This window comes from Alligator mississippiensis, chromosome 5 (genome assembly GCF_030867095.1).
Source record: "Alligator mississippiensis isolate rAllMis1 chromosome 5, rAllMis1, whole genome shotgun sequence".
Taxonomy (NCBI): Eukaryota; Metazoa; Chordata; order Crocodylia; family Alligatoridae; genus Alligator; species Alligator mississippiensis.
In genome coordinates this window covers 70,295,391-70,439,569 of record NC_081828.1, presented here as the reverse complement: position 1 = coordinate 70,439,569, position 144,179 = coordinate 70,295,391, and positions in this window count along the sequence as shown.

The window sequence follows — 144,179 nt, the reverse complement described above, 5'->3', positions numbered from 1 at the left end:
ATCTGGGTTTGGTTGATGCAGCCCAGTCCTGCCCCTGGAGCTGTCTGCAGGAAGGGAGGAAGGAGAACTGAGGGGGGGCAAGCTGCAGGCTGGGGTTTTCCCAGTCTGAGTTGGAGGGGAGGGATGGGTGAATTGGAGCCCCCTGCCTCAAGTACCAGGCAAACCTCAGCCTGCAGCTTGTTCCCCTTCTGTTTCCCCCCTCTCTTCCTGCAGACAGCACCAGAGCTGAGACAGAGAGGGCCTGGGCTAAGGGAAAGAGGTTGCAAGCAGGTTCCTCAGTTCCATTAGCTCCAAAGTGGAGCTGAACCTCCCACCTCCCCCCACCTTTGAACCAACAGGTGAACATCTGTTGGGTCAGTGGGGCTGATCTAACTCATGGGACTTCATGTAAAGTTCCATGAGTTGGAGCAGGAGCCCACACATCTGCCAATGCCCTAAGTGTACATCTTTTCACAAAACTAAATCAAGCCTTCTTGAGCATCTTGACAGTGCAGCCAATACTTCACTGAAAGTTATTTCGACATGTAACTTAATGTTCACCTGAGTTAACATTTCTTCACCTGAGTTAATGTTCCTAGCTAGAATTAAAAACAGTCCATTGTGCTAGGATAGGTGGATTAGTGGATCCTTTAAGGAAAAGAAAACCATTAACACCTGTGGAATGAAGAGTTTAGAAGGAATCAGGCAGATTATGATAAGCATTTGCCCCTCACATGTTATTATAACCTGTCCCTCCTTTGTATAGTAATTTCTAAATGTTCACTTGAGACCCTATTTCAGCCTGGAGACACTGCAAACAGCTGCAGTTATGAAGCCACACCTGGAGACCTGTTACACATCTCTGTAAGAGATCATACAATCTGTCACATGTCCCTGGTAGGACTTCTATAGGTAGACATTCACCAGATGTCTGTGTTTAGGCCCCAGTGAAATGGGCCCTTATAGTCATAAAGTATCCATGTTCTGAGCAGGCTGCAGCATTATCTTTTGTAGACATTTTCTGTTAGCCCTACAGCTCAAATAGGCCACACAAAAAAAAAAACCCAGCTGACCACTATCCCCACCCTATCCCAACTCATCAAGTACATCTAGCATTAAAGCTCCACTCCTGTGAACACACTGGGTTTAAATTTTACTGTTCTGGGAACATGTGATAGTTAAAAGAAATAGATTCATCACATTTATATGGGGATTCCAAAAATCATTAGCGCTAAACAAAATAGTAAACGAATAAATTTCCTTGCCTCAGTTTTTGTACCTTTGTTCAGTATTCTTGGGTTAGGTAAGATTCCTCTAAGTCCATGATCTATCCCATTTCCCATGGCTTCCCACCCAATTTATGGGATTTAATATCCATCCCACTTCCTTCCTTCATGGTTTCTTTTGAAGAAAAGAATCCCTTCTTTTTATACCTACCCAAACTTTCTATTTAAAATAGCTAGTGACAGCATCTTCCTTTTATAACTGCCAGACTTTTTTGTGGGGTGACTTCTTTATCAGACTCTATAGGTAGCCCACGTCCATTAACAAGGTGATGTCCTGCTCATGGAATTCAGACTTGACAAACTGGTTTGCCATGAGCAGTAGTCATCACTTTGTTTAAGGGTGAGGCTACATATTACAATTAGAGCATATTAAGGGCACTTAACATGTGAGTGTCCATACATTAAAGCTCCTTAATAAGAGCTAAGTGTCCCTTAGGAATCTTAAAGTTATGCCACTTTGGGACAAAATGATCTCTGAACCCTACTACCTAGCTTACCATCAGGTCACGTTCACCTGCTACCATAATCTACAGTAGACAGTACTACCTGCAACTGTTAATGCCAAGTGCTGGGCACCAGTTAAATAACCTGGCAACCTCTAGGGTGCCAATGTTTTCAGAAGAAGAGCACCTTAGAGTGGGATACTAGTCTTTCCCCTGGTGAAGGAAGTGCCACCTAAAGGTTATAGAACTGAGGTCCACTCCAGGGGTAGACTGGACTCTTTAACCCTTGACAGCAGCCAATCTCAGAGTGGAGCCCCAATAGACAGACAGACAGACAGGTGATCTCCTTTGCTCCAGCAGCTCCTGCAGCCAAGATGGCTCCAAACATACTGGTGTCTGCCTTTTCTTTGGATTAAATCAGCAAGGTCAAGAGGGAGAATCTGGTATGTTGGCAACTCAGTGTCTCCATGTACAATGTGTAGGCTTCTACACCCTGGAGACATCACTCCAGCTTTGCTTTATCTTTCAAGGAAGAATCAACATGGGAGGCAGCAGTTAATAGTTATAAATACAGGTCATTTGGCAAAGAGGGGGACACTACTGGTTGCTTCTGCCAGTAGGAGAGTACAAGCTGCTATAGGAAGATTCTGGGCAGATCACAGCAGGGCACGTTTGGTCAGGCTAGTGGAGCTGGCTATTTTTTATTTTTGCTGCTGGCATTGGCTAAGGACCCACTGTCCAGGACCCTAGCCTCTGCTGTAGCTGAGCTAATAGATAACACCCTGAGGCCACTACGGATAGTCAGAAATGCAAAATGAGCAAAGAAAGTTAAACAAATAAACTAGCATTTAGCTGTCTGCCAATGGATCCTCCCAGGCTTCCACTTCTTGCAACCCGGTATCTTTCAGAGGCTTTGCAGAGCCTGCAGACTTGTGCAAACAGAAAAATAAAAGGAACAAGCAAACAAACAAGGGAACAAGCAGGAGCCCTGCTCTCCAGCCACTTCCAGTAGCATCCTAACCCCTGATCACCCCAGGCTCCAGGCATCCTGCTCCCAGCCAGGTGCAACCCCTTGAGGCTGCTTTCAGCATCTTTTATTCTTCCCCTTGCTGGGCTGACCCACGTGGCTCACTCTTCCTCATTCACCACATCTCTGTCAGCTCTCATTCTGGGAGATTCACTGTGTCCTCAGACCTCGTTCCCCAGCGTTCAGTAAGTAGTTCCAGGTCTGGTGTGGGCATGAGGAGGTGTTTCCAGGGTGTGGGGCTGTTCAGATCCCCCTGCGCCCCTTGTAACAGGGTCATGCCTTGTTACAGAGAAATTCTCTCATTGATCAGCTGTTACCTGTACCCAGTCAGTAAGATCCTGATCTGCCATGTAGTACTTGCTGACTTATGTGTCCTGCATTCAAAGGCTAGGGACAGACATCCACAAAGTCTGAACCTGAATAGATTTGCAGGAGTCTGCCTGCTCCAATGGGTGCTTGGAGTCAAAAGAAAACTCGAAAACAGATTACATCACTGTATCAAACAAAAGAAAAGGAGAAAATCAGCACTCTACATTTCAACATGGAATGTTGGACCATGTGCACTGGCCTGACTGATGATCTTGTGAATATTTCTGATGCTTTTAGGGTAGCCATGATGGATATGGAACAGGCTGAACATTGATGTTGCAGCACTGCAAGAAATATGCCTGGCCTTGGGTGTCTTCTTAAAAGAAAAACATTACATATTCTTATGGCGAAGGAATGTTTCCAAAGATCTATGTAAACATGGCATGGGCTTTGCTGTTACAAACAATATTCTCAAAATAATTGAGAATCCTTCAATGCCAGAGTTGGTGCTGACAGTGAATCCTGGCCAGTTTACCTGGGCTCACATAACACAGGAAATATGAATAACAATGGACAAAGGTGGTTGGAGTTCTGCTCCTTTCATACCGTATGAATCACCAACTCATTCTTTCAAACAAAGTTGTGCCATAAGGTATCATGGAGGTGCCCAAGATCCAACCACTGGCATCAGTTCGACCTCATCACCACTAAACAGTCCAATCTCAGTAATGTCCTCCTTACTTGTAGCTAATCATAGTGCTAATTGTGACATGGATTGTGACACTGCTTGTGGTCACTTAGGTATTCTTTCCCCAGCAACCATGAAGCAAGGAGGTCCTGGCTACAGGGCTCCTGAACAGACCTGGATGTTGCTGGACAACTCTGAAGGCCTGGAAATTGAGACAAGTTCCCTGGGCTGAGAAAGACTGGTTCTACAGGCAAGTGGCCTTTGTTTTAAGTTACCCCCTGGAGTGTTTGAGGTGCCTACCAGAGGGTCCATGTGCCCAGAGAAGGGTGTGTGGGACCAGAGGCCCGGTGACCAAAAAGGACAAGTGAGAGCTAGTACCTCAAAGCCATGTTCAATACATTGGGCCCAGGCTAGAAGGCCTAGATAGATTAAAGGGAGGAGGCAAAAGCCCCAACAAAGGGAACAACATCATAGTAACATCTGCAAGGCTTGAAGCATGGTGTAGGGGAAGAAACAGAACCATGCATTGAGTCCTTTAGGCGGTGGGTGCCTGGGATGAGTGCAGATATGCTTTGTGGCCCTCAAAGCTACACAAGTCGTGCAGGGACAAAGATCACCCAAAGGGGTCCATTAAACTTAAGGGTCAGATCATAGTAGTTGGGATCCAAGAGAGACCCAGTGGTATCACAAGTGGACTAAGGCTCACTCTATTGGTCATGAGCAGCCTCCACTGATACAAAATCTAGTAAGAACAAGGCATGGTGGGTGAGTAAATAAGGGAGGGCCACCAGGGGGCTTCATGACTGTCCCTGGGGCATGACTCTGACACACCATGTGAAGAAATTTAATCTGCATGTGGCACTGGAAACATCAGAGGCCACATGCAAGAAGGCAATCAAGAAGGCAATACGCAACAAGCAAAAGTCAAAAGAACTACAAAGAAGTCAGTTCCATTAAAGACAGCATCGGGACATGTCAGAACAGATTGAAAGCCACAGGTGGAAAGATGGGTAGAACATTATTTTGAACTCTCTTGAAGGAAAAATGGTGTTACTGACATAGCCCTTAATTTCACTGAGGGTGTCTATGCTTGAACAGCTCGATGATACTCCAGCTGTTGAGGACAGACAGTGGCTGTAACAACTATCATGGCATTTTATTACTAAGCATTGTTGGAAAGATAATGGCTTGGGTGGTGTTTAGAAGACTTCAGATCTGACTATGTTCACTTTGAATCACAGTGCAGCTTCAAAGCTAGTAGGTCCACCATAGTTATGATCTTCTCACTTCAACAAATCCAAGAAAAACATAGATAACCAAGGAGGTCTCTGTACATCACCTTCATTGACCTAACCAAGGCCTTCAACCTCATCAGCAGAAATGGCCTCTTCCAATTATTGGAAAAGATTGGTGGTCCACTAAAACTCATTATTATAGCCTGCTTTTTCATGATGGACTGTGGAGACCTGCCAGCTATGATAAATCAATATCTAAGGCTTTTGAGATCTGAAGCAGAGTCAAGGAAGTGTGTATCCTTGCCCTGACCGTTTGGGATTTTCTTTTTCCTTCTCCTGATGTATGGTTTTGGGACTGCCACTGAAGAAATTTATCTACATACATGCTCAAATGGAAAATAATTCAAACTCACATGCTTTAAAGTGAAGATTAAAGCACGGGAAGTTTTGATTTTTGAACTGCTATTTTCTGCTGCTGCTGTACTGAGAGCTTACATAGAGAACAATCTTCAAAGCCTCATCAGTCACTTTGCTCATGACTGCTAAGAATTTGGTCTTAGAATCAGAAGACCAACATTATGGGCCATAACATCGATTCACCACCAGTGATCACAATAGAGGAAAATGTATAGGATACTGTAACTAAATTTACATACCTCGGCTCCATTGTTACCAACAACCTATCACTTGAGGCTGAACTGAATAACCATATTGGCAAAGCATTAGCATGCTGAGCAAAGAAACTGACTGTTAAGACCAAGATGAAAGTATATCATGCTTGAGTCATCAGCACCCTTTTGTATGGAAATGAATCTTGGACCACATACTCTACTCAAGAAAAGTACCTCAACGCCTTACACTTACATGGCTTTCACCACATTCTAGGAATTTCCTGGCAGGACAAATTTGCCAACTCTGAGGTCTTGCCAACATTACAAACATCTATTCTCTTCTTAGTTGGTGTTAACTTCAATGGCTTGGTCATATATGAATGGATAATGGCCTTATATCTAAGGTTCTCACGTATGGAGAACTCTTTACACAAAGAAGACCATGTGGGTGTCTTTATTTCCTGTTCAAAGATGCATGCAAGAGAGCTAAGAAGGCAATGAACATTAAGACAAATGTCTAAGGATCAAAGTGTTGGGAAACAGTCTATTAAGCATGGAATGAAAGCTTTTAAAGAAAGAAGGTCCCAACATGCAGAGGAAAAAAGAAATGCCAAAAAGAACCCTACACCACATTCAGATTTGTTTATATGACCTTCAAAATAAGTGCAGAAGTGACTGTCATTCAAGAATTGAGCTCTATAGCCACACTCACAGGCTGTGTCTACACAAGATGGTACCTCTCAGTAGCAATACCACTGGGGGACATTAGCCATGATGTGATGCTACTGCACAGTAGTAATGAGTTACTTTGCATTAGCTCATTGCTACTGCACAGTAGCATCAGACAAAAATTGTGCGGGGACACTACTAAGCGGTAACGTCAGTTACTGTGCAGTCATTTAGTACTTGATTATGAAAGTACTAAATGGCTGTGCAGTAACAACTGTGCAGTCTGTCACTTATGTAGATGTGACCACAGATGTTCAGTGAACAGAGGCCTCTCAGCACAATTCTATTGTCTTGGGAGACAGATGCCTACTACCTCACTCAGCATAGGTGACGCATAGGGGGAGCACAGAAGGGCACATCCCCCACCCCAAGATTGGCCACTGCCAAAGCTGCCGCCAGCTTCTGCAGGCAGTCACTGCCTCCCCCTCGCCACTGGCCCAGCTGCCAGCAGCTGCAGGTGGTCCCCACTCGCTACCCACCACACACCACCCACCTTGCCTCCAACATTGCCACAGCCACCTGCAGGCAGTCTCCACTTGACCCAGCCTCGCCGCTGATGTCACTGCAGCCATCTGTGGGCAGTCCCCACTCACCACCACCATGCCCCTGCCACCACCACCACCACCTGCAGGTGGTTGCCGTGCCTCCCCCCCCCCCCAGCCTCAGGAGGCACACGTCACTCAGATTACTTTAATTTCTGGCTGCTCCACTGAGATAAAATGGCCAATTTCAGTCCTTCAGCATCCCAGGAGGCACTGCTTCTGGCATTAACTAGCTATCGACCAGAACTTTGCTGCCTTGGATTGTCACTGCCACTGTCAGACTGATTGGGGCAGCAGGGGTAATCCAAGCTGAAGTGGGGAGATTGGGGTAGAAGGAGCAATTGGAGGGTGATCTAAACAGTGGGAGGAGCAATCAGGGCAGCAATTAGGAGGGATGATTCAAGCAGTGAGGGGGGCAATTTGTGAGTGGGGAGGAGGGTGATCCAGGCAGCACAGAGGCAACTGGGGGGGAATCCAAGCGGCACAGGGAGGTGCCAGTGGGGGCCCTCTCCCTTACTCCTTTCCCCTTTTCCTCCTGGCTTATACTGCAGCAGGAGAGCTGGTGAGCTAGGCAGTCATGGAGCAGAGTACGCAGTTTCTAGCCATCCCCCTGCTCACCAGCCCTCAATTGGCAGGTCAGAGCTGTGCACCTTAATGTGCGACTGCTCACAACACATGCTAACTTTAACAATGACTAACAATTTCATAAAGTTATCAAGTACTAATTGTAATGTAACTACACCATAATGTAATTCCCTGGCATAGATGATCTAAGTTGTTCCAATCTGGGGCATGTATGAGACAGGTCCAACAGCACGTAGCTACCTTATACATACTCAGACATTCAGTGATAAAGCAATTTCAAATCTTACCAGTAGCCAAACTGCACATAGAATTCCCCAAAATGTCACATATTTGCATCCCAGAACACTACAATTTATTTTAACATTTTGGAATTTGGCTTTAATACTTTTTTTAACCCTTTGTAATTAGAAAGCTAGGCATTCCATTGTAAACTGGTGCAATGTAATTGAAGGCATTTATACCAGCTGAGGATATAGCACAGAACACTGCTTCTGGTTTATCATTTAATGAATTCTTGTGTATATTAATGATAAAAAAGTTTGCTTATACTGTCATTCTCTGGAAAAGATTTCCTGAGGACTTTTGCACCTTGGTACCAGAACATGGTACCTAAAAGTTCCAGATGGAACCTTTTAAAGAATTAATGGAATGTCGTATGGTATCATAAGAAAATAACCTATCAAATATTTAATATATTTATTTCATATTCTGTCACCTCTGTCTTGGTCTTTTCCAGTCCCATAATCTCATCTCAATCTGTCTGTCTTCTTTCCTATCATTCCAGCACCATTTCCCTACCCTGCTTCTTTTTGCTCACCAGTTGTTCCAAGTTCCCAACACTTTCCTTCATCTTTGATTGAGGCATGCACCTAGAACTCTGCCTAATTGCTGAGCTTGAATGTGGAAAAGAGTAGGCAGTGCTCAACTCTCAGTGGCTGTCTAAGGTTGAGTAGGGATGCAGAATAAACATGGCCTTAGCCCCCTTCCTAAACCCAATACATTGTTCACAAGAAATCTTACCTGAACAGAGAGCCACTAATGCCAGCACCCAACAGCAAAAATGTCTCAAGTTTTTCTAATCCTAATAAAAGCTGAAAGAGCCTGTCTCCTGTGGGTCTGCTTCTTGATATCCCTTTCCAGCTCATCACAGAGGCACTACATTAACATTAACTTGCATGTTTGAAAATCTTAAGGTTCAGAAAGGTTGAACCTACCTGAAGGGCCTAAAAGAATGTGAACATCTCTAATTCCTGGCCCTCATTTTATTATGATTCATTCTGAAGTGCATTTTGACAGGATGCACTACCACTTTCTCCCTCAAGGACATCTTTAGCCCAACGTCTGGAAACAAAATATTCCTTGTTCCATTGCACTCCTATAATTCATAACCCTTTAAATGTCCTATCCTATCCTTTATCCTTTCTCAAACTACTATAAAAAATCCCTGCCTATTTACAATTTACTGTATGTGTCCTATTCAGTTTGAATAATGGCTCCAGGGAGCACATGCTGCAAGGCAACTAATGTGAGTCTGCTGTTTGAGTATCTCAGCCTACACCTCTAAATTTACACTTAGTTTGGTACATGCCAAGTACTCATACTAAAAACTTTACACACCAAAGTAATGCGGCATACAGGCTTACTGCAGACTTGTACCCAAGCACAACTTGACAATGGGATATCTACACATGCATTTACACCAGCTTAAATTTACTGCCCAGTAAGCAGTAATAGGCTAGTGTCTACACATGCAGAAAGTCTGGGACTAAATTTAGTCCCAGGTCAGAGCAGCCTGCCAGATGCCCCTAGTTGAATCCAGAGCTAGCTGCCAGCAGTTGGGACTAACTTTAGTCCCAAATTGAAGCCAAGGGAGGTGGCCAGGAGCCCTGGGGCTGGGCTCAGGCTGATCCCTTAGTGGCTAGGCAGACCCAGCAGGGAGAATCCCTGGGTTACTGCACAGTAACACATCTACATGTGTATTACTGTGCAGTAAGTAATCAGGCACAATGCAGGTATCAAATTTATGCTCAAGTCAGCATAAGTTGCCAAAGTTACTGCACAGTAAGGGCATCCATATTTAGACACAAGCCTGTACTGCGCAGTAATTCCAGTTATTGTGAAGTAAATATGTACATGTAGATGCACTCAGTATTCCTTTATATGAGCATAAAAATGGCTACTGTTTGCTAAACATTTAAGGAAGCCTATTTTAGCTTCTTTTGATTCTGGTTAACTGGAAAATTACATTATTATTTTCCAGATGGGACTTCAAACTCATCCTTAACCTCAGCATCTCATCACACACTTCAGTAACGTGGGTGGATTCCTTTTCAAGCACTTTGATTGATATGGTTACTAGGCTTATGTAACCGTGTAAAGAAAATCATTCCATACTCACAAGAGAGGCAGTTGTTATCAGTAAACCCATATTTCTGGTCATAGATGGATTTCCAGATCAGAAAGGGCATGTTTTCTTTTTACCTTGTGATAGAAAAAAGGACTTTACAGCCTTCCAATTTTCAGAAATTAGTTGAAGGATGTCACTATTTCCAACTATTAGACTTTATTAAACAAATCATGCTACTAAGCTCTTAATTCTCACCCAGGGTGCCCCAGTTCCCTGGAGTACTATGAGATCATTTAATGGTGCCATCCCAGCACTACCACCAGGTGGAACAGCTCTGTAGAGCTTCTGTTTCTCAGAGGCAACTGACAGGTCTGGATGGGGAAGTGGCTGTGGCAAGACAAAGCACCCTGCTGGAGCTCAGTCAGATAGGACAGGCCACTATGGGCATGTCCACACATAAAGGCATGTGCACTTGCAGCAGCTCAAATAGAAACCATGCAAATTTGAGCCAGGGCTTTTTGCCACAGTGCACATGCCTGGACATAGACTTTGGTGTGGGGCAAATTGTGTCACTTGAGGCAAAACAACCCTGCCTGGCTCCTCCCGGATCTCCAGCCAGGGGGATCTAGAGGCTGGAGCCAGCACCTGTACTGGGCCCAGCAGTACAAAAAGCTGCCCTGGCAGGTAGCTTAGGGCTACTCGCTCTCAGGAGCGAGGTACCTGGGGACACTACCCCTTGTGCCAACTGGACTGCTGAAGCAGCCTTGAGAGTTCCCTGCACCCTCTACCCACTGCAGCAGTCGGGCAGTGGGGGCTGCTGCCTGGCTGTGACCTGCTGCCACCTGCGACAGCATGTGGCCCCAGTGCTGAGCACCTGCCAGACCCAGATAGGGACTGCACGGCCATTAGAAGTATCTGCCTCTCTGGACCAGCTGCCAGTGAGCTATGGAGGAGGAGTGCATCACCAATGTATAGGATAGTACTTGTGTTAGGCAGGACAATACTACGGTGGAGTTTACTAGTTTACTCTAGCCTAACAGTACCACTCCTGTAGACAAGTGACATTTTACTGTGAAGCTAATTAGGCAACTGCTGTGTCTCATGTAGATACACCCACTAAGAAGAAAAGCCAGTCATCTGTTAGGCCTTCTACCAACTGGAAGAATAGAAGGGGTGGAAAGACAGATCGAGGTAACCCCTAGCATTATGCTGGATATTTCAAGCATATGGGGAACGAGCTAACACCCAGCATTATTTCCCTTTGGTACAGAAATGAGCAGCAATGTTTATAAGTGAATCAGTTACACTAAGTTTTGAGAGAAATATTGGACAAACTTGTTCAACTAAAACAAGATAAACTTTTCACTGACATTCTCAACATTGCATTATTCTGTTTGTAAAAATAACTGTAGCTGACATTTCCTGCTAAATTAATGAAGAAAAGCTGTCTTCTTCCTTAGGGGCATAGGGGCATTCCAGAATGATCAGTTGAAGACATTCAACTGCCCCAAAATACAGGACAATTCCTTATTTTTTTATGTCAGAATAAGAGTAAACATTTTCTTAAAGCCTACAGTCTTCTAGATAACCATCTTTCAGGAGAGTTTTCCATTTGAAGTCTTATTTAATTAAATTAAAAATATGTTCTTGTAGTATTCCTACCCTGCAAGCATCTGAAATATTTTATGATTTTATATCATCAGATTTCACTATTTAAAAGAAAAATGAAGTTTTCTACTAATGTGGGAAGAAATCTTGCAAACAAAATTATGAACATCTACAAAATGCACAGGAAAAAGTATGCATTTGACCATACCCAAACTGCTGTCAAATGCATGAAATAAAGGAAAAAAGAATGATTTTCACATCCTGCTGTTATAAATAATATTTAAAACAATTGTAACAATAAGACAAGAAGAGAAGAGAGAAAAAAGACTGAGAATATTTTGATTTCAAGGTTCAATACAAAACGATCTCTTATCATTTTTCTCTTCTGTGGTTACATGCACCAATGCACCAATTGTTATTTTTGAGTCATTCCTAAGTAAAGCAATAGGCTTAAATAACAATATGCTTAGTGAACTTTTATTTTATTTTTTTATCTTAGTCCTTATTTATTAAATGTATATGCTACCCTTCTCAAAAACGCTTATAAAACAGGCTAAAATATTAAAAGAAAGAACTTTGCAAGTTGTTCTTCTAAATCGTATGATTAACTCAGATTTATGCATCACTGAAATAATTTGTCAAATCATATGTGTATGTAGTTCATCTGAGAGCCATATGTTTCAGGTATATGACATCTGAAATTTAAATATCATTGGTTGGTTCGGTTTGTTTCTCTTCCCTGACTCAGAGAGGAAAAAATCTTAGATTCAGGTTCAAAAACAAATGTTTGTTTTTTTATTAATTCAAAAATTTACTTTCTGTGGGCATTCTCTGATACTCATTTCCTGTTTCTGCAAAGATTCCTCCCAGTAAGCTCATTCACAAGAACATTTGCAGAAAGCAAACATGAAAGAAGTGTGAATGCAGTTGAAGCAAATGTATTTAAAAAGCTAAATGAATATTCACATTAAAAGTCTAATGAATATTCACAAAATATTCACAGGATTCAACAACCTCCACTAATAAGTTCTGGCCTACTAGTACTAGATTATTTGGCTTGTTTGATTTAAAGAAATGTTTCAAAACATTCAAAGCATTTAAAGAAATGCTATTTATTTTAAGGAATGTATGTGCAGAAGAGGTATAAAGTATTAAAGGGCCTTTGCAAACAGAAAATAAATAAAATTCAGTGAAAAAAAATCAGTGAAAAAAGAATACTTACCATCCTTCACAGCTTCTCTTTAAATATAGGTATAAGTTTCTAGTTTAAAGTGACAAAAATAAGGAAATAAAGATTGATACTCTAATTTTAGCTAGTGGTTTTGCAAGAGACAGATTCAATGAAGAAAGGTAAAATAATTTACTGTAAATATATTGTCTAATTTAAGATATGTAATATCACCCACTAATAATATTTTATAAATATAAGTATAAATAGTTCTCCATTGCTGTATTATTGGAGCTTTTAGGGAAGTGTGAAAACAAAAATAATAATGCTAATTAGAATAACATTTTGAAATAAGCAACTGCTGCTGAATTGGAAACCAAAACAGAAAATATTATGTGCTACTAATAACAAACAAAAAATAAAAAAGTGAAATGATTCACTTTGCACCTAATTTTACCCTCATATGTAAGGGTCTTCATGGGTTTATAATCATTGCAGAATATGAGCCTCATTTCTGTAAATAACATGATTTTGTCTTCTTGAAAAATAGTAGTGTAAGTTGCTTCAGTGCAGATAGATTTTAATAGAAATATTAAGAGCCCTAATTTAACCAGGAAGAGTCAATTTGCAGTAGCTTAAATAGGAAAATAAACCAATCAAACAGCCCAAAAGTACCTGTGACATAAAGAATACCCGAATAACTAAACTAGATAAAAGGACCCTGAGGAATATACATTTGTGCATTTATCCTAGATTTTAAATTTCATATAACAATTAGAATGTTTTTGCAATTGTTATAGGCTAAGAATTATATTGTGTTTACCAAATACAGTCTATGCTGAATTTATAAGGGACTCAGGTGAGTTAAGAAATTTCAATTAAAAGCCAAACATTATCTAATGGAGTTTCAGTTTTGCACAACTGATAAGATTCTTTTTTTTTTCCTTAAGAAAGTTTTAAGAGCTGAGGTTTCTTTATTTTTTTCAGCTTTTCAACAGTGAGTAACTTATATATGAAACCTGAGCCCTGATAAACCAACCATTAACAAATTTAAGATGGAAGTTTGGAGGAGTGAAGCTCTGGAATAGCCTTCTACTAGGAAGGGCAGTGAATAGTAAAACATTCAGTCCCTAATTCAATTCAGTGAAGATTCGGCCTGATTTGGTAGTTGAATCGCCGAATCCGAATCAAATCAGAGAACCTTTTAATCTCTCCAAATCAAATTGGAACCCTCTGAATCGATTTGGAGAGATTCAGAATGATTTGGAGATTTGAACATAGACACAGCTTTAAATGTTTTTTCTACATACCTCTAGGTAGAAGGCGGCTCGTGGCTGCTGCGATGCTGGGGCACATGGAGTGTCCCAAAGAAGCATTGGGGGCTCCCCAATGCACTCAGCAGCAGACCTGGAAGTGGACCAGAAGCACTATTGGTCCACTTCCATGTCTGCCGGCTCAGCAACTGGTGCTTTCTGAGTTTGGGGGGGTGGCATCCAGGGTCCCCTCATGGCCAATTCCCGAGCCAGGGCACATGGGTGGGGAGGGGAGCAGCACACTCCCTGATACACCTGGAAGTGGACTGAAAGTACTTCCAGTCCACTTCCGGGTTCACCACCAAGCACTTGGGGGGCCCCCCATGCTCCTGTGGGACGCTTCATCTGCCCCAGCATCACAGCATTCATGAGCCGTGCTGGTACCTCAAGGTATGTAGAAAAAACATTTAACGTTGTGCCTATCTTCAAATCACTGATTCTCTGAATCAGCATCGAATCTTCAGATTTGGATTCAGCCAAATTGAATCAGGCCAATGATCAGAATCAACTAATCAAATCACTGTCTCCAATTCAGGTCAAATCCAAATCCTAGTTGAATAGGGCCCACATTGCACACCCCTACTGCCTAGCCCCTCTGCAAGGAGGCAAACACTATAATACATACATTATTTTTTTTAATTGGGTGTGACTCAAATCACAAAAGTTATGGAGCAATGCCTCAAATCCAAAAAAGCTGGAGGACCAGTAGTACAGAGGTAGAATTGGGCTTAGGGCATGTTTCATAGTTTCATAGTAGCTAGGGTCAGGAGGGACCTGAACAGATCATCTAGCCTGACCCCCTGCCACAGGCAGGAATGAATGCTGGGTTCACAAGACCCCAGACAGGTGATCATCCAACCTCCTCTTTAATTTGCCCAAGGTAGGGGCAAAAACCACTTCCCTGGGAAGCTGGTTCCAGATTTTGGCCACCCTAACTGTAAAATATTGCCTTCTGATCTCTAACCTAAACCTATTCTCCATCAGCTTATGACCATTGTTCCTTGTCACCCCAGGTGGTGCTGGGGAGAAAAGGGCTGTACTTATTTGCTGTTGATCTCCCCTGATGAGCTTGTAGGCAGCCACCAGGTCCCCCCTCAGCCTGCTCTTGCTGAGGCTGAACAGGTTCAGGTCCTTCAGTCTCTCCTCATAGGGCCTGTTCTGCTGCCCTCTCACCAAGCAGGTGGCCCTCCTCTGAACCCTCTCCAGGCTGCCACATCCCTTTTGAAGTGCGGCTCCCAGTACTGGACGCAGTACTCCAACTGCTGCCTGACCAAAGTTGCATAGAGGGGAAGTATCACTTCTCTGGACCGGCTTGAGATGCACCTTTGGATGCATGACAAGGTATGGCTGGCCTTGCTGGCTGTGGTCTGGCATTGTCGGCTCATGTTCATCTTGGAGTCAATAATGACTCCAAGATCCCTTTCCGCCTCTGTGCTTTCAAGAAGGGAACTCCCCAGCCTGTATGTATGCTGTGGATTCCTTCTCCCAAGGTGCAGCACCCTGCATTTGTCTACATTGAACCCCATCCTATTCTCATCTGTCCACTTTTGTAGTCTGTCTAAATCTAGTTGCAGCCTCTCTCTCCCTTCAAGTGTGTCCACCTCGCCCCACATCTTAGTGTCATCAGCAAACTTGGACAGCGTGCTTTCCACCCCCTCGTCCAAGTCGCTGATGAAGATGTTAAACAGTGCAGGCCCGAGGACTGAGCCCTGGGGTACCCCACTGCTCACATCTCACCAGGTTGAGTACAACCCATCCACCACTACTCTCTGGGTGCGCCCCATCAGCCAATTTTTTACCCATCCAACTGTGCAGGCATCAATGCCGCAGTCACTTAATTTATTGATGAGGATGGGGTGAGAGACAGTGTCAAGGGCCTTCTTAAAGTCTAGAAAGACTACGTCCATGGTGACACCATCATCCAAGGATTTAGTTACTTGGTCATAAAAGGCAATCAGGTTGGTCTGGCAGGACTTGCCTTTGATGAACCCATGCTGATTGCCCCGAGCATGATCTCCCCTGCAGGCCCCCCACAGATGTGCTCCTTGATGATTCTCTCCAAGATCTTTCCGAGCACCGAGGTGAGGCTTATAGGCCTATAATTACTTGGGTCCTCCTTCCTCCCCTTCTTGAAAATAGGGACCACATTAGCCAGTTTCCAGTCTCCCGGCACCTGACCAGATGACCATGAATGCTCATAGAGCCGGGCCAAGGGCTCCGCAACGACCCCTGCCAGCTCCTTCAACACCCTTGGGTGGAGGGCATCTGGACCTGCAGATTTAAAAATGTCTAGCCTTTCCAGAAGATCCCTAACTACATCTGCACTGACTGAAGGCTTGATAGATCTATCCCAAAGATTGTCCCTACCTCTGGTAGATGGGATATCCCGGTCCCTGTTCAGGAAAACAGAGGCAAAAAAACTGTTAAAAATATCAGCTTTCTTGTCTGGCGTGGCCACAAGATTACCGTTTGTGTCTTGCAGGGGCCCTACATTGCCTGGTGTCCTCTTCTTGCTCCCAATGTACTTGAAAAAGGACTTTTTCTTGTCCTTAATCCTGGACGCTAGCCTGAGTTCCATCTCTGCCTTGGCCTTCCTAATAGACCTCCTACACTCCCAGGCCAAGCAGAAGTACTCGTCCTTGGTGATAGCTCCTCCCTTCCCCTGGTTGTACGCCCCCCTTTTAGTCCTCAGGCATTCCTGTATGCCCTTGCTGAGCCAAGGGGGGTTCTGAGCACTCTTAGCCCCCTTGCTTCTCTTAGGGACTGTTATCCTTTGGGTCTGGAGGATCACTCCCTTAAGGTACGACCATCCCTCATGGACTCCCATCTCTTCTACCTTCTGGACCCTTAGTGCCTCCCCCACTAGTCTCCTAAACTCATTGAAGTTGGCCCTTCTGAAGTCAAGGGCTTTAGCCTTGATGTGAGCCCTAGACACCCTATGTTGGATAATGAAATCCAGCAGGTGATGATCGCTATTGCCCAGGTGGTCAAGGACCTGCAGTCCCCTCACCAGGTCATCCCCCGTGGCCAGGACCAGGCAAGGCATTACCCCTAGTGGGGCTGTGCACTTCCTGGATAAGGTGAAGGTCCTGTAATACAGCCAGGAACCTACGTGAGTGGTCAGACCTGGCTGTCTGCTCCTCCCAGCAAATATCTGGGTAGTTTAGGTTGCCCATGACAATAACATCCCTTGACCTAACTGCCTCCATAAGCTGACTGGAGAAGTCCTGGTCTAGCTCTTCCCCCTGGTTGGGTGGTCTGTAGTAGACACCCACTGTAAGGTCCCTTTTGCCATGCCTGCCTTGTAGTTTGCCCCATAGTGTCTCTGCCTGACCCTCCTTTAACCCAAAGCTAATCCTTGATGATGTGAGGTGCTCTTTGACATAGAGCGCAACCCCCCCCCCCACCTTTCCTCTCTGTCCTGTCTCTTCTATATAGGGTGTACCCCTGAATGCCCACTGCCCAGTCATAGGTAGGGTCCCACCAGGTTTCTGTGAGCCCTACTAAGTCTGGGTTCTTACTCGCAACCAGGAAGCACAGTTCTTCCTGCTTACACCACATACAATGAGCATTAGTGTAGAGGCACTACATGTTCATTCCACAAAAATTAGAACAAGTATAAAGAGGACCCATTTATTTAAACTGAGGAAGGGAACTTTCATTGTCCACCAATGCCAGTTGACCTTAAGGGTCTTGGAACATAGCCATATGTTTCTAGGAGGGTTGGCTGGTTGCTTGGTTTTGGTTTTGCTCTGTTTCCAAGGGGTTCTGAAGAGCAGATGAAAAGATAAGAGAATCTTACTTAGCGGGGTTAGAAGTTGGTAAATTTTGGACATCAATTCAATTTGTTTATTAAGTTTTCTTGATGGAGCTTTGGACAGGCACATTTTAATTCAATTTAAAATGTACTAATTGTCTTCAATAGTGCTTCATTGTTTTTCTTATTAACACTATTTTGTCTGCCACATCTTTTTTGCTTTGTGAGCCAGAGCAAGGCTAGGATGCCTCTTGGGGTAACAAGGAACAATGGTCACAAGCTGACAGAGAGCAGATTTAGGCTAAACATCAAGAAAAACTTCATGGTAAGGCTGGCCAAAATTTGTAATGGGCTTCCAAGGGAGGTGGTGCTCTCCCTTACCTTGGTGGTCTTTAAGAGAAGGCTGGATAGGCATCTGGCTGGGGTCATCTGACCCCAGCACTCTTTCCTGCTCAGGCAAGGGGTCGAACTTGATGATCTGTTGAGGTCCCTTCGACCCTAGCATCTATGAATCTATGAATATATAAAAGGTAAAACTCATTGGTAGTATAAATGGATAGGGGTGACTATAAAAATAGCCCTGGGTGCTGCCTCTGGGGGATGAGACACAAAAATAGCTGCTGTCACCCCATGCATCACTGCTACTTAGGGTACAGAGGTGCCTAGTTATGCCTCTGGAACTCACGCTGCCCCTTTCCAAAGGGTAGCAAGAATTGCTTCTCCAGGATGTTCTGCTGAATCAGCCATAATCCCTTTGACTACCTTCAGCCTTTTGCCCCTCATTTAAATTAATCATACCAGTAAATAACATCATGATATATAATAAAGAAAAAAAAATTAAGATTTTCCCAGTGCAATTTCCTAAGTGCTGTGATTATTTCTTTTGTATTTAAATTGGGGTTCTGATGCATTTTCCATCCTGCTTTCTGTAGAACATCAGCAGCAGTTCATTCAGCCCACCAATATAACAGATCTCTTTAAAGGGGTTTCACAGTTTAAGCATACCAGTTAGCTAATGGGGATATCATTCTAGAAGGATGACATGAAAGATGCTGCTACCTACTCATCTGGAAATAATTTGGACAAGCAAAATCTGTCCTACACATGTGCCTCAAAACTCACTAGGCACAGAGATGTGTGTATTAGCTGGGCCAACCTCCAGCACAGATCTCAGAAATCACCAGTCAGGGAATAGGAAGAGGGCCAGATGCATGAAGCAGTTCCCTTTGGCAGTATCCCCAGAAATATTGTACTGATGTTTTATGCACTAAGATTCTGGCAGTTTTACAAATGCAGATACTGGACTTAAGAACACACCATTGTGATACAATGTGACAGCAAAGAGCTGGATTAATAGATCCAATCATCCTCAGACTGCTTTTGCTAGCAAAGTTATCTTCCTCAATCACAAGCTATAAAAATGCCAGTCTCAGCTTTTCAAAAATCTCTGTGACTTATACATTACTTTGAATTAAAAAAAACCCCAACCATACATAGACTTTTCCTTTTACTAATGAATGAAATGAAGCAGCCTTTAACAACGGACGCATTGCTTAGCTTTGGAATTGGGCACCTCTGTTATCCAAGGTATCAGAAATCTTGCTTACATGCGGGAAAACTGTCTCTTATAACATGAGGTTTGAGTGCTACCGAACATTTATATGCCACAAGACACTTGACAGGGAGAGCCGTTCAGTCACAATGAAAATATAAATGTATTAAAGATTAAGCAAAATGGCTGAAAGTTCAGAAACTGCTTCCAAAATGCACCGAACATAGCTACTTTTCAATGTGTCTATTTTGTAGTGGACACTGTAATGTGTAACGTGATAGTTGACATTCTTTTCAAGCAACTTAGGATAAAATGGTGTGTTTTCTTTTTCTTTTGCATTATTGTAATTGCTGTAAACAAGGAATGTTGGGGGAAAATATTAAACTTCACTGATATGTATTAAATGCAGAAGACACAAGTAAGCATAGCATACCTGAGTTCAAGGACCAATGGCTTATGTAAAAAAAACCCAAAAAACAACTCCTTTGTGGAGAAGGATTAGGTGACAGAAGGATCTAGACTGAAAAATGGCTAAAAGAAGGATCCTCTTAATCAGGGAAACTTATTCATATATTATGACTGTCAGCCATAAAAAACATGGACAATCAATGTAAAATCTGTAAGGAGTAAATGAATAAATTCTTAAAACATACAATGAAAAACAAATATTAATATTCTCTGAGTATCATAATGTTAAAGTATCCTATAAAAGATGCAGTCTCAAATGTTTGCTACTCCTCACAAATTTATCTTCCCATCTCAACTGTAACAGATAGCAAAAAAGTACTCTCCCCACCTCCCCACCTTCAAGGCTAAGTCCCACCTTCTGAAAAGGGGATGACAGAAAAACTGACCTTCCAAACTATGAAATATGTAGAACTTGATCACAAGCAAAAACATAATATAATTAAATAACTATGCTATCAATAACATTTTTACAGAATCAATTAAATTTTTCCCAGCACATTTGATTACAGCCACCCTGGTTATGAATTTTTAGGTACATGATGAAAAAAGGATATGGTGTGAAAGCCAGTAGACATGGTCATTAAGATAATGCAAATTATCACATATGAAATCTAAAATTTTATTGAAGTCAATTATATTAATTCTTCTCTCACACCAGTTTTATGCTGGTGCAACTTCACTGATATAAAATTAATTTGCTCCTGATTTACTTCAGTGAATCAGAGAAGAGTACCAAGATACCCACCTCTGTTCCTGATCTAGTCACTAGGAATTTGCCTGAATTTGGCTATACAGAAGCAATATGTATGTGCCCAGAACAAGTGATGACAAGAATTTACATGATAACCTGAAATCAGCCACCAGAAAGGATATATGCCCCTTAAATTGGATGCCATAACACATGGGAATACAATGTATAGGCAAGTGCATAAAATACCCATCTCTTGTGCCACTCAGGAGATAACATCCAACCATGCCATTTGCTCATAGGAGAAGGGTCTGCCAATACAATTGTCTCACTTTTCTGTGCATATTGGCACATCATAGATCAGAACTTAATCCTACATACATATAATACTATTCTCAGCCAAGATACGCATTTTGCTTCAGGAAATAAGCTGTTCTATATTTGAGGCTGTTTTCAATAATCAGAGTGTAAAGTAATACTTGCTATTTCAAATTCTGAGCTTCCAGCAGTCTCTTAAGGAAGTGACTTTAATTGTTTAGAATACCAAGTGGATTAGATTATGCTATTGTTCTATTTCTACAATTATATCTACAAAAGAAATTCACTTTCATTTTTGTGGCTGGCTGGCTGACCCTGATTAAGGCTGAAATATGCCATTTTTTATATCTGTAATGATGAGTAAAGAGGTACACTTAGAGGTTAAATATGGGGTAATCTGGAAAGTATTTTGAAAGAAGAAACTAGAAGCCACAAGTACATGGGACATGTTTAAATACAGCACCTAGTCAAGACAGTGCATTATTGGCAGAAGCCAACCAGGGAATTTATCTATCAGATGATACCTTCCATGAATGTTAATAACTTCTGGTTACTTAGGCTAGAATTAAAATAAGTGTTGCCAAGAATGAATAAAGAAAGCTGAGAGATAAAGTATTGTTTAATCAGGCTTTGCATAGGTAAATGTCTAAGCCCCAGTTGCTAGAAAAGACAAGACGTAGGGATGTGTGTGTAACAGGGAACCCTCACCCTGTTATTGGGAGAAAGGTGTGGAACAGGGCCAGTGAGGGCCGTTTAAGGCTAGAGGCCCTTTAAGGCTCAGAGAGGGGGAACTACAGGCAAAGAATATAGGGAGCCAAGACGGTGCTTCCAAGATCACCAGAGGCCCTACAGCAAGTGTATCAACCCATCAACATAGTAAAATCACCCAGTGAGAAAACCCCGGGTGTGCATGGCATGATAGGTCGAACTGGCCAGAAGGGGAGGAGCTTAGCAATATAAGATGGCTGCCGTCAGGTCAGCAATCAGTCTAACCCTGATTGAGGAAGGGAGAAGACTTCCCAGGCATGTTGCTGTGTAGCCAGGGAGGTGATAACAAGAAGGGCCCTGGTATGCAGGTGGACAAGCATCCATTTCTTTTGCATTGCCTTAAGTTTGCCTGGGGCAGGGATGATTTTGGGTCCCATTTGGTTTTGGTTTTGTGGATACCCAGCAAGTTGCTTTTTTCTTCTTTTTTTTTTTTCTTTCTTTTTTTTTTTCCTGCAGTGGTAGATGTAGTAGCAAGGGCTAACTCCCATCCTGAAGGTTGACGTGAGGCTATCAACAGGAAGTTTTCAGCCATTGTGTGTGTGTGTGTGTGTGTGTGTGTGTGTGTGTGTGTGTGTGTGAATTGTTGCAATAAAGCTCTTTTGAGAGCAAGAAGTCTCCCTGACTCCTCCTGAGTTATATGAGATAGCACATGGTGTCAGGAGTACCTGAATCCCACCACCAACAGGAAGACAAACACCAGCCAGCAACTGGGTGATACCAAGCTCCATCTGAATCCAGCTCAGAGCAGAAGCTGGCTACAGAGACAATGTGGGTAGTCAAACTTACACCACCAGAAGAGTTTGATTTCCAATCTCCTGGAATGTGGCCTAGATGGATCCAACTTTTTAACTGCTTCAGGGATGTGTCAGGTTTGGACAAAAAGTCTGAATCTTACCAAGCAAGTACTCTCATTTACTCAATGGGGGATCAGGCTGATGAAATTGTGATGTCAATGCCTCTTACAAATGCAAAGAAAAAGCGGTAGCCCAATATGGTAGAGGCACTAACTGAACATTTTTGGGGAAAAAGAAATGTGATTTATGAAGGAGCTAGATTCAATCCCAATAAACAGAGGCATTCAGAACCTGTACACAGCTTTATTACATCTTTGTGTACATTGTCTGAATCTTGCCAATATGGGTAGCGCCAGGAAGAACTAATTAGGGAGTGTTTAGTTGTGGGTCTTCATGATGAAGAGCTCTCACAAAGATTACAGTTGGACCTTGATTTAATACTCGAGAAGGCTATCACACAAGCCTGGTAATCAGACTTAGTGAAGCAGAAACAAAGGGAATCAGCAGTGATTCCAAGCTCTATCAAACATCAGCTAATATGGATTTAATGCACATTGTCAAGAAACTACAACCAAAAATAAATAGAATTAACATGGACAATGAACAAAGAGAATGGTCCCACCAGCACCCACAGCAACAACCAATTGGGAAACAGGGCCAATGCTGCAGGTGTGGTAAAATCCCTGGACGTGGCTATGCTAAGTGCTCTGCTTAGGGGGAGATATGTCGACAATGTAAAAACAAAGGTCACTGTGCTTTAGTTTCTCACTCAACTACAGGAGTCCATGAAAGCACAGAACAGGACTCAAAGGATTGCATAGTGTTTAGAAGAACTTAAAAGCTGCATCCAGATGAGTTCAGCTGAACAGTATGTGGTGCCGCAGACACGTCTGCAGTACCACATGCTGCATGTTCACCTATTTTTCGCACTGCAAGGGAGAAGTGCAAGAGATTTTTTGATCCCTGGATATCCAGGGCAAAAAATAACCCCACCAAAAAAAAGCGGAGTGGCACACATGGAGGCAACATGTGCCACTCAAAACCAAAGCCTGCCCAGCCAGAGACACACTGTGGCTGCCAGACAGGCTCTGAGCAGCAGGATTATTGCTGCTGCAGCACCAGGAGGCCACCAGGCCCCCAGGTAGGGAGCCTGGGGCCAGCCCAGGGCTGCCCCAGCCTCCCCTACCCTACCCAGGGTAACCTGCCACACAGCATAGCATACATGGCAAAGACATTCCCCAGGGACAACTAGCAGTGGCACGAGGTGTGCTGCCGCTAGTTGTCCCAGGGGAACCAAACATCCATGCTCATCTGGATGCGGCCAAAGAGTCTTCATCAGATCCAGGAGTCTGGATGACAGAAATAGAGTTCAATGGACAAACAATTCCATTTAAAATTGATATAGGAGTGGCAGTTTCAGCTATACCTGATACTTACTGTAGCCAACCTTCCTCCTTCCTCCTATTAAAAGGTTTCATGGACCAGGTAACATTATCCTCAAAGTACTGGGATCATCCAATGCAAAAATGACACTGAAGCAGAGAGCTATAAACCAGGAAGTCTATGTGATCTGTAATCTTACTGTGTCTTTGTTTGGCTTACTGGCCAAACAGGCACTACAACGTGTCCATCAACTGGATGAAATAATGTACCAGGAAACCTTGAAGCAGTACTACAGAACCAAATACCCATCCATCTTTTCAGGTCTTGGAAAAATGTCAGATATGCCTAAAAGTTGATGAAGTTCCATATGCATTAACTACACCAAGACAAGTACCTTTGCTGCTAATGAACAAAGTAAAAGAAAAACTAGCGTGAATGGGAGTAATCACAAAGACTGAAGAACCTATTTCTTGGTGTTTTAGGGTGGTGGCTTTACCAAAACCCAGTAGTAGGATTAGGATATGTGTTGACCTCACACAGTTGAACAAATACGTATGACAAGAAACACATATTCTTCCTTCAGTGGAACACACATTGGTTCAATTTGCAGGGGCCAAGGTCTTCACAAAATTGGATGATAGGGCAGAATTCTGGCAGATTCCTCAAGCTGTTGAATCATTCAAGCTAAAAACTGTTTTTACTCCATTGGGATGATACTAATTCAAATAGTTATTTTCAGGATCTTATCAAGAAGTGAAAGAACCCAGGATCCTGTCTTAGATTTTGAGAGAGACAATAGAATGCCAGATCCAGCCCAGCAGGAAAACCATGTGGGGCATCATAGAGATATTCATGCTCAAACAATTTCTAGAAGACCTGGACAAAGAGACCCAGAGTTGGGTCAGGCAGCATCAGCCACAAGACGTGGAGCAAGCCTTAAATTGGCCAAGGCTTTCTCAATGGCAGATAAACTTGGAACAAAAGGGAAGAATTCCAAACTGTGAATAATAGTAAAGAAACTGGAGAATGTGATCCAGCCTGGGAAACCACCAACAAAATGGGGAATAATATGCTTCAGGTGTGGTGGATCTGGCCATATCACTTGGCAGTGCCCTAAAAGACTGGGGGATCAAGAGGCCTCAGAAAGAGAATCTGAAATAGAAAAAGGGAAGGGACCAAAAGCAGATCATAAAGAACAGATAGATTGTAGCTTTGGGCAACTTAACAGAACAAGTGGGGTCCCCAAAGCCCATAGTGCAAGTCTGGATTGGTTCTGTGATTATCCCAGCCCTTCTGGATTCAGGTTGTGCACAAACCATGGTCCAAGAACAAATAATTGATCCTCAACAAGACAAGCTAGATACAAACATAAGTATGGTATGCATCCCCGGCAAAGCCTAATAATATCTGTTATGAACAAATCTGAAGAAATGTCAGTAGGGTTTGCTCAGATGCTCCCATGTCTGATGCTATTGGGATGAGATTGGCCATAGTTTTATGAAGTACTAGATCACGCTAGGGGCTGGACAGGGCAAGACAAGACTGGGACGGAGAGAGTAGAGTAGTTAAAAGATGGCTTCCATGGACAAGAGGCTGAGCCTCTGGACCAAGTGAGCAACCATCCTGACATCCACCTAGAGGAGATAATTGGGGAAAACTTCAAGGAAGAACAAGCCACAGAACCCACTTTCCAACAGGTGTATGCAGAGAGCATTGCTAAACAAGATGGAGTAGTGGAGCGGCCAGATCTACTGACAAGTTATCCTCACATCAAGGTAAGAGATCATATTCTCTATCGCATAGATAGAGGGAAGGTAGCCAGGGAGGAAGTGGAGTAGATCTTAGTACCCCATTGATATCAGAGCGATCTGATAAGAATAACTCACACCTTACCCCTAGGTGGACATCTGGGTCAAGATAAAACAATCACGTGGCTCACGCTACAAGCGTACTAGCTGGGCCTACATAAACAAGTGGAACAATTCTGCCAATTCTGTCCAGAATGCCAATGATATTTCAACTGGCTGCCCCCCTATCCCCTGCCAAGTACCTTTGGAGATTGTGACACAGCCGTTTGATAAGATCACCATGGACATTATCAGCCATTCCCCAAAAGCATTGCCAGCTCTCAGTTCATCCTGGCGTTGGTCGATTATGTGACCTGCTCCCCTGACGCAGTGCCCATGAAAGTAGTGATGGCCCCAAAGGTAGCAGAATGGCTGGTAAGGTGAATCATATGGGTGGGTATTTCTCGGGAGATACTATCAGATCAAGGCATGAACTTTATGTCCATCAAAGTCCTGTCAGGCAAGATATAAAGGAGATTACCAGTCCATAGTAAAAGAGAGACTGTGATATTATTTTGCAGATGTGGCTAGTCTCTCACACTGATATTTCATCAGTTAGGGTTCCATGGTTATACATTATAGTTCTGCCAGGGTTGCCTTGTTTGTGGATTTTAGAGAATATGTAAAATGTCCCTGGATTGCGTAGTGGAGGGATCAGGGTCTGAAGTTTTTCTTGTGGTTCAGATGGAAATCATGTGATGGTGGTTTTGAGTTTTGAGGTGAAAAGGGGAATTGGATATTCCTTTAGATTTTATAGTAGGTGGTGTCAGACAGTTGTCTGTTGGCTTCTTTTATGTAGTCTTCATGGATAAGGATAACTATACAAAAGTATATGTCACTGTTGAGGTTAGCTTATTTTTCCTTTGTGTTATGAAGTTTTCATTTCAAATGAAAAAAAATTATATCTTCCATGCTGCAGGGGTGTTGGTTGCAGCCATGTTGGTCTATGGACATAGGCAGCTGAAGTTCTTTGGGTAGATGTGATATCTTTTATTAGACCAACTAAATAGTTGGGGAAAAGTTCTTTGCAAGCTTTTGGGCATCCAAGCCTGTCTCACATATCTACAAGAGCAAGATTACAAGTCAGAGTATAGACCTCAAGATATTACTGAACTTATACACTTCATCCTCACACCCAGCAACTTCAGTTTCAACAATCAATGCTTCCTCCAGACCACGGGCACAGCTATGTACACCAAAATGGCCCCACAATATACCATACCCTCAAAAACTGCACCATCAAACCCATGCAATACCTAAGATATATAGATGACATCTTCAACATTTGGACCAAAAACCTCCAGTCTCTGATTGATTTCCATCACAAATTCAATAACCACCACCCCTCCATCTGACTATCTCTTGAATACTCCAGCACCAACATTTCCTTTTAGACACCATGATCAATATCCAGAATTGTAAAATACAAAACACCGTATATAAGAAACCCACAGACCAACATACATATCTACACAAAACCAGCAATCACCCTAAACACATCAAAAAGGCTGTAATTTACAGCCAAGCTCTTGCATACCACTGAATTTGCACTAAGAAAAATTCCTACAATCATCACCTCACAAATCTCAAAAGGGCTTTCACCCACTCCTTCAGAGAGACAGACTGAACCTTTGAAAGAGCCACCCAGATACTATGAGAAGAATTGCTGCAGTACAAAAAGAAAATCCCCATGAAACATACACCAGGGATGACCAGTTATGACCAGGGATCCAGGTTTTCCATTTCCCACAGAAAAACAGAGCAAAACACAGATTTTCCCTTTTATTGGAGGAAAATGAAGATTTCTCATTTTACCAGAGAAACCCATGGATTTTGCAGTTTTGCAAAGATCTCTTTGCAGCCTGGCAGAGGTCCAGCCTCCAAGAGGCTGGAGGGAGCGAGAGGATGATGGTCAGACAGGGGCGCCATGATCATCTATATGCAAATGGCCACCAGGAAGCCTGGAGAGCTTCCTGGTGGTGGTAAGTGGGAGGGGGGTTGATGCCCCAATAAGGATGGAGGGAGGGAGAGAACTAGGCAGGGTTGGGGCTGCTTCCAAGTCAGGGACTGTGTGGGGCTTGTGATCTGGGACTGCAATGTGTGGCCACAGAGTTCTGGCAAGGAGCGGGATGGGGCCACAGGCACCTCACCTGGTGGGTGGGGAGTGGGGATGGCTCCCCACTGCTGCGCGAACTCCTAGGTGGGCACAGGGGACACGTGCCCCACAGATCTGTGTGTGGGGCAGAGATGGAATGCCTGCTGCAAGCTTGGGCTCCTGCCCTGCTGCCCATCCCAGGGCATCTGCAGTCTGGCAGGTGTGACCCGGCATGGCAGGGCACAGTGGGGCCGTGCAGGAAAGCTGCTTGCCACTTCAAGCTCCATACTTCCCTGGCAACGAGTCCCCTGCCTGTACGGCAGCAGCGAGAAGCACAACCCCATGCCGCCACCTCCACCATTTCTGCATTTGCAGGGAACACATCTCCAGGGCAGTGTGGACAAAGAGATCCCCATGTGGTCCCACTGTTCTCAACTGTGCCGGGTCACACACGCCCGGCTGCAGAGTCCCTGGGGGAGAGCAGGAGGGTGAGAGCCTGGGCCTACAGCAGGTAGCCTGTGCCCACCCCAACCCTGTGCACAGATCTGGGGGCCATGGCTCCCCTCCACCCCCCCACCCCCCCAGGATTGCATGTAGCAGTGGGGAGCTGGCCCCACACCTGCCCAAGCCTGCAGGAGGCAGGCAACAGGGGTGGAAGAGAAGCTGGACTCCGAGCTCTGATCCACTGCAGCAGCTGCCACCTCCTGCTGGGGGCAGGGAGCTGTGGACCAAGGTCCCTGAACTTGTAGCCCTGGCAGCTGGAGGCCCCTTCCAGCAGGGATGGGGGAGGCAGGGGCGGGGAGTGAGGGGCACTAGCAGGGCTGGGGGCTGTGTGGGGGAACAAGGGGCATGAGCAGGGCTAGGGAGATTGGGGTGGGGGGAGTGAGAGGCACCAGCAGGGCTTGGGGGGGGGGGCAGTGGGAGAGATTGAGGGGCACCAGCAGGGCCAGGGTGCAGTTGGGGGCAGTGAGGGACAAAAGTAAGGCCAGGTGTGTGGGGGGCAGGGAGTTAGGCGTACTAGCAGGCCCAGGATTCTGTGGGGGGTAGTGAGGGGCCTTTCATTTTAATGGTGGATTTTGAGTTTTTTTAATAAAAGAATTTGTGATTTTTTATCAGGAAAACCCAGGATCCCTGATTATGACATACCATCCTTCCCTGGAACCTATACAGAAAATCCTCAAACAATTGTAACCCATTCTAGAAGAAGACCCAATTCTTAAAGAGATCTTTCCAGAACTACCCATCCTAGCCTTTAAACAAGCACCTAACTTTGCTAACATCATCACCAAAACCAAACTTCCTCTGGCCCAAACCACACCAAATGGATCCAAGCCATGCTAACACATCTTCACCACTCTGCACAACTTATATTTCAAAGAAGAGAATTCTACAATAATTTTAAATGCTGTATTTTTAGAGTATTAAACATGCTTTTCAGAGAAATCCATTATGGGTCTAGGTACCCCAACATAATTATCTTAGTCTATAAATGAGCAGTTCACTATGCAAAGATAAGAAGCCCTTTTAAAATTTGCCCAGAAAACCTGTTATAAATAAACCCAACACAAAACAAGCAAAATGGTGGTGTAAATTTAGCCTCTAAGCAAATTCTGAGACTTCTCATCACTGATTCAAGCAGAGATTTTTTTTTTAATCTAAGACATGGAACCCTATCTTTTGTCCCATGCTTCACCATCTCTGATAAAGTATTCTCAGATTAATTTAAAAGTGAGCATTCAAATTATTAAAAATATTTTCAGATGATAAAACTTGCAAGAGGAAAACTATTCAATAGACAATCTACCCCTAATTATGTTCAAGTATTCAAAAGGATTTCACTGCAATTTGTTTGACCTGTAGTTGAAATCACCTCCAGTAAATAACTGACTATAACTGGTCCCTTGACTACCCCTAAAAGATCGCAGTAGTATTGTTGTGGCTATGTTCATCCAAGACTTGTTTAGTAATATTTTTTATTGGACCAAATATGTAGTTGGGAAAGATGCTAGAGAAGCTGTAAGGCACAAAATGAACTCAGATAACCTCAAGAAGAGGTGAGTCCAATAAAAGTTATTTTCAAACAAATCCTGCTACTCTTAGATGAGTGAATCAAGAATGTAATTTCAGTGTCTTTTTTTCTTGACAAACTTGTTTTATTGATATTGGTAACAATGGTGGACATAGTGTAGAAACAACAAGTTAAGTCAAGGTTTCAATTGCTATCTACCAGGTATTTATTAGGTATTCAATGGACCAAGCCTATGTCATCTAAAAATTCTGGAAGGATTACATTGGTCATCAGCTCCACTACCGAGGCAGAATGGAAATTTCTGTCATATGGGGGAAACACATATTTGTATAGGAGACAAAGTTTTCATGAAGGCCAATCCAAGAAAAAGTGCTTCTATAGGAACTAAGGATGATCACAAACCACACCACTGTCTGAACAACCAAATATAGGGCACATTTCTTCAGCCTGTCTTCTTGAACAAGCATATGGCAACATTAGTTTTAAAAATAAAATGGAAAGAAAATGAAGAGGAAAAAAAACCCATCACCAAATCCTGAAATAAAACCCCACTAAAACAAAGATCACACAGCCCATGCAAATCTCTCCTTAGGGAAAGGATGACTTAAAAAAAAAATAACAGATGATCCATATTAGCTACATTTTCTAAATGCACTGTTGAAAGCCACTCAGATATTATAATAATGAGCAAAGAATGAGAACTATGTAGGATAAATATTCTAGGTCCAAAGCTTGTCTAACAAAACACCACCTCATGATGTTTTAAAATATCTTCTTTTCTGAATGCAGGATGAGACTTCTAGCTAAATAAAGAAGGGGAGACAGAATATAAGTAAATATAATAAGATTATAACCAAGTGAACTAAATCTTGACCACCAGGGAGTTCAGGAGGAAGCTGAATGGCAACGAATACCAAATTTCCCTATCTTATCCCAATTACAGAGATAAAAATAAACTCTGCCAGTCCAAAAAAACTGCAGGGTGTCCTATGTTATTAGTTTTTATACACAGGTATGACAGTCTGGGGAATATGTCTGTGTCAACTTATGAATTCCATAATTCCATTCTATTTTCAATGTAATCTTTAGTAGGGTTTTGAGCGTTCATTCTGTAGGAGCAACTTGACATTTAGGGCAGGCTATGTGGAAGGCAATGACAGACCAATCAAGGGCCATCAACAGTGAATGGTTTTACTCCTGTGGAAGAATGGGTTTGCGACCAGCAAAGTGACTGACTTTGAATACAGTCTCTTCACAGAAACCTGTCTGCAGAAAAAGAAGCTACATATTACCCTTAGACCGTACTAAATCTGTGGAATGCTAAGTGGTGTTAAAGTTAGAATGTGCTGTGAGCAGATGAGCATTTAGAATGAACACTGTTCCTTGCTTGCACATCTCTGATTTCCTAGCAGAGGACTGGCAAGAAAGGGCATGGCTAGGAGATAGACTACGTGGGCTCTGGCCCTGCTCTGGGGCATGGGTGGCAAACTGGAAGCAGTGGAGGACTGTAAATCGCTCATTTTATCTTTGTGGAGCAGATTGAATCTAGTCTAGCACGAGCTAGGCAGCATGGTCCAGAGTTAATTGTCACTTGAAGTGGCATAACTTTGAGACACTCAGAATGCACTTAACACAAGTTAACAAGCTTTATCATATGAATGCTTGTGTTTGAAGTGCCCTTAGTATGGTCCAAGTGTAATGTGTAACTTCACCCAGAGAGGGGGCTGGAATTTCTAGGCCTAAGCATATAGCTAGGAAAATAACGGTGTTTCTGCTTGACCAGCTGAACCAGAGGTGACAGAGATTGTTGTAAAACCCAACGTAGCCATTTTATTGTTAGAAACAGAAGGCCAAAAAGGAAACACTGATGGCCTCCTGGTTTAGAATCAAATTCTGAACTCACAAAGGAAGCACGGACCAACACTTTCCAATAATTTGTAAGTCTCCTGTGCTTTTTAAGAGTAAAATAAGCATTCCTATGCATGAGAAATTCCCTTTCCAAGCCTGTATTTTCTTGCTTTACTTGATACTTTGTGACTCAATGGTATGACAAAGAAATAAGAGCTCCCACAGTTACAATATAGAAGGCTCAGGAGGATGAAGGGTGGCAGACACATGGAAGGTGAACCAAACTTGTGGAGTGTACCTGGAAACTAAGAGCAAAACATAGCGAGCAGTCACTAACCAGGGAACCATAAGATTCAGCAGCTAGAGTCAGTCACTACAGACTGGGTGTCCTTGTCCAAAGTTTTACAATTATAATAATGACTTGTCTACTTTTTCCCAGAGCAAGTTCACTCTGATATCAGGCTACAGCTAGTATCTTAGTGCATAATTTTGTTGCAAACACATGTGCAAATCAAATGTATTTCAATTAGTAGTTTTTGAGTTACTTGTATTTGATTTTTTGGCTTGTCCAGTTGGACTTGTGTCCTGAACTGTCCTGCTCCTGAACTGTTCTGAAAGTTGGAATTCTGTTCATTACTTCCTTCACCATTTCTTTAAAATGCATTATACTTGTTAAAGATTAAGATCATAATTGTGTAATGCACAAGTGCTAAGAACTAGGGGCACAAATGCAAGGTGAAAAGTAAGCACTGTTACTAATGCAGCAAATTCTGCACTACAGTATGACAGTCCCTGGGCAGACCTACTCAAGATGTTTACAGTTGACTAATTAACTATGCAGTAAATGTCTTGGAATCTACATATGAGCCTCTATTAGGACACGTGGCCACTTGCACACATGACGGGGGTTTAGTTCTCCCTAAATTGAAATGCTGGGTTTTTAATTGGTGGGTTTCTAATTGTATCAATTAAAAACCCACTGTTTCAATTTAGGGACTTAAGTCAATGTGACAGAACAGTGATGGCCCCCCGTCAGCTCACCACCACCCCTCTCCTACCACAGCAAGGAGGCTCCACCAGAAAAAAAAAAAAAAGCAGTGAGGGGCCCAATCCTTTTTTTCAAAGAGCCTTTCTACCTCTCCCGCGGCTTAAGGACAAGCTGCCAGCAGGCCCTGAGCTGTGGGGGGGCCCAGTCCTTCCTTCCATGGCAGCGGCAGCCTGCAGGCAGGACCTGCCAACTAGCACCCCACCTGGGCAGTCCTATGGGGTGCTGCCACCACAGAGGAAAGGACTGGGCCCCCTTGCAGCTCAGGGGCTGTTCAATCTGGCAACAGCTTGCATGGGCAGGCTCCGCTGAGAAAAAAAAAAGAAAAAAGTAGTGAGGGGACCAATCCTTTTTTTTCTCTCTCTCCCAGAGCCTGCCCACCTCTCACACAGCCAGAGGCCAAGCTCTGGTGGGCTGAGCATCCCCTGAGCTGAGGGGGGGCCCCAGACCTTCCATCCATGGTGGCAGCACCCCCTAGGACTACCCAGGTGGCCTGTTACTGGGCAGGTGCTGACCTAGGTCACAGGCAGCACCTGGCCCAATCCAATGGTGCATGGGGCACTGGAAGCCCAGGCCTGTTTGGGGAAGCTTGGGCTTGGTGGCCTTCCAGCACTCTGTGCACCATCCCCATCTCCTTCCTGCTACCTGGGACCACCCAGGAACAGGCTGGCTTGCCCCTGGGGCAGTGCAGGAAGATCGCAGGAGGGCAGGTTGGTATGGTGGTAGTCAGGTGTGCTGGTGGCCAGAGAAGGTGGTGGGGATGGTGCATGGGGTGCTGGAAGCCCGCCAAGCCCAAGCTTTCCTAAGCACACCTGGCCTCCCAGCACCCCATACACCATCCCCACTGTCTTCTCTGGATGAATTGCTGCAATTTGTTATGTAGCAAACTAAAATACATCAGATGTGTTTCACTTTCCTACATATTGAAGTCATTTAAAATGAAATACACCACCGTATGTGTACAGCATGACTAAATTACAATGAAAAGCGCTGCTGCAGGTGTAAACAGTGATGCCATTAAACAGTGCAAAAGGTCAATTAAGCCACTTTAAAGGCCAATTTCATCATGTGTACAAGCACCCCATGAAACTAATGAACTCCTCAGCATGTTATAAGTTCCAAATACAAGCCGTAACCTGTTCTGGAGATTTTTTTATGTATAGTAGTGCACATGTAGATGCTGCCTTGGCTTGCTGGGGCACAGGGTGCTTCAATGCAGGGCTAGCTGGCAGGCAGGCCCTGCACTGAAGCACCCTTTGTCTCTAGTGGGTTATGGAATAGAGAAAATCCCACACAACTTACTGATTCATTTGATGCACTGGCTGGGGGAGTAATTAGTTGATTGCACAATTTCACAATGATTACACACTTAATTTATACAACACAATTTTATTTTAAAATTCTTTGCTACACATATAACACTGCTTAGCTTTAAGAAATACCACAAACATTAAGAACACAATAATTACATAAATCAAACAATGCTCCAAATGTACTTCCTTCCCAAACAATGCTATAAGAATTAATATTACAAAAACAACTACAATTATAACTCAAAGTTAAATTTGAATCAATACTATTATTTTCATAATATACTTACAATCCTAGAATTCCGAGAAGCCAAACATCTAAATATGGTTTCATTCCTCAGTAGTAGAATTTAATGGGTTGGCCTCAGTAGTACGGTTTAATGGGCTCGCCTCAGCAATACGGTTCAATGGGCTGGCCTCAATACTGATAGGACTAAGTCCCCTTCCTTCAGTCCCTTTTGGGTGCTCCGCGGCTTCAGCATGAACTAAGAGATTCGTGTTCACGGAGAGGGTGGTTCAGGTGATCAGTCTGATCCGGCCTACACTCGCGATTCTTCCTTCGTTGTTCTGCAAGTGAGGTTACCTCCAAATTGGGACAGTAGGTTACAGTTTTTATTGAGTGAATTGCCATCTTGGGCCCCTCCTACCCAAACCTGTCACTACTCCCAAATTTGGGCTCAGATCTTACTTAACAGATTCTTTTGCTTGGTAATTAGTTTCTTTGGTTGATCATTTTAATTATTTTGGGGATTTTCCATGTCACTGAATTGACTTTTATTTCCAATCTTTTAAAAGGCTCCTAGTGTTTGATTTCTCGGAATGTGGGATGTTTGCTTAAGGGTCATTTTTAGGTTAACTTTGTTAAAGGCCTCTAAAGATAAAATTCAAGAGTTAAGACTTTGAGCAAAGTCAGGACCTTCCACACGTAGACCAAAACAATGTCCTAGATAAGACGATAAATCTTGTCTTCTTCCTAAACTGGCTAATGGGCAACTATTATAAGCATTCAAATATTACATTCAATATGACACCCTTGTATCCCAGTCAGCTGCTCCACAGTACATGAATGCCTGGTCGGAGCAGCCAATCCAGAGCAACTCCAATGGGCTTCATATGTTGCAGAGGGTTTGGCTGGGGCACGAGGGTGCTTCGTCACAGGGGCTGTCTGCTAGCTAGCCCTGCACTGAAGCACTCTTGTGCCTCAGCTAGCCCCTCTGCAGTACATGGAGCCCTGTCCAAGCAATTATGGGCTCATAGGCTGACCCCCCAGGTCCCCTGCCAGCCCATGTTGCTCCAACCAGGCTCCATGTTCTATGCAAAAACAAGCTCCAGAGCAATAAGCTCCAGAGTTTATTCATGAGCATTAATTGCATGTCCCTTGATTCCTGCAATAGTGCCAAGAATAGGAAGGGGCATTCCTACAGTAACCTTTTGTGCAAAAGGCAAGGACAGCAAGATAGTTGCATCTCCTGGAGGAAAAGGAATAGGATTCGCCTTGTATATAACTGAACTCGTGCTGACAGTGGTGTGCTTCAGGATGCTGCTGACATTCCCCTAAACCAATGTTTTTCAACCCATGGGTTGCGACCCAAAAGTGGGTTGCAAAAAGATTTTAAATGGTAACAGGGAGGTCTGAGGGAAATGCTACAAGGGTGCATGGAGCCAGCACACAGCAGGAGGGCATGGTGAGCATGCAGCAGGGCAGTGTAAAAAAGCAGGAGAGGGAGGGAGGGGGATGGATGCAGCAGCTGGAGAGGAAGAGGGGAAAGAGAAGGAGAGAGAGAGAGACTCTCTGGGTCTGGGACTGGGAAGGTATGATTCACGGCAAGCTGATAATTATGCTAATGAGTCCCAGTGTGAAAAAGGTTGGGAACCACTGCTCTAAATTACCCTTTTAGGGTGTGTGTCCCATTCTAGGTGATCGGAAATTGGTTTAAACCTGGAACAAAACAGATGTTCAGTGCACATAAACCAATTTGAAAATGGATGAAACCAGTTTGAGATAAACCTGGTTGAATGTAGTATCAGACTTAACTGATTTGGGTCAAACTGGGTTATGCAATGTCTGTCCCAGACCCCTCTCTGGTTTAAGTCAGAGTCCCCCAGCATCCCAGCATACTCTCCAGGCTGGGTGGGGCTCTCTGCTCCAGAGATCTGGGCTGGCCCTTCCCCTCTGCTCGCTGGCTGCAGTTCTGGCAGAGACTGCACCTACAGCGGGGTTTGCCTGCCTTCCTCCTCCTCCTCCCAACCCCTCACCACTCAGAGGGGAGGAATTCCTCCCTCCCCTCTGCCTTACATAGACATCTCTCAGCATTAGCTAACATACCACATACTGGCTCTGCTTCTTGCTGTGGGAGACGGAACAAAGCCAGACAGGACTGTGTCAGCTTAGGGCTCTTTGGAGCTAACCCACAGGTAGCTGGCAATATCCCTCCATTCCTTCCTTGGAAACAGTTGTTTAAGAAGAGCTTGAACTAATGAGAGATCCTTTTGTTGTGCTAATGGGGTGATAAATGCTCCCTGTATAACTCCCTGCTGCCTCCCTCTCTGACCAGTGAAGGGGGGAATCCTTCCCTAAACAGAGTATCCTGCCAGGGCCTGGCCATGCCCCCCTTAGCTCAGCAGTTTGGAAGGGGAGGGAGGGCTTTTCTAGCACACCCCAGCTTCTAGCCTGAGCCACTGGAGCCATGTGCAGCCCTAGTGCTTGCATTTCTGGAATGCAAAGGGAATGTCTATCCATCTTCAAATCAGTTCAAGCTTTGCAGGTTAGACTAACTGGCAAAGATTGAATCAATTCAGGCTCAGGCTTTTTGAATGTCTGTCCCTAGCCCCATGCTAGTTACACTTCTAGTGAAAAATATAACATTTCCCTAGCTTAAGATATGTGCCCATTTTCCTAGGAAAAAGTCTAATCAGTTATGATTTCTCTTGGTATGATTAAGTTAATATTTTTCTTCATATGGGGTGATAATTTATTGGTAAGAAGCAGGTATGGCAAGTATGATGGGACAATATTCTTAAGGCAAATGGAAGTCTCTTTTCTCATACCAACACATAAAGGAAGATCCCTTTATAAAACCCAGAAGATGGTGTTCCTTTAAAAGATAGATAGATAGATAGATAGATAGATAGATAGATAGATAGATAGATAGATAGATAGATAGATAGATAGATAGATAGATAGATAGATAGATAGATAGATAGATAGATCCATTCCAGGCTAAGTTGCATTGTCTTCTGCCCCATAAGATCAAGGCTTATCCAGAATGCTGTATCAAAAGAGCTGAGAAAAAGTGTGGATTCAGAGACTTATAATCTTTAAAAAAGATTTAAACTTTGCTAAGCATTGTAAAAGCCACAAAAGACATGATTTAGGATGATCCTTGGAATTCTAGGCTACTTCATAAAGACTGATATCTTCCTGTTTAATGAGGAAACACACCAATTCTGTTATCACCTGTAGCACCGGGCGGGGGTAGGGATGGGGAAAAACCTGTTTGGAAACACAGAAGTCACCATGCAAATGATCCTGAGTCACAGTGCAACTGTGTACATAAAGCATGCCACTTGACTTTCAAATTGCTGCATGCAGAGACTGTCCAGTGATAGAAAGCACTACTAGCTGAGCCTACACTAGAAAAATCTTTGCCCAAGGGTGTGTTTTAAGGATTAGACCTAAAATGCATTCAGCAAACACAAGCTCACTGGAAAGCAACTGTTTGCAGCTCTCTGGTCAGAGAATTCTTCTATTGCTTAGGACTACTGTAAAACATACCGGACAAGTGTGACTCCAAGATTCACAGAATATCCAGGAAAATAACATAATACTGGTCATGTGCCTATCTCTCAATATTGGTGCTATCTTAAATCTTCTAATCCTCTCTCTTTTTTGAGTTACACACAGTTTGCTGACCCAGTATATCCCCTTTACAGAAGCAAATGTAGAGAGTTAAAAGTGTTATCATGTGTTCAATATTTTTTGCCTCTTATTTATGAGGTTTAATTTGTTCAGTCTACCAGTGTTGCCCTGTGGGGTCAGGCCAACTATCAGGATCTCAATATTGCGCTGTTAGACAGGAGGGTGTGGCACAAGTGCACATATACAAACACACAAATCAATTAGGTGCATATACACACACACTACCAGCTCAGGGGCATACACATCCAAACCAACCTAGGCATATGCATACCTATCACCAGTTCAAACACATGCACCCCAAAAGTTAGACACAGATTACTAATTCATATATCATGCACTCAATGACATATATATATATATATATATATATATATATATATATACTCACACACACTCACCAGTTCACACACATACATCCCACCTACACGTACACACAAGTAAGTTCCTAACTTGAATGGTACAGTGTATATGTGTGTGCTTGGGATACGTGGGGGAAGGTTCAGATGAGAGAGAAAAGAGTTAAAGTTGCCAGAACCAGGATTAGAAGCAGTAGACTACAGAAAAGCTGGCTGAGGAACTGTGGCTTGGGTTTACTTAAGGTAGGCTGGGTCTGGAAACTGAGGTGGCAAGGAGGAGACAGTCAGGAAAGAAACTGAGGCAGAAACCTGGTTGCTCAGGGGAAAAGGAAAAGGCAGTGGGGATAAGACAGTGGCAAAGAAACAGGGAGTTTGGAGGCAGAGAGGAGCTCAGGACAGGTGTTGGAGGTGGCAGTGAGCCAGAAGTAGGAGAGGGAGAAATGAGACAGAAGTTAGAGGGGTGAGGAGCAGAGATTGGAGCAGGGCCAAACCATAGTAAAGCAAAACCCAACTTAGGGTCCAAAAAACAGTTTTATTACACAGACAACACACTACACAGCCCCATGAAGTTATTGGTTCACACACACACACAAGCACTCAAATGGCAGCAGGAGAAAGAGACTCAGTGGAAGGGCTGGAGTTCAGGTAGGGAAGAGAAGCAAAGTCCAAGTCCTTGGTTGAAGAGGAGGTGGGGGGTGATAGCTACCTACCCAGGCTGGAAAGTGGTCCTTGTCCAATAGGTGTTGTCCAGAGCGGGGTTGCCAGCAGGGCCTCTGGGTGGATAGGTGGTGTAGCATGGTGCTGGTCCAGATGAAGAGGGCGTCCCACTGGATCTGTCTTCACTGCCACTTTTTGTAGGGGCAGACCTTGTATGACCCTAGTGACAGGAGGCATGCCCAGGCTAGAGTCAGCCCCGGCGTACTGAGCATGTGTGATCCATGCAGGGATGTGCAGTTTTGGGTGACTGTAATGGTGGGGTACAAAGGTAGAGTTGAGGGTTCTGCAGGGTCTTTTATCTTTCAAATGCTGGGTTCTTGTCTCTGTTCCATGGTTCCTGGATGAATCAATGCGAGGTGATGGTCTGGTCATTACAGGCCATTCAGTAGATGCTTGCTACCATTGTATTTCAATCATTTCCAACCACTCTCATTCATCTGGGAACCAATTTACATGGGAGGGGTACATGACTCATACAGTTGCAACACAGGGGATGCCCAGGCAGAGGACACAAGATGGAGACTTGCAATACAAAATGGAAACTTGACATTACTTTGGTTCACGTACAAACACAGGCCTAAACCATACAATATCTATATGAAACAATAAAAATCAATATGAAAATGATAATAATACAATATACAACAGTAAGAATCAATACAAACCTGATAATAATACAATATAAAACAGTGGATATCCAAAACCAAAAACTTGCTATCAAAATAAAAATGTTAAAGCTTATCCTAAGTCAGAGCTTGTTTATTCTTGTCTATATGGAATAGAGAGGGAGAGAAAGAAAAGCCAGAAATAACTGAGGAAGGGAAGAGAATGCATATCTATCGTGTGTGTGTGTGTGTGTGTGTGTGTGTGTGTGTGAGCGCATGCGTGTGTGTGTGTGTGTGTGTATTAAAAAAGAAAAACTGAGGGTTTTGCTATACCAGTATTCGTTTTCTAACTCCAAAGCCTGTAAATTCAATCTAGGATCTGAAAATCATGCTAGGTTCTTTATCACTGATTAAAATTCTATGGGTTAAACTCTGCCATGCAAGAGGCAAAGATTTTTGTGGGAAATATCCTTTATTGGATCAACTGTGTAATTAGGAGAACTATAGACAGGCTTTGGAGTATGAAATACCCTTCCTCCAGTCACTTCCATCTGGAACCTAAGGAAAGGCACTCCCTATCTAGAAACTTATCTATATCTTTCTCAACTGTACAGTTGGTCCAATAAAAAAATACTACCTGCAAAAATCCTTTCCTCTCATATCTTTCGTGAGCCATTAAAGCTACAAGATCAACCCAACACCACCACAACATTAAAAAACTTATAGCTGAAACCAGTAGCAAGTTCTTGTGCATGTAATATGGTTTAACCATATTAGATCTGAGCTAATTTTGACTGTTATCTAACAATTCTGTTATTTCTGCCCAACCAGAATAGCACTCTATTTCTGTTGTGATGGCTTTGCAAGACAGAATTAAACAATTATTAAAACTTATTCTTGCCACTAAAGTCAGCAGCTACAACTGTGTATGCCATGTGTACATAGTCACCTTTTGCAATAGAAATTCACTTTAAAATGCTACTGTGTACCAATGGAGACATTTTAGATACATGACTTCTATCTAGTGTGTCAAAGGGGAAGGAGCAGTGCAAGAACTTCTGTAAGACAACATGGCATTTCCCTTTACTTTTTTCACACTAAGCACTGGATTTTCCCAATGCAACAGGCACACCAAAACTACTAGTGCCAAGAGTTAAAGGTGCAAGATCAAGTAACAGTTTAACTCAAAAGTGTTAAGACATGAAAGTGGAAGAAAGTGTGAACTTCTGCTATGCATTCTGAAATTATATTACTGCAGAGTTTCTGTTTTCCCTTTCACTCTATCTTCTCACTTCCAGTTTTTCACTAGTGGGACTTATAGAAATAAAAACATGAAAAATTTAGCATATGATCACATTAGATTTTTTCTAATCAAAATGCTTGTGTACACCATTTTTGTACATGTTGCCCAATTGTAATGTAAATTTTTGTTAAGGTCTGTGCTTGGTTTACTGAAAACCAAATCTTTCTTTAAAGAATCTAGACAAAAACCTGGATTAAACTCTAGTTGTTTTAAAAAAGGCATTCTATCAGAGAGGAAGTGACTTAGGGGACTAAGAATGGATCCAAAACCAGAAACTCTTGAGGTCTAATTTTAGTTTCTGTCACTGGCTCCCTTGTACAAATCACTCAGAGCCTAAACACAAGTCTCCACATATAGGTTTATTCCAGTTGCAAATGGGAAATAGAAAATCACAATCTCACCTGGGCACAGGCAAAATGTACAGATAAAAAAAAAGATGTAGTACACCAAAGGAAATGATTCAGGGGTGGCATCAGGAATATGTTTTCTGTGTATATTCAGACTTTCACATGAAGCAACATGACCTACCCAGGCACCCTACACAACATGGGGCAATATTTTCTGGGAGACTGCTAACTCCGTTACCTGCTGTGCCTGTTATTTCCATACAACAGGGGAACCTGCCAAACCATATTCTTTATTTGGGAAACTTACTGAAATAAATGTACAACAGCAAGTTTTTTATAGGAGTTCATCATCATACTTAAAACAAAGAAAGTAAAAGGGTATGTACAAACATCACATTTAGATAGGCAACAGACACACCAGGATTAGTTTGATCAAAATGCCCATTGCGGCAGATGTTCGGGGGTGTTTAAACAGGGACAAAAAAATAGTGGGCCCAATCTAAATTAGTTCAGCTGAGGAGGTGAACCAACCTAGATCAAAAATAGTTTAGCCTGATCCAGCAAACACCTGCACAGATTCGGAATGAAGACCTGGGGCTGGGAAAGTCCAATCGCTCAACCCAGCTCTGAAGCTCTTTCTACCCCTTGACTCAGACCAAGTTATTTTTAGCACAGAACAGACAATTCCCCTGTGGACCCACCAACTCCCCCTGGACCTCCAAACCCCACTTCCCTACAGACTCACTACCCCCTCAGCCCCCAGTCCTGCCCATCCCTCCTTTCACCCCAACTTACAGGTTCCCTGTGTGGCTCCCAGCACCTGCACACACCTGTACAGTACACACCACTCCCAGTCTACAATCATGCAGCTTAATGCAGGTCACATGAACATAGACTGGGTGCAGAGAAAATTTGTGCACACACAAAGAAACTAGGAGATCCTTGAAGAGTATACATTTTAGAGTGGCTTTTTGGGGCACAAAAAGGGTGGGGTGGGAAGGGAAGCCATAGCAAAACAGAATTTGGGAGGGAAGGAAATATGTTAAGGAACATCTATCCTGTTTCTTTCAAGTGTATGGATGAGTTCTTAGCAGGTCTGACAACTGTAAATTGGCTTAGCAACAATCCCTAGAGCTGTTCTATACTGTGTTCCAATGTGTCTGCACAGACCAAATTGGCTATATGAATTCAGCAGAATATTCTCCCAAGGCACTGTAAAGACCATGAATCTGAATACTTTATGACCTCTGTTGTTCTAAGACCTCTCTGCTATTTTAAGATAGCTCTTCCACATCTTTAAGAAGTTGATCTCTCCTCTCCACAGGAATTAACTATAGCTGTTGAATAAAAAAGACCATTAGAAATTGTCTTATAGCTGAGTTTTTAGTCTATGAAATTACCGCCAGCTGTGTCAGCCACAGTCCTATTTTGTTTATATATTGCATCTTATTACCCCATGCTTTATTTCTTTGAGATTAGAAACAAGGATTCAATGTTCTACATAGTGTACAGCACTGAGCACATTTTGGGCACTACTGTAACATGAACAACTGGAACTCCAATTATTTAAGAATGTTATATCCAGAAAAAAAAATAGATATTGTATGAAGGCACACCCCTTTGCCAGCCAAGGCCATTTGTCACCCAAACGTTCCAGAGTATTAACATAGGAGTATAATTGCTCTCACCATTCTCTGTTTCTTTTAGTTTACATTCAGGAGGGAAAGTAGTATATAATCCAGTAAATCAATCAATGAATATAACCTTCAAGATCTGTAAAATGGAAGTGTGTTGTATTATATCAGTTCTTGCCATCTCTACAAAACTTCAAGGAAAATTGTTGGAAAATAGCAGCTGAAACTTATGATCAAAATGCACTGCTTTCACAACATTTTCGAAGTTTCAGCATGGAGTTTCCAGTCAGAACCAGAGAGAAAAGAAGGAGAGTACAACTTGTTGAGCTATTAGGATAACAATAGTTCAATGATTATTTATCCAAGATGTTAGAAAAACTCAGTGGCTGGCCCTATGCTTATTTAATTGCTTAACAGAAAGCAGGACAGAAGAGAAAAAGACTGATTCTATAGTTACTCAAGGAGAAGAGAAAATGACAGGTCTGGGACTTGAACCTGGAATGCCAAATACAAAGCAAGTGCCCTGCTTACCAAGATATAGAGTTATTTCCTAGGCCAGCACACACCACATACTTAACAACAGCATAATTTATTTTTATACTAATATAAACAAAGATTGGATAGACAACATACAAGGCAACTTTAGCGAATGTAGATGTATACCAGGGCATTTTCAACCACTGCAGCCTAGAAGTACCTTTACAAACAAGAGTCAAGGATAAAACAACACCAGTATAAGGGTCTGCTTACAAGATGTGAACTATAAGGAATGTTAGGTCACTGTTAAAATTAGCACATGCTGCAAGCAGTTGAACATCCAGGGTTAAAACTCTCTGTAATGTGCAGTGCTCTGACCTGCTGCTAGAGGGCTGGCAAGACGGGGCATGGGTAGGAGTGGACAAGTCTGCTCAGTGCCTGTCCTGCTCACCTAGCTCTATAAAACACACCATCTCCCAGCCCCAGAACACACATGAACACATAGCCTCCCAGCCCCAGTGCACATATACACAAACACAGTCCCCCAGCCCCAGCATACACATGCATACACACAGCCCTCCCAGTCCCAGAGCACACATGTATGTACATATGTGCACGTGCATGTACGTGTGCATGCACTGGGTGCCTGTGTTTGCAAGGGTGTGCATGTGTGTGTATGTGTGTGTACGCATGTGCTTGGGGCATGTGTGTGTGTGTGTGTCGTGGGTGTGCATACGTGCATGCATGCGAGCACACATGATGTGTATGTACGTGTTCTGTGGTTGCATGTGTATGTGAATGTGTATTTGCAGCTCCTCTTCCCCATTGCCCCACTTTCCCCCTTTTGTCACTCACCAGCTGCTGCTCTACTGGCTGTTCTGTCCTGTATCTCAGTGGAACATTTAGAAGTTAAGCTAAATCAAGCTGCCTAGCACAGCTCAAAGATAACCCTTGCCTTAAGTGGCATAACTTTAAGATACCAAGAGGGCAAGTAAAACTAATTAATGAGGTTGAAGTGCAATCATTCAAGTTTTAAGTGCTCTTAACACGAGACAATTGTAATATGTAATCTCACCCTAAGATTAAAGAGGGTGCTCCCTTACCACCAAGCAGTAAGGCACAGCAACATCAGCGTATAGTCTGCCATGCTTGGATAAACTGCTCATCTCTGCACTTTGGATCCTTCAGTAATTTGAATCAGTGTACAAAATCATTGTAAATTATACTGGTGTAAATGCGTTGTGTGGCTCAGCCCTTTCTTTCTCTGACCCAATGAAAGATGAGAGAAAACAACCCCACAGTGGCCAAAATGGTGGGGTTTAGAACACTTTTCTGGCCTGTGAAAAACTGTGTTTCAAGTGTCAACTAGTATCAATACCAGAGAACTTTACCCATACCCCAGGCAAGTACCCTAATAAAGAATAAACCTAGAATAGAAATAGGTATTCTGGGGGTCCTCCCTGTCCTTCTATGGCATTTCACAAATAAGCTCTGAGACGTCTCAGTTTTGCCTCAGTGCAAAATAGGAAAGTTTATGTAATTTTAACAATTTTGGGAGGGGACAAGAAAAGTGTTTTCCATGTTACTAATTAATGCTAATTCATTGTGACTTGTTTGGAGGATCCCCCAATATTAGAAACTGTACCGGGTCCACCAATTTACTTCATGCAAGCCATGTAACTAGAACATGATGTTGTTTTAATTTTCTGTCTGCATTTCTTTTCCTCTTGATTGGTTAAAACAAGATATATAACCTTGTTTGAGACATTTCCTTTGATAATGTAGAAGGACCCTTTAAGCTGTTCTGTTATCAAATGAACTGAAAGATCCCCCCCAATCCTCCCTTGGCCATTCTAAGTCATGTTCTCAACTCTTCTGGGCTTCTCTGATATTTTCCTTCTTGGAAAAGGGATCTAAAAGGGTCATTGTTTTCAGGTGGTTGCAATGTAAAAATAACAAGATATAGTCTGTTAATAATCTTGGCTGCTCAGCTCCTAGCAACCTCTTCTGTCTCCCCTCACTCTCTGTCTTCCTGCCCATGAGATCAAGTGAGTCACTGCCCAAAAATACACACTTACTATAACACAAACTACTCTTGAAATCACCAAGAATCTGCAAATTGAAAATAATGCAATCCATATTCCGTAAAATGTAAGAGTTCTTCCAGGGGGGACGCGTACAGGGTTCATGCAGGTGCATGTGCACCCCATGCGTGTGGCAGTGCATCACCCTGGTCTCACCCCACTGGCTATTTTTCAGCTATGAATAGCACCTCTTTCCATTTGGGCCTTTTTTTTTTCAAAATTTCAAAACATAATTAAACTTCTCAACTAACTTCAAGCAAAATGTAATGCCTTTAAATAAACAATTAGGTTTTACTGTGTAGTGGGGAAAACACATTGGTGTCCATTAAATGCATACACTTTCCTGCCAGTGCATAGTTTAAAAAATGTAAGTGATAGTCTTAATGCTTTGGTAGAAATAATTGCCTCTTCACTGACAACTTGTCAAGTTTCAGCATGATGCAGTTTGAAAAAGCTGAGATATAACCCTCCCAGATTTCTAATAGAAATACTTAATGCCTCTTAACCTGAGCAGTGTTACTGGGTATCACTGCGATATATATTGACAGTATGAAGTAATCTCTTTTTTTTCAAAAGATAACAATTATTTTGGTAAGTAATTTTAAAAACCAATCACCTAAAGAAGAAATATTAGTCATATATTGCAACAGGAATTCTCATTGGTCTTTTAAGAATTTGTTGTTTATTTTCATTTCTTCTTTCCAATTATTTACCATAGGTTCTGTGCTAGTCCATTTATACACATTGTATTTAAAAGTTAAATACCAAAGGTTGCTATGACCTAGAGATGTTTTAAGAAAAGGTAAATCTAACACTTGGCATTCCCTAAGGTATATTGCCAGTTTTATATGTGTGGGGAAAATCCATCAAGTTGTGGAAACTCTTAAATGGGCACTGGGAAAAAAATATTAGACTGAAGGCAGACAAAGTGAAGCTGAAGAAAACTGAGGACTCCCACAACAGACGTCTGTTGATCTCTGATAGCTTCTGGTCAAATCTCCAGAACCACTGAGGAAATGCCCACGCTGAAAGTTGTGAAGGAAGTCCAACAATTCATAGGGATGACCAGATATTGTGTGCATGTATTAAAAGCATCTAAACCTCCAAGACAGTTCAGTTTGTATACTGATGCTGCCTGGAAATGGCCAGAGACCCAAGAACAGGTATTTGAATGACTAAAGAAAAAGAAAATGGTGAGGTACCAGTCCTGAAGGACTGCAGTCCTGCAAAATAGTTAGCTCTACACTGTCTTTCCACAAAAGGAAACTCCCAAGAAGCACTGGCACAAAACCACCAGCCTACAGCATTTGCTAATACAGCTCTGAGACAGGCAGGGATCAACTTGGTTAGGAAAGGAGCTACTGCTGTGCTCTTTGAAATGGAATGACTCCATCAGTTCACCCTGGGCACAAAGTGCCCATACAATCTGACCCACAAGTCATTAGAAATTGTCTTGACTAAACTACTGCTGAGCTCACACACAGGCAACAACCAAAGCTGTGCCACTCATGCTTGAGGATAAGGTACTGCCCAGGAAAGCCAATCCTAGTATCAGATATACTAAGCACAGCATACCTTCCAGATTTACTAATATATACTAAGCACAGCATACTTTACAGATTATATCACAGATGGTTCTGTAAAACAAGAGAGTCTATAAAAATTCTACAATACTGTCAATGTTCTGAAGGGAGGCTCCAGGCAGTGCAACAAAACATCAGACAGGAAGGGGTGTTCTAAGCAGCAAGTTTCATAATGCAAGACGGATTGTCAGGGCTCCTGGTTTTCTCTAATCAAAAAAATCCCCAGTTTTTGGATTTAAAAAAGTAACCTAAAATCCACATTTTTCCATGATTAAAATGAAACACCACTAATATATAGATATTTCATTTTAATCATAGAAAAATATGGATTTCATATGACTGACCTTTTTTAATCTGAAAATTGGGGACTTTTTGATCCCTGCTGAACATATCAGAAGGAATGGGTACTACAGAAACTAACCCCTACTACCAAATGATAGTTACACTGTATATTCCACAGAGGATTTTGTTTAATGGATTGGCCCAACAGAGGTAAGAGCCAACATCAAGAAACCGATACATATTTCACAAATGAAGATATGCCTGAGACAGTCCCAGGCATGAATGCCTAGCTGAAATTGTTTATGGTCTCTTGTTAGGTGTGTAAAATGTATAACGACTGGCAATGTGGGAAGATGCTACAGTCTCATCAGATCACACCTATCCTGGTTGAAACAGACCTGTTTACTAATGACAGGAACTGTTTATTACTACTTCACTTGATGAGAGGTGGACTATGTGGAGGATCAGGAAACAGAAGGAATATTTTGCCTGATCTGATACAATGCTCAATGAGCCATAGAACACTTTAGCAGAATGCAAGTTATGCAGTAATAAGTGGGAATTTAAACATAAGATATCTTCCCCTACTTACCCACAAAGTAATGCAAAGGCAGAATTAGCATTAGTTAGGAATTTTTTACTAAACTGTAGATGCTTACACAAGTGACATTTTTCATGCAATCAGGCCCCTTGCAGGCACTCTATAACCATGATGTAACACATGTGCATGGCTACAAAGCACTTTTAAAAAGGCCAGTCATATGAAAAACTAACTCTCATCAAATCAGCTACTATACTAGTGGTCACCAACCAGTCTGGTAGGTCTCAGAGCCTCTTGTGGTAAATCTTGGAGCTTCTTGGTGTCAGTCTGAGGCAGGGGTGGAGGGCTGAGTACCCACATGCATGCATGCACACGCCCCAGCCCAGTGGGCCAGTCCACGGGGAAGGGAAGGGGCAGGGCCTAGAACAAGGCCCCCACAGTGAGAGACAATGCCACAGAGGCAGGAGTAGGGGTAAGTTGAGTGGGGCCCTGATGGGGAGGAGCACCCACAAATAATTTTTTCTCCCTCTGCCTCAATCTTCCCCCTCTCCCTTCCCTTCCCACATACTTACTTGTTGGGGTGGGGGGGCTGGCAGCAGCGCACAGTAGATCTTGGGTTGCTTTTAAATGCCAAAGGTGATCTACTTAAAAAAGTTGGAGACTTCTCTACTATACTGAAGCAGAGCACCTTAGGGAACCTGTCTTCTCTAGAGCAGTGGTTCCCAAACTCTGACAGAGCGCGCATCACCAATTTAAAACAATACAACCTTAAGTACCACCACCAAATTTTTGTCATATCAAGTAATTATAACAAATCTGCTAATGCATACCACTGACAGGTTGTCTGCCTTCCACTGGTGCTACACATACCACAGATTGGGAACTACTGCTCTAGAGGGTTCATTTTTCAAGAGGGTGGGGTTGTGCTGATCTGTACCTACTCAACCCTGCCCTGCCCCCAGGGCTGTCACTAGGGGAGAGGGAGAGAAGAGAGCATCACTCAGCAGACAGCTGTTTTTCCTGGCCTGAACTGGAGAGGAGGGAAATGGAACAGAGCCCCCTTGCCTCATGCCTCCCCCCCTCCCCAGCAACCCCTGCTGCGGTCTTGGGGGAAGCCAAGCCACACTTGTGAGGCAAGGGGGGTCCATTCCACCCCTGCCCCCCCAGCTTATGTTGGGGCTCTTGAAAGCAGCAGCAGCACAGAGCTGGCATCTGTTTTGCCCAGCCTAAACTGGAGGCGGGGGGGTGGTGCTGTACTGTAGCCCCATCACCTTGGAGAGCTGGCCCAGCTCCCCCTAGTATCCCAGCCAGGATAGTCTTGGGGGCCCATGAGGTGAGGGGGAAAGTTCAGAGCTCCAGAATGGAAATGCATACACATGCACACTGAGCTGGGACCTTCAAAATATAACAAACAACATAAGTCAAGCACAGATGTCTGAACTCCCACTTTTTTCAGGCTTAGGTACCTGAAGCGTGGTTGCAGAGAGATAACTTTATCCACATGGGATACAGAGACCAGAATTCTCTTCTGAGGACAGGTGTCCACATTCATTCTTTTCTATTAAAACAGGACTCTGGAGAAGAGCTGCTAGTGGCAATCACTTTATTATATACTAGCCTAGTTATTACAGCACTTATGCAGGATGTATCAATGTCTGTTTATGATACAACTCATGATAGGTGGATTAAGCCAGTGGGGCCTGGGCCCAGGGGCCCCCGGATGCCAAAGTCACCTGGCCCAAGGTGAAGGAGGAGCAGTGGCTGGGCAGGGACAGTGCAAAGCTGCCATATATCCACCTACCCCAGCCTCCCACTGCACCAGTGGCTCATGGGCCTGACTGAGTTGCCACCAGGCCCTGGGCCCCAGCCATCATGGGAGAAGCTAGGCCATGAGTAGAGGACCAGTGCTCCTGAGCCACCTCCAAGGCAAGCTGCAAGGCAAGGCTGGCCCTGGCCCTAGCCCTGGCCCGGGCCCTGGCCCCAGCCCCAGCCCCAGCCCCAGCCCCTGAACCTCAGCACTGAGAGTACGATGTGGTCCCGCATGCTGCCACTACCTGAGGAGCCGCTCAAACTGTGGTGCCACTCCTGTCTCTCCCCAGGGCCATGCTCTGCTCTGCTCACTGCCCCCACCCCTGCCCCTGCCCGTGCTGCTTCCCTGAGGTGTCTACACACATGTCATGGCCTGGCCAGTCACTGAGGCCATGGCACAGGGTCATAGGCTAGCTTTTGCATTGGGAGCTGGGGTCTCAGTCTCAGCACCAGCAATGAAGCCCTATGATGGGTAGCTGCAGGCACTGGATCTGGGGCCACAGTTGCAGGAAGTGCAAGGGCATGAGGCTGTGCTGGGCAAGGGCAGGTTTCTGGGTTTGCTGAAACAACAGTTGGACCCCAGTGGGGACAGAGCTGTGCTGGTCCAGTTCTGGATTTGGGAGCAGGTTGCCTGTGGCAGAGACCTGGTTGGGTCTTCCAAGAGCTTCCAGGGTCTTCCAAGAGCTTGGGTCTTCCAAGAACCAGCTCCCTGCAGGTAAATCTAATGGGGGGAAGGGGCATGGGGGAGGGAAGGGGTGTGAGGGAGTGAGTGAGGCAGGGGCAGAGGCTGGGGCTGAGGCCACTGCCCAGCCAGGGCAGTGCAGGGGTCCTGGGGCTGGGGCGGGGAGTGGGACAGAGCTACAGGTGGCTTATCCAGGGGGCGTGGTGGGCAGGGAGAGCCCCGAGCCCACAGCAGGTAGCCTGCATCTGCCCTCACCCCACTGGGCTCCACTCTTGCTGTGGCAGGGGGAGAGGAGCAAGGAACAGGGAAGAGAGGTGTGCCACCCCACACCCAGCCCAGCAGGGTCCACCCAGCCACCCCCACCCCCACTCTTGGCAGTGGCAGCACCAGGAGGGGAAGGGGCCCCTCCCCCCACTGAAATCCAGTTCCTGCAATGTGGGGGGGGCTCCAGTTTTGTTTGCCCAGGGCCCCAGTAAATCTTAATCTGCCTCTGCAGTTGATACCTATACTTCTCACCTCTTAGGATACTGCTTTGGCTGATTTTATAGTGTAATGCCTATCATAAAGACAGCTAGGCAGAGAATCAACTTCCAAACCAAACTTTTACTGAAGACCTAGCCAAATAGCCAAGCAAATGAGTTCTCCACAATTAGGAAACAGTTACCCCAGGTGAGGATTTTCTACTGAATCACAAAAATAAAAAGAAAGACTTTTTGACACTGACCTACAATGTTTTATAAGAAGTTATCATTTCTTGATTCTTTACAAGCATTTTATAAATGTACCTTAACATAAAGTGAGACCCAGCAACCCTGAGCTGGAGGAACTGGGAATCATTTTACTTCCACTGGTTCTCCTTACCTTTCTCCAGTAAATTTCTTCTTCTGCCTGAAAACTTTGGGCACATCTGCATAAGCATGCACATGCGGCTTGCAGCACCACAACCTGCGAGCAGTGCTACAAACTTCAGACAACACACATGCATACACTCACCACACTGCTAGTTAGCAGTGCAACAGGGTTTTTTTGACACTAGGATCTCCCAGTGGAAAAAAAAGCACCATTAAAAAGTGAAGCGACACACACGGCAGCAGCATGTGCCACCTGAAACCATAGCTTGGCCAACCAGAGCCACACTCCAGTTGCCAGCCAGACTCTGTGCACCCAGATCACTGCCACTGCAGCCCCAGAAAGTCACCAAGGCCCCAGATAAGGCTGTTGGGGCCAGTCCAGTGCTGGCCCCAGCCTCCACTATCCCACCTGGGGCAACTTGCCACATGCCAAAATATGCATGCAGGGGCATTCCCCATGAACAAGTAGCAGTCACAGAAATATGTGCCACTGCTATTTGTCCACAGGGAAACACACGTTTCCACTCATGGGAATATGCCCTTTGCAGCATAGATTTAGCACCTAGATCTAAACCTAGCAGCATAGATCTATTTGCCCTTGCAAATAGATTTAGCACCTGAGAACGACCTAGTGATCGATGGGAAGCTGGGTGACAGCGACCACGAGCTGATCACCTTCACCATCCGCCGAAAAGCTGGCAAGTCAGTCAGCAACACGCAAGTCCTTGACTTCAGGAAAGCCGACTTTGACAAGCTCAGGAGGCTTGTCAGTGAGGCCCTAAGGGACTGTGACTGCAGGGAGAGGGGAGTTCAAGAAGAGTGGTTGCTCCTCAAGGGAGCGATCCTCAATGCACAAACTAAGTCTATTCCATCTTGGAGGAAAGGCAGCAAGAGGGGACAGCAGCCCCCCTGGCTCTCCAGGGACCTAGCAGACCTCCTGAGGCTAAAAAGAAAGGCCTACAAAGGATGGAGGATGGGAGTCACCTCCAAGGAGGATTATTCTGCACTGGTCCGGTCCTGTAGGGAGCAGACCAGGAAAGCCAAGGCTGCAACTGAACTCCAGCTAGCTTTGAGCATCAAGGACAATAAAAAGTCCTTTTTCAGATATGTGGGGAGCCGGAGGAAAAGCAGGGGCAACGTTGGACCCCTGCTGAACCAGATGGGGCAACTGACAACTGACGCCCAGGAAAAAGCCAACCTATTAAATAGGTACTTTGCGTCGGTCTTTCATCAGCCCCATGGGACGCCCGTGCCTGCTACAGGGCCGGAAAGTCCGGGTGAGGGTGATCCCCTGCCCTCCATTAATGCTGACTTTGTGAAGGAACATCTTGAGAAGCTGGATACCTTCAAGTCAGCCGGCCCTGACAATCTTCACCCCAGGGTACTCAAGGAGCTGGCGAGCATCATAGCCCAGCCTCTAGCGCGGATCTTTGAAAACTCTTGGCGCTCTGGTGTAGTGCCCGAAGACTGGAAGAAGGCCAACGTGGTGCCTATCTTCAAGAAAGGGAGGAAAGTGGATCCGGCTAACTATAGGCCCATCAGCCTGACTTCTATCCCGGGGAAGATCTTAGAAAAGTTTATTAAGGAGGCCATCCTTAATGGACTGGCCGACGCCAACATCTTAAGGGATAGCCAGCACGGGTTTGTTGCGGGTAGGTCTTGCTTGACCAATCTCATTTCCTTCTACGACCAGGTGACCTATCACCTGGACAAGGGAGATGAGATTGATGTCATATATCTTGACTTCAAAAAAGCCTTCGATCTGGTGTCCCATGATCGTCTCTTGGAGAAACTGGCCAATTGTCACCTTGGGTCCCCCACGATCCACTGGCTGGAAAATTGGCTCCGGGGTCGGACCCAGAGGGTAGTAATTGATGGAAGTCACTCATCATGGTGTCCTGTGACCAGTGGGGTCCCCCAGGGCTCTGTCCTTGGACCCATACTGTTCAACATCTTCATTAATGATGTGGACACTGGAGTCAGAAGCGGACTGGCCAAGTTCGCCGATGACACCAAACTTTGGGGCAAAGCATCCACACCAGAAGACAGGCGGATGATCCAGGCTGACCTGGACAGGCTCAGCAAGTGGGCGGATGAGAATCTGATGGTGTTCAACACCGATAAATGCAAGGTTCTCCACCTTGGGAAAAAAAACCCGCAGCATCCTTATAGGCTCGGCAGTGCTATGTTGGTTAGCACTATGGAAGAAAGAGACCTGGGGGTCATCATTGACCACAAGATGAACATGAGCCTGCAATGCGATGCTGCGGCTAGTAAAGCGACCAAAACGCTGGCTTGCATCCATAGATGCTTCTCAAGCAAATCCCGGGACGTCATTCTCCCCCTGTACTCAGCCTTAGTGAGGCTGCAGCTGGAGTACTGCGTCCAGTTTTGGGCTCCACAACTCAAAAAGGATGTGGAGAAGCTTGAGAGAGTCCAGAGAAGAGCCACGCGCATGATCAGAGGTCAGGGAAGCAGACCCTACGATGACAGGCTGAGAGCCCTGGGGCTCTTTAGCCTGGAAAAGCGCAGGCTCAGGGGTGATCTGATGGCCACCTACAAGTTTATCAGGGGTGACCACCAGTATCTAGGGGAACGTTTGTTCACCAGAGCGCCCCAAGGGATGACGAGGACGAATGGTCACAAACTACTACAAGATCGTTTCAGGCTGGACATAAGGAAGAATTTCTTTACTGTCCGAGCCCCCAAGGTCTGGAACAGCCTGCCACCGGAGGTTGTTCAAGCGCCTTCATTGAACACCTTCAAGATGAAACTGGATGCTTATCTTGCTGGGATCCTATGACCCCAGCTGACGTCCTGCCCTTTGGGCGGGGGGCTGGACTCGATGATCTTCCGAGGTCCCTTCCAGCCCTAATGTCTATGAAATCTATGAAATCTATGAACAGAGCCATGTAATGAGTAGCGCTAGGATGAATTCAAAGGATACTTCCTCAGAAGTACATTGTCATATACTTAGCTTCCAGGGTGCAGGTGTGTGTGCTTGCAGCAGCAAAAATAGTAGTAGCACAAATTTGTGCAGCTACTTTTTGCCTCAGCACATGCCCCTGCTTGTGCACTTCAGTGTGGAAAAAATTGTTCTGGTTCAGGCAAACTGGTGCTGCCCAGCTCCCCCCTGCTCCCAGTGTGCTGGAGAAGCTGGGGCACAATGTCAGGGGTGGAGATGCTCTATCTGTCAGCCGGAGCATCTCCCTGGAAGACTGAGCCTCCATGTTCTGACGCATGCTCCTGCCATGTGCACCACTTTTTTTCCCAGTGCTTTTTTTTTGCTACCAGGATTTTCCAGTAGGAAATTTTGGCCTCATACTGCAAATCTGTAGCACGGGGCATGTTTTAGCATTCCCTATGTGTGGTTTCTAGTGCTGCAAAGATTTTGTAGATTTAGTATATTTTCAGGACTTGAACAGGTTAAAATAAAATCACATTTAGATGTCTGTTAGGATGTGTGGAATAGAATCTGGCCTATGCCTTTTAGGTTTAAAAATCTTAGTGCAAAACTTATAAAATTTCTTCAAGTTCACCACATTCAATGCTTTTGGTCTCTCAAGTTTTGTACATTTATTAAACTTACAAGAGGAGAGGTATAAAGATTTACTTCACTGCAGTAGGAGAGAGATACCCATCTGCAACTGATATCCAAGTTAATGGATGTTGGTGCTTAACTTTGAAAAATATCCTTTACTGAAGTTAAGCTTATTCAAATTCTAGTCATTTGCTTCAACATTATTTTCTTCAAGGTTACCTTAAATAAAATGGTATCATTCTTGGAATTCCAGTTCTAAAACAGTTTTTTTGTAAAAGAAACTTAAAATATTTTATTCCAATTAAAATGTGCATTAGGTTTCACAAGTAGACATATGGATAAGACATTAATTTTTTAGGTTTATAAAATAAGTATAATTATTAATGCTTACCACATACAAAAATTATTTTTCCCCTAAACAGGAAAAAATCCAAATGTTTCAGTAACAATTATCTTAGTTATATGGAAACTTTCTGATCTGCCAGCTCTATCTGATTCAATAGTTAAACTTTATGGTTAATATCCTAGCAAGTCTACCTGGGGCTTTTATAATGCATCAATATAAAACAGTATGTTGGAAATCACACAATATTTGTTTGTTCTGTGTGGGGTGTGGTCACAATTCTTAGTATTAATAAACTAAAATATTTATTATAAATTTGTTCCAAAGGGACCACGGGCCTTTACTATGGAGCCACACAGTCTGAATAAATGCAAAAGGAAAGAACATAGTATTATCCCTGGATTCTTAGATGGCTAAAAATCCAGTCAATTTTTCTTCAGCATCACAGCTCTTAACATCTGTAACATGTTCCTCACAGCACTGAAACTAAAGACATATATTGGAAAATTCAACTACAGATCAATTCAAGTTACTGTATACCTTTATCAGCCATATTACAAAATGAAACTAGTATCTATATAAAGACAATTTAGATAAGTCACTATGCATTTTCTTTGGAATCAAACCTAATTATTTATTAGATTTAAGTGGGGAAAAATCTATTATTTTTGTTAATAGGAAACTTCTCAGTTTAGAATAAATCTAATAGAAAATTATTAGCATTCATTTTTTCATGTTGAAACTATCACTAACAGTATAAGACTTGCTGCATAAAAATAAATGTATGTTCAGTTTAGTTTGGTGTCTGGTTGCCAACACTGTCTAATATTACTAGATTATAGGAGGGTCCAGAACCCCTGCATTTTTTAAATTTTATTTACCATGGAAAGGAGTTGTTTCTTGACTGTAGCTAGTAATAAGATTGTGTCCTGAAGTCCGAATAATACCGTACACAAATAGAACCCTAATTCTACTCTTTATTCAGTTTATAAATCCATGGCTGAAGGGAAACCATGTGGTGTGTTAACTACACCAGATTTAAAGAACCATATTTTCTAACTTTGTCTTGATTGGAAAAAGAAAGAAAATTACTATAAACACTGTATTCTGGGGAAAGTAATGTATGCCTTACAAGGGAGGGGTTGCACTTTTGTAAATGTAACAGAAACCCTTGCCCTGTTAATGTGGGAGGGCTACAGGGCCAGCAGGACTATTGAGGCCTCTTTAAGAGAAGGGTCTTTGTAGCCCAGGGAAAAGGCAGCTGCAACAGCCAGTAGCCCTGCCCTGGAGAGTGGCTGCATGCCATGGGCAACTGGTGCCGCCTTAGTCAGCAGGGGCACATGCCCCGACTGCAACCAGTCCTGCTGACTGGGGGGAGGGGTGGTCCCCCCATGGCCGATCTTGCTAGTGGCTGAGGCTGCTTCCAGGAGTGGCTGCAGCCACTTCGGGAGTGCAGCGGTGCTCCACTCCCTGGCTGGTACTTGCAGGTGGTGCACCGGCACTCCCATCTGCACCCCCTGCCCATTGTCTGAGCAGACAGCACAGCCAGTCAGGGGGTGCACGGGCACTCTCAGGGGGTGCATGTGCACCCCATGCATCCCCTATGCATCACCACTGCTGCATGCTGTAGGATAGCAGACAAAGGACAGGCAGCTGGCAGGGATGAGACAGATGAGTGACCCCTGTGCTTGGGCCAGTAGCCAGTCAATAGGCCAGGCTGACCAGAAGGGGAGGAGCCAAGAGGGATTTTGAGTTTGGAGTGGTGGCATTTTGAGTTTGGAGTGGTGGCTTATGTTTTTTGTTTCTGTTTTACCAGAGGACCAGGAGTGATTGTGAGGGGGACACAGGATATCACATTGTAGGCAAACTAAAATGCCCTGCAAGATTAACCCCTTGGTGGTGAAGGGGTCATATGCAGAGATCAAGAAAGAGATGGGGGGGCAGAATTTAGCCCCCTTAAGGGTGGGGGATGAAGAGGGCCCCAAACCTAACTGTGGGGTCTACTTCCTATCTCAGCTAATGCTACCAAGGCATAAGGGTTGGACCAAGTGGGCCTAGACTAGAGCTAGGTAGCAGCTAAAGCAAGTAAAACTGGACCAAGAGGATCAGGGCCTGGACAAGTGTAAAGGAGTGGAACCAAGTGGCCCAAAAGAAACCCTGCTCTGAGGTTCAGGATGCCTCCCACATAACTGTGTCCATCAAGGGTGGCAGGTGAGATACGGGGTGGCAGTTTGAAGGGGCCAGAGAGTGGAGAGGTAGCCTAGGTAGACACTGGGAGTGTTTATAGATGTGCTCCAGGAGGTGGGGCGCAGGGGTGCTTTAATTAGCACAGCTCTGAGAACCACACTAATTAAAAGCACCTAGAGCGTCACATGTATCAGTGTCCCCACAATGAAAATTAGCAGTGGAGCACTTTGAACTAAAGCTCATCAAACAAGCTTTAATTTAAAGCACCCCACCACCATTTTTCAGTGGAGGGATGCTGATACACATGATGCTGAAGTCTGTAGGAGTATGGTAATTTCTATGCTCCAGAAGATGCAGTTAATCAAGACTGCTGCAACATGCTGTAATTACAGCACAATTGGAGCAGCCTACCTACACATGTATAGGAACCCTGGGTGTTATAACTTCCACCCATGCTAGTCTTGTCACAGTGAGTAGTTTTAATATACCTTGTATTCAAACTCACTTGCACACAATTCTTGAATGTATTCATCCAAAAATTTCACCCTTAAAAATAATATTTTTTCAAATATTTCTAGTCTTTAACATTGCCAACAGAACAGTACTGTGCTTTCATTCCTTAAACTGCACCTACCTTCTACACCTCCTTTACCTTCTGCTGCTTTGGATATATGCATCAATCCAGATTTTTATCACTTAAACTAGCTAATTTAACACTGGTATGATCCTTATAGTAATAATTTAAACAATGTAAATACTAAGGGAAAATTGAGTTAATATTTTCTGTTTTAAATGTGTTTGCTATGGCTCTGTACATAATTATGGGTTCATAGTCTAGAAAACATTCATATGATGACATTTTACTGTTAACAAATACTTTAAAACAACCAAATACTTTCAAAAAATGCCTAGAAACCAAATTTTAAATTCATCTGAGTAAACAATTGTGGCACAAATTCTTGCGCTTATCCAGTCACAAAACAGAAATAACATATGGCTTCCCTAACCAATCAAACTGGTCAATACTGTTCAAATAATAATCACTGTATGTCTCTGATGGAACAAACTGCAGACTTGTAGTACGCATTTTCAAAATTACCTAGATGACTTAAGCAAGTTAAGCAATTCACTCAACATTCACCAGCAAAAATAAATAATAGTTCAAAATGATGAGAGAAATTCACAGAAATTATAATCTGCTTTCTGGTATCCTGCAGGTAGAAAACATTTTGGAAGATAAAATATTCCTGATGAAGTGTTTAATTATCTCTAGTAATCATAGTAGAAATAAAAAACAATGAATGCGATAAAAAGTTTATTTTATAGTATTTAAAGTTAACACTATGACATTATTATTATTTAGGCTTAGAGTAGGGAGTATTAATACCCCGAAACACATGGACTCCTATTGTAATCAATAGATATCAGATCGCTTAGCACACATGTATTTAAAAACATTTTTTAAAGTATTTAAGACACAACTTGGTATTCTTACTCAAATAAGTGTAACCCAGGTGTACCTGCGTGTGTCCTCCTTTCTCCAATTGAAGAGAAATGTTAACAGGGCAGGTGTACTGCGAGGGAAAATTGCTGGCTGTACACAGCTTCCCTTCTTCCCCTGTAAAAAACTAAGCCAGGACACTTCATAACTTAACTATATACATGTTTATTAATATATACAAGATGTAAAGAAATTGATATTGATAAACATATATACACAAATATACAATTGTCTCATAACACTATATCCTACTAATAGAGGTTAAAAGATTACATCAACTTAAATGACATTAAATAATACACAGATAAATAATTTGATCTAAAACAGATAAACAACAGGTAAGTACTGACAAACACAGGTAAATGGCAGGAAAGGGCCCCAACAGAGCCCTTACAAGGATTATATGCTCAAAACTCTATTACACTACAAATTTACACATATAAAGGTACCCTATACACACACACACACACATATATCATAGAATCATAGAAGTAGGGTCAGAAGGGACCTTGTAGATCTTTAAGTCCGACCCCCTGCCTGGGCAGGAGGGAAACTGGGCTCAAGTGACCTCAGCCAGGTAGGCATTGAGCTGCTTCTTAAAGACCCCCAGGGTGGGAGCCAGCACCACTTCCCTTGGAAGTTGATTCCAGATCCTACCCACCCTAACGGTGAAGTAGTTCTTACGGATGTTTAATCTAAACCTACTCTCCAACAACTTGTGGCCTTTATTCCTTGTTATCCCGGGGGGCGCTAGGGGAAACAAGGTCTCCCCCAAACCCTTCTGGTCCCCCCTAGTGAGTTTATAGATGGTCACAAGGTATATATACATAAACACACACACACACACACACGTAATAACATAAACTATGGGTTATATCTATCCAATTTTACACCGCCCTTCAAGGTTCAATCCCAACCTGGCTTTCAAGAGATATTACACAACCTTAACTTTATTAAGATCCAAATTTACTTAAACATCAAATACAAATATATACACTCCAACAAATACCTAGCCCAGCAGAATCAGATTAAAGCTTTCAATATATTTCAAACAATCTTAAGCCTTATCAACTTTTAAACATAAGATATAAATATACAAAATATAAGGCACAAACTCTTAAAATATAACTTAACTCTTCAAAGAACCCCAAGGCCCAGGCTCTCCCAAGCCTTGGCCACCTCCTGTGGCCATGAGGGGAGGAAGAAGCTTCCCTGATGCCCTTTCGGCTTTCCCCCAGCCCAGCCAAAATGCATTCCCCAAAGCAAAACCTCCACACTCGGGGATCCCTGTTCCTTTGGGTTTCCCCTCCAATGGTCTGACTCACTGACCTGGGTGAATTCTCCCTCCCCTGTAGGAGACCTTTTCCCTGGTAATTTATGACTCCAGGGCCTTGCTGGAGGGTTGTCTCCTCTGGTGAGTTGCTGCCTCTTTTGCTGAGGCTCCAGCTGTCTCTGCCTCCCTCTGGACCTGCCAGCCCTGGTGGCCCTGCACACCATGAGGTGTGCACCCAAGGGCTGTACTTCTTTTCCCAGGGTTCAGGCCCTGAGCCACCTTGCAGGGTTCTGGGGTTTCATTTCCAACCAGGGACCCCTGTGCAAGGCTTCCTCTTTAAATGCCTGGCCTCGTGCCAGGGGAGCTGTAGACCTGAGCTGCCCCATGTGGCTCCCAAGGCCTCGGTAAGCTCCTGGCCTCGGTAAGCTCCTGGACTGCTCCGTGCAGCACTACATGCACCACACCTCCCTGGCCTCATGCCAGGGCTGGTGACCTGAGCCCCCTCATAAGCCTTCAGGGTCTTGGCTCATGCACAGCCCATGCACTGACTGGCTTGGACCCAAGATGCCCCATGGAGCTCCCAGGATCCTGGTCCTGCTTGGCCCCCCGTGCAGCACCACCTGCACCAACTCCCCTGGCCTTGTGCCAGGGGTTGCAGACCCAAGATGCCTCATATGGCTCCCAGGGTCCCACCCTGTGCACCGGGTTGTGCCCCGCTCCTCACTCCTCAGTGGTGGCACTGGGACGTGGCACACTCACCACTCCCCATCCGGTGATGGGAAGGAGTCTTCAGGCTCTTCTGGGGCCACTGCATTCACCCCACTGGGCAGCTCTCCCCAGCTCTTCTTTAGCCCATCTTCCCTCTTCTCTGTCCCTCACAGCTGTGCGTCCGCGTACCCAGCATACTGTTCTTTTATAGCCACCAGAGGCAGAGCCTCCGGATTACAAATGGGCCAATCAAAGTGAGGAAGAATATCGTCCTCACCCAGGTTCAGGCTCCTCACCTTGTCCTGGGCAGGGGCAGGGCAGCCTCTCCCTAAGTAGTGGAAATGCTCCACCAATGGCTCAAAGCCTTTTTGAGCCAGCAAGCTGGGCTGCTACACGCATGCCCGCCACATAAGTGTTGCTGTTAAAGAGGTGTAGGCTATAGCTGTGATGCTCTAAGGTCATAGCCATCTGCCTGACATCTGACTCCCCAGGTACCTCTCCACTATTTAACTGCCACATTCATCCACCTTTTCTCTTCCTCCCCCGCCCCTCCCCCCAGCCTGGCTCTCATGCACTGACTCCTCAATTTACATCTTCACTGACTGCCTGTCTTGCATGTATACCAGCCCAGCCTCTGGCTTCTTTACTATTTCTTCCATCCAGGAAGAATGCACACCAACTGCTGGTGCTTCCTCAGCCTGACAAAGGATGTTTAAACCCAAAAGCTCACTAAAAAAATTTTTCTAACTATTTAAGTTGGTCTAATAAAAGATATCAGATTCACCTGAAGAACCTTGTCTTGCTGTTAAAGAAGCTGGTATTGGCTTCCTGTTAACATATTTGAAATTCACATCTGAAATTCAAGATAGGGACTATACTCAACTATAAGAGCATTAGCAATAATAAAAAACATAGCATAAATACAAAAATGTATTATTTGAAAGGTATTTTAAAAGTATTGTACAGGTACTATGTGTTATATGACTCTGGTATAGAAGCTACTATTATTTATCCCTTCTTTACAGATAGACTGATGAAGCACTGAAGCCCTAGTTATAAAGTGTTGTCAATGCACAGGTATGGGAAAACTCAGCAGAGTAACAGAAAGAGCAGAAATTCACAAGCTTCTAGCACCTGTGAATAAAGTTAGCCAGTAGAAAGACACTAAGGATTGGGTGAGGTTTAAATCTCACCCCGCCAGTCACTTTCCCTGGGGCTGCAGTTCAAAGGAAGAGAAAGCACCTCTCCTTTTTACATAAAAGGTTAGAAAATTGTCCATGAATTGAGACACCTGGATTCAAGGAGTCCTTTTACTCTTTGAGAAGATTCAGGTCCAAGGTGCCCCTGCACCAGGAAAAAACTATAATCACCAAACTGTGGATTATTTGAGTATTGGGAAAGCACACTCTACTGCTCCAATTCAAGCTGTGTCACTGCAGTGAAGAATAAAATATTTATTGGACCAGAGTACACAAAGGGAAACAAAACTCTTTAGACTTATGAGGGATGTGAAAGTCTTGTGTTCAGAGCTCTGCTCCCAGGTTTGCTTATGCATTTGGCATCAAACAGACACTGGACAAAATACAGAAGCAGCCCTGGGAGCTGGGAATGAAATGGATGCCCCCAGCTAATTGACCTAGCAAGTAGGGTACAGAGTCATCCTCTCTCTTGTCCTCTCTGTTCTCCAAGTGGGCCTTAAATTCTTTGCTGCACATTGAGCCTTCAACAGGAAGGATGGAGAGAATTCCCTCCACATACATGCACAACCAGAATGATGTTTAGTCCGGTGATTAGAGTACTTTCCCCCAGGAAATATAGGCTTAAATTCATTCAGACAGTACTGGTCTCCCATTTCATGGGCAAGTGCTCCAACCACAAAGCTATTATATAAAATGAAGGTTTATGCTCCAGTCATGTTTTAAAAATTAAGTAGTGGCACCCAAATCCTGCTGTGATCTAGCCCTAAAAGTCAGACTCTGTCAGTCTTACTCACCTTGAGTAAATCCTTACTCTGTGGGGAGTCCATTATATTCAGACTACTCACAGAGTAAGGCTCTATCCAAGATGACTAATGGTAGAAGAATCTATCCCTACAAAAAATTGAATCACAGAGCCTATGCTAAACTAAAAACAAGCATTTTTCAGGGTCAGAAAATTCTGGAGTCTTTCAAATAAACTCATAATTCAGAAACATTTGAAAGACACTACAACAGCAGTGCATCAATAATAGATTTTTATTATGTATGTGTAGGTTATATCCTTGAAAAAAGGTAGACAGTATAGTGGGCAAAATAAAGTTGTTGGTGGCCTAATATGTTGCAAGTGGTTTGTCACCTACAGCACAGCATTCTTTAAAGATGTCTAACTCAAAAAAATCTCTCAAGTGAATTTATTGACTAAAACCAGTTCCACAGAACCAATTAGTATCTTACACAGGCTGCCCTGCAAGGCTTATGAGGCCATCCATCACCTGTCCATTTAACTATTTAGCATTTGTTCCAGCAATTTGTCACACTGTCAGAATGGTAGCATTTCAGAATAGGAGTTTTTGGTTGGAAGAAATCTAACTCAGATACTGCAGATATTTTTTCTTTAATAAGACTTACACAAGATTTATGTTTCTATTATATTTAACCTTAAGCATCTTGTCTGGGGGTGAGGTTAATTCTTTGTACTTCAAAGGTTTCAAGTTTAAATCAATTGTTTTATATGAGAATTTAAAAATAACATGCAAAATGGAATTATTTCAAACTTCATCAACAATTCAGTCTTCTGACATCATAAAGCACCTTATCTTACTGCTGCAGTGATTACATTTTTATCACTTTTCCCATCTAGTCATTTGCTTTTTACATTCATTTCTGTAACTTTCTTAATTTCACAGCACCAAATGAAAAAAAATTGCTTTTCCATTGAATAAAAGGCAGTGTCTCTACATAATATTATCATGAGATGTTTTAGATTTTGAAGGCTCAAGACATCTAAATGAAAGGATTATTGTAGAGCTTCAATTAATCACCTACAGATATTTATAAATACAAATTAATATGAGTTTAGGAAAAAATAAGTCACAAAAAATTATTTCAAACTGCTGTTTTTTGTAGAACATTCCATATCTATAATGCATGTGCTGGGAACCGTGTCAAGAAGAGAGTGTTCAGTTTATAAAAATATCAGGACATCTTGATTGAATAATATGTAGGAATTAAACTCACACACTTGCAACATTAAAATGAAAACAGCCACATTAAGTATGTTAGGCAACCTGTTAACATACTAGCATAAAAAATGTTGCTGCCCTAATGCACACAGTTGTATCTATATGCCTCCTGTTTAACTACGTTATACATTTCATTGAAATTCATGAAAAATTATTCAAGCTTTTATCCTTTAGATGTGTTTATTGTTTCAAAACTAGGATTCTGTTTTAATGGTTAAAGCATGCAAATCAGAGGTCTCTTTTCTGATATCCTGTAGGTTTTCCCGATTTAGATTTCTTATAAAGCGGATGCAGCAGAGATGCCTGGGAATCAAATGCCATCTCTGCATCTGAATGCTGTTAAGCAGCTCCCATGGCATTTCTCTCAGACTTTCAATGTGTGTCTGTCACTAAGCTCACTCCCAGAGATAAAACAGAAAATGTGAACTCCTGCGGGAAAGAGTGTTGAGTAAAAACCTTTCTTGAAGCCCTCAGAATGTTACAGCTCAGTCAATCATCAGGCCTTCAATCAGTAGGCTCATCTCACCTTGTATACAGAAGGTTTTGCAATGTATGGGTATTAGGAAGGGATAACCAAAAGCTTAATATATACAGGGCAAAGTGTAAAGTGAATATCCATGTTTTAGAAGCTTTGCAAATTTCAGTAGATAATACAGAGATTCCCTGTTAGTGCTTGAAGAGAAAGAAAGCTTTGCTGAGTAACTTTTAAGTGTTAAAACCCTGTTAGTAAATTATTGTTGTAGTTAGGAAAAGTAAAGTTTACCGTCTATAAATTAAAAATGAGCAGTCAATTGTATTATTTGGTTAGCATCATTGCTATGGTAGTCTTTCTCATAGAGGAGACATACATGCACACCCCCCATACTTCTCAAGCGCCCTGTGTCTTCATTCATAGGTACAATTTCTAGTTGTAATGAATGATTAGTACAACAGGAAGCAAAGACCAAAGAAGCAACAGGTACATGGGCAAGATAAAGAACCTGAGGATGGATCATACATTGACAAAGGCAGTCCTGACCTGCACTGCAACTCAAAATGCCCAGAAGAAGCCTACAATAGTAGAACTTAAAGGACAAGAACATAGATGCAAAGGCAACAACAATAACAAAAAGCCTTTACCTATTGTATCATATTTTGGGGCAGAGAGGATGAGAACTTGAATTCTGTTTGTTTTCTTTCAGTGCTATATCGGTGGGTAGTAACATAAGAAGGCATAAGTAAATATATGAAATGATCCCAGTTAACAGACATTTAAGAGTGTGTATGGTTAGAAGCAAGAAGGCACACATGATTAAAAAAAAGAATCATCCTATAACCAACCATCCAGTGTATTGTCCAACTGCCTATACACCTACTTAAAGAGAATGTACAATACAAACTTGAAGCATTGCAAGTGATACCTAATTGGAAAAAAAAGGTTGCATGATACCAAAAACTTCCCTTAATTGTATATCATTAAAATTTTACACATAAGGTAAGTCCACACAAACAAAAGTTTTTTGGTTTTATTTCTACTGTATGTTATAAATTAAGCTTCAGTTCAATTTACAAAAGATATAATATTATGCAGGCAAGCACTTAAAATTTCATTGTCTAGTGTTAAATGGTATTTATTTGATTGATGTGATAAAGGAGGCAAATCAGAATGAGTTTAGCTTGTTAGGTAAGGTTGAAATTCATACTTAAATGATAGAGTTGGTGCTACTGAAATAATTAAAAAACAGATTATAGCATCACAACCTTGTCCAATGTATAACAGGTGACTGGAGAAAGAGTTCTGAACAGAAAGTTTCAAGATGAAAAAGAAGAGAAAAATAGGAAATAAGATTAATTACAAAAGACCAAATTCTATTTTTTCATTGGAAATGCAAGGCTGCTATCAAAGGCAAGAGAACTGAGTTTTTAGTATCACTTGTTTGTCAATTGGTATTCTTGGAAATCCAGTCTATAGCTGATTGAAATCACATAATCAGGTCAAAGAGGTTTCACAATGGCCCTAAATAGAATAGATATCAGATGGGAGGTTCGGAGGTATAACATTTCCTAAATCATGATTAATTTCTAAGTGATGTTCAGGAATATGTTCATACCTTCAGCAAGGAAGTAAAAAAAAATAAGTTGGGCCCAAGGCACAGTTTCTTGGCACATTGCTAGGTTCCTAGTAGAAAAGAGTTCACTGAAGCTGTTTACATTGTCACATATCTCCCTTTCGTAGCTGAAAAATGTTCAAAATGGCTAATATCCTAAAAAATACACATATTACAAAAACGGAGCTGAACGATGTATCTATTTATATTTTATCCCACTTGATGACTGGATAATAACTCCTGATATGCATCGATAAAGACACTGTTGAAAGGAAAGATGTTTTGTCCAAATAAATACCAGACATTGTGCAGGGGAAAATACTGAACATATTTTACAACAACCTTTGCAGTAGGATCTCTGGAAATACGCAACTGAAAAGTTCTAGTCCCTTACCATCTAAAACAGGGGTGAGCAAAATACAGCCTGCAGGACAGATGCAGCCCACCAACTCATTTCATCCAGCCTGCAGGTGGCTGGCCACCAACTCATAGGATCCAGCCTGTGGCTGGCAGCTCCATCTCTGGCCGCCACATGGTGCTGGGTGGGCAGGCAAGACAGCTTCTGGTGCACAGGACAGGTGGGAGGTATTGCTTCTGTCCCATCAGCTGTGGACCTAGGCAGTTGCCCCAGTCCCCACCCAGAACCTACAGGGCACATCCACAGCCGACGCTGGTGTGCACCCAGGGCTGCTTCTACCACATCCAGCTTGTGGTAGCATAAACTGCAGATGAGGCTGGCAGGTTCCAATTGGGGATTAGAATTGAGGTGTACTATAGCTCTGGGCAAGGGTAGAAAGAGAGAGAGAAAGAGAGGATCTGGGCATGCTACCTTCAGGGAGGGGGAGAGAGAGAGGATTGAGGCATGCTACAACTCCAGGGAGGGAGGGAGGGAGTGGGAGAAGAAAAAGGGGTAGGGGAGATGGAGATTAGGGCATGTTTCACCTCTAGGGAGAGAGGGAGAAGGAGCAGGGGAAAGAGAGAAAAAAAAATCTGGGCATGCTACAGCTCCAGGGAAGGAGGGGGAGAGAAAGAGGTGTGGCTCTTGAGAGGACAGCAAAACTGACTAAGTGGCCCTCCAGCCAAAATAATTGCCCACCCTGATCTAAAACAAAGGCTAAGTACCCCACTAACTCACCAAGGCCCTTATATGTTTAGGCATTAAGCGAAACACTTGATACAAGTTTCTCCAATTTGCAAGTGATTAACTTACTACAAGCTTTACATTGTTTTTTCTAGGTAGCATATGTAATACTTCTGACCTAATTCTCCCACTTTTGTTTTCAGACTATAACTGCTCTTTATGGATTCACAGTTTTTGCATGGGAGTATTTTGCTTTGCAAGTAAACATGTTAGTTTCACATTAATTCCAGATTTATTTTTGTTTTTTTAAGTAATTATCCAAGATTTTCAAGTGCAAGTACCAGGAGCATCTAGGCAGCAAGCTATAGTCATAAAGGTTAGAATACCGTTTAACTCCTCAGGCACATCCACACATGCAAGCACGTGCACTTGCAGCACCTCAAATAGAAGCGGTGAAAATTTGAGCCAGGGGTTTTTGCCTCAGCATGCGTGCTTGGACGTGCACTTTGTTGAGGAGCAAATTGTGCCACTTGGGGCAAAATAACCTTGCCTGGCCCCTTCCAGATCTGCAGCCAGGGGGAGCTGGAGCCCAAGGCCAGCACCTGTGCTGTTCCCAGTAGTATAAAAAGATGCCTTGTCCTGGCCCCAGCAGTACAAAAAGCTGCCCTGGCAAGTAGCTCAGGGATACTCACTCTCAGGAGCTTCTGGGGCCCAGTCAATTGATACCTGGGGACACTACCCCTCGTGCCAGCTGGACTGCTGAAGCAGCCCTGGGAGTTCTCTGCACCCTTTACCCACTGCAGCAGTCTGGCAGTGGGGGCTGCTGCCTAGCTGTGACCTGCTGCACACCTGCCAGACCTGGATGGGGACTGCACGGCCAGTAGAGGCATCTGCCCCTCTGGGCCAGCTGCCAGTGGGCTGTGGCTGCCGAGTTGGCCTCTGTGCAGCATTATTGCCACATGTGCCCCCTGTCCAGCCATCTGGGCAGCTATCAACCAGAAGATGGTCCAGGTGTGATGGCCTGCTTTAAACTGTCAAAGCATGTCCTCCTGGCCCCACTTGTCCAGGAGGTCAGCCACAGCCAGCTGGGTCCAAGGTGCCAGCTTCAAGCAGGCAGGGTCCTGTCACTGGCTTCCCTAGCAGGAATTCTGGTGTTCCCTATTGGAAAACTGATAAGTCCCTGAAAAAAAAAAATCCTGTAGTCACTCTGTAAAATACCCCAAAATTCATGTTCCTCCACAAGTAAAACAAAAGGAGGGCAGTCCTGTGTGGGCAGGGCCCCAGTGATAGAAATGGAAGCTGAACTGCTGGTAAGTGCAGGTGGGGCTAGCAGGGGTTCCCCCCATAGTCCCCTCCCTCCTCCTCCAGCTCCCTTGACTCCTTACTTATGACACTGGAGCCCTGGTGCTGCACTGCCTGGCAGGCCATGTGTTCAGCACCAGGGTGAGAGGCCAACCATAGACATGCTCTGGCAGCCAGAGCATCTCTGTGGAGGATCCAGCCTCCAGTTGCCTCAGGGCATGGTCCGGGACCATCCCCTGCCCTGCTTTTTTAAGCTTCAGCTTTTTTAGACCCCTGGATATCCAGGGGTTTAATTTTCTCCCCACACTGCAAGTTTGCAGCGTGGGGAACATTTTTTCCTTCACCATGTGGTGCCTCTTGCCCCTTCTTAAAGGGGTTTGAGATGGCAAGAGGCGCGTACGTGCTCTTCTGGATGCACCCTTGAAGTTCAAAGGAACAGTAGGGCATCTATGTACATCTAGAAAATGTGTGCTCAAATATCCTGGAAAATGGGAACTCTTTCCAATAAGTGAGAGATTTCAGAAACCTTAAAGAGAGATACTAAATTTCATGAGCACAAGATTTTTTCCCATATACTTGCTATCATAAATGCACAGAAGCTTCCTCAGCATGTAATCACTAGGGAACACTCAGCCTACTTGTGATTTTACACCTCTTTCACTTAACTGAGGGAGATAGACTATATGTAAAATCTACCACAAGCTGTTGATTTAGAAGTCTCTGATTCCACAAAACAATGTATGAACCACACTTGCCCATATCTGCAAGTTATTTATTGTTCACTTCACAAGTCAGTCAAGTAGAATACAGAATTTCTAGTTCCTTGCAAAAAGCCCTTGGAAATGTGCGGTTAATATTTCTAATATTAAGCACTTTCACGCTTTTTCTTATCTTGTTCCTTTCACTCCACATAAGCATCAGCAAAACTACCTGACTGTCATCTTCCTCCTGTCCCTCTTTTGAACTCTCCTATGTGATGAAGCTCCAAAATTTTTGACAATGCCTAGAGCTGTTTTGTGGAGACCTCTTTCAATCATGCCCATTAATATTGTCTCATAAGCACGTATTGAAACTCAGGACTCCCCTATCTCAGTTAAGTGTTTCTTCTACTAAACTAAAGAATGATGCTGCCTATCTAAGATGTGGGTTCAAATCTGGCCTCACATAGAAGGGCATCAAACACATATTGACTATCATGTATTAATGCTTTAACTGCTGGGCTATTGCATACAAAAGTAATAGTAGAACATCTCTCTATTCTAGCAGCAATGTTTTAAATTGAAAAAGTGTACCCTTCTCTTTTGTTTTCTTTTTTCTTGTTCCTTATTTTAAAGAAAGACCATTAATTCATAGATTCATAGATTGTTAGGAGCTGGAAGGGACCTCGCAGATCATCGGGTCCAGCCCCCGATCTAGGCAGGAAGACAACTGGGGTCAAGTGGCCCCAGCGAGGTGACTATCCAATATCTAACTTCAGGAGAAGGTTGTGGACTTCATTTGAGCTTTAGATAAAGCACTCCTGCCACCATTTTGAAGTGTGGGGATGCTGATACATGAGACACTCTGGGCACTTTAATTAGAGTGGCTCTGAGAGCCGCTCTAATTAAAGTGCCCCTACCCCACCCCCAAAGCATGTATATAGATGCCATGGGTCCAAGCCTCCAGGTCAGGTAAGCACATGCAAACTTTTGTCAACTGCATGCTATTAAAATTTGACTTTTTTAGAGGGAAAGCAGAAAAGTAAAAACAGCATCAGCCACAGGTCACCCACCATCTGGGATCCCCAAAGCATGAGTGCAAGCACCCCCCCCCCCACACACACACACACTTCAAAGCACACTGGGCAGCATGCTCACTCCCACCCCTAGGAGTGAGCACTTCACACAGTTGTGAACCAGTTTCCAATCAGTGACATTTGGGACTGATTCAATGATTATATGTTTCTGCACCCTAACTTTCCTCAGGCATTATATATATGGAGCCTAGGTGCCTGAATTAGAGCTATGAATTCTACTGTGGGGCCAAAAAACTAAAAATTAAGGTCCTTTGTGGATGCAGGGTCTCTGTCAATTAATATTTCCTACTTATGAGCGTTTTCATGTCTGTATAGGAATAGAAGAAAATCAGGCAGGCAAACTGAAACACCAATGATGGGACCAGGCAAATAAAAGCAGGCAAAAAAAAACAAACCCTTTCTTTGAAGCTTCTCCTAGAGTCCAGGATCCGTGGAATGCCTGAAAGGGACTAATGTCTGAAAGCAATGTTGTTTGATTCATGTCTCAAGGACAAAATTGATATTATTCTGCCATCCCATGCAGACATGGATGGATGCTCTCAGAAACAGAATGCTAGAGGCCATGTCACTGTTCTTTTGCTTTCTTCCAAAATTCTTTCCCAGTCTCTCTCTCTCTCTGACTCCAAACCAGGCATATCTCAATGACTTCTTGGACAATGTAGAAGGCAAAAAAATTAGCAAAATATTAATAGTAATAGACCATAAATAGGAAAATAAATTCAATGCAGGACATACTATATCTAAGGTCTTGGCTACACACAAAAGTAGCACTGATTTAATTATGCCAGTATAGTTACAGCATTATAACCCCATCTAGTGTGGATGCAGTTGAAGGGTATGAAGATGATTTATACTAGTGTTGTTCTTTTCCATTCCTATATGGATGTTTATAATGATAAAGATATTCCCAGAGGGGAAAGGAAATTAACTGTACTGGTACAAGGTATTTTTATACTCAACACCAGGGGTTGTGCTACTATAACTGCTCATTTACAGCAGTGTAAAAATTATATATAAATTAGAACTTCATTCCATTCTCTTTGGAATCAGTCAAGACTGCATGTATTCAGACTCTTTCTACCTCCTTATTGGTGGAAACTTTGTTCTGTATAGCATAGTCCCTGGATATTAGGGAAGATCTGGCAGCTATGAAGTCAAATGTTGTCATATTTCTTAAAAATGCATTTCTATGTTTACAGTGCTTCTCATGATATTGTTACCAGCAAATGGGTATTGTTGACTTAAGCTATCATTGAACTTTTTATATTTTAATGTTTACATTTATGGGGGTTTTGTTCTCAAATACAATAAAACACAAATATTCTAGTAGAATTGGAATGCTATTTTACATATCAAGTTATCACTTAATGGTGATAACTTTGACTTATATGTTCTCTACTTAATGGTAAAGAACATATAAATCAAAAGAAGACATACATGTATATGAACTAGTAATTTCAGATGTTGATCTCAGGTATACCAACATAATCCCACTGAAATGTTATTCTGGAATTGTACCAGTTTATCTAGTATGCAGATGGTTCCTTTGTGGGATGGTAATTTCACTTAGGCTAAGTACAGACAATCAAAAAGCCTGAGGCTGAATTGATTTAGTCTTTGCAGGTTAATCTAAGCTGCAAAGGTTGAATTAATAAACAAATGAACAGACGTTCACTTGTGATTCAGAAAAATGCAGCCACATGCCTGCAGTGGCTCAAGCCAAAAGCCAGGGGGCACTAGAGCACAGCTCTCTAGCAAGTAGCCAGCATGGGCTGTGTGTTTGCTTCCTCTTCCTGCTGCCCCTGAGGTCTCTGGGATTTGCAGTCCAGACAAACAGAAGCAGGACTCTGCAGGGTTGCTCATCACTTCCTCTTTCTGCTTTGTAGTCCACAGTCGCAGCCAGCAATAAGTTTCGCAGGGCAGAGCAGCTCCATACTCAGGGGAAGGGAAGTTTAACCCCATCCATGGCCCCAAACCCCAGCAGGGGTTGCCAGGGCGGGGGGGGGGGGGGGTGGGAGTGAGCCAGCCAGTGAGCCAGCCCTCCCTGCTCTAGCTAGGGAGCAGGGTGGTGCAGCCAGCCTTGCTTTCTGGAGCAGACAGCATGGGGCTGCAAAATACTGGAATGCTGGTGTACTGATTTAACTTGAACCAGGAAGGGGTCTGGGACAGAAGTTTCATGGACTGGTTTGACCTAAATCAGTTAATTCTGATACTACATTCAACCAGGTTTATCTTAAACCAATTTCTGCCATTTTGAAACTGGTTTATGTGCACTGAATTTCTATTGTTTTACAGGTTTAAACCAATTTCTGATCACTTATTTATGTGTAACTTCTGGCCCCAGCCTTAAAGTCTAGTATTCCTTTCCCAGAAGCATTAGCTTAAAATAAGTTTTTTAATATCTTTCAAAATTATTGCTGATGCTGAGAGTGAGACTGTCTACTAGACAGTAGGGTTGCAATCTACTTTTATATTAGAAATTATGTTCCTCTCTGGTTTTCCTTGAACAATCTAGGGAAGTTGCAGGATGACAATATCCAAGATAAGAAAGAAGTGACAGCTGATTAACCCAATTTTTATTTAGATTCTTCAAACACTTGGAATTTTATTTGTGTTGACAACTACTTAACTCAAACAGCACCCAGATAGTTGCATGAAAGATACTTTTGTTAAATTTCAGCTTCCTTGGCTCTTCATTTAATGTCTGACAGGAAATCCAATCTTATCTCTGGAATGTAAGACCTCTAGTAAAACAGGGGAAACAGAACTTCAAATTTCTGAGAGATTGCAAGTTAAGTGATCAAAAAAAACCCAACTAGTAATACAAAGTTCTCATATTCATAGACAATTTACCTGTTGATCTGTTGTTTTTTTACGTACACATAATGTCACATGCTGGTTGTCCTATTTAAGGCTGCTTTGAAAAGGGAATAAAGAAATCCATCTAGCAAATCTATTTTCTGAATTAGTAGAAATGTTTTCTCACTCTCCAATATATTACTTTTACTATATAATTAAAGCCAGTTTTAAATTGAACTCAAAGTTTGTGAGCCTAGTAAACCTGCTTCTCAGGGTGGCATGCCAAAGCTTTTAACAGCTCTTATTCCAGGGGTTTGATTTAATAATTTTCCTTTAACAGCCTCTGTAGCTAGAAGCATTTTCGCCAAAATGACTGATTTAGTACTAGCTTCAGAATATTTCCCTGCAAGCTTCACTCAAAGCTCATGATTAGTTGATGCTAGTATCAGACATAAATGCTCCCAATGGACTGTGGAAATAAAACATTTTACAACTTTTATATAAGGAGGTTTTCCATTTTATTGGTAACCAGTCCCTGTTCTTAGGTTGAATGTATAAATTTAAAAGGGGGCTTGCCTTATTAAGGACTGCAGGATTTGGCCCCCAAAATATAAGAGTCAGAGGTAAAGAACACTATGAATTTGAGACTGGCAAATTTCTCACGGCAAAGGTTATCTGACAGCTTTCATTCCTTTTTTCTGGTTTTGAAAAGACATTTCCTTTTAGGAATGTGCTTGATCTTTAGAAATCTTTGATGAATGCCTTCAACAAAACAGATTGCTTGAGCTGTGCATATTTTGAGTATTAGTTTATTTCTTAGCATAGGCATAAGACCAACCAGCTTGAATTATAAGCATTTAAATGCAGGGATTGTCATATTATTCTGAGATGCTACAGCTCCTAATGCAATGGAGCCCTGATTCATGACTCAATTAAGTAAGATAATACAATTTAGTAACATGTTAAAGTTTCTGTTCTTTGGATGAAAAATTGGATTAAAGAGGGAAAAGACAGAAGTCTCTCAAGACCTTAGAGCACTCAGTAAAATAAAGGGGATTTAGAGCATGGGGAATAATAAATTAAAACTTATTTTCCCTTTGTGGTACCATTTGAATGAGGTGTTGCCTGAGACCTCACCAGGCTATGAAATGTTATTGGCAAGGCTCCTAGTTTAAATTCAATTTTCTCTCATCAAATTCACATAAAGTAATTGTGTGTGGCATGTGCATGTGCAGTCCCAACTGCAAAGAATATAACCAGATCCTTGTCTGGTATATCAAACTGCCTCTGGAGCAAGGCTCTAGACAAAAGTTTTGCTGAGTCCTGGCTAGGAGGATGCAATAATCGGATGCCATTATCATATTAGACTCTGTTAGTTCAAGGGTTTGTGGAAACAACCCCTTTAATATTTCATTAAGTACTATAATTCCATGTTCTATGTTCATCTGTTGATTTATTTGTCTATATAGATTGCTTTACCCCACTGTTACTGTCACAAATTAGTAATTGCTATATGCATGTACAAGTGTCACTAACTGGAAAGGGTCTACACAATAGCTTTCAAGTCAACACAGTCATCAATTGTCTTACATTTCCACAAGTCTTTAGGTTTAATAAAACAAAATAACTAGCAGTACTAACTAGCAATTGCAATAATTAGGAGGTAACAGTGATGACATGCTATACAAAGACCCCAGAAACATTTATTACCACAGAAACAAGCTTCACAGAGGCACCACTAGCATAATTCATCATCACAGCCTAACGCTTCTGCTCCTAGCAGTTCACTATGGGCATTTATACACATGCTTTGGGAAGGTGGGGGTGAGTGCTTTAATTAGAGCTGCTCTGAGAGCCATTCTATTTAAACGACCTGGAGCATCACGTTTATCAGCATCCCTGCACTGAAAAATGGCAGTGGGGCGCTTGAACCAAGGCTCGTTCAATGAGCTTTAGTTAAAGCACCCCCACTGCCATTTTTCAGCAGAGGGATGCTGATACACATGACGCTGGAATCTGTTGGAGCATAGTAACTACCATGCTCCAGCAGACCCAATTAATAAAGTCTTCTCTGATGCGCCATAATTACAGCATGTCAAAGCAGCCGCACTGCAGATAGATAGGCACCATATGATGTTCTGTGCCAGGGTCTGTACACTGTGTGAGCCTTGAGACAACCCCAAATTCCCTCCCTATGGCCCCTAGGAGCTCTGGCAGGGAATAGCCACACACCTTGGCCTTCCCAAGCTTGGACAGCTGCAGTGGTCTGCAGGCTGTAAGTTCACTACTTGTGGGCAGCATGTATAGACCACATGTTGGCTTTTTGCAGGCTGCACGCAGATAATAGGCTGCTGGTTAGATAGCCGTGTGCTATGTTACGTTATTAACCTACTTGCATACTGGCACTGAGAAGAAGAAGCTAACAAAGACTGGGTGTCCATAATGCTGCTGGTAGGATATATGTACACACTGTGAGGAAGAGGGAAAAGACATTCTGCTTCCATCTGTGCTGTCAAAAAGTCATACAGTGCACATGCAAAGGTTTGTTCATGATGTCACATGAAGCTGACATAGCTTGTGTGCAAAGCACAGTTGTTAATCAATTGGACTTTTCCCTGGTATGGAGTATGTGTGCATGTAGTAGGAAAGACTCCAATGGAGGAACTGCCCTCTAACTTCATGGTACATAAAGAAGAGGATCTGAGGAATCAGTATTTCACTCCATTCATCTGCCTAGAACCTTCACTTTACAGATTCCTAAAGCAGTGGGTTTCAAACTGTGTTCCATGGATGATATTAGGTCATCAGGGATTCTGCAAAGAGACTGGGGTTCATAGCAGAGCAAGCTGGAAGGTGATGCATGACTATTGCCAGGCTAGGTGTCTTGGTTGCACATCAACTCATATGGCCCATGGAGTCAGGGGTAGGGGACCCAGGACAGAAGAAGTGATATGAAAGAGTTCTGTGGCTTTAGGAAGTTTCAATGCCACTGCCCTAAACAACAGAATACAGAGTCTGTCTACACATTAGCTGAAAGACCATAACAAAAAATCAAACATTCAGATATCTTTATCTTTTTAAGCAGTGTATAATTGGAGTCTCCCACATTTTAAGAAAAAAACTTCAAGCATTACAAACATCAAATGTAGCAAAACACAATGCTTATGCTTTCTCTGATCCTTAGAATCTGAATATCTACATTAAAAAAAATTCCACATTTTAAAAGCATTTTGGGCTCTCAAGTACTTTGAAATAATTTTAGCAAATATTAAACAACTTCAACTAGAAACACTAAATTGCAACTCTAGCTAATTTATTTCAATGTCCTTTGGCTGGGTATATGTATATACAATATACATACATGTATATATTCCTGTACATCACTTGATCTAAAAATAGTGAAAATAGAACCATAAGGGACACAAAACTCACACAAGACACATGCTTCTGACTCTGACAAGGAATAACTGGAGGAGGGGAAGGGCCACAGGCAGGAGATCAGCTGGAGAAGGTAAAATAAGAATTAGTTGGGAAGGGGTCCCTGGGAATGGGGCTCTGATAGGTATTAGAGGGCAGGAAGTTTATCAAAGTTGGAGAAGAAATTCTGGAAAAGGACCATCAAGTAAAAATTAAAAGATGTTTTCTTCTCACAAAACTTTCCACCTTCTCCAAAGATTCTGTCCTCTTCTTTTCTAAGATGAGTTCTTTACCTCTTCCCTTAGTATATTCATTGAAAAGCTTTCAGAGAAGTCTGCCAGGAAGGTGAGCAACAGACACTCCCAGAAGGAAAGCAATATTAATCTACAGATCCCTCCCAGCAATTTTTCTCCTGCCACTGATACTGCTGAGATAACTAATGACAATTAACAAGTAGGAAGTATGTCTCTATTGACAAGAAATATGTTTCTTCCTCCCCAGGGCTTCCCACATAGGTCTGTCACACTGTCATGAACCTTCACATAGTGCTAAGGTGTTCAACCTGCCCACAATACAGTTATGTCTTGCTACTGTAGTGATTTACAAAATAGAAATGGTTATAAACAGTTAAGAGATAAGGTGTTACTTGACAGAACACAAGAATATGCAGTATTGCTTCTCATTTTCCAAGGACCAGTAAAACGTCTTGCCAAGCAATGAAAAAAGTTACTCTTTGCATTTTCTTATAAGCAGCTCCTACCAGGTTCACTTGACTTCCATAGAAATTGGAGGTCTGTATACCCTATATCAAGCTGCCCACAAAAAATGAGTCTCTCCCTTACTTCTCTTCTCTTCCTTATACTCCAGGTAGCTAAGTCCTTCTTCTACTGTCTTTCTTCCTTTTTGCCCTCCAGTCTCTCTCTGAACTCTCAGCACTCTTTCAGTCAATTTCACACGTGAAATTCTAAGGTACAAGGTAACAGCTATGTTTGAAACTTTAGCGAGTTTTGACTATGAGCAAGATATTTTATTTCTGTTAATGTTCATCTGAGTAAAACTGTGTTCTTGCATACATGCATGTAAAAAAGTAAATAGAGGACATTCAAAATGCAATTTCTAATTTACCAAACTGTTCTTTGCTTTCCTCTAGCATGGCTGCATTTCACAAGCTAAAGAAAAACCTGAATAAAATATATTAGATCATGAAAGATATTAAAAGACCATCAGGAATTCAAGCAGAGCTCTGGCAAGAAAAATGTAATCATACTCTATATTATGAAACACAATACGATTTATGAAAAATGTACATTTCATATTTACCTATGGAAAGTGAAAATCTCTCATGCATATTTTTAAATTGAAGAACAACTATGTAAACTTTACAGTAAGTACTATAGAGGTGAAATCAGAAATCAGGTGAATCAAAATGAAACCATAACTGTCTCACTGAATGCAACGACTTAAACTGATTAATGCTGTAATTCCATTTTCCTTGGTGACATGGTATGAGATCAGAATCAGGGCACAAAAGGGCTGAGAGAAGTAACAAGGGAATCTAAACTATGATTCTGAAGCTGCAAATGCCTAAAGATATGGTGGTATGGTTAGGGTAGGGGCAGGCAAAACATGGCCTGTGTGCCAGATCTAGCCCACAAGGCAATTTCATCCAGCCCATGGGCAGGCGCCCACCAATGAATTGAATCCCACCCAGCCCACAGATGTCCCAACTGCACTCACATGAGGCCCAAGCCCACCCACTCCCACCAGGACAATGCACTGTGCTTCTACCCTCAAGCAGAGGAGAGCCCTGGCCCTGGCCCTGGCCCCGGCCCCAGCACTGGCCCCGACTCCAGCCAGCACCCAGCTTCTGAGCGGGGCCGCTGCCGGGGGAACTGGTCTGCTCCCCCAGATCCTTCTTGTGTCCCTGCTGCTGTGCTCCAGGGAGCAGTTAGGGAAGTGCCAGGTGGCCAGGAGAAGCTGCAGCTATCTGGGAGCACAGAGCCTGGGGCCTGCACCCAGTGAGGTGGTGGAAACAAGGAGCCCAGTTTGGTCTATTTCCATCACAGAGAGCTCCCTGCAGTTCATGTGCAGCTCCCAGGACTTGTATGCCACCGGGGGGGGGGGGGGGAAATCCCTGTGTGATGGAGCTGGTGCCCTTTGGCACTCCCTGGCACCACATACAGCTCCCAGGACTCTGTTGGAAGTGACCAAGAGCCCTGGTGATGGAGACAGGCCAGATCAGCCCTGCTTCCTGCTTCCTAGCAGAGTCCTGGGAGCTGCACGTGGCAGCAGGGAGTGAGGCCAGGCCACTGGGTCCATTGCGCAGGACTCCCCCCTCACAGCGCATGGCTCTGGCCAGGTTCCAGGAGTTGCCTGTGAGGTGCAGAGGGCCTGACGTGATGGAGGCAGGGTGGTCTGGCCCTGCTCCTTGCCACCACATGCAGCTCCTGGAAGTAGCCAGAGCCATACACCACCTGGGGGATCCAACTGCACAGGTCATGAGTACCTCAAGGGCCTGCTGCTTACTGCTACTGCTGCCACCAACAGCAGCTATGCACCATGGGGGGCATGTGGGAGGAGGGAACAACCCCCCAAGTACCCACAACCACACCACCTCCCACACCCTGCGTACACACCCGTCACACCCTCTCCCATATTCCCATCCCTCACACACACACCCTGCTGCACACTCTCCCCTCACACACACCCAAACTCCTCTACACCCTCCCCCACACACATGGCCAGCCTCCCCCACAACCCCCATAAACCCCATACCCCAACACACACACACACACACACACACACACCACACCTCTGTGCGGGCCGGGTCAGACCCTGGGCCCTTTCGTCGCTCTGCATGGGGGCTGTGGCTGGCAGCCCGGGCAGGCCGGGTCGGAGAGGGCGGGTGCCAAGCTAGAATTAGGCACAGACACTTAACGGTTGATTTTAAGATTGTTTACTTACACCGAGATGGTCGCGGTGCAGGCTGGAGACTTGCTTGAGTTGCAGTTACAAACAGAAAACACGAACAATCACGTGGAGTTTGCTAGGCTCCACGCAGACAGAACTCCGGATGTCCAGGACAAGTGCGCATAAAACTCGTCGATACGTCTTATAGAAGGTTCCGTTCGAAGACGGAAAGAGGTGGGCAGTGGATCAGGCCGCCAAACTCCTCTGAGCAACACACAGGATTTCTGTTACCCTGCTGCGCTCACCCAGAGTCCCCACGAGATGGATGCGGAGTCCTCTTCGGCTTGGGCAGAAACTGCTCAAGCCTCTCATATGGCTAGTAGGCCAATCGCTAGCCACCACGTGGGAATAATTTAGCACTAGCCAATAGCGGGGAACAAATTTGCATGCGAAGAGCGGGAACTCCTTTGCACCGTGCATTTCTGTGTTGCAAAGGGAAATGCACCCTGCAAAGACAACTGCAAAGTGACAGGAACTCTCTCCTTTGCACGTGGGTTCTCTGTGCAGCAGAACTCCACCGTGCAATGAAGCTGTAAACCCACGGGGATAATTCTTAGTGCCGAAGCACACACAAAAAATCAGACCTTTGGGTCATGACATCCCCCCTTGCTGAAGGCACAATAGAATTATACTTCAAACCTATCATCCGGGTTATTAATAGCTCTGTCAATGGTTCGCGAAACTAAACGAACATAAACAAAATCAGTCAACAATAAAAGTTCGTCCTCAAGGGATCGAATCAAATAATAGCCGGCACACACACATATACATAAAATCACATTCATAACAAAAAACTGGACGATCATGATTTCAGTGGGCGTCATGGTGGAATCGCGCGTCAGGCCTTCGTTCCTTTCGGTGATGTTATCCCTCTCGGGGCCTCTCTCCACCACGCACTCCAAATTCCTGATCTGTAAAAGAACTCTCTTAAAATGGTTATTCACTACTATTTACAAAATCACACAGGACCACATGATAATGCAGTCGATTAAACTTATTATCACTATTAAATACAAATATGTAAACACAATTTTATACTGGACAGCTCTTTCTCTTCACACTCAGCAACTTGACGAAATCGTCGAGGAGTCGTCGTCGCCTTCTTCTAGATAATGAAAACCTAACTCGTAGGCTAGCTGCAATTGTCCCGCATCTCCCAAAATCCAAAGCTGTTGCTTATTAAGTCCAGAACGCTGCAGGAGGAATCCAAACATGTATCGCTCCTCTTGCGTTCTCTGGCGTAATACTGGACGTTCGGATTCGTGGCGTCTTGTGTTCTGAACCTCAATCGGGCGTTGACATTCCCGATCACTGGACAGTCTTGGCTCCATTAGGACGCGCAGTCTTGGCAACTGATGAAGGAGACTACTCACAGGATGATCGACCATTGGGTTAAGCACAATTTGCAAAACCACGATGTTTCTTTGCCCGTAGACTTTAAGACAACTATCTATGCTGTCGAGAGTCAACGGAACGGTTCCAGGGTCTCGCAGTTGATGATGAGGTCACGGTCGCATTCGTTGGAGTGGTGTTAGTCCCAACGTGCATTCTCTTGGGTTCCAGGCGCAATACGAAACTCCGATAATAGCCAGTACAAGCTGTTCTGCACTGGTGTGCTCTGGTCGTCCATCATGCCATTCGTGGGCCTTTTGTTCAATCACTCCTGCCACAAGTGCTGGAATTGGAATAGGCCAGTGGACGCTAAATGCCACCATGTCGATGTCGGTGACATGTCCCCTACTCCATGAAGCTTGTCTCACCAAGAAGCTTGCTTCTTCCTGGTCCAGGAGGTCGGACCCTAGCTCCATGACCAGACGTCCCAACCACACAGCCAGAGTTTCTTCCGGTCGGATCCTGGATTCCCTACACAAATTCTGCAGTTCGGCTCTGGAACGAGCATAATAGGTGGTAGCATGAACTGCACTCTGCGGACCGATGACTGGGCTGCTTGATGCTGCAGGCTGATCAATTTCTTCGTGAGTTGTCGTTGCTGTTGCTGTTGCTGTTTCTGTTGGAGCTGTAGTCATTGTTACAGTGGGGGTTGTTGTTGTTTCAGGAGGGAGGGGCGGATGCACTCCTCTGCTTGACTCCCCCTCCCTTCGGCAGAGGGGCGTGGTCGGCAGAATTGACTCTGCGTCGCTGGGCGGAGTTACCAGCCGAACCCTCGCGGGCTTTTCCGAAGCTCCGTCCCTCTCTTCCAGCTTCTCCACGCAGTCTTCCCTCTGCTCGGTGCCATCTTGTTGGGGCAGTTTAAGATCCCCTTTCTCAGCCGCTTCTCCGACCGCCCGAACGGCCATATGCAGCTGGGTTTTCAAGCTTAAAGTTTTATTCATCAGATCTGTCATAGTCTGAAAAGTTGCATTTATTTCTCCCCCTTGTCGCACCGTAGGACCACTCTCTCATCTACGGCGCGGTCCTCCGTCTCCAGGTTTTCGCGGAGCTCGGACGGACGATCGCGACCCCTCAGTCTGGGTATTACCATGCAAGGAGAAAGCCAGCCGATCGGCATCGGCTCTCCCATCTCCCGGGCACACCGCGAGCAACAGACACACTCCCGGGTGGGGGTCGGGCTTACTGCGCTCGCCGGGTCGACTTCGGCAAGGGTTACAGCATCAAGGGGCCTATATAGGACCCCCTCATCACCCATGATACACCCGAACGCCATGGGGTGAAGATATACTTCTTTCCCTTCTAGGGCTCCGACTTCTGGAGCTCCTTCTCCCTTTAGCGAAAGGTGTCCACGGACACATCTCCTGCCCATTCCGCCCGCCTGGTGGTACGCGATGTGCGCCTCCAGTTCTGCGACGCTTGCTACGCTGCGTCTCCCACTTCTCCAAGGGCAGTTCTCAACTAATTCTAACTCTAGTGAGCCCTCTCCTGATCCCAACCTTGTCGCCACGTGCGGGCTGAGTCAGACCCCAGGCCCTTTCATCGCTCTGCATGCGGGCTGTGGCCAGCAGCCCGGGCAGGCCGGGTCGGAGAGGGCGGGTGCCGAGCTAGAATTAGGCATAGACACTTAACGGTTGATTTTAAGATTGTTTACTTACACCGAGATGGTCGCGGTGCAGGCTGGAGACTTGCTTGAGTTGCGGTTACACACAGAAAACACGAACAATCACGTGGAGTTTGCTAGGCTCCACACAGACAGAACTCCGGATGTCCAGGACAAGCGCGCATAAAACTCGTTGATACGTCTTATAGAAGGTTCCGTTCGAAGATGGGAAGAGGTGGGCGGTGGATCAGGCCGCCAAACTCCTCTGAGCAACACACAGGATTTCTCTTACCCTGCCGCGCACACCCAGAGTCCCCACGAGATGGATGCGGAGTCCTCTTCGGCTTGGGCAGAAACTGCTCAAGCCTCTTATACGGCTAGTAGGCCAATCGCTAGCTGCCACGTGGGAATAATTTAGCACTAGCCAATAGCGGGGAACAAATTTGCATGTGAAGAGCAGGAACTCCTTTGCACCGTGCATTTCTGTGTTGCAAGGGGAAATGCACCCTGCAAAGACAACTGCAAAGTGGCGGGAACTCTCTCCTTTGCACGTGGGTTCTCTGTGCAGCAGAACTCCACCGTGCAATGAAGCTGTAAACCCACGGGGATAATTCTTAGTGCAGAAGCACACACAAAAAATCAGACCTTTGGGTCATGACAACCTCTATATACAATAGACAAACATGTAAATCATGACAAAAATATTTTTTGAAATAATATTACAGCATGTTATTGTAGATATTTCAGTTTTAGCGTATGATTTTTTTGTAGTTCCAAGATGGTAACCCACCCCTTCCCTAAAAGAGTACTTCTGGGGCAAATATCAGTAATTAGGGGTGGGACTTCCAATACCAAGATGGTGACCAGGGGACAGGGCACCTGTCAAGGGCTGGAGCTACCCTTGTGGCCCTCAACAGCTCATCAAAACTCATTAAACGGCCCTCCAACTGAAATAATTGCCCACCCTGGGTGAGGGTGATTTAGTAGCTGTAATGGTCTGAGAAGAATGAGAGAGAAAAAAATCTTGCCTAAAGATTTGGGTTATTAGTTATTAGTTCCATCAAAGTCAAAGGGATCTCAAAAGGTAAAATTATGCAGATACATAACTATCTGCATGATTGGAGCCCCAAAATATTTACTGACTGATTTGACTTTTCAGCATACTGTTTTTGCATCTTTTAAAATATCCTGCAGACAGACAGTTAGAAATTGTATATTATCCTCTCATCCCTCCCCACACAATCTGGCAGGATACCAATGATTTACAGAATTCTGGGTTTTTGTTTGTTTTCCTTTTTTCCAAAGATCTTGTTTCAGACAGGATATATATCTTTCTTCTGATATAAGCGAAACGCCATTCTCAGAGGGATAAAAGGAGACTTTCCTCTTATAGAGAATGTTCCCCTCATTCACCTCTGGCTGTGTAAAGTATGCTATCCATCTTTGTCCACCAAATCTATAAAAGCAAATATGTTTTGATACGTAGCCCAAGAATTTAGCAACAAGTTAGGTGATATAATGTGTATGGTTGGCTGCCAGCTTCTTTAACACGATTCCAAAAATCTAAGTGTATTTGTCATAAACATGATTTTCCAGGATTTCCTTCTTCTGTTTATATATTATACACTTCTTAATCAAATAAAGCTTTTTAAAAACCCTGCTTATCCCTTATATGTTCTCAAAAGATTTTAGCTACAACCATCTAATCCACAATTCCTTAAAGGTACCCCTTCCCTACTATTCATTTTTACTGGCATGGTGTCAAGATTATTTACAATAAAGAGTCAAGTTTCATGCAGCCAGTTCACTCTCGTTTTCAGGTTTTCCACTGATTCCTGGCTGGGATGCAATCTCCAGAAATCAATACACACAAGACACTTTTCCAAGGAAATACACGAATGTGCATTCTTAGTGAAAAAAACTACAGGTAATTTTATCAAATTTTAAAATCTTCTCTTATTTAGCACAGTATGTTAATACCACCCATTTGAATATGCAAATGTAGCGCTATATAAAAATCTGTCATGGCTTTTTTCAGACAAGCTATATGGATGTATGCAGTGGAAATCATGGCAAGGATGCAGGAATCTAAACAAGGCAGGAACTGGCAAATTAAAAAATGCCCTTTTGAGGGTTGGAAGACACAAAAGATTTGAGTACCCTGCTTATTATTTATTACTTCTAAAAAGTAGGGAGGAGGGGTCTGAGGAAATAACCTATCTAAAAAAATAAAAGTCCGGCTATTTGCTGAACACTAGTTTCAATATGATTTTCTTGCTCTTTAGTTTTAATGGAATGTTAAAGGCACTTGGTATACAGCTTAGTGGGGAATAAAAATTCTGTTTTCCAAAAACCCAGTTCTTTTTTGAAGGGTGACCTTATTGTGTTATTTCTTCAAATGGCCTCAGTTCAAAAATATGATCCTATGAATACCACCTCCCTCCCTAAATATTGGGAAAATGTTTGGAGCTGGTTGGGAATTGATTGGCCTTGTGAAATTTCCAACAAAATATTAAGCAAAGTTCCATTAAAGACTTTCTTGGCTTTGTGCCAGCTTCCCTAGTAGGATGAATCTATGATTCTGGAGCAGCACTAACATGCCACCCACTGTCCTCCCACTGCCCACTGTCCAAGACCCTAGTACTTTTGTGGTCTGCAGCTCTAGGGTAGGCTTATCATGAAGCCTGACCTAGGACTGGGGATGTGAGGGCTCATCAGGCTGTTCATAGATTCATAGATTCATAGATGTTAGGGTCGGAAGGGACCTCAATACATCATCGAGTCCGACCCCCTGCATAAGCAGGAAAGAGTGCTGGGTCCAGATGATCCCAGCTAGATACTCATCCACCCTCCTCTTGAAGACCCCCAGGGTAGGGGAGAGCACCACCTCCCTTGGGAGCCCGTTCCAGACCTTGGCCACTCGAACTGTGAAGAAGTTCTTCCTAATGTCCAATCTAAATCTGCTCTCTGCTAGCTTGTGGCCATTGTTTCTTGTAACCCCCGGGGGCGCCTTGGTGAATAAATACTCACCAATTCCCTTCTGTGCCCCCGTGATGAACTTATAGGCAGCCACAAGGTTGCCTCTCAACCTTCTCTTGCGGAGGCTGAAAAGGTCCAGTTTCTCTAGTCTCTCCTCATAGGGCTTGGTCTGCAGGCCCTTGACCATACGAGTGGCCCTTCTCTGGACCCTCTCCAGGTTATCCGCATCCTTCTTGAAGTGTGGCGCCCAGAATTGCACGCAGTACTCCAACTGCGGTCTGACCAGCGCCCTATAGAGGGGAAGTATCACCTCCCTGGACCTATTCGTCATGCATCTGCTGATGCACGATAAAGTGCCATTGGCTTTTCTGATGGCTTCGTCACACTGCCGGCTCATGTTCATCTTGGAGTCCACTAGGACTCCAAGATCCCTTTCCACCTCTGTGCCACCCAGCAGGTCATTCCCTAGGCTGTAGGTGTGCTGGACATTTTTCCTCCCTAGGTGCAGCACTTTGCATTTCTCCTTGTTGAACTGCATCCTGTTGTTTTCTGCCCACTTGTCCAACCTATCCAGGTCTGCCTGCAGCTGTTCCCTGCCCTCCAGCGTGTCCACTTCTCCCCATAGCTTTGTGTCATCTGCAAACTTGGACAGAGTACATTTCACTCCCTCGTCCAAGTCGCTGATGAAGACATTAAAGAGTATCGGTCCAAGGACCGAGCCCTGCAGGACCCCACTGCCCACACCCTTCCAGATCGAGACCGACCCATCTACCACGACTCTTTGGGTGCGACCCTCTAGCCAATTCGCCACCCACCGGACTGTGTAGTCATCCACATCACAGCCTCTTAACTTGTTCACCAGTATGGGGTGGGATACCGTATCGAAGGCCTTCCTGAAGTCTAAGTATACGACATCCACCCCTCCACCCCTCCTGTTATTAGGGTGTCAACATTTTTTAAGTCTGGAAGCCTCAGATCTACCCTGCTGTGGACTTGGAATTCATGGAAACACTGGTTCTCATTGGAACTTGGCTTCAGGCTTTATGGCAAGGACTTGGGTGGCTTGTAGACTCCCACCTAAAGAGCTGAAGCCCTGGTTCCCAAATTTTAAGGCTCTCATTAGTCATGTGTACCAGGAAAACTAGACCCTTGATATCCCATCATTCCACAAAGGCTAAGCTGTGAGCTTTGTAACATGGGTATCCTAAATTCAGTTTGTTTTGAAAATTTATAAATCAAACATTTAAACTTTTTCAACCCCCCTTTTTATTTTATTTTTTTTAGATTGGTGGGGCAGGCCAGGGAGAGGGATCTTTGTATTTGAGTGATGAAGTTCTGCAATTCTACTTTCTATTCCAAAATAGAACAACCCTCCAGTATGTTGCCATTGCCACTTGGATGCCATTAACAACATAATCTTGACAGTACAGGAACCATAGCAGGCTAGCCATTTGTGTATATAAAGAAGTTCCTGGTTGAATTTTGCAGTTTGTGCTGAATACCATGCTGCTGCATCAGTACTGGTATGGTTACACAAGCAAGTAAGTTGAAAAGCTAGTTGAGATTTGTCTACTTGTGTTATAGTCAAGCCTTGACTGCAGTGAAGACACACACTATCATGCAAATATTTATAATGTACACATCCTTTTGAGAGACTACGCTCTCTCACCTGCCAAAGGATTCCATTTGATGTTGCAAATTCACCAGCATTCCCTGGTCACTGCAATATGTTACTTTCAGTCAGGAGCAGAAATAAAAGTAAGATATTTCTCTTCTGAAATGCTTAATCCCTGCCTTGCAAATTAGTGGTGAATTCTTTGCAAGGATGTCTATTACCAGCTCTGGCTTGATCAAAAGTAACAACAGATTATTCTCTCCAACTGCTCTTCATGTGTGTGTTGAGACATCATCACCTTTTCCAGAAAAAAAGCATCTCTCTGTTAATATACAGCTCACACCTGTTCAGCATCTCCATCCAGTTGATTGCATCCCACTGTGGATATATATGAAGTACATGATGCATGCCTGGCAGAGTGGGTGGCAATACATTGCTTAAGAGAAAACTTATTGCACCATTAAAATAATTTCCACCATCTCATTGCCCTCCCTTTATATCCTCTGCCAGTGTTCATGTTGTTTTCCTCCTTCCTCCAATGGCAGTGATGTTGAATGCTGATGAGGCATCACTACTGTAAGTCCAGCTCCAGCCTGTCATGTTCATTTAAATGATGTGGGCTCCAACTTCCGAACACCTGGCTCAAAAATTTTAGAAGTAATTGGCAGATTATGTAACCCACCGACCGTCAGGTAATATTTTGGTAACTATGTGCAGCTGTGGGGATTTCAATGCCAGCCATGCACAGAAATAAACATGATGAAGATGGGAATAGAAAATTTTTTTTTAAAAAGAAAATAGATGTTTGAAAAAAAAATGTAAAATCCAAAGCAAAGTGCACTCACAGTGCTATGAGGAACCAGAGGATATAAAAATTCCTTCTATGTTTGAAATTAATATTATAAAAGTTTATTGCAAGTAATTTACAGGTATCCCCTGACAACATTATTTTTCTATATAATCCAAATGACATTTGTTTTTTGATTATGCAGGAGAGTAGCAACACAGCCTATAGGGAAAATATTTTGTAGAAATAATATTTTGCCTCACTGTGCTCAATAATACAACCTAAAAAATGCAATGGACATTCAAGTTTACCTTCATCATATGTGGAAGTGAATCTGTTTCAAAATCTTTGAAACAGGAAGGCTTTGTTGCTAGTACTTTTCAACTTTACTTGCTGTAATATGGAGAGTTACAACAACATTTAAAAAATCCTACACCTATCCAAAAATAATAAAATATTCCTGTAATTAAGACCATTTAAAAACTTTACTTTTTGGCACTAATTCTGTAAAACAATATTGCCTTCTAAAGGAGTTTGCATCCCCTCTATCCCTTATAATAAAAGAACAATAGCCACTAGAGGATCGTGCTATATAGATTGAGTTAAGCATTGAGTTGGCACTATCGTCTCCTTGGGTCATCACCTTTCTTATAGTGATTGGCATATCTGATCTGACATTGTTCAGCTTGTCTCTTGATTGGCTAGTTCCCTACTTGAGACCTCCCAAAGGCAAACCCTTGGACTCTGTGCTTTGTCCAACAGTTGTGCTTCTCAGGAGCAGCTAAGCATTTTCATGAGGAGAGGACAGAGAGGTGAGAGAAAATGTCAATCATCACTAGCAGTATTGCAGTCCCTGCTGCACTGTCAATGAAGAAAGAATACCATTTGTGTGACTTCTGCATAAATGTTTATATTTTCATCTGTCACTTTTTAAAGGGAATAAAGGGAGTGCAGAGGGAGGCTGGATGTCTAACACCATAGCAATCCTGAATTTATTTCTTGTACTAGTGACCCAATTTTCAGGCATTTAAAAGATCTGTTTCTCAGCTTATGTATATTTGATACAAATATTATTTTCAAGTTACTTAAAAATAAGCTTGCTTTATGAACAAAGCCATGTGAAGTTCAGTACAATCCTCCAACTTAGCATGAAATCTTTACTGAACCACAGAAATCAAACCCTTTTCTTTGGGTACAATCCTGCTCTTTGAGGCCAGAGTGAAGAGCCCCACCAGATGGTGAGGAACACTGGAAAAAAAAAGAAATCTCACCACTATTTTATGGTGCAGTAGCAGAGCCATGCAGAGGACACTACATCAGTTTAACAGGGTTGAGAAGAAATACAGAGAAAGAGAGAGGCTATCTACTGTAGTGGTAGAACCTCTTCCCCTTTCTTGTCCTTCATGTGTGCCTCCATGCAGGGAGTTCCCAGACACCTGGGTTTTACAACCCATTGTAAATCCCTCTTTTCCAAGCCAGGAGATGCAACTCTTTGTCCCAGGAAGTCTCTATGAAGCTGCTGTAGAAGGAAGGGAGTGAACCACTTAACTCCAGTTAGGCTATTCAAATGTTAATGTTACAGTTCAGTAAAAAAGAAAAACATCTCTCTGCACTTACCAGGCAATGTAATTCTTTCCTAGTAGGGCAATGATCTCTATGAACTCCAAACTGTGAGGACAAGGACATTTGTTCTTCCAAATGATTTTACAGTCATTTTCTATTGGCAGCTTGTTGTTTTATGGGTTGGTCTGAAGCCATAGCGTAATTCTAACCATCATGTTTATACTAAAAGGCACAAAATGTTTTAACGATGTTTCTAAAATTAGAAAATGCCAATCCAACATGACACATAAAGATATAACCAGTTTTATCATTATACTTACAAGTTATTGGTATTATATTGTTTTAGCTTGTGATTTATGGATATTATTCTGAGCACTTTCTATATCAAGCACTTCTGCTACCTACATCAAAAGAACAGGGAAAATGACCAGCTGATATGAAGAGTCAGATGTTAAATTACCTCATAGCTGTGGAAAGGATAAAGTCATTTCTCTGCCATGATTTTCCATAGGAGAAAACCCTGTGATTTTAAATATTACATCTTATTATTTTTATACTTCAATATTTCAAAATAAAAAGACAGGTTAAGGAAAGGACAGTGTTTAAAAATAACCCTATATGTTGTTGTGGCTTTTTCTTTGTTTGTTTGATTTGATTTCACTTGGTTTGGCTTTGTTTAAAGAGGAATACAATATTGAAGGGGAAAATCTGCTTGCTCCCAGTTAGGTTTACTAAATCCATCATGAAGGCAGCTGATCTAAAATGCATCAGCTGTCACCTGTTCAGTCCCAGTTTGACAGTTCAATACCTCCTCATCTTCTGAGAATGGCAGTGCTGAGCCCTGAGTAAACTGCGTCTGTATGCAAACTGTCAAAGAGTGCTTGGCATATCATTAGGCCTGACCTCCATGCCTGCAGTGACAACAGGGAACATTGCAGCCAATTGTCATCAGAGTTAAAATTAATCTACAGATCTCCAAATTCAGCAGTATGTGAACCAAGCCCCACAAATAGTGGCCACTTGATGAACTACATAATTTACTGAGATAATCTTAACCCTTTGGAGGGTGCAGACATATACTGCATGTTCAACATATGCCTCTGTATAGTTATATTCCTTCAGAAATATTCATTTGACAGGAATATGGCATATGATTGACAGTACATACTAAGGGATTAGTACTAGGTCAAAAGGCCAGAAAAGCATTTGGGGGCAAGCAGGACAGAGAAGGGGTGGAGGGAGATAAAAGATTGAGAAAAAAAGCAGGAGAGAAAGAACAAAGCCCTGTACAGGATCAACTCACTTACCAGTAGCCCTTTTTACACACCTAAAATGTAGATGATATGTCTGCTGTGATATGTACCAGACTGTCTGGAAGAGATCTTAGTTATAATATTACCTACATACATTTTTCTGCAATACTGCATGCTGCTGAACTTGCTGTAACCCTACCTGCCTCTAACTACAGGTTCAGGTAACTCAGAGAGCTGTGAAATGTGCTTTCTATGCATAGGTGCAACTAGATCCTTGAATGTCCTGAGTGGCAGCCACACATGGGGCAGCATGAGTGGTTTCACTGCTCAACAGGTAAACTGACAGGTATTCTGGATGCACAGCTTCTGCTACTTTTGTGTCCCTCCCAGGGTCAGCACCCAAGACTGATACCCCAAGTCAACTCCTCCCTTCATTACACTACTGTTTCTGTGCAAGGAGACTTCAGAGGAGTGGTTGAAAGCCTCTTACTCTTATGCCCCCATTCAAGTCAGTCAAAATTTGTTTCATTAGATTTCTTTGACTTTTATCTCCTTTTAATTTTACTCAAAAGACTGATTCTGTTTTGTTAGTTATCTAGCAGCTCCTGATGGCTAAAATATTATATGTAGAGGTTTGTTTTTAGGAAATGGCTTGTAGGTAAAGTAGCTATGTATTAGAACAATGGCCCGGGGGGACAGCAAGTGTTAATTGGTTTCTAAAACCCTGTTTGTGCCTTCAAGGCAGCTACTGTGTCTGAGGCCAATGGACAAGTGGGCATAATCAGGATAGGAAATTGAAGACATGTACTGCACTGTTCCATAACATGAGATATGTTTGCCACATTGGAGCCAGGTCACAGTGACCAGCTGCAGAGTCCTTGGAATTTCCAGTTTTGGTGGACAGACCAAATTAGGAGGCTGGGGCATGCCCAAATTTTAGACACCAGTAAATGACCAAATGAAGATGTGTGCATGTGATGGGTTAGTTGGAACAAAAAAAATATGCTGATGAAACAGAACGTGGACAGCCCCAAAGGGAAGCAAATCAACAGTACGCAGAGATGAAGAATCATCAGAGAAGGGAAAGGATACAAAAGGAGGGATTTCAAAGCAGCAAAGGGTCCCCTAGGGGGTAATCCTGAGGCCATCATGGACAGAGGGAACACCACCAGCCCATCTCACCCATCCTACTGGGATTGGGGGTAGGCTTCGACCTCCAGGCTGCAGACATCTGACATTCAAGAAAGAATGACAGAGTGAAGCTCACCTACTGACCAGATGTACATTCCCTCTGTGACAGCCTTGTGACTTATAGATATAGAATCAGAATGTTAAAACATACTGAAAATCCTGGTAGCAAATAAAATAAAAGAGCTCAAGGGAAAAAAGTGGAACAGTGCACACATCGATGACATGCCCCAAAACACATTGAGGACTGCCTGTCCAGAGCAATGCTCTGGCTGCCAACCAGAATCTGTTCTCCTGGATCTTCAGAGTCCTGTGAGTCTATGTTTTCATTCAAAGTATAACCTCATATGCTTTAATTATCCTAGTCTGAGAACAAAGATGCTGATTCTCCACTGGTTATATAAGTGCACTTAATTTTTCATTAACTTCATGGGTCTCCAGGGGTCAAAAAAAACCCTCCACTGCAAGGTAGCAGCATGGGAAACACCTGAATGTGCAGTGTGTGGTGCCACAGACAGGTCTGCAGTGCGCATACTGCACAGCCATGCTCATCTGGACATGGCCAATGTATCTGTTTTATAGGAACTTTAGCTGAAGCTGACTACATAATTAAAACCTACTAGCCAAATACTGAAATGTGGGAGCCTAAAGCTAGTTGTTCTACCCTCCTTCGCCCCCCCACCCCCATCATAGATCTCCATTGCTCTCTACTCTTAAACTCTAGATTTTTGAACTGCTGAAAATACATACAGGATCATATACTGCATTCCCCCTACCATCCCTGCCATCTGAAATATTCAGCCCTAAGATGGAGGTTATATGGAGTTACCCAGTCTCCATCACTTTTTCTTTCTACTTGTCTGTAGAACAACTACTGCCTGGTTTTGAGACTTTTTTTGATCCCTTAGCTTAAAAAAAATCTTTGCAAGTGATTGTATGACATTCTCCCCTGAGGCTTACATGAAAGGGATATTCATCTCATGAAGACATCCTTGTGAGGAAAACAATTTCAAATAAAACAAATAATACTTCATATTTTGACAGTGAAATTCAAGGGGATTTCATTCTCTTTATCATGATGGGAAATTCTATTTAAAGTGAAGTTTCCTTTTTCTGTAGGGGCATGCTACTCTACAATGCCTCACTGGATACCTGTTAGGCAGAAAAAGTGTTGCAGTGGAGGGTTATAGTTCCTTTTCTACTGTGCTTCGGGTGAAAGAAGTCAGGCCACAGTCCATCAAAAGCTGTCAAGACAAGAGGAGACCTGTCTTTCTCCATATTTTTCCCCTTCACCAAGGAAATCTCCACTAGCAAGTTACAGCTCAAATAAGCCCCTCTATCTTTGGTTTTGAGGTATTCTTATGACTAAAAGAAAAATCTTGAACATTGTTCAATTTGAATAAATCTGTTTATAAAAGTGTTGATAAAATAGTGGGGAATAAATTTTTTCTTACATCATCAATGAGGGAAAAAAGGGTTATAAAGAAACTAATTGACCTAGTTTAGGAAGGCACTTACCATACAGTTCAATTTAAGAACAAGGTTGCAGTAAGCAGTGTGACATACTACTCAATGGTGTTATGCATTCTTCTATACCACGCAGCCCTGAGGAGAGAAAAATATAACACCAACAGATAAGCAAAAATAATTAAAGTTTATCTTACTATTATAATATCAACAAGAAATCAAGTCACATTACTCATATGTAAGCAAAGGAGTTAATGTATGGTCGTATTTAAGAAACTATGTTCTAGCCAAGCAAATTTTTAGATAAGATGTTCTAGTCCTCCTTACAAGACTCCCACTGATTTCAATAGGCATATGTAAATGCAATTCAAAAAATTAAGTAGAGCATCAACATGAACTATGGATGTAAACTGAGCCAAATACAGAGCTCAGGTTCACATATGTTTTACAGTAGGATTTAACTATACTTATATAACAATCGCGCATGTGTAAGTTAACAGCAAGAATTAAGTGTAATTACAAATGCAGAGCCATGTCTTACCACTTTTTACAACATAAATAATAGCTTACCCTGAGAAAGTTTCTCTTACAACACTAGTGTTACTTTGATGCATGTCCCATTGTGCTCAGCATTACTACAATTTACACATCTCATGCTATTGATTTTTAAACTCCACATACAAATGATTTCTGGATTTCTAAACTATAAAATCAGCCAAAAATATTTTAAACCTAGAAATTCTCAAGTGGATAGAAATAAAACTTCCCTACTTGCTAGGATGTCCTTACATAACTCATTCATGGCTCCACTTCACACTGCCACACCTGAGTTATGAGGTCATCCCTAACTGAAACAATATTTCATGTCACACTACCCACTGACATATTTTTGCTAGATTAAACTTTAACATTGATAGATCAATAGTAAAAGCAGACATGAGGCCAGAAATTTAGGAGTTATCTGAGCATCTCTGAGCCTGGTTCTCTGATGAGGATGATCGGTCTTTGACTTGAAAATCAGAAGTATGGTATTGAGTACTGGGCTCACTGTGTGGTTTGCAAAACGTAAAATAAAGACTTTACAATAAAATGAATTTATATAAGTTGTTTTGTCCTTCACCACTACTTTCCAAAAGCTACATTTGTTTTTCATTTTACAGTGAAACTCATAACACTGTCTAGCATGCTTTATATTGAATTTTCACATTCAGAAAACATCAGATAATCTTTCAGAACACTATCACCTTCTAGGAGGAATGGAAAAAGGAGAGTGGGTTAACAAAAGTAATTCAGCACATCAATAAATACACTTTTTTAAACGGTACTGAATTATTTAGTTATTTTTCTCATGGCAGACTTAGGTTTAGGGTTCTACAAGTTATGGACAAATATTTTTTGGCCAATTTACATCTGTAGCTATTTATATCTGCAGTGGAGCACGCTGTGGAAATTAAATTGAGCATTACTGAGACATAATTGTTGTTAAACCAGGTGAGTTCCTACTCCATCCGCCCACTCCCAGAATGGACTGACAGGGGGGAGAACTGTGGAGTTCTACTCTTCAATTGAATTTCAGTCCTCCAGAAGTGAGCTACTACTAAATGTGACTGTACAAGGGCCATTCAGAAAGTAATCCAGCCTATTTTTTATCTCCTAAATAAGGATAAGATATGCATATGGAGAATGTTTTTCTTCTTGATTTTTTCCCTTAGGAAGCCACAGTAAACTCCAAGGTCTATGTCACGGCCCTGAAGGTACTGAAACTTTGCATGCAAAGAACCCAGCAGAGACATATCTCAGGTGCTAATTCTGAGCCACAAGTTGCCCACAAACCAGCTTGCACAGCACAGAGGCAATCCCAGGCTAAGTAGAGACAGTAAAAAAAAAACCCAAGGCTAAACTGATTCAATCTTCACAAGTTAGCAGCCACATGCTTGCAGAGATCCAAGCCAGAAGCTGGGGGGGCACTAGAACATGCTTCCCTGCTCAGCTGGAGCAGACAGCTTCAGGAAAAGCTAGCTGGTCTGCCCTGTGAGGCAGGGCTTGCAGGGGAGGTGCAAAGCATCCTGAGATGCTGGGGGACTGTAACTTAACTTGAATCTGGAGGGGATCTGGGATAGAAGTTCAATAAACCAATGCAACCTAAGACAGTTAAGTCTTATACTACATCCATCCAGGTTTATCTTAAACTGGGTTTGGCCATTTTGAAAGTAGTTTATGTGCACTAAATTTTTGCTGTGTTACAGATTTAAACTGGTTTCTGATCACTTATACTGGTTTTTGTGTAATTTCTGTCCCCAGCCCCATTGTTTGGGTAGACTGTGCTGTCTCATCCTCTGTACATCCTGAAGGAGGAAGGATGGACTGCTTGGGAGGACATTTTCATGATGACAGTGAAATGATTGATCGAGGCTGTGCAAGAGAGCCTGTGCAACAAAGATTTTACAATATCATGACACATGCCTTTGTTTACCAGTGGAAAAAGGCTATTGATGGAAGAGACTACATGGAAAAATAATTGTGTGTTTGCTGATAATGTACAAATTTGTCATACAAGTTTAATATTTTTCAATAATATTTGGGTAAGAAAAATTAGGAGGCATTGTTTTCTGACTGACCCTTGTAAACTGGCATATTCTTTCCCTTCCTTTTTACTGATCCCCAAATAAATCCTAAACCTTACATTTTGGAAAAGTAGCAATAGGAACATTCACATCTTCAATAAGTTTTTTTTTTAAACACATTTATTATGTTTCTTCCTTTGTACCTCCTGAGTCTTTCAACCTGAGTCATTTCAATCTCTTTTCATGGTTTCTCATACCTTTAATCATTTTAGTAGCCTATTTCTGGACACTTTCTATGTTTCAGTTTTCCATCTTTAGAGACAGAGTGACCAGGACTGAACAAAGGTTTTCAGGTAACACTTTATTAATTTATATAATAAAATATTTCAGTATTATTTTCTCCAGACTTTTTGCCTCCTCTTCTGACCAGTGTTGTGCATGGATCAGAGGTGTCCCCATGACTCCAGAAATTTTACTCAAATGCTTATACTTTATTTAGAATCCATTAAGGTGTATGACTATTTTTTTTCCTTCCAAAGTGCATTACCCTGTGGCTGCCACCGTTCTTTCCATTCATGTTACTTTATTAGGTGTCTACAATTCCTCACAGTCTCCTCTATTTTCAACTGGTCAAATAATTTTGTGACATCTGGCAAGATGACAAACTCACTGGTGAACCCCCCCCCCCTTTTTTTTTTTTTTTTTTTTTTTTTTTTTACATATAATTAATTAAAAAACAATGGTCTTAGAATACAATTTTGCAGTTTCCCAAGAGTAACCTGGTGTAATCAGTGCAACATTCATAAACTCTGTTGACCAAATTCAATCACTGGGCAGATAAGGAGGCATTCCTCTAATAGCTATTGTAACACGGGCAGTACTCCAAAAGGTACCCCCTCTCCATTTGGAGGGATCAAAGCAGGTGCACAAGCACTGTGGGAGGTGTAGGGACTCTCCTCCCCCTATAGAGCAGAGCCAGACCACCACTGGGGACTTAACCATATACCTTTTAATGATGGAACAATACTGGGAACATAACAGGCATAATCAGGGGGTATAGTGGACACTACAATGCCCCAAGGGGCAGGATTCAACAAAGGTTAGACACTTACAATCATTGACAAAAGACAGGGTTAACAAAATATAAAATGCAAACAGCAGAGCAAACAATACTGGCTGGGGAAATATAAAAAGGCACAAAATACAGAATGTCAAAGGAAAAGGAAATATAGGGCCTAGGTACCTGGAAAGGGAGAAAGGGGGGAAAACACAATGGCCCCTTTCCTTTCCCCTTGTTAGCTCATTCACCCCAAGTCACCAAAGCCAGGACTTGAATTTGGATCTCCCATGTGGTAGGCAGGAACACTGCCACACAGCCACCAGTGCTGGTACTACTTCAAACTGCTAGGGGTCTTGACCTTCCTGGAGCCCTGGCCTCATGTCGAGCTGCCTGGTCTCTGATTGGAGGAGCTGGAAGCCAAGCTGGGAACCCCTCAGGTCACTGCTCAGATCCTTACTGAAGCGGGAAGCCTCTCCTGCTGGCCACAGCCTCTCATAGGGGATCCTGGAGCCCAACAGGAAGCCTCTCCTGCTGGCCACATACCGTGTTGCTGAGGGTCCAACTGCTGCCTGCAGGTCCTGCTCCTTCAGGCTGTTCTGGGGCAACTCCTTCTGCCCCACTGGCTCAGCTCTTGCCAGCTCTTTGAAGCTCCTTCCTCGTGGTCCCTCTCTGGTCTCTCCCTGAGTCAGCCGTGCTGCCCCTTTTATCCCCCTCCAGGTGACCCAAGGGGCCAATCAGGGGACATGAGGGGCAAGTCTCTGGGGCCTGATTGGTGAGGAAAGGGAATCCCAAGTCCTCCAATCATCTTTTGCCCTTTCAAAACCCCTGGGCTAGGTCACTGCCAGCTAGCCCATCACACTATTATTAAAACAGAATGAGAAGTCAAAGTCTGTGACATCAACTAATAAAAACCCTGATTCCCACAAGCCTCAATAGGCTTGGGTCAATCCCAAAGCCCATGTCATTCTCTTCTCCATATTTATATGACATATCAGGATACTTCTTATACCAACTATATAAAGTTTTTAGTGGAATAAAAATTTACCAATCTTAAACTTTTTCAGAACATTATATGGATCTGATTTTAAGTGTGTCACAATTTCACATAATTTTTAGACAAGAACAACTTTGGAAAATATCACATGTGCTACTGAATGAAAAGATAATTATGGGGTAGTTAAATGTGAAGTTAAATGCAGTAACTTAAGTGTACGTAATGAAAGACTATTATTGTTTTTATGCTTCATCTAGTTACAAAATTATCACTCAAGACAGGTGTACAAATGTGATAGTTATATCACCCCCACTGATGCTTGGGTTTACAGCAGTCCAAACAGAATCAAACTGAGCTACAGCCTGACATCAGTATATACCATGAAACCTAGGTAATATTTTTAATATAATAAGAGTTTATAAACCTCCATATGTTTAAGCCTCTGTATATGTCTTTCATGTCTAGAAATCTTCTGAAGACACAATGGCAGATCTTCCAGTGGGGTAAATTAGCTGAGTTAATGGAACTATGTAGAGCACCACCTCTGCACTAGACCAGTGGCTTAGTAGATTTATGGGATTAGTAAATTTAGTAGGCTTATGGGTTGGATGATGTACTAGATGAAGTTATCCCATAAGAAAAACATGGGCTCAGAAGCAGCCTCAAGTCTCATAAACTTGAAAAAAAATGAACTTCAAGCATATCAGGAAGGGCTAACATTTCTTGCTTTAGGTAATACTATTAAGCCACAAGTGAGGTTTCTTATTTCCCCTTTGAAAGATTGCATAAGTGTGTACTGAAGAGTTCAGTAAAAAGCAAAAGGGAAGCAATTTATCATTTTAATGCACTTTCATTTATTTTTCCACTCTACAACTTTGAAGCCTTCTCCAACTTTAGAAAGGTTACACAATGATACAAGAACAAAATGAATCATAAACTGCTATTGTGTATCTTTTCAAAATGTTTTCAGTTTTGGAAAAAGTTAAAACATAGTAAGGCTACTATGTTTCCTTTATCACTTTTGCTCTTTTTAGTTGTTTTTAATTTAGCATTCAAAAAATAAAAAGTTTATCATGAGAATAAGAGTTGGCTGTGCCTTCTGCCAGCTCATTTGGTGTGAGTCACAGCCATACCTCTTTCAGGGCTCAGACAAATAGGTCCTTTATTTGGGATTTTCTTTTAACATGCAGAGTTCAGCTGCAGGGGATTTCACTCAGTGGTTCTACAGGCCATCATGGACCACCACAGCACATTCACCCATGTGAGCGCCATCTAGGTGGGCAGCATGCATGACACCTGAGCGTTTTTCAACTCCAGCCTGGTATGACTGGTAGAGAGCGGACACTTTGTGCCAGGGGGGCCAGACCTGCAGCTGAGCACTGATACCCCCACTCCCTGACAAGTCCCCAGGAAAACCATGCACCCATCAGTGGGGGCCAGGGCACTGGGTGCAGGAGGCTCTAGCTGATCACCTCCTCCTGCACTCCCCACTATAGCCTGCCTGTCCCACTGTCCATGGAGCCCCCACCTCTCCTGCCCACCCCATGCTCACAGTATACACGTCAGAAGAACGAGTCTTTATTCCCTTCATATTACACAGACCCCCCTCTCCCTCCCTCCACAACACACAGAGCACCCCTTTCTCCCCAGCAAGCACAGCCCCCCTCTCTCCTCCCTCCCCAACAAACAGAGCCTCTCCACTACCCACCCCACCCACCAACAATTAAAAAACCCTCTTCTCTATCCAAACTATTTACAAAGCATTGTTTGAGTGTCCCAGGGTGGGGGGCCATGGGGTGGGGGCACCTAGGGGGCAAATCCAGGGGGTAGGCAGCAAGCACCCTGGTCTCTGGCCATCTCCCCATGGGTCCAGACACCACAGAGAGTGTGGTAGATGGTGGACTTGCCCGGGGGTGATGGTGGCCGGTATTCCTCTGATGAGGATGGCTACCCCTTTTGCTGGCATCATCCAGGCCCAGCAGGGCTGGTGTGTGGTCCTGGTGCCACTCCAGGCAGCTTTGGCTCCATGCATGGATATGGGGTGAGTGGCAAGGCTGGGCCCCAGTGGGATGGCTGGGTGGCAGGGCACCTGGGGCAGAGGCCAGGCCAGGAGCTTCTGGCAGCTGAAGGTGGGGGCCTGCTGTGGGGTGGTGGGAAGCTGCCAAGAGGCCTGCAGGGCTAACGACTGGTGCCAGGCAGAGGGCATCTGAAATGCAGCCACCAGGGACAGAATAGTGTCCAGCACCTGACAGTTATTGTCCATGACCTGCACTGACTGGCCCAGGATGGTATTATGCACCCACAGCACTTAGAGCCACTCGCACTTCAGGGCCAGAGCTCGGCCTGAAACTCCTGGTCCACCTGGTCCCAAGCATCCTCATGGGTGATGTCCTTAGGCCTGTGCATGCCACCAGGCCCATGCATCCTCTGCCACTTCCTCTGAAACAGCCACCAGCCCTTGAAGAAGCAGGGTGTAATCCATGGTGAGCTTCTGGCAGAACCAGTGCATCTACAGGGCCCCAGCAGTGGGCGGCAGCAACTCTGAGCCAGAATCCTCACTGCCAACTGTGGCCTCTCCCCCATGTCCAGTGGAAAAACCTGCATAGCCATGAGACAGAAGCTTTTTGTAAGAGTTTGCAACATTCCAGAGATACGATGCTCCGTATGAGAGGCCACGTGCTGCCCAACATCAGATTGGGGTCAGAAGTGCACGGGTGCCCAGGGATAATAGTAAGTCGGGCAGTCAGGCCAAGGCCCAGGCAGGTGCTGGCTGAGCCCGGCATTGATGTATTCCTCAGCATGTGAGAGACCCCTGGCTGCATAGCTTCAGGGACACTGGCTGCTCAATAAATTTTAGCACTGTCTCTTACCTCTCTGCATGCTGGAGGGGGAACCTGGGGCCAGAGGAGTGTGGCTGGGCAGGCCAGGGAGGGGTAGGGGTCAAGGGCAGGAAAGAAGACCAGGGTAAGGGGGACCCTCCCCACAATTGCAGGGCTTACCATGTGGCCAGGGATGGTGAGGCTGGTGGCTCAGCGGGGTCCTCCCCATTGGTGATGGTGTGCAGCTATGCCTGGTGTCCTCAGCCCACAAGGCATGGTGTGTGGGCACTCAGCCAGGGCCCCACCCCCAGGAGGAGCTGGGCACTGCTGGTGGCCAGCAGTGTCATGGCCAACTGCACCTTGTGTCTGGCCCTGGGGCAGTGCAGCTGTTGAGGCAGGCACTGTCCAGGGTTCACTGAGCTGCTGGTGGAAACTGTAGCTGTGGAGCTGGGTGTGACAGGGCACTGCATGCCCGAGATTCCCTCCTCTGGTGATGCATCACTGGAAGGATCAAGCCCACCGATTATTACCCCATGGTCCTAGTCCATGTGGGTACTAATGATGCGGCCAGGAGAACCCCCGATCACCTGATGGAGGACTACTGTGCTCTGGGTGGCGTGCTGAAGGAGTTCGGTGCCCAGGTGGTTTTCTCTTCCATCCTACCAGTGACCGGACGAGGAAGACGGCAGGAGAACTGCATCAGAGAGACCAACTGGCGGCTTCGGCAGTGGTGTCTCGAGGCAGGCTTCGGCTTCCTGGACAATGACCCGCACATCACGACGAGGGACATGCTCAGCTGGGATGGGCTTCACCTGTCCCCCAAAGGTAAGCGTGTGTTTTCTACTAGGTTGGCGGATCTCCTCCGGCGAGCTTTAAACTAGGCTTGTCGGGGGGAGGGGAGTACGAGGGCAGGGGAAGCTGTGGACCACCAAACCATGTGGCACCCACAAGGACAGCCCAGCCTGAAGAAGGAGAACATTGGAAACCTGAAAGCCATGGGGAGGCCAGCACTACAGATCAGGTAAGAAACAAGAAGGTAAGGAACAATGGGCCCCTTGGGACTCGGAGCGGGGGGGCAGCAAAGGCACCAGTCGCAGGGCTCAAGTGCCTATATACTAATGCTAGGAGCATGGGGAACAAGCAGGATGAACTAGCGCTCCTGCTTGCACTAAACACCTATGACTTAGTGGGGCTAACAGAGACCTGGTGGGATTCATCCCATGACTGGGCGGTACATATTGAGGGCTATAGATTGTATAGAAAGGACAGGTCGGGGAAGAAAGGGGGGGGTTGCACTTTATGTCAGTGAGCAATATACATCAACCCTCATCAAGACAGAATCCGAGGTTGAGGAAGTAGAAGGATTGTGGGTTAGGCTACATGGGGGGCAAGGAGAAAGGGATTTGGTGGTAGGGGTCTGCTACAGACCCCCACACCAAGGGGAAGAAATAGATGCGGGGCTCCTGAGGCAACTCTTGGAGACCATAAAAGCTAAAGAGGCGGTAGTCATGGGGGACCTAAACTACCCAGACATCTGCTGGGAGACGCAGACAGCAAGGTCCCATCGCTCACGCAGGTTTCTAACTTGTGTACAGGACCTCCACCTGACACAGGATGTGCATGGTCCCACTAGGGGGAATGCCATACTGGATCTGGTATTGGCAACGGGAGATGACATGATAGGGGACCTCCAGATCGGTAGCCATTTGGGAGACAGTGATCATCTTATAATAGAATTCAACATAAGACGGCGAGTGGGTAAGGTAACTAGTAGGGTGAAAGTGCTAGACTTTAGGAAAGCTGATCTCAATGCACTCGAGATTAGTCAAGGAAGCACTGCAGAGTAGGAGTTTTGATGGGATGGGAGCCCAAGAAGGGTGGCTGTGCCTAAAGGAAACGATCCTTCGGGCACAAAGCAAGATGATCCCCGAGCGAGGCAAAAGAGGGAAAGGGGCCAGGAGGCTTCCATGGCTGACCAGAGAAATCCAGGGCAGCCTAAGGGCCAAAAGGGGAGCACATAAAAAGTGGAAACAAGGTGAGATCACTAAAGATGAATATACCTCCTCTGCTCGTGCTTGTAGGGAGGCAGTTAGGCGGGCCAAAGCTACCATGGAGCTGAGGATGGCAACCCAAGTAAAGGACAACAAGAAATTGTTTTTTAGATATATTGGGAGTAAAAGGAAGGCCCAGGGAGGAATAGGACCGCTGCTAAATGGGCAGAAACAATTGGTGACAGACAGGGGGGACAAGGGTGAACTCCTCAACGAGTTCTTTGCCTCAGTCTTCCTAAGTGAGGGGCACGACAAGTCTCTCACTGGGGTTGTAGAGAGGCAGCAGCAAGGCGCCAGACTTCCATACGTAGATCCTGAGGTGGTGCAGAGTCACTTGGAAGAATTGGATGCCTTTAAGTCGGCAGGCCCGGATGGGCTCCATCCGAGGGTGCTGAAGGCACTGGCCGACATCATTGCAGAGCCACTGGCGGGAATATTCGAATGCTCGTGGTGCACGGGCCAAGTCCCGGAGGACTGGAAAAGGGCTAACGTGGTCCCCCTTTTCAAAAAGGGGAGGAAGGAGGACCCGGGCAACTATAGGCCGGTCAGTCTCACCTCCATCCTTGGTAAAGTCTTTGAAAAAATTATCAAGGCTTACATTTGTGAGAGCCCGGCAGGGCAAATTATGCTGAGGGGAAACCAGCACGGGTTTGTGGCGGGCAGATCGTGCCTGACCAACCTAGTCTCTTTCTATGACCAGGTTACGAAACTCCTGGACACAGGAGGAGGGGTGGATGTCGTATACTTAGACTTCAGGAAGGCCTTCGATACGGTATCCCACCCCATACTGGTGAACAAGTTAAGAGGCTGTGATGTGGATGACTGCACGGTCCGGTGGGTGGCGAATTGGCTAGAGGGTCGCACCCAAAGAGTCGTGGTAGATGGGTCGGTCTCGACCTGGAAGGTTGTGGGCAGTGGGGTCCCGCAGGGTTCGGTCCTTGGACCGATACTCTTTAATGTCTTCATCAGCGACTTGGACGAGGGAGTGAAATGTACTCTGTCCAAGTTTGCAGATGACACAAAGCTATGGGGAGAAGTGGACACGCTGGAGGGCAGGGAACAGCTGCAGGCAGACCTGGATAGGTTGGACAAGTGGGCAGAAAACAACAGGATGCAGTTCAACAAGGAGAAATGCAAAGTGCTGCACCTAGGGAGGAAAAATGTCCAGCACACCTACAGCCTAGGGAATGACCTGCTGGGTGGCACAGAGGTGGAAAGGGATCTTGGAGTCCTAGTGGACTCCAAGATGAACATGAGCCGGCAGTGTGACGAAGCCATCAGAAAAGCCAATGGCACTTTATCGTGCATCAGCAGATGCATGACAAATAGGTCCAGGGAGGTGATACTTCCCCTCTATAGGGCGTTGGTCAGACCGCAGTTGGAGTACTGCGTGCAATTCTGGGCGCCACACTTCAAGAAGGATGCGGATAACCTGGAGAGGGTACAGAGAAGGGCAACTCGTATGGTCAAGGGCCTGCAGACCAAGCCCTACGAGGAGAGACTAGAGAAACTGGACCTTTTCAGCCTCCGCAAGAGAAGGTTGAGAGGCGACCTTGTGGCTGCCTATAAGTTCATCACGGGGGCACAGAAGGGAATTGGTGAGGATTTATTCACCAAGGCACCCCCGGGGGTTACAAGAAACAATGGCCACAAGCTAGCAGAGAGCAGATTTAGACTGGACATTAGGAAGAACTTCTTCACAGTTCGAGTGGCCAAGGTCTGGAACGGGCTCCCAAGGGAGGTGGTGCTCTCCCCTACCCTGGGGGTCTTCAAGAGGAGGTTAGACGAGTATCTAGCTGGGGTCATCTAGACCCAGCACTCTTTCCTGCTTATGCAGGGGGTCGGACTTGATGATCTATTGAGGTCCCTTCCGACCCTAACATCTATGAATCTATGAATCTATGAAGTGCCAGGTCAGGGCGAGGGTGAGGGCAGGCTACCCATGCTAATGTAAACGGCATGGCTGTGGCCTGGGTCCTGGGGCACCAGAATGTTAGTCATGTGCCACATAAAGGGTATGGTCTTGAGGGCCTGACTAGACCAACAATTGTGGTCAGTCATGGTGACTCACTGTGCCCGGAAGGCCTTGACCTTTATGTGGCACTGCTGTGCTGACTGGTCATGCCCTTGCTCCCTCATCCAGTCTGACAGGACCTCATAAATGTAATTATTGGAGTGCCTGCCCTGCTCAAACTGCTGCAGTACCTCCGCCTCAACCCAGAGCTCCACAATGTCGCAAGTCTCCTCCTGGCTTCAGTTGAAGCCCTGGGTGGAGGGCACAGGTATGCAGACATGCATAATCCTGGGCCTGGACAGGAAGCATGATGTCTATAATAAAGTTTAAACAAGAAAAAGTTTGTCTCTCCCTTCCCCTCTTCCATGCACCCCTCTCCCCCATCTCTCCCTCTGAGGTAGGTCTCTTTCTAATCAGTCCCAGCTGGCAATTCTCCAAGAGATCCGATTCCTACAACTGCACCTCATTGCTAGACAGGACCCCTTCTGGCTCCTTAAAGGATGTCTATATGATAATAGAGCATTTTATAGAGAACATTTTCATTTTTGATAAAACCCCATCTTTTTGGCAGGAAAATTATGTTGTCCAAATTTTCAATTACTTCAAGGCCAAACAAATGTTGTAAAGAAGGAAACATACATACATATATAGAACTCCACTTCATCAACCTCCTGGATACAAAAAACCATGGACTAAATATAGACATTGGATTTATGACACATTATAACCTGCCTGACATCTGACTCCCCAGGTATCTCTCCACTTTCATCCCCCTTCTCTCTCCCCTCCCCCCCCCCCCCCCGCAGCCTGTGTCTCACCCATTGACTCCTCAATCTACATTTTCACTGACTACCTGTCTTGTATGCATACCAGACCAGCCTCTGGCTTGTTTACTTTTCATTCCTTCCAGGAAGAGCACACACCAACTGCTGAAACTTCCTTAGCTTGACGAAGGGTTTTTGAACCCGAAAGCTTGCTTAATAATTGTTTTCCAACTATTTAAGTTGGTCTAATAAAAGATATCAGATTCACCCAAAGAACCTTGTCTGCATACACAGAAGTAACTTTTCTAGATTTGTGAACAGAATTCAAAATATATCCATATTGACTGAAGGACCCTACTTCTGTATTTATTGTTGACTGATTACAGCAATGTCCACTTGAAAAAAATGCATTTCATTAAACTACCTCTTTTTCTTCCGCCTTACCTTTTTTTTCAGATCCATCCCTTATTTTCAGTCTTTTCTTAACTCACTATTACCTACCAACCATTATTATACCTAAGAGTTTCAGCCTACTACTTTAAGTATAATATACATAACAAAGAAAAAGGTAAGATAAACTGTGGTATGCTGCCTGCAAATACATATTTATTTCATCATAAATTTAGATATACCTCGGGGTTACAGTGGACAATAAGTTGAACAGGAGCCAACAGTGTGCCCCTGTTGTGAAGAAAGCTAATCCCCTACTGGGCTGCATTAGTGGGAATGTTGCCAGCAGATCAAGGGAAGTGATTATTCTTTCTGCTTGGCACTGGTAAGGCCACAGCTGGACTCCTGTGTCCAGTTTTGGGCCCCCCACTACAGAAAGGAGGTAGACAAATTGGACAGAGTCCAGCAGAGGACAACAAAAATTATTTAATAGATTTCATAGACTTTAGGGGCTGGAAGGGACGTCATGAGATCATCGCATCCAGCCCCCCCCCCCCCACCATAGGCAGGAAGTCATCTGGGATCAAGTGATCCCAGCAAGAAATAAATCCAGGAGATTTTTGAAAGAGTCCAGAGTAGGTGCTTGCACCACCCTTGGAGGGAGCTTGTTCCAGACCCTGGACACTCACACCGTAAAGAACTTTTTTTCTTATATCTTGCCTAATCAGCCTTTCTGGATTTTATGGCCATTAAACTTTATTATCCCTTGGGAAGCTCTGGTGAACAGCTATTCTCCCAGGTCCTGATGCACCCCTCTTATATAATTGTAGGCTGCCAGCAAGTTCCCCCCTAGGCCTTTTCTTTTCCAGACTGAAGAGTCCTAAGTCCCTCAGCCTCTCCTCATACGGACTGCCCTCCAGGCCTTGGATCATATGAGTGGCTCTCCTCTGAAATCTCTCAAGCTTCTCCAAATCCCTCTGAAGTGGGGGGCCCAAAACTGGACACCGTACTCCAGCTGCAGTCTCACCAGGGTCAAGTAAAGCAGGAGGATGACTTCCCTGGTTTTGCTTGAGATGCATTGATGGATGTATGCCAGAGTTTGGTTTGCTTTGACAGCCACAGCATTGCATTGGAGGGTCATATTCATCTTATGGTCAATCAAGACACCCAAGTCCCTTTCAGTCTTGGTGCTAGCAAGCATAGTGAGCCTGTAAGTGTGTTGAAGATTCTTCCTACTGATGAGTATCCTTGAAACTTGTATATGTTTTTTTATACTTTGGGAACAGCTTTGTATGTTTTGAAAAAGTATTTCATCTAACCAAGGGCATAGAGTAGGTTGTTTAGGCTGGGGAAGATCGCATGTTGCCTAGTTGCTTAATTGCTGGCCTTGCTAGAAGGAAAGGCTATATCAGCGAGGTCCCTGGGGGGTGGGGGGGGGAATTGGAAGGGGGGTTACTTGCTGGGCTTGCTGCACAATTTATCACATCAGCAAGTTCAACCTGTCACGTAGCTATATAAGGCTGATGCCCACTTGGGTGGGTGTGCTTGCTTTGCGAACGATTGCCAAGCACCGCTTTCTGTGCAGATTAAGTTGGATCCTCCACCCCTGTGTGTTTATTGGCAGAAGCGCACCGGGCACGTACCCACTGCCTTTTGGGGACAACAATTTCTGGCGACCCAGATGGGACCCAGCTGACTGCCTTGCCCGGTCCACCTCTTCGGCTTCGGCAACAACTTTGGATGGCGCGAGGGCCAGGCGCCACTGACCTTATTCGTCGGAGGTCTGACCGTCTCCTGGTTGCCTGACAGAGTTGTGGAGGGGCACAACAGTGCAACGCTCGGAGGACCAACTTAATTGGGCGGGGCGAGGGAGGTCTCAATGGACTGGTGAATACTTCTTTCCATATTTTGAGCAGATTGGGAAAGAGACGACTTTAAAAGTTCCGACCGTGTAGACGCCCTAGGCGAGTGAGATCAAGTGGTAGTCCCGTGAACTCTCTTTAATCAGTTTGGTACTGAGGCTGAGCGGCAGTCGCCGTCTGGTAGTTGGATAATGGGAAGTAACCAGTCTAAGATTCCACCCTGCAGTCCCTTAGGATGCATTTTGAAAATCTGGCCAAAGTTTGGAAGCAACCCTATGACTAAAAACCAGATGATTCAGTATTGCAATACATGTTGGCCACAGTACCAACTTGCAGATGGTGCAGCCTGGCCAGGAAATGGGTCTTTGGATTATAACACAATCTTGCAGTTATAGTTGTTTTGTAGGCGCCAAGGAAAGTGGGATGAGATGCTTTATGTAGAGGCGTATATGACTTTGTATGGGGATGGGGCTACACAGAAGTCGTGTGGGATATTTAGGGGAAGCGGGCTAATGGCTTTACAGGGGGTCACCATGGCATGGCCGGAGGAGCCGGAGGAGGAAGATGTGCAGTTGCTAATTGCTCCCACGGCTCCCCCATCTTATCCTGTCAGCCCTGCGTCACCACAGGGGACATCCACTGCACCTGAAATGGCTCGTCAGGGACTCCCAGCTGGCTCGTCCAGTCCGTCATCCCCCACCTCCCCTGACAGCCCCGGGGTGCCATCCCTGGGTCCAGCGGATGCGGGCGGCAGTGATTTGGTGGTAGAAGGGACGATAGGAGATGAGGCTTTTAGCCCTGTGGAGAGTTGCTTACAATCAGGGACCCAACCAGTAGTTCAGGCCCCTTTGCGCCAAGGGGTGGGTCCTGAGGGTAGACCAGTTTTTGTCCATGTGCCATTCAGCACGGCAGACTTGATAAATTGGAAACAGTCCGTGGGCCAGTACCGCCAGAATCCGGAAGCAATGGAACAGTTGTTCTCTACTATTTTCCTCACCCACCAACCAAACTGGATAGATATTCATGCCTTATTGGCCACTCTTCTGACTCCGGAAGAAAAGAGGTTGGTCTTAGAGAAGGTGCGCACGATAGCACAGCAGCGTCACCCAACCGCTGATGTAGATGAACTTTGCCCTAAGGAAAATCTATACTGGGATCCCAACACCCAGGGGGGTCGGCAGGAGTTAGCGCTGTATCGGGAATTTGTGCTGGCTGCTCTTCGGGAGGCTATCCCCAAGCAGAAAAATTTGTCTAAATTGTACGAAGTGTGGCAGGGTCCGGAGGAGGATCCGTCCAGTTTTTATGGGAGGTTGTGCGAGGCAGCCAGACAGTGGACGGAATTAGATCCGGAGCTGCGGGAAAACACCAAGATGTTTAACACACTGTTTATAGGACAGTCGGCCCCAGATATTAGGAAAAAGCTACAGAAAGCTGAAGGAGCAGCTGGAATGAGTGTCAGCCAAATGATTGAGATTGCTTATAAGGTGTACTCCAACCGAGATCAGGTTAAGGAGAAAAAGGAAGACAAAAGAATGAAGGCACAGGCATCATTACAAGCATCATTGTTGGCAGCGGCAATTGTAGATCAGAGGAGTAGAGGACGGGGCAGGGGAAGTAGCGGGCGTGGAGAAAGAGGAGGCATGAGCTATGCTCCGGGAGGCTACGGCCAGGGTCCCAGGCTGGGACCTAACCAGTGCGCTATTTGCAAGCAGGAAGGGCATTGGAAAAATGAGTGCCCCAAGAGGGGGGAGAAGAGACGAGAGAAGGGAGAAAGATTGTTGATGTTAGATGGCTCTGACCAGGAGTGACAGGGACTGGGGGCGAACACTGAAGTAATCCCTGTCTCCCCCGATGAGCCCCTGGTTAGAATGCAAGTAGGGGGAGAACTTATTGATTTTTTAATAGATAGTGGAGCCACGCATTCAGTTGTAACCAATTTTAAAGGACCCTTATCAAAAATCAAGATCCCCATAATCAGAGCGACCAGCCAGCGGACCCATCGTCCTTTTGTGCCACCCATGGAATGCAAATTGGGAGGAAAGAGTGTCCCATCAGTTTTTGTATATGCCTGAGTGCCCCATACCCTTGTTTGGGAGGGATTTGCTGTGCAAATTGCAGGCCCGATTGACCTTTTCAGAGGACCAAATTACTATGAAGATACCAACTGAGTCCTGGAAGGCCCAGATGTGTCTCCTATTGCAGGAAGGGGAGGAAGGGAGAATCCCCCCTGAAGAAGAAGACACTGTAGTGCCATGGGTATGGGCGGGAGAGAAACCAGGAAGAGCGAAACTGGCCACCCCTGTAAAAATTGATTTAAAGCTGGGAATTACCCCACCCAGGGTGCCACAGTATCGATTGAAAACAGAAGCTTGGAAAGGCCTGGAACCGCTTATAAAGCGATTCCTTGAACATGGTTTGCTCCGGGAGTGCCAATCATCTTTCAATTCCCCCATTTTGCCTGTCAAAAAACCCCACAGTAACGAGTATCATTTGGTGCAGGACCTCAGAGCCGTGAACAAGGTCACGGTGACCCTCCACCCGGTGGTGCCAAACCCTTATACCTTGCTGGCTACTTTGTCTGCAGTGGACCAGTGGTTTACCGTCCTGGACCTGAAAGATGCCTTCTTTTGCATCCCACTTGAAAGAGACAGCCAAGAGATTTTTGCATTCGAATGGGAGGACCCGAATACTAGGAGAAAAACCCAATTGTGCTGGATAGTTTTGCCTCAGGGTTTTAAGAACAGTCCCACTATTTTCAGCACTGCCTTAAGTACCGATCTTCAGAAGTGGGACAGAAGAACGTCAGGAACCCTGTTACAGTATGTGGATGATCTCTTGATTGCAGCAAAAACGAGGGAAGAGTGCCACCTACTGAACGTAAGTTTACTGAACTTCCTGGGACAAGTGGGATACCGGGTGTCTCGGAAAAAGGCCCAGATAGAGCAAGAGAGAGTGCGATACCTAGGATTTGACATCTCGCAAGGCCAGAGGTTGTTGGGCCCTGAGAGAAAAGAGGCCATCTGTCGGATGGCAGTCCCAAAGACCAAGAGACAGTTGCAAGGCTTTTTGGGGATGGCAGGGTTCTGCCGGATCTGGATCCCCAATTTTGGACTAATAGCCAAAGCTCTTTATGAGGCCACTGCTGGTAGTGAGGGAGATTTGCAATGGACAGCAGAATGCCGAAAGGGCTTTGACACTATCAAACAGGCCCTCATGACGGCGCCGGCCCTGGGCCTATCTGACCTGAGTAAACCATTTCAACTTTACGTTCATGAACGCCAAGGGGTTGCGTCAGGAGTACTGACCCAGTACTTGGGCAGCTGGAAAAGAGCAGTGGCCTACTTCTCCAAACAATTGGATCCTACTAGTTTGGGATGGCCAGCCTGCCTGCAAGCAGTGGCAGCTACAGCTATGCTGGTAAAGGAATCTAAGAAACTTACTTTAGGACAGCCAATGACCATGTATACCCCACATTCAGTGCTGGCGGTGATGGATGCAAAGGGGGGAACCTGGCTTTCCCCTGGACGAATGGCTAAATACCAGGCAGCTCTCCTGGACCAAGGAGACATCCAGCTGCAAACCTCTAGTACCCTGAACCCAGCTATGCTGATGCCATTGGAACAAAACAAAGGATTACAGCATGATTGCATTGAAACTATTGAGAGCGTGTATGCTAGCCGGCCAGATCTTAAAGATGCCCCACTACCTAATGCAGACCTTGAATTCTACACAGATGGAAGCAGCTTCATGGACAATGGAACCCAAAAGGCAGGATACGCCGTGGTTACATCATGGGATACCGTGGAAGCAAAAGCCTTGCCTCCAAATACCTCTGCACAGAGAGCTGAGCTTATTGCGCTGACCCGAGCTCTCCATTTGGCAGAAGGAAAGACAGCCACTACATACACAGATTCGAAGTACACCTTTGGAGTCCTACACACCTACGGAGCTATATGGAAAGAGAGAGGACTCTTAACGGCAAGCAAAAGCCCAGTAAAGCATGGAACAGAAATCCTGAAACTACTTGAAGCCATGATGGAACCAGCAGAGGTAGCTGCGGTGCACTGTAAGGCCCACCAAAAGGGAGATGGTGAAGTTATAAGAGGAAATCGACGAGCAAATGCTGCGGCAAAGAAGGCAGCTAGAGAACAAGTTCAGGAGACTCAGATGTTGGCATTGATGCCTCAAGTAGTGTTGCCTGAGGAACCTCCCAAATATACTGAAAGAGAAAACCAACTAGCAGAGAAATTGGGAAGTAAGGAACAACAAGATGGATGGTGGGTCTTGCCTGAAGGACAGGTCCTGGTGCTGAAATTGATCCTTAGCAAAATGCTCCAAGAGTACCACCAAAGCACCCACATGGGAGCTGATGCCATGAGGTGCTGGTCCGAACGTGGAAAGACGAGCCGCTTCAGCCCCGGTGGAAGGGACCGTATCCTGTGATTCTCACCACTCACGCTGCAGTAAAGGTTCAGGGGGTAAAACCATGGATACACTACACTCGGGTGAAGGCCACACCAGAAGCACTACCTGCGGGAGAAGTTGCTGAGAGTGTCACACCAGAAGCCAACACAAACGGACACCGTTGGACAGCAGAGCCAGTAGAAGGACTTAAATTTCTGTTTAAACGTCAACCATGTGGACAGTAGTTTTTTGCATAGGTGTAATGTTTCTAGGGTCTAAGGGGTTGTTGCATCAAAGGTTCGAAAAGAGTCAAAATGTGTGGGTTTATTTGGCAAAGGACGTATTAAATGTCACTCATTTTTGTTTGGCAGGAGGAACATCGGTTGAGGATATTTTCACGTCATGCCTTATAGGGGTGCCCACTCCATTGGAAGCACTCTGGAATCAGACTTGGTTCGCATCTGAGGGAATAGGAGTTCCAATCAATGACACTAACTACCCCATGTGGGGAACCATTATCACAGAAAGGAACACCAGTACCTTTGAAATAGATTTGTTGACAGTCACCTCCCCTGGTAACACCAGCTGTGCCAATTTTGTGAACTGTACCAAAGCTTGTAAGAGCCTAACCAAAGAAACGAAAATTTTCAATTGCTCAGACGTGACTAATGTATCTTGCAACTACGGTCATGTTGTATTACCCTGGGGGTGGTTCCTTCTTTGTGGGAAGACTGCCTATTCATATATCCCAGCCAATGCCACAGGAGGCCCTTGTGCTCTGGGCCAGTTGACTGTCTGGCTACCAGGTATGCCTACGACCTCTAGTAAATGTCACCAGAGAGGTTTGAATGTGCTAGATGAATCCTGTGATAGTGACGTAGACCTCCTGAGTAAGGCCGAGGTAGTGTCCTTAGCAGTTTCCATAGTAGGGGTGCCAGGCCTAGCAGTGGACGCCGAGAGGCAGCTTAGTAAGGTGGCCTGTGCCCTGGCAAAGGGCCTAAATACAACTTCACAGGCCCTAGCTTCCCTCAATACTAAAATGAAAGAACTAAGAGGAGCTACTCTGCAAAATAGAGCAGCCATAGATTATCTGTTGCTGAGGCACAACCACGGATGTGAAGAGTGGCTCCTCTTTCCTAAGTGAGGGGCACGACAAGTCTCTCACTGGGGTTGTAAAGAGGCAGCAGCAAGGCGCCAGACTTCCATACGTAGATCCTGAGGTGGTGCAGAGTCACTTGGAAGAACTGGATGCCTTTAAGTCGGCAGGCCCGGATGGGCTCCATCCGAGGGTGCTGAAGGCACTGGCCGACATCATTGCAGAGCCACTGGCAGGAATATTCGAATGCTCGTGGCGCACGGGCCAAGTCCCGGAGGACTGGAAAAGGGCTAACGTGGTCCCCCTTTTCAAAAAGGGGAGGAAGGAGGACCCGGGCAACTATAGGCCGGTCAGTCTCACCTCCATCCTTGGTAAAGTCTTTGAAAAAATTATCAAGGCTCACATTTGTGAGAGCCCGGCAGGGCAAATTATGCCGAGGGGAAACCAGCATGGGTTTGTGGTGGGCAGATCGTGCCTGACCAAACTAGTCTCTTTCTATGACCAGGTTACGAAACGCCTGGACACAGGAGGAGGGGTGGATGTCGTATACTTAGACTTCAGGAAGGCCTTCGATACGGTATCCCACCCCATACTGGTGAACAAGTTAAGAGGCTGTGATGTGGATGACTGCACGGTCCGGTGGGTGGCGAATTGGCTAGAGGGTCGCACCCAAAGAGTCGTGGTAGATGGGTCGGTCTCGACCTGGAAGGTTGTGGGCAGTGGGGTCCCGCAGGGTTCGGTCCTTGGACCGATACTCTTTAATGTCTTCATCAGCGACTTGGACGAGGGAGTGAAATGTACTCTGTCCAAGTTTGCAGATGACACAAAGCTATGGGGAGAAGTGGACACGCTGGAGGGCAGGGAACAGCTGCAGGCAGACCTGGATAGGTTGGACAAGTGGGCAGAAAACAACAGGATGCAGTTCAACAAGGAGAAATGCAAAGTGCTGCACCTAGGGAGGAAAAATGTCCAGCACACCTACAGCCTAGGGAATGACCTGCTGGGTGGCACAGAGGTGGAAAGGGATCTTGGAGTCCTAGTGGACTCCAAGATGAACATGAGCCGGCAGTGTGACGAAGCCATCAGAAAAGCCAATGGCACTTTATCGTGCATCAGCAGATGCATGACAAATAGGTCCAGGGAGGTGATACTTCCCCTCTATAGGGCGTTGGTCAGACCGCAGTTGGAGTACTGCGTGCAATTCTGGGCGCCACACTTCAAGAAGGATGCGGATAACCTGGAGAGGGTACAGAGAAGGGCAACTCGTATGGTCAAGGGCCTGCAGACCAAGCCCTACGAGGAGAGACTAGAGAAACTGGATCTTTTCAGCCTCCGCAAGAGAAGGTTGAGAGGCGACCTTGTAGCTGCCTATAAGTTCATCACGGGGGCACAGAAGGGAATTGGTGAGGATTTATTCACCAAGGCGCCCCTGGGGGTTACAAGAAACAATGGCCACAAGCTAGTAGAGAGCAGATTTAGACTGGACATAAGGAAGAACTTCTTCACAGTTTGAGTGGCCAAGGTCTGGAACGGGCTCCCAAGGGAGGTGGTGCTCTCCCCTACCCTGGGGGTCTTCAAGAGGAGGTTAGACGAGTATCTAGCTGGGGTCATCTAGACCCAGCACTCTTTCCTGCTTATGCAGGGGGTCGGACTTGATGATCTATTGAGGTCCCTTCCCACCCTAACATCTATGAATCTATGAGTTCGAGGGAATGTGTTGTTTCAATTTGACAGATAATTCGAGTCGATAGAGTCAAAAGTGCAGAACTTGAAAGAAGTTCTGTCCCACATCAAGCAAGAGGAAGGGTTCGATTTCTCTTGGCTTACTTCTTGGCTTCCAAATTTTTTCTGGCTTAAACACATTTTCCTGTTAACTGTAGCAAGTATATGTGTTTTCTTGATGATTTGTTGTGGAGTACAATGTGTACCTATGTGTTGTGATGTATTCAAGAGATCAGTTCCTTCCCCTGTTAATCGTGTGATGTTTGTGAAATCATCAGTTACAAATCTGATCCAAAAGAATCAGGAGGGAGCCAGGAAATTCCTGACGATGAAAAAGATGGTCGAGTACTATGGTCCTATTCCATAGGGTCATAGCTTCGAAGGGGATGAGTACCCTTGAAACTTTTATATGTTTTTTTATACTTTGGGAACAGCTTTGTATGTTTTGAAAAAGTATTTCCTCTAACCAAGGGCATAGAGTAGGTTGTTTAGGCTGGGGGAGATCACTTGTTGCCTAGTTGCTTAATTGCTGGCCTTGCTAGAAGAAAGGCTATATCAGCGAGGTCCCGGGGGAGGGGGGGTGGGTTGGAAGGGGGGTTACTTGCTGGGCTTGCTGCACAATTTATCACATCAGCAAGTTCAACCTGTCACGTAGCTATATAAGGCTGATGCCCACTTGGGTGGGTGTGCTTGCTTTGTGAATGATTGCCAAGCACCACTTTCTGCGCAGAAATAAAGATTAAGTTGGATCCTCCACCCCTGTGTGTTTATTGGCAGAAGCACACTGGGCACATACCCACTGTCCTTTGGGGACAACACTACCAAGGTGCAGCACCTTACACTTCTCTACTTTGAAGGCCAGCCAGTTTTGGTCGGCCTACCTTGAGAGCATGTCCAAGTCGACCTGTATCCCTAGCCTGTCCTGTGTTGTGACCGCCCTCCCCATAATTTGGATCATCCATGAACTTGGCCAGTTCACATCTGACTCATGAATCCAGATCATTAATGAAGATGTTAAAGAGTCCGAGTCCCAAGGGACTCCACTGGTCACCCTGTGCCAGGCTGATTTGCTCCTATCAACTAGTACTCTTTGGGTCCGACCCCATAGCCAGTTACCTAGCCACTGGACCATAAGATGATCAAGGCCACAGTTCCCTAGCTTAACCATGAGGACATCATGGGGAACTAGATCAAGGCTTTCTTGAAATCCAGATGTATGACATCCATGTCATCTCCCTTGTCCAGGGCTTGTGTCATAGAAAGAGATGATGTTGGTCAGGCAAGACCTGCCAGTCACAAAGCTATGTTGGCTGGCATTCAGATGCTTGCCTTATGTTATTCTGGTGTTGATGGATCCCTTGACAACTGTTTCCAGGATTTTTCCAGGGACAGACATCAGACTGATTGGTCTATAATTCCCTGGGTCATCCCTCCTTTCTTTCTTGAAGATAGGGACCACTTTGGCTCTTTTCCAGTCTTCCATGACCTCAGCTGAGCGACAAGAATTTTCAAATATCTCTGCCACTGGGTATGCAGTGATGTCTGCTGCTCCTTCCTGACTCTGGGTGCATTTCATCTGGGCCCTTGGATTTGTGAGTGTCCAGTTTCTCAAGGTGTCCCCTCACCTGATCAACATCAGTTCTGGGCCCATCACCCACTACCAGAATAGTTTGTGTCCTTTCTGACAGCATGATCCTCCTGGGAGGGTGAAAAACCATTTCCAAATAATCATTTAGGAGATTGGCCCTTCCTTGGGTGTCGGATGTCAATTGCCCAATTGGATCTCACAAAGGCCCAATGCTATCTTTGTTCTTCTTCTGACTTCCCACGTATCTGAACAAGGACTTTTTGTTGTCCTTGATTATCATAGCTAGCCTGAGTTCAGTTGTGCCTTGGCTTTTCTGGACCCCTCCCTATAGGTGTGGGCAAGTGCTGAATAGTCCTTCTTGGTGATGCTTCCTTTTTTCCAACTGGTGTAGGCTTCTCTTTTGAGTTTAATGAGGTCCAACAGTTACTTGTTCAGCCAAGGGGGCTTCCTTGCCCATTAACTGCATTTCTTGCAAGAAAGAATGGTTTTTCCTTGTGCTTCTAGGATTATGTTTTTGAGAGATGACCATTCCTTGTGTACTCCCTTTTCTAGGGGGTATGGCCTCTAATTGCCTGACTGACCAGTTCTCTGAGTTTGCAAAAGTCAGCCTTCCCAAAGTTACCCCTCTTCCCCACATTGTCTCTCCTATACAAAGCGTAGCCCTCTAAAGCAACTGACCAATCATAGTTAGAGTCCCACCAGGTCTCCACTATCCCTACAAGGTCATAGTCATTTTCTCATAGGAGAAGGGCCAGTGTGGCGGTGAGGTGCCCCCACTGGCTCTTGAGGGAGAGAGAATAGAGCCCGTGGACCCCAGACCCCAAGAACAATCCCCCAGAGGGGCGTACGTACCTCCCAGAGAGCAGTAGGAGCTGGAGCCACATTCACAGCCACAGCCGCATGAACCAGCATTACGCCGGCTGTGGCATCAGCTGTTTCCAGCGCAGGGAACAGCTGAGCCAATCCCAGCAGCCGTATCGGCCGCTGCAGGAAGATTTAAAAACCCTGTCAGAGCGAGAATGGGGGGAGAGCCAGAGAGAGAAAGCATGGGTTGGCAGCTTGTGAGGTGAGCTCTGGCATGGGGAGGAAATGACTCAGCCTGCAAGGCTCCAGCAGGCAGCCCAGGGAAGGGCTTTAAGCCTTTTTTGGGAAGCAGAGCAGGAGGCAGACAAGGAGGTCAAGCAGGGGCACCCTTTCAGCCACCTGAAGAGGCTTACATCCAGGAGACAAGGGAGTTCCCTGCTTGCGGTAGGGGAGAGGAAGCAGCTGAGAATCCGAGAGGGAGCTGGAATAAGGGGGATAACCCTGCAGCTCCTCCTGACTCAGAGGAATATTTTCTATAAGAAAAGAAATCTTCCCCATGAAGGGAGGGAGAGTGACCAGAACCCTAGGAACTGGTCTGAGACCATCATACGGAGCCAGGAAACATCTGTAATGCATCACCCATCAGCTGGCGTGTGGATGGGGTGTAGGGGAGGCAGAGCCCCGTGGAACATCACGTCGGACAACCATGAGTAGCACCGTCTATCGGGAGGCCCATCCAAGCAAAGTTCTCCATTGTAGACCCCTCTTAAAGTGCATTTAACATTCAAGTCATGGCAGGAGAGTTGAGGGGAGGGGCAACACCCGGATAGGCTGGGTGGCGAGAGGGGCGCAAGCTCCACAGCCAGTTTCTCATGCTCATTTCCCAAGCTCCTGACATTCGTGTAAAGGCAGTTAAGCCTGCCATGAGAAGACCAATGTTTCCCTGAGGGGTGAAGCATGACCTTTCCTTAGGCTGTCATTAGAGTGGGTTTCCTTGGGCTGCCCAAGTTATTGGTAATGCAGCTGACATGACCTGGGCTAGAACTGTTAATAAACCGCCCATCCCCCAGCGGTCCTAGTTTAAAGCTCTGTCAAGAAGTTCAGCCATTCTGGCTGAAAAGAGCTTCTTCCCTTTCCAGGTGAGGTGGAGGCCATCCCTTCCCAACAGTCTGCTCTCTCTGAAGTGCAGACCGTTGTCAAGGTAGTCAAATCCCTTGTGATGGCACCATCGCTGGAGTCTTCTATTCATCTCACCAATGCCCCTATCCCTCTAAAGTCCATGTCCTGTGACTGGGAGGATCAAAGGAAAAACTATCTGTGCCCCCAGACCCTTGAGCCCAGCCACCAGAGCCAGCCCCCAGGGCCCAGTAGTCATGTATGACCTGGCCCAGACTGGTTAGAGGGCTGGGGCACATGATTTATAAGAAGAGGTTGACAAAACTGGATTTATTTAGTCTGCATAAGAGAAGACTGAGAAGGGATATAATTCCAGCCTACAAATACCTGAAAGGTGGTTACAAAGAGGATAGAGCTACACTGTTCTCAGTGGTGGCAGATAGCAGAATCAGGAGCAATGTCTCAAGTTGCAACAAGGGGAGTTTAGGTTAGATATTAGGAAAAACTTCCTCATGAGAAGGATTCTAAAGCACTAGAACAGGTTACTCAGAGAGGCTGTAGAATCTCCATCCTTGGGGGTTTTTAAGACAGGCTAGACAAAGACATTTCTGGAACAATCTAGTTGTCGATGATCCTATTTGAGAAGGGGGTTAGTTTAGATGTCTTTCTGAGGTCCCTTCCAACCCTAATTTTCTATGATTCTATAGTATAGTTAAAATAAACTATTAAGCATATTTGGAGAACGATGATAACATTTTGTTAACTTTTCAAATGGAAGTCTTAGATATGATGGTGATAGATGATGTAGAAAAAACTTCAATAGAATATATGATTTCAAGCAAAAAAACCCCTTAAATAACATGCTATTTTAAACACTCCCTTTTATTAAGAACTCTACAGGGAAAAATATTGATCTCCCCCTCTCCCCCTCCCCCACATTATGAATCACTTTTATGTGTCCTGAACCAAAGGCAAATGTTTTTATTGCCACCACTGCTGATGATAGTATTTCACTGAAAAACTGTTAACAAATGAGTCTATTTAGTTATAATTATATGCTGTCATTTTCTGTTTTGTTTCAGATTTTTCATAACAAAAGTGGTAGAATGCCTCTCCATTTCTTTGAATTTTTTCCTTTCAATATCTCTGTATGAAGCTAGTATTCAGCTCTTGCCATACAAGTTTTTCTAGTGGGCTGAGTATTCAAATAGTTGTTTATTTGAATATATATTCATTTAATATATTATTGCAAAATATGAACCTAATTATACAATTTTAATCTGGATTCAAAGTTTGAAAATATCCCTCAAAAGTTTTTAATCATTATTATTTTTATTTATAGAGCAAACAAATGCTCAAACAACTTTACAGACATATTCATCCTCCTTACCAAAAAGCAAATAATGTAAATGCAGAGGGTATCTGGAACTAGGGATTTTAGTACTACTTATATTGCAATCCTGTCATAATTAATTTGGGGTATGATCCAAATCCTATGAAGATTCCTAATAAGCTTCAATGGAAATTGGGTAAGGCCCCAAGATCCAAACTTTAAGTAGGCATCCACTAAAAATAATGAAATCTGCTGAGGTCAATGGAATCCAAACAGTGTTTGCTGAATTCAATGCATGAGCTATCGGCCACACAACTCAACTCTTACTGTTTGAGACCTGGGCTAATGTGAGCTATGTTCTAAAAGTAAAAAAGTTAGCAGAATGAACACGGGCCCGTAGGGCTAGAAGGATCTTTTTGAGCCATCAAGGCCACTTCTCTCCATAGGAACAGGCTATACTCACATGCCTGATAAGGAAGAGCCCCCTTAAGTCAGTGGAATGATTTACCTTGCCAACAGAGACAGTCATGAGTGGCTCCCTGACCACTTCCTCCCTTCATAGAAAATGTAGGAATCAAGCTTATAACAGAACAAAAGATATTGTGAAGCATTTGTGGGAAATCATGCATATTTTCTTCAGTTTGTTTTACTGATATGGCATGTGAGGTCTCAGCAAATAGGTAGGATTAAGCTGTGGTCACCCATTTAGCCATATCATCCTTATGTTTACATGTATGGTGGTATTTTGATACAAAATATTTCTTATATGTTTATATGACTTATTGTTGTATGAGGAATTCATAACACTTCTGCATGACCTGACAGGAATTTATAGGACCCTTAACTGGCTTTGTTTTTTCCTAACAGGAAGATCCCAGAAGGATGTGATAGGTCAGTGTCCATCCACTCCTTGGGACTTGTGCGGGTCCTCCAGAGTTCTGTCTTGTTGCCTGTTTAAGTTGTATCTGAGGCTACTGGGTCAGTTTGTGTGGCTTTTGGAGTGAGGTACCATCAGTATGCTGATGACACCTTATTATCTCCCTCCTTTGCATCCAACCAAGACCCTATAGTCTCTGTCCTTGCCCAATGCCTGGCTAGTTAGGGACTGGATGCAGGCAAACCAGTTGAAATTGAATACAGACAAGACAGAGGTGAGGCAGGTGCATTAGAGGATCTAGGAGCACCCCAAGGCTATAGTCCTGAGTGACAAGGAAAGGGTAGGGGGGTGAACCCCATCAATTATGAGTGTTCCTATTATCCCTAAGGCATAACTTAAGAAGGATAGGAACACCCATAATTGATGGAGTTAACCCCTCTACCCTTTCCTTGTCACCCAGGAGTGCAGCCTTGGGGTGCTCCTGGATCCTCTAATGCACCTGCATTCTCAGGTTGCAGCAGCACTTAGGAGCACCTTTTACCAACTCTTATCTAATGTAAAGGTTGGAACCTTTTCTTTCAGATTCAAATTTGCCTATCATCATGCTGTCATAATCTAGAGGCTGGACTACTGCAATGAATTCTTTGTGGAGGTCCCTTGAGGACCATCCAGAAGCTGTAGTTGGTGAAGAACACTGCTGTTCACTTCTTATAGGAAAATTTCACTGGGTGCTCCAGAATCTGCACTGGCTTCCAGTAGCTTTCCTGGTCTTTACCTATAAAGTTGTAAATAGTCTTGGTCTATCTGCCTAAGGGACTCCCTTCTCTCTTATGCTCCATCGCTATCTCTAAAGTTAGTTGAGAACAACCTCCTGCAAATACTATCTCTGCACCAAGTTCACTTAGTCAAAATGGGTAGGATGTCATTTTCAATTGTTGCTCCTTAGGTCTGGAACTCCCTCTCATTTGAGGTCAGCCCAAGCCCGAGCCTGGCCATCTTTCAGAAGTAGTGTAAGAAAATGTATTTAGGCAGGCTTTTAGCAGGTGGGGTTAAATTTTGGAGATTCTTTAGGGAACTTTTATTTTTGTTTTATTATTTATGGTTTTATGACCTTGTTACTGCAAATCACCATGAACTAGTTTGGGAAAGACAGCATAGAAATCACATAGATAAATAGGTAAAAACAAAAACTTTTCAAAGCATTAATGATGATCACCACATATTCAGTAGATGCTATTAAGATTTTAAATTTTAAATAAAAGTCCTTGTCCTCATTGTAATTGTCATTGAAAAAGAGTCACAGTGTTTCCCCTCTGTTCATGTTTCAAAAAGCTCACTTTCTAAATGCATGTGCAACACGATTGTCTTTCCATAGAACAAGACTGATACTACATCTTACTGGAATGACAGCATCTTCAATTGGCTAGTCAATAGGGCTGTGTGAAGCTTCAGTAGCTGCTTCAATTCAGAGGAGATTCGGCCTGATTCAGGGACCGAATCTCCAAATCCAAGCTGCGCACTGTCTGGGAGCTGGGGTGGCTCTACATGTCAGCCAGAGCTTCCGGTTCAATTTCCCAGTTCTCTGATCATTCCCTCAGCTCTTCCCAGAGTCCCTGGATCTGCATGTGGGGTTTCAGCAGGCTGCTGCTGCCAGCTGAGGAAATAGTCCAGAGCCGCCACCATCACCAGCCTGCTGTCATACCACATCATCCAGGATCTCACACCCCCAAACCTGGGAAGAGCTGGGTGAAGCAATCAGAGAGCTGGGGGAAAGATCAGGGAGCTGGGGAAATGAACCAGGAACTGGGGGAATGTTCAGGTCTCTGAACATTCCCCCAGCTCCTGGCTCAATTCCCCAGCCTCTGGTTCAATTCACCACCCCCCAGCTCAATTCACCTAGGAATCCCGCAGCTTGATTCACTCAGCCCCAGTGGCTGCTGCTCCCAGATAACATTCAGCACCCTGGTGAGCCACTCTGCACCCACGCCATGGGTCACCTGCCACATGGGTGCCAGATGGGGGTTGATCCCCACTGCCCCACACTGCATGGTGGGGGGCTCTGCCATGAGTGCCCAGTAGCCCCAATCACCACTTCTGAAGCTGGTGAGTGCAGAGCTTTTTTTTTTTTTTTAAGTGCCGGGACTAGGCTGTGTTGGGCGGGGGATGGTGCCAGGCAGGGCAGCCATGGGGACTTCTCCCATGGCTCCCCACACCCGGGGAGAGGCAGACACAGCCAGAGGAGTCACAGGAGAACCTGCAGCCACCCAGCTGTGCCTGCCTCTCCCCAGCTAATCCAAATAATTGAATTTCTCCGAATCAGTACCAAATCTTCAGAAGCTGATTCAGTCAAATTGATTCAGGACAGTGATCTGAAGCTCTGAATCAAATGACTGTCCTCCAAATCAGCTAAATCCCAAATTGAATATTTCCCTACTTGCACAGGCCTACTAGTCAGTGAAGTGTATCTTTGCTTGGTAAACAATCTTGTACATAGCTGTGAAAAGACCATAATGTCTAGGGTTAAGAGCCCACTTTCCACAGCCTGTACCTCTCCTGTAAAAATTCAGTTGTCTGAGATTTTGAAATAAACTCACAACCAAAATGGGTCATCATTACAATCTGGTTTAAAAATTTTCATTGTTAAATTCTGATTGTGATGGGGGAAAAATTTATTAAGGTTGTTTTGAGTTACAAGCAATAGGGAAACTGATACGTTATTAGGACTCGTTTTCACCTTGTAGACATAGTTATTTACTAGCCACATGTCCTTACTATGCAGGGGATTGGGGAAGATGCCATATCACATTTAGGGGTGAAGTCTTTTTTCTCCTGGTCCCTATCCCTAGTAAACATAGTCTCTAGCAGCCCTGAGTTCAAGGGCAGACGGCACACAATGGACAAAGGAAAGGCTTTCTTTCATTCCTGCTCCACTGTGCAGAGTCTAGACTCATAAGGCCAACCAGTCTCTATTCCTGCACTTTAAAAATAAGCAATTGAGCACATGCCATAAGAGAACCCATTTCAGCCCATAGGTACAATACCATTTCATTGGTTTTAACAGCATTGGAGAGGTAAAAATGGAATCTCAGTTTGGGATACTGTCAATTTGTAAAACATTTTAGGAGGATTTTTAAAGGCTGTACTATTTGAATTTACTTAACAGGCTGTCACAGGTCTTTGAAAGTCAATGATCCATGAACTAAAATAGTCTTTAGTAATCTTTAATGTATTATGTGATAATGACTCCAAAGACACTATTAGAGACTATTAAGCAGATAATTACATATTTATAATAGGCAATAATGGGAATTATGGTCTATTATGTCAATTCTCTGAATTGTATAAGATGGAATTTATTTTTATTATAAAATAACAAAGGATATTATATGTCCTGGACTACCATCTACTTCTAAAAGAGGAGCAAAAAACACAATGGGGACATATAATAAGATGGATTATCATCTTCACAGCATGCCTTCTATTCATAATCACTCCATGGCATTTCATTCTTGGGTGGACCAGAAGGATAGGGATCCCATGAGCAGAAGGGGGCAAGAAGGGGGAACAGAAGGGAGACATCTGCTTTCTAATAAATCTACCCACTGCTCAAACGCATGTAGATTTAAATTTAGCTGAATGTTGCAAAGAATGTTAAATTATGAAGCACCCCTTGCCAAAATGCAAAATCAATATGAAAAGAGGTTTGAGAAGGGAGCTGCATGTGGGGAAGTCATTAGAAATACCACTAAACAGGAGCCAGCCTTGAGTTATGGGCTTGGAAACATTGGAAACAGGATTGCAGGGCCTCAAGTTCAGCAAGGCATTGAGCACAATGACAAAACTTACCATCTTTCAATCTAAGCTTATGCATTTATTTCATATTAATGCCATCTGCAGCTTGTTTGAATCAGCAACATAGGACTGGAAGGGGTTTCTCAGGCCAGCAAGCCCAGTCCCCTACATTTACAGGCAACCATGCAATCTAAGATTGCTAAATATCATTCTCTCCAACCCTTTCTACTCCAGCTGCAAAACATATTGTGAAAATTAAATGCAACATACCACAGGCAAAAAGTGGAGGAGGCAAGGAGGCTGCTGATTGGCTGCAGAGGGTAGACGGGGCTGTGTGTCATGTGGCCCCACCCCTTACCATTGACTGGCTGCAAAGCTGATTGGTTCCACTGCCTATTGGTGGAGAGGAGCAGGGCTACAAGACAGGGAGCCCTCACAGCCAATCAGTGGCAAGGGGCAGGAGCAGCAGCCATCTTGCCAGCAGCCCTTTCAGTGAGCAGTCCCTCCTAACCCCTTCACCACCATGCCAGGCTGCAGCAGTGTGCTGAGGACTGCTGGCTCCATCTGTGGAGCCACCATTTTCTTTTCCATAAATTTTTTTGTTTGTTCCACAGATTTCACAGGTAATGCTGGAGTTTGTGGAAATTGTGATATCTGAAAAATCACAAATTTGGTAAGTCCCCAGGTACGTCTATGAAAACTCCAAAGCTAAAGAGGCTGCAGCAAAATAGGTATTTCCTTCCTACGTTTGCTCCATGCAAGCTTGAACCCGAAAACTTAGACAGTACAGTGGCATCTGGGCTGCAGGTCCTTTGCAAAATCAAAACTTCTTAAAATCAAGAAAATAAGAAATTCATAGTGGGTCCACTTACATGTACACTTTACTGTAAATTGCATAATTATCTCCACACTAAAGCATCACTGTCTACATGTGGGCTGGTATTAGTGTGTAGTAAGTAACTCCACTATAAGATAGTACCGTCGGGGACAGTGCTATCTTATGTCAGAGTAATTAAGTGCAATGCAATGCACTTGTAGACGGTGGCAGGGGCTGGTTGAGGCATAAGGGAGATAAAGTGTGGGGGTTGCCTGCTGCCCAGCTCTATAGTTTAGTATTCTTGTGCCCTTCCACCGCCCGATGCTGCCACCCAGAGCCCGGGGCTGACCCCTGTGACTGCTGCCAGCCTGGGGTTTCTCTACTCTGGCTCAAATTGCTGCTGTCCTCTGCACACATGTAGAAGCTGTGCCTGGGAGAAGCTGACTCTGGCTCAGACTACCCTGGAATTTATTGGGTCGCATTAATTTCAAATGTAGATTCACCCAGTAAAGATGAAAACAAATTGGCCATGTGTTTTTTCAATTACAGTTTTACTTCTTTTCTGAGTGGATCTTTTCTTTTCTGAATGGATCTTTCTTTGGATCTCTGTAATAATCCCAGTAAGTCAAAAACCACTATGTGAAAGTGGTATATCCTGAGGTATTATAAAGGAAAAAAAAAAAAAGAGGTGTTGGTGAGGCGGGAGGGGGGGCGGGGAGGGAAGGGAATGGAACAGAGGCATAATGTATAGGTAAGAAAGACTAAACTACTAGAAAAAGAAATTAAATTAATCAATTCTAAAATCACCACTTATGGCTGCAGCTGTTTGGTTCTGCCAGATTTAGAAAAGGCATGATAAGGAAAAAATTCTATAAAAAAATCCCTATGCTAAAGAAAGTTATTAGGTACTGCGAACTCACAAGCTAAATTGATTATGGGGCTGTTTCTTTGGCTAGAAACTGACATTGCACTTGCCCCAATTAAATCATTGTTTTCATTTTGTCCCAGGATAAAGTGAAAAACTTAGACATTCATGTCCATTGTCCCAGGATAAATTCTAAAAAACATTCACAGGATAAGAAGTACTAACAGTTTATTCCTGGACATCTCAAAGTGAGGCTGAACAGTTGTCCTGGGATTGCATCATTGAATCAATGGCAGAAAAGTGGCAATGCATTTAGCTCTTAATTAAACCCTGAGTACAAGGGTGATGTGTTTATATGTCAGTCCAAGGACATTTCTGTTCCAGGACAAATAAAGGCACAACTTGTCCAGGGACAAATGCAACATGTTTTACACTAGATCTACGTTACACAAATTGGCAGCCTGAAGGTAAAAAGCCCTGATTTTTAAGCAAGAAGTCTGGATTTTCTTGCTTTGCTGATATGCAGCTCTATGTCAGATTTTAAGTTAAAGCCATGAATTTTGACCTGTTTTGGAGGATCTACTTCAATCTTATAGCATTAAACAAAGTTTTCTATGGTTTTAACATTAATCTCTCTACTTTGTAAAGCCTCTACATTTTAAAAATTAAGGCAAAATCATTTTAAAATAAATTAATTTCTAAGGCTGGGAAAATCTGCATGTAATCTCTACTTCTGAAAAAAATTACAATTAAAAATATAAAAAATAATGCATTTTCCTTTCAAACATGATATAAGTTTGTCATTGTTTAGTTAGCCAATTCAAATTCAGTAAATGTGACCTACCATACCCTGAGGGAGAGACCTATTGTAGCAGTAAGCAATACATCTCTACACACTTGTAATTCAAAGGCACTGAGGCAAAAACTGTCAAAACATTACTAAAGTCGACAAGGATATATGGTTCATTAGTCCAGGAACTGATGTGTTATAGACCTGTTTGTGATCAGCCTGATAATTTAAATCAAGTTGCAAGTTTATGTAAAACTACTAGAATTCTATCATTAGATTTCACATCATGCATTCTTCAAAGGCACCTGTAATTGTAGACATTTATCAAAAGGCCATAACTAGTGCCCATGTCAACTTAATCAATAATCAATTTATAAAATATCATTGCTTTAATTGAAAATCTCTAGCTATTTCTCTGGTTTTGACTTTGAGGACCAAACTGCAATGTAGCATCAGTAAGCCAGTCTTCGCTCATTAACACAGAATTAGGCTGTAAATGATTCAATATTCACAAGCGGTTAAATGTTGCAGAAAAAGAGGAATCTGCAGTTGTAAATATAACTCACTTCTCAGCGTTCTTTCCCATGCTTTCTTAAATCCGTTCAAGCATGCATGATGTTCACTGCTGCGTACACCTGATAGTGTTATTTCTCAAGAGATCCTGGTTTAAGTGCACTACCTGTTACAGAATTCTTCATAAATCACATGATATTATTCACCTCGGAGTGTATTTTTTAACAATAATCCAGGATATAATAATATGGCGTATATTTTAGCAATTAGTTTTAATAGAAATTGAGGGGTCCCATATTTAGATTAAAGATTGCTCTTTCAATATGTCATTCTTTGTAACAGGTTGTCAGGTCACTTCCTTCCTCAGAACAGGCCACCTTATTACACTACAAATGCAATTCTCCTACTATGTGGAGAAGAAAAGTTTCTACTTCCCTTTGAAATATCTCTTCACAGATTCTTCAAATGCAAGGCAATACACTGTGCATTTTAAATCTGTTCATTTTAAATGACATTCAGAGAAGAGGAGGTGGCAACTGGTGAGCACACAACCCTACAAAATGTAAACAGATATTCCAGATGTTCCATACTTTTTCTCCTAATATTTTATTAGCAAAAACAACAGGTATTAGATAGCTTATTTCTCAGTTCCTGCACATATAGTAGGCAAATGTGTGCTGAAGTATACATATTATTAATAAACATATTCAATACTTTGCATAGTGGAAACCAGATTTTCTAGTTCACTTTTTACACCAAAATGAAGTAGCCAGATATTCATTCTACATTCCCCGCAAAAAACTAAAAACAGAAGGAGCTACCAAATATTGAAAATACTTGGAAAAAAATGGCCATTTCCCTTTTGTATGCTCAAAGCAATCAATTTGTTTGGGGGTGTTGTTTTCTCTTCTTTTCATTTCATTTTACTAACTGATAAACTACAGCCTATATCAGTAATGACTAGTTTCTTCCTTTATTAAGCATTTCCTTTATTTATGGAAATTTCTGTATGAAGTCAGAAAAATGATATTTTGAAAAGCATAATTACTTCTCTTAAATAAATACGTAATGCATTTCTCCATGTACATTACACTAACATTTATTTTACATCTGCATATGCTTTTTAAACAGTCCTAAAAGTCATGTAACATCAAAAAATCACATGGCCATCACCACCTCTCTCTTGTGCTCGCTCTCTCTCTCTCTCTCTCTCTCACACACACACACACACTGTTGTATGTAACATGATCTAAATCAGTTATGCAATACTGATAATATTTAGTAATGATGACCCACATCTGGTGGGCAACCAATAATCCAATTTCTGCCACTCCTTACTTAAGCTAGGAATAGCATTACTGGTAAGTCCTATTAGTGAGGAAATCCTCATAAATAAAGAACATACAAATAAAGATTGAATTAACAAATTATAGCCCAGGGCTAACTAGCTGATGGCCTATGGGATGCACATGACCCACAAGCAGTTAGTATGTCACCCTAAAACAGGGGTGGGCAAAATATGGCCCATGGGCCAGATCCAGCCTATGAGGCCATTCTACCCCATCTGCAGGGCCCCTGAAAAACTTAGAAAATTAATATTTATCTGCCCTTGGTTCCTGTAAAAAATGACAGGAACCAGGGGCAGTAGGACCCAGGGGAAGTCCGGCAGGCTCCCACAACAGCAGGGCCCACCCGGCCCCAGCCCCCCACCTGGAAGCCCCAGCTGGAAGCCCCAGCTGGGGCTCCTGGCCTAGGAGCACGTGGCTGCCCCACGCTGGAACCTCAGGTAAGGGGAGGTTAAGGGCAGGGAAGAAGCCCCGGGAAGAGTGGCCCAGGGAAAAGCTGAGCACGGGGAAAAGCAGCCCCTCACCCACCCCATGGCCAGTGCCCCATGCTGCAGCCACTCGCAGCCCTCATGAGACTGTCCTGAGGAGGCGCAGGCAGCCCCATGCAGACTGTGAGTGGCTACAGCGTGGGGCACCAGGTATGGGGTGGGTGAGGGGCTGCTTTTCCCCCTCCCACACTCAGCACCAAGCACCAGCTTGTAACCCACCCCCACTGCCAGCCTGGGCCCCGCGCAGGTCCAGGCTCACCCATCAGGGCTGCACCGTGGCAGCACCTGCGGCCCCCCCACTTGCTGCACTGGGCAGCATTTGCCACCACCATCTCTGGGCTGCCCAGCACTTGAGCTCCAGGTGGGCAGCAGCAGCCAACACTGACTGATGCAGCAAGAAGGGGGGCCACAGCTGCTGCTGCTGTGCACAGCCCCATTGGGCGGGACTGGAGCTGGCGGGGCCCAGGCTGGCAGTGGGGTGGGTTACAAGCTGGTTCTGAGCATGAGGAAAAGTGGCCCCCTCCCATCCCCGTGGCCAGCACCCCATGCTGTACCCACCTGCTGCCTGCATGGGGCTGCCTGTGCCTGCTCAGGACAGCCCCATGCTGGCTGTGAGTGGCTAAAGCAGGGAGCGCTGGCCATGGGGCGGATGAGGGGCCGCTTTTCCCCATGCTCAGCACCAGCTTCTTCCCTGCCAGCGAGCAGGGGGTTGGGGCTGTGTGCTGCCCCCACCTGTACCATGGGGTTAGGGGGCACTGTGAGTGACTGGGCAGGGAGCCAGCAGGAGTACATGGCCCACACCAGTGTCCTGGGGCCAGTGCCAGCGGGCCCCAGAGCAGGGTGGCAGGAGTGCAGGGTCCCAGCTGGCAGGGGCTCTACAGAGCCAGGCCAGCTTTCCACTCTCCCTGCTGGTGCAGCCCAGCCTGGCTCCACAGACCTCTGCCAGCCCATGCCCCACTTTGGGCCCCACTGGTGCTGGCCCTGGGACATTGGCCCCAAGACATTGGGACATTGGTCCCAAGATAGTGACCAGGGGGTGTGGCATCTGTCAAGGAGCGGGGCTACCCATGCGGCCCTCAACAGCCTGCCAAAACTGGGTAAGTGGCCCTCCACCCAAAAATAATTGCCTTCCTCTCCCCTAAAACCATCTTTCCCACTGCCACACAGCAGGGTAAGGCTTGGCAGAGGGCCACACACCACCAAAAATGGCCTGCACAATGCAAAGAGAGTGGGGGGAGGACATGGGGGCACACTATCCATGTAGTCTGCATGGCAGGGGGCAGAGGCTATGCAATGCAAGTGCTGCTCATACATTGGAGGGATCCCCACATAATGAAAGAGTAGATCCCACAGGCCTGCCCCCACAACATGTGGCCTATAGGGTCCACACTAGGGGTGTGTGAAATAGGCCGTATTCTATTCAGATTTGGCCTGAATCAGGGACAGTGATTCTATTCATTGATTCAGATTACTGTCCTTGATTTGAGTTGGCCAAATCCGAATCTGAAGATTTGATGCTGATTTGGAGAATCAGCAATTCGGCCATAGACACAACTTAAAATGTTTTTTCTACATACCAGAAGGTATTAAGTGCAGCTCATGAATGCTGCAATGCTGGGGCAGATGGAGCATCCCACAGGAGTGCAGGTGGGGCCCCTCGTGTGCTCAGTGGCAAACACAGAAGTGGCCCGGAACTACTTCCGGTCCACTTCTGGGTCTGGTGGGGAGCACACAGGGGGGCCCTCCATGCCTTCCTGGCTCAGCAATCAGCCATGGGGGGGACCCCAGCTGCTCCCCAGACCCAGGAGGCACCAATTGCTGAGCCATGGGGGGTGTGGCACGCTCCCCGGTGGACCCAGAAGTTGACTGGAAGTGCTTCTGGTCCACTTCCAGGTCTGCTGCTGAGCGTGCTGAGGAGCCTCCCGTTCTCCTGTAGGATGCTCCATCTGCCCCAACATTGCAGCATTCACGAGCTGCCTCATACCTTGAGGTATATAGAAAAAATATTTAAAGTTGTGTCTATGCCCGAATCGCCAAATCTTTCCAAATCTCTCTGAATCAATTCAGAGGGTTCCAATTCGATTTAGAGAGATTAAAGGGTCTCCTGATTTGATCTGGATTTGGAGATCCAGCCACTGAATAGGGATGAATCTCCGCCAAATCAAATCAGGGACCAAAGCTTCTCACAGCCCTAGTCCACACTATGCAGTGTGGACAGCCCTGGCCTAACTCAAAAAGCATTTACATTTGTAGAGTCTATCTAGATTTCTAGATTCTATCCAGCATATAGTCATACCCTGCTGTACCAGTCAATGGTTAGTGGTAACTTATTATACCAGAAATGTGGAAAAGTATCAGCACCCAACAAAATAGTGCAGGTTACAGGGGAATCTGGGAAGATAGTCTGAAACACTTCATGGTTCTTTCTGTGCCATGCAATGCACAATTTGCAATTTGTAAAAAAAGGCAACATTTTTGTTACAGCATCAGCTATGCCAGGATGTGTTCTGGTACAGTGGTCCAATGAATCAGCAAAATAGATGTCATCATTGTCCCACAGAGTCAGGCCCCTGCCATTCCCAGGGTTTCAGACACAATGGCCCCAGGTGCTGTAGGAATCCTGAAGAGGATCACACAGCTTACATATCACCTTGCCATGTCCCAACCTGGTGTACACATCAGCAAATGCAGAGGGGGGAGCACCTGACTGGGACAGCTGGAGAACTCAGGCAGCTCTGGGCTGCCCATGCTCGCCCATCATAGGGCAAATGCACATCCACCACAAAAAAACAGCACACATTTATACCACTTATTGTCACAGCCACAATTTGGGGCAATTTTGCCATCACCAGCAAGAGAGTTACTTCCAACTTTAAGCAATGTCAAACTATTGTCTCTGAAGATCATAGCCTTAATGATAATACTGCACTGTTTCCCTTAAAGTTTAATTACCAGTAGTGTTTCAACCCACCACTTTTCTAGCTGCAAGGTCAGTGGCAAAAGGATGGATATTGCCTCTTGTTGAGAGGTTGTCAGTTTCTCCAAATTAATGCCCTAGGAAAACATGATGGATTTTCTAGAGTATCTAATTCTGCAGAAGAATGTAACCATCTCCTTTTAACTGAACAATTCACAGAATACTTGCACACATGACAAAAGAAGATTTTTCACTGAGGGTCATGATTAGAATGCACTGATGCAGAAGATTCCAAAGACTGCAATAGAATTTAACACACTTGCTTTCATATAAAGGAATCATTTTATTTACAGCACTTGTACTTTTTTCTCTTTGTTATCAGGCAGAATTATTGTTTGAACAGTACTAATGCAAGTTTTTCTTAGTTGAATTTTTTTAAGTTACTTCTTTGAATCCATCAGTTATTTCAGAAAACACAGAAGTCCACATACACACAATGTGGAAGAATAAATAGAATTTCTTTTGAGACATAATTTCAGAAGACAATCTAAAAACGTGTCTTCTTTAAAGTAGGGCTGTACTCCATGCATACAAATTGATGCAGTCCCCTAGAAGAAATGTGTAAGTAACAAATGCTAGGATTCATGACAGGTCTCCACCCACACAGTTCAATGACAAAGTTTCCAGTCACTTCAGTGATTTAGGCTTGAGTATAATAGGAATGTGTGTTGAGGCACAACAGCACAAGCAAACTGTGTTATGAATTCAGCGTAATTAAGTGTAATAAAAATGTAAGTCGACACAAATTCAAGCAGTTTAGCAAGTGTTAAGTACCCTCCTGGCATTGCAAAGTTGTTTCCTTCAAGCCAAAGGTTATCTTCTTAATATGTACTAACTAATTAGTCACTGCATTCCAAAGAGTTGCAACTGCTACAAATAAATGTGTGACACCACCATGTGTATCATTATAGATACAAAACTCCCTATTGGTAAAACTAGAAATTTCTCCTTTTGGGAGGTTCATGTAAAAATCTTTAAGTGCCAGGTAGATTCTCATATAACAAGCATTGATTAAAGTTTATGGTTTAAATAAACTCAGTATCTCAAAGCAAAAATTAGTTTAAAGTTCAAAACCAGATAACACAATCATGTATGAAGGAATTTCAATATATTTGCTTATACTTGTTTTGAAGATTCATGACTTTTCATTCACCTATTAATTTTTGTGCATGTGTAGTACAGCTTCAAACCAGCTGTTTCATGCATTTTCTAGCTTTCATGTAAATATTTCACTTAGCACTAAATCAACACAAATAATATAAATACTGAAATCAACAATTCAAAAGAGTTAATAATATTATTACTAAGCAAGTCAAATTGCAGGCTATCTTAATAATTAAATAATATTACATACTTGATGGAGAGGAATATTCATTGAAAATGTAAAAGTAAGCATTCAAAAGAGAAATATGTATGAGTAAATATTTGCTCCATTTAACTGAAGGTGGTAAAATTACTTTTAATATATTTTCTTCTTACTTAGATAAAAACTGAAAATTTTCTTATTAATCAATATTAAAATGGAATACTGAAGACATAAAATCTTAAATCAAACAGTGTATAGTTTCAGATGTAAATTACATTTCTCCTTGCTTCTGGTTACATATGAACATAAGAAGTGCCATAATAAGTCACATCAATGATTAGGGATCTCCAAAATTTGCACTGAAAGTATGTGGCACGCCAGCTTCTTTAATCCCCCCAACCACTTATTGGAGGAGGGGCCCCATTGCTTACGACCCATGCCTGAAACTGCAGCTGTGGTTTTTACCTCCCAGCCACTAGGTGCGGGCGGCGAGTGGTGAATGATAGGGCCCCTCCCCCAATCAGTGGGGCGGGGAGTGCATGAGGGAAACTCCAAGATTAAAGAAGCCACCATACCACACACTTCTAGCATGAATTCTGGAGATCCCTACCAATAATCCATCGAACCCAGTGTGTCCGGGGAAGGTCTACTGGGCACTCGGGGCTTCAATGCCTGAGATGGATTTCCCTCCTACTCGCCCACCATGACTTGATGGTTTAAGAACAGAATGGGAGGTTCTTCTGGAGATCAAATGTCCTTCCACCCTCAGGCTGCCTGGGTGCAATAGCAAGTGGCTTGGGGCTCCATCTCCCCTACACCCCGTCCACTTGCCAACTGAGATACAGCTGCAGCATCAACCAAAGATTGGATGCCGCATGGTTTTGACTTAGTCTCTCACACCCCTAATGGGACTTAGAATTACTCTCCCTCTTCCCTGGGTCAACATCCACCATAATTAGCCAAAGCTGTTCTGCTTTGGCCATCCCTTTTTAAAGGGGAAAGTCTGTTACTACCAGCTTTTTGTGCTGGGTTTCCTTGGGCCATGCTGGGGTACTTTCTCCTGGGTCGACCCTATCTTCATATGCAGTGAATTCTCCAAAATAAAAGAAGACCAAAACTCAAAAATACCTTGGCATCTGTCAACACAACACTCAGGGTCTGGGATTCACATGTCTGAAGTCTAGCAGTGGGGCTCACTCCAGCAGCGGGGCTCACTCCAGCAGTGGGGCTCACTCCAGCAGTGGGTCCTACCAGTCATCCCCAAGGGTTCTGCTGCTGGTGCTTAGGGACCGAGTTGCTCCTGACTCTCCCCCGGCATCTTCTCCAAGCTCTGCCAGATCTACAGGGATGCTCCCTGCAGCCTGTGCTGCCTTTCCTCTGGTGCTGGTGTCCTGGACTTGCCAGTACCCCAGACACCTTTTATGATGTCAGAGGCAGCACACCCTCCCACGTGCAGGGAAAGCATGCTTTTAAATTATGCCAGAGATGCTGCACACATTTCAGCATCTCCAGCTCAAGCTGCTGTGGGAAGGTAATTGGACTTTCAGCCCGTGCTGGGCTTTGCTCCCTCTTCAATCAGGGTTTATTGGGGGGAAAACCCCTCTGCTCCTGGGATCCCTGGGTGCTGCTTCGCCCAGCATGGTAACACCCAGTATCCCATCTCTCACAATGGCAGAAGTTAATGTTTTAGAGGGAGAGCATATGAATGGTGAAATCCAGGAGTGGTCTGTCTGTCATACCCTCCCACACAACTATAATTTTTTTAGAGGTGTCAGAGGACAATCCCACGAATTTTCTGTTTAATAATTATTAATGACTATATTATCCATGACTTTGTAAGTCCCTTTTCTGAACATGGCTATACTATTTGCCTCTACAACCTCCTGTGGTAATGAGTTCCACAAGTCAACTGTGCAACATGTTAAAAAAATATTTTCTCGTAGTAACCTATCTCCCACTAATTTTAGTAGGTGTCCCCTAGTTCTAGTATTCTGGAAGTTGGTGAATAACAGTTCCTTGTTAATTTTGTCCACACCCTTCAAGATTTTATGGACCTCTATCATATCGCTCCTCAGCCTTCTCCTTTCCAAACTAAAGTTTTAGCCTTTTTTCTCTCTCCTGGTATGGCAACTGCTCTACCCTGGGTCATCTTGGTTTCATTTCTCTATACCATTTCTAATTCCACTACATCCTTCTTGAGCTGCAGAGACCAGAATTGAACACAGCATTCAAGATGTGTCTGTTTTTCAAGAATTAGCAGCTTGGTGAGATAGGATTTCCTTTTACAAAAATCATGCTGACTCTTTCCCAGATCATATTAGTCCACATGACTGCTAATTTTATTCTTTATTATAAATTCTACCAACTTGCCAGAGGTCGAAGTGAAACTTGTTGGTTTGTTTTTCTGACTATTGTTTCTAGAGCCCTTTTTGAAGATAGGCATTATGCTAGCAACATATCTGTCCTCTGGCACAGAGGCCACTTCTAACAATAGGTTGCTAACAGTTCTGCAATTTCATCTTTGAGTTCCTTCAGGATTCTGGGGTGAATGCCATCTTATTAGTGTTTAATTTATCAATTTGTTCTAAAACTTCTTCTGTGATCACTTATTCTGATCCAACTCTTCAGACCTATCTGCTAGGAAGAATTGATCTGGTGTGGGAAATTCCCCAGTATCTTCTGCAGTAAAAATTGATGTACATAATTAATTTAGCTTCTCTGCTATGGCCTTATCATGCCTGAGTGCACCTTTTACACCTTGATCATCTAACTGTCCCACCAGTTCTCCCTCTAGCTTCCTGCACTCTTCTTTGCTGGTCTCCATCCCCCTCCCCCATTCTACCATGTATACCAAGCCCCCAAGGAATTTTTAAGATGAAAATGGCCATCTATATAAGACTTGATTTACAACAAAGGGAATGTTTTTGTTAGGATCACTTTTAGTTTTTCATGTGTTTTTCATTTGCCTGATGTAAGCATATCAATATAGTAATTGCGTGCCATAGTTTTATTCTGCTCTACAGGAAACAGAAACTCACAATAGAAATTAACAACATAGATTCATAGATTCATAGATGTTAGGGTTGGAAGGGACCTCAATAGATCATCGAGTCCGACCCCCAAGATCATCGAGTCCGACCCCCAATATCCAAGTTAGTATAATAATTGATTGGCTTATTTAAAGCACCTTTTTCTTCAGTAATAATGCTGTACAAATAGGAAGTAAGGAGAAGATGGAGGGGGTTAACATGGAAGAAGTATGCTTTTTCCTGTCTCTGCAGCTCTATGCTCTGGTAATCCAAGGGGTGTGGAGTCCTGGCAGCTGGGAGGTTGAAAACACAGCAGAAGCATGTTTTCCCCATTCCCTGAAGTGCCACTCTGCCCTCTCCACTCTCCCCTCTCCCACCACTGACAATTCATTGACACATTAATTAACACATGCAAGAGTCTTTATTTTTAAATTTAATTTATTTTATTTCACTTCAAATAAAATTACTTTTAACAAACTTTACATAAATAAAAGTTTTACGTTACCTTAAAGGATTTTAAGGAGACCAAGAAGGCCTATAGAGAGAAGCTATAGACCCCATGATCCCCCATACTTTTCCACCTCCTGGCTCCATGCCACTCTATGCTGTACACCCTCCTACCACCACTACGCCTCTGCCACCCAGAGTAAGCATACAGCCCAGGCACCCTGACTCTTAACAACACCACTGCTCACCAGCCTCTAGCAGCAAGCCAGAGTTGTGAAGGTCAGAAACACTTAACATGCGACTGCTCAGAGACTGTTCTAACTTTAACTCTAACTGCCTAACATTCCATAGATTTAGTATGGCTTAAGTGTAATATGGATCCCTAAGTCCATTCCTTCCAAATAGCAGTAGAGGTTTCAGAGGTTGGGTGGAAGGTGTACAATTACCTCACTTGTTATAGTACTCACCCAGTTTGTAGAAGACCCGAATTTAATATCCTCCTTTGCCTCTTCCTCTGTGGCTCAGGGTATTTTGGGACAGACAATACCTACTCCACTTGACACAGAATAAAGCACAAACCTGAAGGGTGGTTCTAAGGAGGATGGAGCAAGACTATTCTCAGTGATGGCAGACAACAGAACAAGGAACAATGGTTTCAAGTTACATCAAAGCAAGTTTAGATTAGATATTAAGAAAATCTTTTTCAGTAGGAAGGTAGTCTTTCTCTTTCTTTCATATAGCTTTACGAGCAGGAGCTATCATCGCAGTGTTAATTCCAAATTCCCCAGCCAGAGCAATTACCTGCTGGAAAGTGAGTGTAACTCCAGGATGTTGTCCTCAGACTTGTATTGTGAGGTTTGACCTAGAAACTACTATGCAAAGCCCAAGCAAAAGTGAATGTTATGTGACGAATGCCCATCTGCAATGATAAGGAGGAGACAGTCTTAGATAAAGGAGGCTTGAAAACAAAAGCAGAATCAGAGTACTGGGTCAAAGAGCTCATTAAAATACTAAAAATCATGCCCCTAGGTGAGGAAGAGGTATGCTAATGAAACATATGTATGTTAATGAGATACATAGCTAAAACACAGGTATAGAGACATGCTCAGTAAAGAACTCCTTGCGTCACTCCTTTATAGCTAATTAGCAAACAAGGATGCTTATGAAGGTCTAAAATCCCTGTATAAAAGGGGCTTAGAATTAGAAATCTGGTGTGCTTGTTCTGTAAAATTATTCCGCTTGCACCTTTTATTGCTAGCAATAAATCTTCTTTATACTTTCACCCCTGGTATCTTTATTGGCCTTTGCATACTGGGCACAAACCCAGACTTGAGCTGGGGCTCAACAGTATCTGTGGATGGATGTTATTATGTGATCCAGGGTTTGGTCAGGGTTTCCACAGTCATAGCCAAGCAAGCTTTGTAAGCAACACTTGTACAATAGGTGGATACACTAACCGTGTCCAGTGTGTATCCTATTAAAGGTTGTCCACAGGCTTCATGGAAGGTTAAAGCCCGTTTGTTGCATTGTTGGGTCAGCAACAACTGGAGGAGGGTAGTAAAACACTGGAACAGGTTACTCAGAGAGGTTGTGGAATCTCGAGCCTTGGAGATTTTTAAGATACAGCTAGACAAAGTCTTGGCTGGAATGATGTACTTGGGGATGGTCCTGCTTTGAACAGGGGGTTGGACTAGATGACCTCCTGAGGTCCCTTCCAACACTAATTTTCTATGAGTCTATGATTCCACACCTTTCTGGAATGTCCCTGGCTGCAGCTTCTCTTTGCCAGTGAGTGAAACCAGCTCAGAAATGCAGATCAGCACTGAGAAAATGGCGGTGGCACACTTTGAACTAAAACATATAGAAGGTGCTTTAGTTCAAAAGCTCACTTCCGTCATTTTCTGTGCACGAATCCACGTTTCACCACTTATACAACCACATGCAATGCAGCACAGTGCACGTCAGCTTGTATGCAGAGCAGACTCGATAAATTGAGTCTGCTCCGAACCAGTGCATCACGGGAGAAACTATGTGTCTAAATGCCTTTAGCTCCCAGAGCTGTCACAGATGGTTTCTGATCTGGCTTGCTGAGGTAGCCTCAGAGAGGCCCTTTGCTGCTGGGACCTGGTGGGTTTCTATGCAAGGCCCTCACTCCTGATGTTGCTGTCAGTTCAGGCACTGTGGTGAGTGTTTGCTTGAGTCTTTTCCACTCTTAAGTCTGTACCTGGGTGCTTTCATGGCTGACAGGACCCAGGGTTTGCTCCCTCTTCTCAGTAATGGGGTAGAGGCCCCATCACACATGCTCAGCCCCTTGGGAGGCTACACACTTTTTCAATTTCCACTTTGTTTTTTTATTTTTTATAATAAAGGTTTACAAAAAATTTTTACAATTGAAAAATACAATAAAATGCAATATCCAACAAGTTCTAAATGTTTGTAAAGGACAATTATTTTCTTTTCCATAAAGTTGAAGAAAGAATTGTGGGAAGGTCATATATGTTGGAATGATTTATGAACAATAGGTATGCAATAGCTGAGACTGTGAAGATGATAAGCAGGGAACCTGAGATTATACACACACACACACACACACATATATATATACATATATATGTATGTACACACACACACACATGCATACATAGCATACAAGTATATTATGTACATATATGCATATTATATATACATATATAATGTATATGTATGCATATTGTATATATATTAGGGCTGTGTGAAATTTCTCCCACCGTTTTGTTTTGACACTGTTTCAACTCATTTTGAGCTCGAAACAGTGAAATCGAAATTAAACAGGCTTCAAAACAGCCTTGAAATGAAATGAGGCAGTCAAAACATTTTGAAAGTTTCAAAACATTTTGAGTTTCCAAGTTGGAGCTGGGCATGTCTGCAGGGAAACAGAAAGTAAGGAGAGGGAGAAGGAAGAGGGGGGAAGGACTGCTCTGATATTGACTGTATAGCTGGCCAGTGACTGTCCCCCTTCCAATCCCAGTGTTTTGGGGGAGGGGTGGAAAAACAGTATAAAAGCCAGCATTGTTTGAACCGGCCTGTTTCCTACCTTGAGGTTAGTTATTGAACTATCTTCCAGAAGCTCAGCAGCGTTAGACAACAAAGGCTACTACCATTGATTTCCTACTTGCTAGTCTAGCAAGTGGGATTCTGCAATACTTTTTGTTTTCTTTCTATACTATTTTATTTTATTATTATATTTATTGATTGAGTCTTTTCAATTTCATCATTATATTGCATATTATAATATAGAATTTATATTGGAAGACACATATATATATTTATATATTTTATAAAGACAAGACACTATTGAACACACCATAGAGCATGCTGGAAAGGCAGCTGGCAAGCCTTCAGGGAGGGGCAGAAGAGTGGGTAGAGGGAAAGGTGTAAGTTCCAACCCCCCCCCACAACTGAGATGCAGTCTCTTTGCTACAACACACAGGCATGGGGTTTCCACTCGTATAGGCAGCAAGGAGAGGGGATCAGGCCAGTGACACTGCCTGTGGCTGAGTCCGTACCCTCTCCAAGAGCACCAGCCATAACCCCCCCACCATCATGACAACAAGCAGCAGCACCAGCATGACAGTCTCCTCCACCCCCATTTCACTTCCCATGCTGAGTGTTCCAGTGCCAGAGGAAGAGCTGGAGTTAGATCTGGATCTCAGTGCCCTAGCAAGGGAAATTCTGGGGAAGAAGGGGGAAGGCATTTCAAAGGAGACTGAGGTAGAGGTTGAGGAGGCAAGTGGCTCAGCTGAGTCTGTTCCTCCTGTTGCTGTGCCTCTGCCTGCTGAGGAGGGGGAAATTGCAGCATCCACACATGTACCCGCACCCCAGAAGTGAGTGGGTAGTGTGGTCTAGGATCATTTTCAGCTGGCAGATGATCCAACATACGCTATTTGCCTGCACTTCCAAGCCAAAACCAGCTGAGGCAAGGGAACAAAACACATGAGCACCACGGGGATGCTTATATATCTCCACAGGCACCACCCCCTTGCCCTTGCTCCTCCTCAACCTGGAACCAGTGGCAGCATGCCCAAAGGGAAGTCCCCCTCTCACTTCAAAGCCCCATCCCCCCAAAGCAGAGGGAGGCCACCCTGAAACAGTGGGGGAAAGGCAGACAGAAAGGGGGATGCGTTGCTAGGGTAAGCAAGATCACCAAGAGCCCTTCTCCTTACTTAAGCAGCCAGGGTTCAGGTGGCTCATGGTGCTCGTGGCCCCATCATACCAAGTGCCTGCACACACCACCTTCAGCAGGATGGTGGTGCCCTTCCTGTATGAGGTATACAGGGAGTACTTGAGGGAGAAGCTGCATAAGGCAGGTCCACAGGTGGCCTTATACTTCTCCTCAAACATCTGGAGCAGCCAGGTTGGAGATCATGCTGGCCCCTCCCTCACAGGGCACTGGTGCACTCAGTCAGGCCATCAGTGGTTTCTCCTTCCAGCCAAGGTGATGGATGAGTCCCACATGGCAACAGAGATCATGGGGCCCATGAACCACTTGGTGCAGGGGTAGCTCATTGGAAAGGGTGAGCTCTCCTGTGGGTTCATGGCCACTGAAAAAGGGGCCAATATGGTCAAGGCAGTCCATGATGCCAACTTTGTTGACATCCACTGTGTGGCACACAACTTTCACCTCATTGTCAGGGACACCTTGGAGGAGGACAGAGCTGTTAGTGGCAACGCCAGCACCACCAGCAAGCTCATTTCCAACTGCAGGAAGGTAGCAGGCTCCTTCTAACAGAGCATCAAGGAGGGCAACATGCTGCGGGACAAACAGGCAGACCTGAACATCCTGTAGCACAAAATCATGCAGGATGTAGAGACTCAGTGGAACTCCATATAACCTAATGCTTGAAAAGATAATGAAGCAACATAAGGCCACCCATGAGATGGCCTTGCTCGGAGAGATTGGGATCAGCGGCCCCTTTAACAGAGCTGAGTGGGATACCATTTCCCAGATCTTGGTGGTCCTCAAACCCTTCCTAAGACCACCAAGACCCTCAGCGCTGGTGATGCCCTCCTTAGCCAGATGATTCCTATAGTGAGGTAGCTCAGAGCCAAATGGAGAGCTTCCAGGGGATCAATGTTCCTGGCTAGGGCAAGCCACTGTCACCAGATGTGCAGGCATTGGTGAGATAGCTGAAGGAGGACATCAGGAAATGGCTTGTTCCCTTGCGGTCCAATACAGTCAATGAGCTGGCCACCATGTGTGACCCAAGGGTGAAGGTCAGTGTATGCAGAAGCCAAAACCTGAATCAGTGGACAGAGGTGCTGGTGAAGAGAGTCAGGGAGGCAAAACAGCAGAGGTGGGGGGAATGTAGAAAAGGGGGATCCACTGTCCCATGCTAGAATGCCATCCACCAGCCAGTCTCCTCCTCCACCACAGGTGATGCCAATGTGGGCCCAGGGCATGGCTTCCATGGTGGGGTCCAGAGGCACCAGGCCCCACTATCAGGCAGGTAGCGCTCAGGCCTTGGCAGCTGCCTATCTCACTGAGGACGTGGAGCCGCTGCTGTGCAATCCCTTGGCCTACTGGGCAAGCCACAGCCAGGTGTGGCTGTATCTGGCCACAGTTGCCTGTGAACACCTGTCCTGTCCACTGACCAGTGTTCCAAGTTAGAGGGCATTCAGCATTGCTGGAGATGTAGTGGCACCCCACCATACCTCCTTGGATCCTGGTTTGATGGAGCAACTGGTGTTCCTGAAGGTGAGCCTCCTGCTGCTGGGGTTCCCCAAGCTCCAGGTGCAGATGGAGTGAATGCCACCCTCCTCACTCTGTTCGCACCTATTTCCTTTTATCATTGTTTTTAAACCATTTAAAACCAGTGAGTGCTCCCTCTCAGAGCTGGAGGGAACACTCACTGCATCACCAGCCAGCATGGAAAACATGTCTCTGCTGAGCTCCCATGCCAGGATGAATTTGGAGGTATGACATGGGGCTATGGGGAAGAAGGAGGCACCAGGTCCCGGGCATGACCACTAAAACTGCTCTCTGCTAGGGTCAGGAGGTCAGGTGGGACTGCTGGCAGTGCAGCAGCCCCAGGAAATGCCAGGACCAAGGATCCCCCTGGTGAAAGGCAGGTAGTAGGCATCAGTAGGCATCATAACCTCCACTCATGCACACAGTCCTGGCTGGGGAAAGCCTAGACCCATCATATCTTTCACAGGCCTGAGGCTTGCTGTTTGCAGTGGACTTGTGAGGTTCCAGATGAGCTCAGCTTAGCTGTCTGGGATGCCAGCTTTCAGGTTGAAAAACCCTTAATCAGGCTGAGAAAGCACCTGCAGTTTGTATGTGTGCTGTTCCTGGATGGAAGGAATAGATCTTGATATATTTTCGGTGTGCGCTCATTCTGGTGCACAGTTGTTGCTTGGTGTCTCCACATATTTTCCTTTCATCCAGGAACAGCACAAATCTAGCAGATTCATCCAAATCTGCCAAAAAATGACAAAGTTATAAGCAGTTTTGTGCTTCCCCATTATAGTCTATTGGTGAAACGTTGAAACAGTGAAACAGTTTCAACAAAACAAAAGAGAACAGTGCTTTCGAAACCAAACAAAACTTAAAATGAAACACTGTTCCATTGAAACAGCCAAATGGAAGTCGAAATGAAATCATGCTGTTTTGCACAGCCCTAATATAATACACATACATATATACATATATACATGCATACACACACACACACACACACACACGCATGTATATACATATACATGCATATTATATATACATATATAATATACCCAACCATACACATGCATATATATACTAATATCTAAAAATATCTATCTATATTTACATTCATTTTTATATATATGTATGTATGTATCTATAAAGATATATATAGTTATATATAAAAAGTAACCCCAAATCCACCTTTTTCCATGATTAAAATAAAACACCACTAATATACATATACACAAGACATTACTGAAAAAAATCTATCTTTATAGATTCATAGATTGTTAGGGGCTGGAAGGGCTGTAGATCATTGGGTCCAGTCCCCCTGCACTAAACAGGAAAAGACAATTGGGATCAAGCGATCCCAGTAAGGTGTCCAGTCTCGTTTTGAAGATTTCCAGGGCAGGTGACTGCACCACCTCTGGAGGGAGTTTATTCCACAGTCTGAACACCCTGACTGTGAAGGAGTTTTTCCTGGAATTTAGCCTGAAGTAGCCTTCCAGGAGTATGTATCCATTGCTCCTGGTCTTCTCCAGGGCTGCCCTGGTGAACAGCTGTTCACTGAGTTCTTGATGTACTCCCTTGATGTAGCCGTAAGCTGCTACCAAGTCC